The sequence below is a fragment of the Loxodonta africana genome, chromosome X (assembly GCF_030014295.1).
Source record: "Loxodonta africana isolate mLoxAfr1 chromosome X, mLoxAfr1.hap2, whole genome shotgun sequence".
NCBI lineage: Eukaryota > Metazoa > Chordata > Mammalia > Proboscidea > Elephantidae > Loxodonta > Loxodonta africana.
Genome location: NC_087369.1, coordinates 140,631,244 through 140,775,422, shown reverse-complemented (window position 1 = coordinate 140,775,422; position 144,179 = coordinate 140,631,244). Strand labels below are relative to the sequence as shown.

Below are 144,179 nucleotides of genomic sequence, written 5' to 3'. Positions count from 1 at the left end.
GCTCTAATTTTTATTATTTGCGTTGTTCTGGTGCTTGAGGGTTTCTTTTGTTGCTCTCTTTCTATTTGTTCAAGTTGTAGTGATATTCCTTGATTTTGGCCCTTCTTTTTGTATGTATGCATTTATTGCTATAAATTGACCTCTGAGCATTGCTTTAGCTGTGTCCCAAAGGTTCTGATAGGAAGTGTTTACATTCTCACTGAATTCTATGAATTTCTTTAGTCTGTCCTTAATTTCTTCTATAATCCAATTGTTTTTGAGCAAAGTGTTATTCAGTTTCCATGTGTTTGATTTATTTTCTCTGTTTTTTCTGTTATTGACTTCTAGTTTTATAGCTTTATGATCAGAGAAGATGCTTTGTAATATTTCAATGTTTTGGATTCTCTTAAGACTTCCTTTATGGCCTAATATGTGGTCTATTCTAGAGAATGTCCCATGTGCATTGGAAAAGAAAGTATACTTGGATGCTGTTGGGTGGAGTGTTCTGTATATGTCTATAAGGTCAAGTTGGTTGATTGTGGCATTTAGCTCTTTTGCATCTTTATTGAGCTTCTTACTGGATGTTCTGTCCTTCACTGAAAATGGTGTGTTGAAGTCTCCTACTATTATTGTGGAGCTGTCTATCTCTCTTTTCAATGCTGTTATAGTTTGCTTTATGCATCTTGACGCCCTGTCATTGGGTGCGTAAATATTTAATATGGTAATGTCTTCCTGGTTTATTGTCCCTTTAATCATTATATAGTGTCCTTCCTTATCCTTTGTGGTAGACTTAAGTTTGAAGTCTGTTTTGTCAGAAACTAGTGCTGCCACTCCTGCTGTTTTTGATTGTTGTTTGCTTGATATATTTTTCCATGCTTTTTGAGTTTTAGTTTGTTTGTGTATTTAAGGCTAAGGTGTGTCTCTTGTAGCCAGTGTATAGATGGACCTTGTTTTCTTTTTTATCCCTTCTGCAACTCTCTATGTCTTTATTGGTGCATTTAGTACATTTACATTCAGTGTGATTATAGGTAGGTATGAGTTTAGTGCTGTCATTTTGATGTCTTTTTGTGTGTGTTGTTGACAGTTTATTTCTTCCACTTAATTTTTTGTGCTGAGTAGTTTTTCTTTGTAAATTGTGTGTTCCTCTTTTTCATTGTTGTTCATTTTGTTTTTGGTGAGTCTTTATATTTTTCTTGTATTTTATTCTGATGAGTAGGATTGTTAGTTTCCTTTGTGGTTACCTTAACATTTACCGCTATTTTTCTAAGTTTAAACCAAACTTTTATCTCCCTATATCCCCTTGATTTCCTCTGCATATAAAAGATCTATGACTACATTATTTCATCCCTCTTTAGTGATTTGATGTTGTCATCTTTTACATAATGACAATGTTGATTCTCCGTTTTGAGCGTTTTTTTATCTTGATTTATTTTTTTGATTTCCCTATCTGCATTGATATCTGGTTGCTCTGTCCTGTGCTCTAGTGTTGGGTTGATACCTGATATTATTGATTTTCTAACCAGAGAATTCCCTTTATTATTTCTGGTAGTTTTGATTTGGTTTTTGCAAATTCCCCAAACTTCTCTTTATCTGGAAATGTCCTAATTTCACCTTCATATTTGAGAGACAGTTTTGCTGGATACATGATTCTTGGCTAGCAATTTTTCTCCTTCAATGCTTTATGTATGTCATCCCATTGCCTTCTTGCCTACATGCTTTCTGCCAAATAGTCTGAGCTTATTCTTATTGACTTTCCTTTGTAGGTGACTTTATGTTTATCCCTGTCTGCTCTTAAAATTTTCTCTTTATCTTTGGCTTTGGCAAGTTTGGTTATAATATGTCTTGGTGACTTTCTTTTGGGATCCACCTTGTATGGGGTTTGATAAGCATATTGGATAGAAATCTTCTCATTTTTCACAATGTCAGGGAAGTTTTCTGCCAATAAATCTTCAACAATTCTCTATATTTTCTGTTATCTGGCCCTGTTCTGGTACTTCAGTCACTCATAGGTTATTTCTCTTGATAGAGTCCCACATGATTCTTAGGTTTTCTTCATTTTTTAAAAAAAATCTTTTATCTGATTTTCTTTGTATGTATTGTTGCCAAGTGTTTTTTTTTTCTTTTTAACTGAACTTTAGATGAAGGTTTACAGAACAAACTAGTTTCTCATCAAACAGTTAGTACACTCATTGTTTTATGACATTGGTTAACAATGCCATGACATGTCAACACTCTCCCTTCTCAACCCTGGTTTCCCTATTACCAGCTTTTCTGTTGCCTCCTACTTTCCAGTCCCCGCCCCAGGGCTGGTATGCCCCTTTAGTCTTGTTTTGTTCCACGGGCCTATTCAATCTTTGGCTGAAGAATGAACCTCAGGAGTGACCTCAGTACTGAGCTGAAAGGGCATCTGGGGCCCATACTCTCTGGGTTTCTCCAGTCTCTGTCAGGCCAGCAAGTCTGGTCTTTCCTTTTGAGTTAGAATTTTGTTCTGCGTTTTTCTCAGCTCTGTCCAGGACCCTCTATTGTGATCTCTGTCAGAGCAGTCAGTGGTGGTAGTCGGGCACCATCTCATTGTACTGGACTCAGTCTGGTGGAGGCTGTGGTAGATGTGGTCCATTAGTCCTTTGGACTAATTTTTCCCTTATGTCTTTAGTTTTCTTCATTCTTCCTTGCTCCCGAAGGGGTGAGACCAGTGGAGTGTCCTAGACTGTTGCCAAGTGTTTCATCTTCAATCTTGCTAATTCTGACCTCCATTTCCTCAATTCTGCTCCGTTGACTTCCTACTGAGTTGTCTAATACTGAAATTTAATTGTTAATCTTCTGAGTTTCTGATAGCTGTCTCTCTATTGATTCTTTCAGTCTATTAAATTTTTCATTGTTCTTGATTAATCCTGTTAATTTCCTCAACTGCTTTATATGTGTGCTCCTGATCTCCTTCCTGATGTCTTGAAGAGTTCTATATATTAATCTTTTGTATTCTACATCTGGTAATTCCAGGAATACATCATCCAGAAGATTCCTTGATTCTTTGTTTTGGGAGTTTGTTGAAGAAATCATGGTCTGCTTCTTTATGTTATTTGATATCGACTGTTTTCTCCAAGCCTTCTATAAGTTATTGTATTAATCTGTTTTATGTTTGCTCATTGTGTCCTAGCTTCTTGCTTTGTTTTGTTTTGATATACCCGAATAGGGTACTAGAGTGAGCTAACTTGATTATTGGGGCCTTTGAAACACAAATTTCCTGTCTGCAGATGGCTAGAGGTGTTACCAGGTATATGAGTCTAGGAGTCCATTCACTATTCTTGTATAGATTCAGCTCAGGTGTCCAGGTAGTCAGTCACCTAGTGTGTGATGCAGGCTCTCATCTACGATCTCAGTGGAGCAGTGGCGATTGTTGTAAGCATAGGTTTCTGGTAGCAGCAGGAGGTCACACTCTGAGGAAGGCAAAGGGGCTGACAACCTTCCCCCGAGTGTCTATGAAGAAGGTGCATTCCTGTTCTCTGGAGTGCTCTGGTGGGTGGGCTCTGCAGCTGTACCATAGGCACTCAATGCTTTTAACTGTAAGGACTGGGAGGTACCACTTATCCTTGGACCTCTGTCACGGGTGGCCAGGTGGCATGGGTGGAGGCACCAGTCCTCAGACCCCTGCTGTGGGTAGGTGAGGGCCGTGTTTAATAGGCAGAGTGGTATCAAATGTCAAAAACCCGCCTCTCCCCAAACATCTGAAACAGTTACAGTCAGACATCAAGTGGATTCACCCTTGCAATATAACAGCCAGATCCTATCTGCTGTAATGGGGCCACCTGGATCCATGCAGGGGTGAAAGACAAAGTCTGTGGACCACTGGTGCCTGGACAGGAGCCACTTCTGCTCTGAGTTTCCAGATTAGGGGAGTGGGCAGTGTATTTTTTTCCCCGTTTGTTAATTTGTTCCTTCTCCAAGGCCGGGAGAATGGCCCAGGAAGTGCAGCAGGAAATATCTCAGGCCCAGGGAAATCAAGTGTTACTGAAGCCAGTTGGGGCAGGAGGAAGAATGAGATAGATGGGAGAAAGTTCTTTCAAAATGAGGAGCTATTAGATCCGCAGGGTAAATTAGACAAAATCACTTATATTGTGCCAAGAGCACTGTTTTATCTCAGATTCTGGAGGCTTGTATATATTCTTTGTGCTGGCTTGGTCCCACCCCAGTCCCGTCAGGAAATCAGGGCTGCACCTTTCTTGATGAAGCAGCTGTGTCTTGAATGCCACTGCCAGCCCCGCTGTGGTCGTGCCAGGATCAGGGCTGCACCACTTCGCTTGCCTTCTTTTGCTGGAGCAGCCACGTCCCCAAACAGTACTGCCAGTCCCGCTGCAGTTGCGCCAGGGAATCAGGGCTGAGGCCTTCCCACGGACTCAGCAACTCCTCACTGCTTCTGTACTGTCTCTCCCTCCCACTGTCGCTCAGTCTGATTTCTTAACTTTGCCTTTGATGATCAGGGTTCCTAGCTTGTCACGTATATAATTGACTCACTTGTTTTTTTGGTCTTTGTTGTAAGAGGAACCACTGGAAGCGTCTGACTATGCCACCATCTTGGCCCTGCCTCCTTTTTTTTGAGTGAAAAATTTGCTCTACGTTTTTCTCCAGCTCTGTCAAGGATCCCCTATTGTGATCCCTGTCAGAGCAGTTGGTGGTGGTAGCTGGGTACCAATCTAGTTGTGCTGGACTTAGTCTGATGGAGGCTGTGGTAGTTGTGGTCTGTTAGTCCTTCGGACTAATCTTTCCCTTGTGTCTATGGTTTTCTCCATTCTCCCAGATGGGCTGAGACCAGTGGAGTATCTTAGATGGCTACTCAGAGGCTTTTAAGACCCCAGACCCTATTCACCAAAGTAGAATGTAGAACATTTTCTTTATAAACTATTTTATGCCAATTGAGCTAGATGTTCCCTGAGACGATGGCTGCCACACCTCTCATCCCAGTAATTTGGTCCCTCAAATAGTTTGGATGTGTCTATGGAGCTTCCATGACCTTGCCTTCATCAAAGCTGTTCTGGCTTCCACAAGATTATGTACTGTCTGGCCATTCACCAAAGTCACCACTTATCTATTGTCTCTTTAGTGTTTTTGTATCTCCACCCCTCCCCTCCCTCGTAACCATCAAAGATTGTTTCCTTTTGTGTGTAAACCTTTTCATGAGTTTTTATAGTAGTGGTCTCATACAATATTTGTCCTTTTGTGATTGACTTATTTCACTCAGCATAATGCTCTCCAGATTTCATCCATGTTGTGAGATGTTTTGCAGATTCATCTTTGTTCTTTATTGTTGCATAGCATTCTCTTCTGTGTATGTACCATAGTTTGCTTATCCATTCATCTGTTGAGGGCATCTAGGTTGTTTCCATCTTTTTTCTATTCATGTGATGGCTCTTCTCTAGGATATATTCCTAGGAGTGGGATTGCTGGATCATATGGTATTTCTATTTCTAGCTTTTTAACGAAGTGGCATATTGTTTTCCAAAATGGTTGTACCATTTTGCCTTCCCACCAGCAGTGCATAAGAGTTCCAATCTCCTCGCAGCCCCTCCAACATAGGTTATTTTCTGTTTCTTTGATTCATGCCAGTAATGGCAGGGTGAGATCATATCTCATTGTGGTTTTATTTGCATTTCTCTGGTGTCTAGTCATTGTGAGCATTTCCTCATGTGTCTGTTAGACACTTGAATGTCTTCTTTGGTGAAGTGTCTGTTCATTTCCTTAGCTCATTTTTTAACTGAATTAGTTGTCTTTTTGTTGTAGGGATGTTAGATTTTCCTGTAGATTTTAGAGATTAGAACTTTGCCAGATTTGTCATAGCCAAAAATGTTTTCCAAGTCTATAGGTTCTCTTTTAACTCTTTTGGTGAAATCTTTTAATGAGCATAAGTGTTTAATTTTTAGAAAGTCCCAGTTATATGTCTTATCTTCTAGAGTTTGTGTGTTTTTACTTATCGTTTGTATCCTGTTAATGCCATGTGTTAGGACCTCTAGCATTGATCCTGTTTTTCTTCTCTGATCTTTATAGTTTTTGATTTTATATTTAGGTCTTTGATCCATTTTGAATTAGTTTTTGTGTATGGTGTGAGGTATGGGTTCTGTGTCATTTTTTTGCAGATGGACATCCAGTTTTGCCAGCACCATTTGTTAAAAAGACTGTCTTTTCTCCATTTGATAGATTTGGGCCTTTGTAGAATATCAGGTGACCGTAGGTGGACGGATTTACATCTGAGTTCTCAATTCTGTTCCATTGGTGAATGTGTCTGTCGTTCCATTACCAGACTGTTTTGACTACTGTAGCTGTATAGTAGGTGCTGAGGTCAAGTAGTGCAAGTCCTCCTACTTTCTTCTTCTTCTTCAGTAGTGCTTTACTTATCTGGGGTATCTTCCCTGTGCAGATCAAGTTAATGATTACTTTTTCCATATCATTAAATAATGCTCTTGGTATTTGGATCAGGACTGCATTGTTTTTGCAGATTGCTTTGGGTAGCATTGACATTTTCACAGTGTTGAGTCTACCTATCCATGAGCATGGTATGTTTTTCCATTTATGTAGATCTCTTTTGGTTTCTTGCAGTAGTGTTTTGTAGTTTTCTTTGTATAGGTCTTTCACATCCCTGGTTAGATTTTTTTCCTAAGTATTTTATTTTTTAGGGGCTCTTATAAATAGCATTGTTTTCTTAATTTCCTTTTCCTTGTTGTCTTTATTGGTGTATAGGAATCCAACTGATTTTTGTATGTTTATCTTATATCCAGAAACCTTGGTAAATAGTGGTTAAGCACTATGACTGCTAACCAAAAGGTCGGCAGTTCAAATCCACCAGGTGCTCCTTGGAAACTCTATGGAGCAGTTCTACTCTGTCCTATAGGTTCACTATGAGTCGGGATCGACTCAATGACAACCAGTTTTTTAGTTTTATCTTATATCCTGCTACTCTGCTGTATCTTTCTATTAGTTCAAGTAGTTTTCCTGTGGAGTCTTTTGGGTTTTCTTTGTATAGTATCATATCATCTGCAAATAGGGACAGTTTTACTTCTTTATTACCAATTTGGGTGCCCTTTATTTCTTTTTCTTGCCTTATTGCTCTAGCTAGGACTTCCAGCACAACGTCAAATAGGAGTGGTGATAAAGGGCATCCTTGTCTTGTTCCTGTTCTCAAGGGGAATGTTTTCAGCCTCTCTCCATTAAGAATGATGTTGGCTGTTCGTTTTGTATAGATGCCCTTTATTATGTTGAGATATTTCCCTTCTATACCTGTTTTATTGAGAGTTTTTTTTATCAGGAATGGGTGTTGGAGTTTGTCAAATGCCTTTTCTGCATTGATTGAGATGATCGTGTGATTCTTTACTTTTATTTATGAGGTGGATTATGTTGATTGATTTTCTAATGTTGAACCATTCTTGCATACCTGGTATGAATTCCACTTGGTCATGGTGTATTATTTTTTTTTGATATGATGCTGAATTCTATTGGCTAGAATTTTGTTGAGAATTTTGGCAAATAAATTCATGAGAGATATTGGTCTGTGATTTTCTTTTTTGGGTGTGCTGTCTTTGCCTGGTTTGGGTATCAGGGTTATGCTGGTTTCATAGAATGAATTCAAAAGTATCTGTTCTTTTTCTATGTTCTGAAATATTCTGAGTAGTACTGGTGTAAGCTCTTCTCTGAATGTTTGGTAGAATTCTCCAGTCAAGCCATCTGGGCCAGGGCTTTTTGTTGTTGTTTTTGGGAATTTTTTAATTACCTTTTCTGTCTCTTCTCTTGTTATGGGTCTGTTCAGATTTTCAACACCAGTTTGTGTTAGTTTGGGTAGGTAGTGTGTTTTCCATTTCCTCTAGGTCTTCAAATTTTTTGCAGTGTAGTTTTTTATAGTACTCTGTTCTGATCCTTTTTATTTCAGTTGGGTCTGTTGTAATGTCCCCCATTTCATTTCATATTTGGGTTATTCGTGTCCTCTCCTTTCTTTCTTTTGTCAGTTTGGCCAATGGTTTGTCGATTTTGTTGATCCTTTCAAAGAACCAACTTTTGGTTTTGTTGATTCTTTCTATTGTTTTTCTATTCCCTATTTCATTTATTTCTGCTCTGATCTTTATTATTCCCTTTCTTCTGATGGCTGTGGCTTCTTTTGCTGTTCTTTTTCTATTTGTTTGAGTTGTGTAGCTAATGTTTTGATTTTGTTCTTTTCTTGTTTTTTCATGTGTCCATCTATTGCTATAAATTGACCTCTAAACACTGCCTTTGCTGTGCCCTAAAGGCTTTGGTGTGATGTGTGTTTTCATTCTCACTGGATTCTAGAAATTTTTTTATTCCATCTCTGATTTTTTCTGCTACCCAGTGGTTTTAAAGCAGGACGTTATTCAGTTTCCAGGTATTTGATTTTTTTCTTTGCTCTTCTTGTTGTTAATTTCTACTTTGATGGTGCTGTGATTAGAGAGATACTTTGTATTATCTCAATGTTTTGGGTTTTGTTGAGGGTTACTTTGTGGCCTAACAGGTGGTCTACTCAGGAGAACGTTCTGTGTGCATTGGCAAAGAATATGTACTTTGCAGCTGTTGGGTGGAGTGTTCTATGTATGTCTATGAGGTCCAGCTGGCTGATTGTAGCCTTTAGCTCTTCTGTATCTTTGTGGAGTTTCTTTCTATATGTTCTGTCCTTTACTGAGAGTGGTGTGTTGAAGTCTTCTACTATTATTGTGGAACTGTCTATTTCTCTTTTCAGTGCTGTTAGAGGTTGTTTTATGTATTTTGGAGCCCTGCCATTGGGTGCATAATTTGTTATGGTTATGTCTTCATGATGGATTGTCGCTTTAATCATTATATAGTGCCCTTCTTTGTCCTTTATGGTGGATTTTGTTTTAAAGCCTATTTTGTCTGAGATTAGTATTGCCACTCCTGCCTTTTTTTTTTGGTGGCTGTTTCCTTGATATATATTTTTTCTATCCTTTGATTTTTAATAAATGTATGTCTTTGTTTCAAAGGTGTGTCTCTTGTAGACAACATATTGATGGATCCATTTTTATGCATTCTGTCACTCTCTGTCTCTTTATGGGTGCATTTAGGCCATTTACGTTCAGTATAATTATCGATAGGTGTGAGTTTATTGCTGTTATTTTGTAGTGCTTTTTTGTGTGTGTGGTGCTGATGTTTTCTTTGTCCCTATTACTCTCCTGTGGTGAATTCCTTTTGTTTGTGAATTTTTTTCATTCTTTTTGTTTTTGTGGATTTCATATTTACTGAGACTTTATGTTTTCCTTTATTTTGATGAGTAGGTTTGTTAACTTTCTTTGTGGCTACCTTGAAATTTACCCTTATCTTCCTAAGTTTGAACCAGTCTTTCATTACTTGGTATCACCTTGCCTTCCTCTGCATTAGAAAGTTCTATACCTACACTGTTTTTTCTCTCTTTTATTGTTCTGATATTGTTGACATTTACAGATTAACCTCACTGGTTTCCTGTTGTAAATCTTTTAGTTTTGATTTATCCTTGAGAGTTCATTACCTAGGTTGGTATCTGGCTGATGTGGTCTTGCATCTTAGATTCAGGCTGCCGTCTGATGTTGTTGGCTCTCTAACTGAAGGACTCCCTTTCATAATTCTTGTAAGTTTGGTTTGGTTTTTACATATTCCCTTAATTTCTGTTTTTCTGGAAATGTCCTGATTTCACCATCATATTTGAGCAAGAGTTTTGCAGGATATATTATTCTTGGTTGGCAATTTTTTTTCTTTCAAGGTTTTATATATGTCATCCCATTGCCTTCTTGCCTGCATGGTTTCTGCCGAGTAATCAGAGTTTGGAATTATTTTTTCCCCCTCTGTATGTGACTCTGTTTTTCTCGAGCTGCTGTCAGGATTCTTCTTTGTCTTTGGTTTTAGTGAGTGTGGTTATGACATGCCCTGGTGATTTTCTTTTGGGGTCTTTCCTATATGGTGTTCATCGAGCTTCTTGTATGGTCAGCTTTTCATCTTTCATGATATTAGGGAAGTTTTCTGTCAGCAATTCTTCAACGATTCTCTCTGTGTTTTCTGTTTTCTCCCCTTGTTCTGGAACTCTGATCACTCGCAGATTTTTGCTTTTGATTGTATCCTACATCATTATCAGTGTTTCTTCATTTTTCTTTGTTCTTTTCTCTGATTTGTCTGCAAAGTGGTATCCAAGTATTTGTCTTCAATTTCACTGATCCTGTCTTCCATTGTTTCAAACTTACTTCTAAAACCTTCTGTGACACTGTCCATTTCTGAAATCTTGTTTATATTTTGGATTTCTAATCGCTGTTTTTGTACGATTTCTAGTTGTGAATTTATTTTAACATTTTGTTCCTGTGTTATTTTCCTGAACTCATCTATTGTTTTGTCCGTATTTCCATGACTTTGTCTATTTTTCCCCATTTTTGTCTGCTTTTTCCTTCAACTCTTGGATAGCCCCGAATATTAGAGATTTGAATTCCCTATCAGGTAGTTCCAGTGCCTTTTCTTCCACTGGAAGGTCATCTGGTGTTTTATTTTGGATGCCTACTGGAACTGTCTTTTCCAGTTTTTTTTTTTTAAATATGTTTTGATTTTGTCTGCCCTCTTTGGGACATTCAGTAATTAGTTTCTTCATTTATTGATTTTAGATTTGTTTGTTTTGTCCTGCTTTTTTTGTTTTATTTGGTTATGTCTGAATAGGTGGGCTGGGTGTTTTTTGTTTTTTGCTCATCTGTGGGCATAATACTTCTTAACACCTTGTCCAATGAGCAGGGCCAGTCACTCAGCTATGGTGCAGCAGGACAGGTCCAGTGGAGAGGGAGGGGCTGACAGGGTGGGGCCAGGGATCAGTGCAGGGCAGTTTCTGGTAGACTGTGCCTGTGCTGCTTGGGGTTGCAATTCTCAGTATATGATTTTGCAGCAGATTTACCCAATGAAGTGTGTCCTTTGATTTCTTGACTGCTGCTTCCATGGGTGTTGATCTTGGATCCAAGTAAAATGAAATCCTTGACAACTTCAGTCTTTTCTCCTTTTAACATGATGTTGCTTATTGATCCAGTTGTGGAGATTTATGTTTTCTTTATGTTGAGGTGTAATCTGTACTGAAGGCTATAATCTTTGATCTTCCTCAATAAGTGCTTCAAGCCCTCTTTACTTTCAGCAGACAAGGTTGTGTCATCTGCATAACGCTGGTGGTTAATGAGTCTTCTAATCCTGATGCTGCATTATTCTTCGTATAGTCCAGTTTCTTGGATCATTTGGTCAGCATACAGATTGAATAAGTATGGTGAGAGGATATCTTTGATGCACACCTTTTCTGTCTTTAAACCACCCTTTTTCTGTTTGAATGACTCCTCTTGATCCATGTAGGGGTTCCTCATGAGCACGATTAAGTGTTCTGGAATTCCCACTCTTCACATTGTTATCCATAATTTGTTATGATCCACACAGTTGAATGCCTTTGTGTAGTCAATATAACACAGATAAACATCCTTCTGGTATTCTCTGCTTTCATTCAGGATCCATCTGACATTAGCAATGGTGTCCCTGGTTTTACATCTTCTCCTGAAGCTGGTTTGAATTTCTGGCAGTTCCCTGTCGATATATTGCTTCAATCACTTTTGAATGATCTTCAGCAAAATATTACTTGTGGGTGATATTAACGATATTTTTAAATAATTTCCACATTCAGTTGGACCACCTTTCTTGGGAATAGGCATAAATATGGATCTCTTCCACTCAGTTCGCCAGGCAGTTGTCTTCCAAATTTCTTGGCATATACAAGTGAGCACTTCCAGCCCTGCATCTGTTTGTTGAAACATCTCAATTGGTATTTCCTTCAATTCTTGGAGCCTTGTTTTTGGTCAATGCTTTCAGTACAGCTGAACTTCCTTCAGTACCACAGGTTCCCGATTATATGCTACCTCCTAAAATGGTTGCCAATTCAACTTTTTCCAAGTGTACAACTTATTGATAGCAATTACAATAATTGGCTGTGCAACTCTACACTTAATCAATGTGATTTTTCCATGACTGTTAACTCATCTTTAGTGGTAACCACTACATTTGCCTTTTTTTGTCTTTTTATGTAAATGAAGTCATACAGTATTTGTCCTTTTGTGATTGGCTTATTTCACTCATCATAATGTCTTCAAGCTCCATTCATATTGTAGCATGTATCAAGACTTTGTTTCTCCTACTGGCTAAGTAGTATTTCATTGTATGTATGTGCTGCATTTTGTTTATCCATTCATCAGTTAATGGGCATTTTAGGTTGTTTTCACCTTTTGGCTATTGTGAAGAGTGCTGCAACGAACACTGGTGTGCAGGTCTCTTTGAGTCTGTGCTTTCAAGTCTTTTGTGTGTATACCTAAGTAAACCAATTTATTTCTTATTCTTCCTTCACAGTTTCATAGTTACGGCTAGTGTATAGCAAATTTGAGGAACTAATCACACAGTATATTATATTAATTCCTTCTTAACATCTTCATTCTCCTGCTACTTTAATGGTTTTACTCTTTCATGAAATTTTCAACAGCTCCAATACTATCCAATGCAAATTGCTGTAAACTTTAAAATTTGCCAAAAGACATGAGTTCCAGTGAATTGGCTTGCTTTCAGAAGACCAAGCTGAGTTAGTGAAAAAACCTCAATTTTTAAAAATGACTTGCCATTTGATGACAAATTTTTAACATATGCTAACTTAACTCAGAGCTCTGGTGGCACAGTGAGTGCTTAAGAACCTGTCTGCTAACCAAAAAGTTGGCAGTTCAAATCTACCAGCCACTCCTTGAAAACCCTATGGGGTAGCTCTACTTTGTCCTATAAGGCTGCTGTGAGTCAGAACTGTCTCAATGGCAGTGGGCTTGGGGTTTTTTTTATCTTAACTCACAGCCCTGGTAGTGCAGTGTTTAAGTGCCCAGCTGCCAACCAATAGGTTGGCGGTTCACACTCATCACCAGCTCTGAGGGAGAAAGACCTGGCAGTCAGCTTACAGGCTTGGAAACCTAGTGGGGCAGTTCTGCTATGTCCTATAGGATCGCTATGAGTCATGGAATCAACTAGACAGCAGTAGGTAAACTTAACTCAGTAGTTCTTAACCAGGTACAAGTTTGCTCCCCAGGGGACATTTGCAGTATCTGAAGATATTTTTGGTTGTCACAACTAGGGTGGGAAGGTAGGTAGGTGTACTACTGGCATTTAGTGGGTAGAGGCCAAGGATGCTGCTAAACATCCTATGATACACAGAACAGGCCCCCACAAGAAAGAATTATCCAGCCCCAAATGTCAATAGTACTGAAGCTGAAAAACCCGGTCTTAAATTAATAGTGTTTTACCAAAGTAGAAGTCTAAGGAGGACCACCTTAAGAGTGTCTAGACCAATGCTGTCCAATAGAAGTTTCTGTGGCAATAGAAGCGTTCTCTATCTGAATTGTCTATTATGATAGCTACTAACCATGTGTGGCTACTGAACACTTGCAGTGTGGCTAGTGCCACTGAGGAGCTCAATTTTTAATTCAATTTAATTTACAATCTAGTGGAGCATATCCTAGGACAGTCCTGGGTTTGTGTCAACAGTCTACCACTTCCTAGCTTTATGACCTTGAGTATGTCATCTAAGCTTTCTGAGCCTTAGTTTCCTCATCTGTAAAATGGAGGTAATAATGGGACCTACTCTTTTTTTTTTACTCTTCAGAGGATTGTGAAGACCAAATGAAATAATACATGAGAAATAAAGCATGTAGCCCAGTGCCCAGCACAGTAAGCATTTGAGATGTTAGCAATTACTGGCATAGATTAGGCTTTGTGGCCACGAGTGATTGATTTAACCTGTCTGAGTCTTAGTTTCCTCATCTGTAAAATGGTGATAATGATTCCTACCTGTCTTAGTTATCTGGTACTGCTAGAACAGAAATACCACAAGTGAATGGCTTTAGCAAAGAGAAATTTATTCTCTCACAGTCTAGGAGGCTAGAAGTTCAAATGCAGGGTTCTAGCTCCAGGGGAAGGCTTTCTCCGTCAGCTCTGGGGGAAAGTCCTTGTCATCAATCTTCCCATGGCTGAGGAGCTTCTCAGCGCAGGAGCCCCAGGTCCAGAGGATGCACTCAGCTCCCGGCACTGCTTTCTTGGTGGTATGAGGCCCCCCTGTCTCTCTGCTCACTTCTCTGTTTTATATCTCAAAAAAGATTGACTTTAGACAAAACCTAATCTTGTAGATTGAATCCTGATGATGTTATGAGGCAGGATTAGAAGAAGTTATGTTAATGATGCAGGACTCAGTCAACAAGATTATATTCTATCTTGAGTCAGTCACTTTAGACAAAACGTAATCTTGTAGACTGAGTCCTGATTATGTTATGAGGCAGAATTAGAAGCAGTTATGTTAATGATGCAGGAATCAATCTACAAGACTACGTTCTATCTTGAGTCAGTCTCTTTTGAGATATAAAAGAGAGAAGCCAACAGAGAGACAGGGGGACCTCATACAACCAAGAGAGCAGCACCGGAAGCTGAGCACGTCCTTTGGACCTGGGGTTCCTGCGCTGAGAAGCTCCATGACCAGAGGAAGATTGATGACAAGGATCTTCCCTCAGAGCTGACAGAGAAAGCCTTCCCCTGGAGGTGACGCCCTGAATTTGGACTTCTAGCCTCCTATACTGTGAGAGAATAAATTTCTTTGTTAAAGCCATCCCCTTGTGGTTTTTCTCTTCTAGCAGCACTAGATAACTAAGACATTACCTCACAGGGTTGTAATAAGGTTTAAATGAGGTTACTGGCAGCTACATAGGTCACCTTCACTAAACATGAATCCACTTGTCACCTAATATTGATAAACAAAGAGCACCATTAACCAGTTAAAGTAGTCATTATGCGGTTTCTGTTGTCAGCTAAAATCTTCTGCTTCTTTAAATAGAGATCACTGGGGATCATTAGAATAATTACCGTGGGCCTGTAAGAGAAAATGGGTTTCATAAGATTGTATGAACTACATAGCCTTAAATTTTCTAACAGGGGTTGGGCTTAGTCAATATTTTTACCCAAGTACAGGGACTTGCAAGCTAAGAATTACCTGTTCACTAGGCCCCTCAAATTGCACTTTGTTTATTGCATTCAGCCCTGTACTAGGTATAGTAGAGGGATAGAGGTTTATGATAGAGTTCCTGCCTTTTGTGCACTTAGAAGTTTTTTGAGGAGGCAAGACCAACATATATGACCCGTTCCTGTGGAGTCGATTCTGACTCACAGTGACCCTATAGGACAGAGTAGAACTGCCCCATAGGGTTTCCAAGAAGCAGCTGGTGGATTCAAACTGTTGACCTTTTGTTTGGTTAGCAGCCTGAGCTCTTAACCACTGTGTCACCAGGGATCCAGGGGAACCCTAAAACAAGATACCATGTAATTAAGTGTTAAAACACAATTACATCAAGTAGGTGAAGTGGAGGGTCAACGAAAAAGAGGGAGCCCTTCAACGAGATAGATTGACTCAGTGGTTGCAATAACGGGCTCAAGCATAACAACAATTGTGAGGATGGTGCAGGACCAGGCAGTGTTTCATTCTGTTGTACAGGGGGTTACTGCGAGTCGGAACCACATCGATGGTACCTAACAACAACAACTGTTAAAGCGTGTACTATGAAGGGGTTGGTTGTTGTTGTTGGGTGTCATTGAGTTGATTCCGACTCATAGTGACCCTGTATAACAGAATAGAACTGCCCCATAAGGTTCCCTAGGCTGTAATTTTTAAGGGAGCAGATTGCCAGGTCTTTTTTCCTGTGGAACCACTGGATGCATTCGAACTGCTGACCTTTTGGTTAGCAGCTGACCGATTAACCATTGTGATAGCAGGGCTCCTTCATGAAGAATTAGAGTGGGAAGAAATTTGAGAAAGAAAAAAATCACTATGGGCTAGAACCACTGTGAAAGACATCTCCGAGTGAGGCACCATTGAGGATGGCTTAGGACTTGTTGGGAGACCTGGATAAGGTTCATGGTGCCTAGACCATGTCCCCCCACATAGGGCCAAACAAAATATTGGCATTCAGGACCACTTCAGTAGTTGTTGGCCAGTTTTTGGCATTGCTGTCATTGACTGCTCTGTGGATGCCTGTAACTATGTCCTTGTGCCCAATGGACACAGGGGCCATTGAAGGAATTGGGGAAGGCAGGTGTGTTGATGATACTTAAGTGCTATTTCTGGGTCCTTCTTTACCTACTCAGCCATGACAGTGAGTTCCAAGAAGGTAAGAGGTAAGTAAGCATCAGTCCTTAGTACTGGATGCCCCTTCCTGATTGATACAATATACATCTACTATACTTATACACTGCTTAACAATAATAATACTAATAGGTAACATTTGTGATGCACTTCCATATGCCAGACAATATCCTAAACACTTTATACTTCTTTCAGTTAATCCTCACAATAACCCTGTCTTAATCGTCTAGTGCAGCTATAACAGAAATACCACAAATGGATGGCTTCGACAAAGAGAAATTTATTCTCTCACAGCCTAGTAAGCTAGAAGTCCGAATTCAGGGGCCAGCTCCAGGGGAAGGCTTTCTCTCTGTGCTGGCTCTGGGGGAAGACTCTGGTCATCAATACTCCCCTGGACTAGGTGCTTCTCAGTGTAGGGACCCCAGGTCCAAAGGACACAGGCTCCTGCTCTTCTTTCTTGGTGGTATGAGGCCCCTCTGTCTCTCTGCTGGCTTCTCTCTTTTATATCTCAAAAGAGATTGGCTTAAATTGTAGATTAATCTTATAGATTGAGTCTACATAGCTGCTGCTAATCCCATCTCATTAATATCATAGAAACAGGATTTACAACACATAGGAAAATCACATCAGATGACAAAATGGTGGATAACCACACAATACCAGGAATGAAGACCTAGCCAAGTTGACAGATATTTTGGAGCGACACAATTCAATCTATGACAAACCCTGTGGTATAGGTTCTATTATCATGATCGTCAGTAATGAGCATGGAATGATCAGGAAACTGAGGTGTGAAGAAGTGATACAATTTGTCCAAGGTTACACAACTTGTCAGGATCTTCAATAGTTTGACGTCTGGTTCTCATAGGGAGGGGAAAAGTTTCATTTATTGGGGTCAAGGCTCAACAGGAAAAAAATTAACAAAGGGCTCCACGTTGTTAAAGCAACTTGCTTGTATTAAGAAAAAATAGAAACAAAAGATTTTATTCATCAAATTTGAACATTTAGAACAGTATTCCTTGTTATAAACACAACAAATTATAACAGTATAATTCAGTTATCTACTATAGCATATAAGGGAGAGGGGCAAAATGAGAGATGGAAACAAGAGAGGAGAAAAAAAGAGATACAGACGTGGGAAAGCCTAGATACGGAGAAGAAAAGAGCAACAAGGTAAGCACTGTATTGTATTCCAGAAAATACTGCTACTAAAGATTCATAAAGTTATGTTGCATTTTTATATTAATAGGTCATTATTTCTTATTCCCTGTCCTATGGACTTCATGGTCAAGGACCAGCTCCATCTTACCAGCTGAGTGTTGTGTTATTTTCCCCTTCCTTACGGCATTCGGATCTCCCCTTTCCAGAAGCCCAGCTGTCCTGGAAAAAATGGAGAGGAAAGTGAATCAAAGGGTGATTCTTTTGAGACCGAAGGGGATTGGAGGGAAGGAAAAGATCCTGGGAGCCCAGGCACATTTATTTGCTTCCTGCATTTTGAGCAGAACCCAGTAGATATGGCAGGAAAAGGCTACTCTACTGAGTTTGCCATAAAGCATATGAACACAGGTTTCTGCATTATTAGTTCACTCTTCTTTTGAGATTGTTTGAGGGGTCTCCAGGAGCCCTTCACTGGAAGGAGGTAGAGAAAAATACCTACTAAACCCGCACCACCATTCTTAAAAAAAAAATTATTGCGATAAAATATACATAACAAAAATTTGCCATTTTAAGCGTGTAATTCAGTGACATTGATTACACTCATCATGTTGTGCAACCATCACTGCTATCTGTTTCCAAAAGTTTTTCAACACCCCAAACAAACTCAGCACCCTTTAAGCAATAACTCCCATCCCCTCCTCCCTCCCAGCCCCTGGTAACCACTGATTGGACCCAGCGTTTCGTCCCTATGTATTTGCCTATTCTTAGATATTTCATATAAATTGGATCGTATAATATTTGTTCTTTCGTGTATTACTTATTTTACTCAGCATAATGTTTTCAAGGTTCATCCGTGTTGCAACATGTATCAGAAGTTCATATCCCTTTATGGCTGAATAATATACTCCATCGTATATATGTACTACATTTTGTTTATCCATTCATTTGTTGATGGACATGTGGGTTGTTTTCCACCTTTTGGCTCTTGCAAGTGATGATGCAATGAACATTGGTGTAGAAGTATCTGTTTGAATCCCTGCTTTCAAGTATTTTAGGTATATACCTAGGAGTGGAATTGCTGGTTCATATGGCAATTTTATGCTTAACTTTTTAAGGAACCACCCAACTGTTTTTCACAGCAGTTGCACCGTTTTACATTCCCATCGGCAGTGCACGAGGGTTCCAAGCTCTCAGCCAACACTCACCAACACCTGTTATTTTCCATTTTCCTGATAATAGCCAACCTACTGGGTATGAGGTGGTATCTCATTGTGGTTTTGATTTGCATTTCCCTGTTAACTAATGATTTTGAGCATCTTTTCATGTGCTTATTGGCCATCAGTCTATTTTTTTAGAAAATTCTGTTGAATTTATTTGCCCATTTTTAAATTGGGTTTTTTGTCTTTTTGTTGTTGGGTTGTAAGAGTTCTTTATATATTCTGGATATTAAACCTTTATCAGACATGTGGTGTCTTAGTCATCTAGGACTGCTATAACAGAAATATCACAAGTGGATGGCTTTAACAAAGAGAACTTTATTTCTTCACAGTAAAGTAGGCTCAAAGTCCAAATTCAGGGTGTCAGCTCCAGGGGACGGCTTTCTCTCTCTGTCAGTTCTGGAGGAAGATTCCTTGTCCTCAGACTTCCCCTGGTTAAGGAGCTTCTCAGGCGCAGAGATCCCAGGTCCAAAGGACGCGCTCTGCTCTCAGTGCTGCTTTCTTGGTGGTATGAGGTCCCCCACCTCTCTGCTCTCTTCTTTCTTTTATATCTCAAGAGATTGCCTCAAGATACAATCCAATCTTGTAGATTGAGTCCTGCCTCACTAACACAACTGCCACCCATCCTCCCTCATTAACATCATAGAGGCAGGATTTACAACATATAGGAAAATCACACAATACCCAGAATCATGACCCAGTCAAATAGATACACACATTTTTGGGGGGACATAATTCAATCCATGACATATGGTTACCAGATATTTTCTCCTATTCTGTAGGTTGTCTCTCCACTTTCTTCATGAAGTTCTTTGTTGCACAAAAGTTTTTAATTTAGATGAAGTCCAATTAATCTAGTTTTTCTTTTATCGCATGTGCTTTTGGCGTCATACCTAATAATCTATTATCATAAACAAGGTCTTGGAGCTTTACCCCTTTTTCCTTCTAAGAGTTTTATGGTTTTAGTTCTTAATATGTAGATAAATCATCTTTTTTGAGCTAATTGACATATATAGTGTGAGGTATGGATCCAAATTCATTCTTTTGCATGCGGTGATTCAGTTGTCCCAGCACCATTTATTGAAGAAACTATACCTTTCCCATTGAATGGATTTGTCACCCTTGTCTAAAATCAATCAGCCAAAGATGTATGGGTTTATTTCTGGACTCAATTCTATTCCATTGGTCTACATATCTATACTTATACCAGTACCACACTGTTTTGATTACTGTACCTTTATAGTATGTTTTGCAATTGAGAAATGTGAGTCCTCATGCTGTGTTCTTCTTTTTCAAGATTGTTTGACTATTCAGAACTGCTTACAATTCCATACGAATTTGAAGATCACCTTTTCCATTTCTGCAGCAAAGGCTGTTGGAATTTTGACAGGAATTACATTGGATCTGTAGATCGCTTTGGATAGTATTGGCATCCTAACAATATTAATGTATTCCAATCCGTGAACATGGGATGTCTTTCCATTTATTTAGGCCTTTTTAAATTTCTTTAAACAATGGTTTATAGCTTTCAGTGTACAATTCTTCATTGAGTATGGTGTTAGCTGTGGGTTTTTCATAAATGTCCTTAATCACGTTGAGGATATTCTATTCCTAGTTTGCTGAGTGTTTTTATTATGAAAAGGTGTTGGATTTTGTCAAATGTTTTTTCTGCATCACTTGAGATCATCAAGTGGTTCTCTTCCTTTGTTCTATCTATGTGGCGTATTATGTTGGATGATTTTCATATGTTGCACCACCCTTGCATTCCTGGGGTAAATTCCACCTGGTCATGGTGTATAATCCTTTTAATAAGCTGTTAGATTCAGGTTGCTAACATTTTGTTGAGGATTTTTGCATTGATATTCATAAGGGTATTGATCTGTAGTTTTATTTTCTTGTGGTGTCTTTATCTAGCTTTGGTATGAGAGTGGAAGCCCTGGTTGCATAGTGGTGAAGTACTATGGCTGCTAACCAAGAGGTTGGGAGTTCGAATCCACCAGGTGCCCCTTGGAAACTCTATGGGGCAGTTCTACGCTGTCCCATAGGGTCGCTATGAGTCGGAATCGACTTAGCGACAGTGCGTTTGGGTTTCTTTTGGTTGGTATGAAAGTAATGTTGGCCGCAGAGTCAGTTAGAAAGTGTTCTTTCCTATTCTGTTTTTGGGAAGAGTTTAAGAAGGATTGGTATTAATTAGTCTTTAAATTTTTGGTAGAATTCACCAGTGAAGCCATCTGGTTCTGGGATTTTCTTTGTTAGGAGCTTTTTGATTACTGATTCAATCTCTTCACTTATTACAGGTCTATTTTCTATCTCTTCTTGAGTCAGTTTTGGTAGTTCATATGTTTCTAGCTTCCTTCCATTGTGGCTGGAGAAGATACTTTATGATTTAAATCTTTTTAAATTATTGAGACTTGTTTTGTGATCTGACATGTGATTTATCGTAGAGAATTAACCATGTGCACTGGAGAAGAATGTGTATTGTGTTTTTGTTGGGTGGGGTGTTTTAAATATGTTTTTGAGGTGTAGTTGGCTTATGTTGTTGTTAGCTGCCATTGAGTAGAGCTGCTCCGTAGAGTTTTCAAGGCTATGACTTTTCAGAAGCAGATCACTTATAGTCCTATATTTCCTTATTGATCTTCTGTCTGGATCTGTTCTATCCATTACTGAGAATGGTGTATTGAAATCTCCAACTAAAACTGTCTGTATCTCTTTTCATTTCTGTCAATGTTTGCTTCATGTATATTTCGGAGCTCTGTTGTTAGGTGCATATATATTTATAATTGCTATATATTCTAAATTTATTGACACTTTTATCATTATATAATGTCTTCTTTGTCTCTTGTAACAGATTTTGACTTAAAGTCTATTTTGTCTGATGCTAATATAGCCACCCCAGCTCTCTTTTGGTTACTAGTTGCATTAAATATTTTTCCATCCTTTCACTTTCAACCTATTTGTGTCTTTGGGTCTACAGTGGATCTCTTGTAAACAGTATATATCTTTGATCATGTTTTCTTATCCATTCTGCCAATATCTGCCTTTTGATTGGATAGTTTAATCCATTTAAGTTTAAAGTAATTACTGACAAAGACTTATTTCTGCCATTTTGGATTTTTGTGTCCTACGTCGTTTTTGGTCCATATCCTATTCTTTGCTTTTACGTGTGGGGGATGTTTGTTTCTTTTGTCCCTGTACCTCTAGAAGCCACATGGTAATGATCCAAGACCTTCTTTCATGCATAAATGGCTTATGTTTGCTTATTCAGAATTGGAGGAGGTAGGAAACTCTCTGAGAATAAGGTGGTTAGTTCTCTGAAAGGGATGAATTACTGATTTGAAAATACTTTTTTAAAAAAATAACTTTTGAAGAGAGGAAAGAATGAGTGGGAATTTTAAGTCAAATCTCTTGCAACCCTATGAATTTTTAAACGGGAAGAATAGTTTAGATTTCTAAACAATCTGAAAGTAAGAGAGTTTTCTGGAAGTATTGACAGGCTCCTGAAGGGCCCTCTCTGAAGGCTGGGCAGCCACTGACAGACTCAAGCAGACCTTATAGTGGGTCTTTGCAAGATCTGGCCTGTCAAAGAGTGAACTGGGAGCTTTGAAATATTCTCTCAGTGAATCATAGACTCCTAGAATGCCTGGGCTACAAGGAACCCTAGACTCCAAGTCTAGTCCAACTCTTTAGTTCTCAGGTGAGGAATCTGAGGCCTAGAGAAGGAACTTGATATGCCCAAGGCCTCACAGCTAAACAGCAGAGCTGGGGTTTGAGTTCGCCTCAGATTGCTATAGGTCTTATTGAAGGATCAAGTCTTAGGGACATTTATTAGGGGGAAAAACCCTAACTTTGTGGTCGTAATTCTCTCTAGATATCATTCAACTTACTTTTTCTTCACTACCCTCGCCCTGCCATCCATTTCTTATGGCTTCCCAATTCACCTTTTCTGTTTCAGCCACGTCTCATACCACACATGATTTATAACTGTTTCCTTAAAGTGTGATGTCTGGACCACCTACCTTAGAATCACCTGGCGAGCTTTTTGAACATGCAGATTCCTGGGCCCTGTCACCAGTGAAGAATCAGAATCCCTGAAGATGAGGTCCATGGAATCCAGTAATTACTATGCATACTATTGACTTACAACCTTCTTCCATGAGCCCTTTACTCATACCATTGCCCATATTTGTAGTACCAACAACAACAAAAAAGCCAAACCCATTGCTGTTGAATCGATTCCAACTCATAGCAACCCTATAGGACAGAGAGAACTGCCCCATAGGATTTCCAAGGTGCAGCTGGTAGATTTGAACTGCCAATCTTTTGGTTAGCAGCTGGGCTCTTAACCACTGTACCACCAGGGCTCAATATCTGTAGTAGTAGTTAAAGAAAGAAACAAGTATTTTTTATTGAGCTTTTATTATGTACCAAGCACTGTGCTGTTTTTCATGCATTATTTCATTTATTCCTCACAGCAATCCTGAAGTAGGAACTGTTGTTCTTATATATGAGAAAACAGAGGCCTATCTAAAGTGATTAAGTTACTTGCTGCATAGCTAATCAGTTGGGATTTGAATGCAGGTCGACTCTGACTCTAAAATGTATGCTTGAAATCACAATGCAGTGCTATTTGCTTTTCCTCCTCAAACTTCCAAACTCTTTCAACTGTGCAGGCTAGACTGAAGCCTTAATCCTCTGGAAAACCTGATTCTCCCTAGGCTATTTCCCTACTGTTTTTGCCCAGCTTCACCAAAGCCAACTGGTGACACTACAGAGTCAGAGCCATAGCCCCTCAGAACACCTTTTGGGATCTGCTGCCTTATGGACTAAGCTTAGGTGAGGAGACCTCAACCCATTCTCAGAGCCAGGAAGAGGAAGACCCTAAGATTGGCAATTTAGCCCCAGGATAGGAAAGTTGCTTGAACCCAAAAGTAATTGATTATCTGGAGCCCTGGAATACTCCCTGCTGGCAAAATGCCTAAATACCTGCAATACAGAGGTCTGTCTTTGCTGCCTTCTGGACCTCGACTGATCAAACTGCCACAGTGAGCGATACGTTTGCTCTGGAAAGACAGGAGATGCTGGGTGTGTGCTTCCTGTTCACTCTCAAGTGGACAGCAGAGCAGCTTGCAGCTGGGGCAGGGACCCATTTAAGTGTGGTGGTCCCTCTTTCTCTGCCCTTTTGATGTCCTGTCTAGCTCCAGGCCCTGGAGCACTCCATTTTCCAATCTATTGCCATTTGGTGCCCCCTTACCCCGAAGCCTCCTTTGTTTGTGTGGCCTCCCAATATTGCTTCAGAAGTTTCTGGCTTCTGTTCCAGACACTAGACCATGGAGGTTCAAGAAGCAGGCATGAGAGCAGAGTTGGCCCTGGGCAAAAGGAATACAAGCGAGCCCGATGCCACTTTGATGCCTCATTGCCCCAAGCGGACTGTTCCAGGTCAGAGTCCTGAAGCACTTCCAGGTCACCGTGGGTTTGTGGCTGTCATCTGCCCTCTCTGCCTCCACCCCAACTCACCTGTGCTAACTCTCAGTGCCTCAACGTTCAATCTGTCGACAAAGTTCTCTGTAGCCCAGCCCTTTCCTTCTTCTTCTTGCCTTTTCTTCCCTTCTTGGAGATTTTACACACACACATACACACACACACACACACACACACAGACTCAACTGATGTATTATTGACTGCTAGGAGTGGTAATAACAGCAATCACAACAAAGAAATAAAAATAAAATGCCTCAGACACGCTCTGCTAAGAAAGGACTTGCAAGCTTGTGGAGTTTGTGGACAGAGCGCCTAGCACCCAGAACACACTTAAAGTTAAGAAGTCTGCCCTTGGGGCTCCTCAACTCAATTCTGGTTCTTCTCTTGATTCATCCATGTTCTATTGTCCTCATGCTTTCCTGCTCCCCATACTGGTACACCACTTCAGCCTGGCCACCAACAGTCCCCATGCTGCCAACCTATCCCCTTTTAAATTAAGATTCCTTATCATAATGTATGTGTCCAGCGAATCATTTTTGGCAGTACTCTATTCATTGTTAAAGCAATAAACAAATCTCTGCAAAGATGTTAGGGGCTGATAATGGCCTATTGAGTAATCCTAATTTCAGATCCTGTAACAGGCCAGTGGAGTCCCTGGGTGGCACAAACAGTTAAGCGCTGAGCTACTAACTGAAAGATTGGGGGTTCAAACCCACCCAGAAGCACCTTCTGAAATGTCACAATCATGAAAGCCCTATGGAACACAGTTCTATTCTGACATACACAGGATCACCATGAGTCAGTATTGACTTGGCAGCAACTAGTTTGTTATTGTGTTTGGTTTTAACAGGACGGTAGAGGAAGTTCTTTGGGGTAAGTGGGTGGGTGTTTAACACTTAGCAGATTTTGCCAATAACTATTAGGAGGGAGAAAAGTGTAGTGGTTAAATCTTGAACTCTGAAATCAGCCAGAACTGGGTTTGAGTCCTGGCTCTATTCCTTGTATGATCTTTCTCAGATTACGTAATTTTATTGAGATTTCACTTTTCTCTAGGAAATAGAGATGAAAATAACAAAAATTAAAAAAAATAAAAAATAATTTTTTTTTTTTTTACCTCATAGGGCTATTGTGAGGATTCAATGAGATAATTCACATAAAGCCATTTTTCACAGTGCCTGCCTGGCACAAAGTAAGGGCTCAGTGATTTTATTATTATTAATTGTGTAGTATTTTTAATTGTACCTACTGCACTTATATGCATGGTCAGGACCTGCCTGAAGTGGTGATTTAGACCTGTGGAAGAATAGAGCCTTTCATCGTACATGTGTGAATTGACAAAACGGAATCAAACTCCCCATCAGCTCGGTTTCGAGACCACTAGAGTGATGGAAGAAAGAACATTTTAGGCCAAGTTTTTCACATTTTTGACCCCCTCTGAGAAGCCCTCGTGATGCAGTGGTTAAAGCACTCGGCTGTTAACTGAAAGGTCAGTGGTTCAAACCCACCAGCTGCTCCACGGGAGAAAGTTGTGGCAGTCTGCTTCCATAAAGATTATAGCCTCTGAAGCCATATAGGGCAGTTCTACTCTGTCCTATAGGGTTGCTATGAGTTGGAATCAACTCAATGGCAATGGGTTTGGTTGGTTTTGAGAATATAGGGTGTTAGGGGTGGAGCGAGTTGGATCTTTCTGAGCCTCTACTCGTTTACTCTGGGGATGGGGAACAGTGAGGAGCAGGGAAAGGAAGAGCTGGTGGTGACACTAAAGGTCTTTTAAATGGAAGTGCTGGGGAGGAAAGGTGCAAAGAAGGAAAAAGAAGAAGAGAAAGAGGAGGAGGAGATGGAGGAGAAACTTCAGCTGGTATGGCTGATGCAGCTACTTCCTAAGATAAGGAGTGGATCTTTCCTGTTGGTCTTTTCTCCTAGCAGTGGGATGTACCTTCCCAGAAATTTTAAGCAGTCTTCCAACCAAAACAAACTATTCTTTTGAGGCTGCCTCCAGTCTTCAGGACAAAGACATGCTTCCCTGAATGATGATCAGGGGGCTAAGAGGTATTCCTGAGATAGACTTTCCTACAGAGGACAAATGGAGGGTGGTAGGCTTTCATTTTTTCTCTGCCCCCTCTCCAGAGTGGAAGAAAGGCCTGAGTGACAACTACTCTAGAGCAGGTATCTGAGGTGAGAGTCCCCCAGAGCATGTTTGAGAGTCCCCTTGGGCATCTGCTCGATAGTCCGGGTGGTCAAACACCTATAGGTGAGGGCTATGGAATACACAGCAGTGACCTTCTATCCCTGGCATATCTTCCTGCTGACACCCATGGGCATTTTGACGATCGGTTTTGCAGAAGTTGTTCCAGATATCATTTCAATCAATGTGCTGCCAAAGCCATGTATTCGTTTCTGCTTTTGACAGGTATCCACCAGGATAAATAAAAATCAAAACCCAAACATGTTGCCACTGAGTCAATTTCAACTCATAGTGACCCTATAGGACAGAGTAGAACTGCCCCATAGGGTTTCTAAGGCTGTAATCTTTATGGAAGCACATTGCCAGATCTTCCTTCTGTTGGGAAGCTGGTGGGTTCAAACCACCTTTTGGTTAGCAGCCAAGGGCTTAACCACTGCACTACCAGGGTTCTTTTGCCAGGATAAATAGCCATCAATATTGTTCTCTTCTACCCAGGTTGCCATGAGGATTCTTATCAGCAAACAGCAATATTAGGGCCAAGTAGTGGGTCCTCAAGGAATGCCCTGGATAGTACAAATGGTAAAGTGCTCGACTACTAATTGTGAGTTTGGAGGTTCAAATCCATCCACATCCAAATCTTTCCACCTTGAAAGAAAGGCCTGGTGATCTGCTTCTGAAAGGTTATAGTCTTGAAAACTCTATCAAGCACAGTTCTACTCTGGAACACATGGGGTAGCCATGAGTCAGAATTGACTTGACAGCAACTGGCTTTTATTTTTTTAAGTGGGTCCTCAAGCCTCCTGCTGCTCTTGGCTTCTGCTGGGAAACATCAGTCATGTTGGCTACTTCAGAATGCCCTGATTTTTGCATGGAAGTAGTTGGGTCCTAGTCCCTGGATAGTGCAAATGGTTAAGCACTTGACTAGTAACTCCAAAGATTGGTGGTTCAAATCTACCCAGAGATGCCTCAGAAGAAAGGCCTGGTGATCTTCTTGAAAAGATCACAGCCTTGAAAACCCTATGGATCACAGTTCTACTCTGTAACACATGAAGTCACCATGAGTCAGAATCGACTCAACAGCAGTGGGTAAGTTGGATCCCGGGTGGAACTTGGTATCAAACACCAAACACCCCAAATGAACTCCTGCCAATCAATGGAATGACTTTGTCCACACCATTGCCACCCTGACTACTGGCGGACCCATGGAGTGGGGCTATCGGAGCTCATCGTGTGATCTGAGGGGCACAGGCCTCTTTTATGGAGTGCCCAAGGGCTGCATTTCAAGAAATGCCTGAACCTCTGGTGCCCTTCTGCCAGCCTCATACAAGAAAGAGTGGAAGAGGGCATGATCACAGACCCCTCTCCACTGGAGTTTGGCTTATTTTGAAATTAATAAGATACGTGGGGACTCTTTCTGTATTTTCCTTTCAGTGGCGAGCCCAGGTTCCTTAATGAGTTGGTATCCTGGCACCAGACACTTCCTCTAGATCTAGCTGAGCAGTTTCAAGAAAGGGACAGTTGCCGCAACCCCTCCACCTGTGCCCCTGACTGATCAACTCCAAGGCTCTTCACCCACTGATTAGAGGATACACATACTCCTGGTTGAGGGCACAGAGTGTAGTCATAGTTCGAAAATGGTTGAGGACGTTCTCTTGAGGGTGGGAAAAGCCATCTCAAACATGGTGAGCCTTCAAGGGGCTTTTGCTTGTTCTAATATGTTGACAGGGTGGCAGGGTGGCAGAGTCTAACCTATCCAGATAACAGCTCGCTTGAGAGAGTGGCCACGGATGCTGTTCATAAAGGAGTGTTTGCAGAAGGCGGACTGGAGAGAGGGTGCACACACTCCCACCACGGGCTCCGGCACGCGGTTCTGTGCCACAGAGTACGTGGCTCCAAACCTACCCCACTTTTGGATTCTTCCTCAGTTAGCGATGGGGCCTGTAGGATGCTGTGTTCGTTTTCTATTGCTGTGTAACAAGTTACCATAAACTCAATGACTTATGACAAAACAAGCTTATTATCTCTCTGTTTCCATGGGTTGGGAGTCTGGGCACTTCTTAGCGAGGTCCTCTGCTCAAAGTCTCATCTGAGGTTCAGGGTCTCTTTCAAACTGACTGGTTGTTGGCGGAATTCAGTTTTTTAGGCTGTAGAGCTGAGGTCCCTGCTTTCTTTCTTTCTTTTTTTTTAAAAAGAATTTGTTTTTGTTGTTGTTGTTGAAAATATACACAGCAAAATATACACCAATCAGCAATTTCTACATATACAATTCAGTGACAGTGATTACATTCTTCAAGTTGTGAACCAGTCTCACCCTCCTTTTCCAAATTATTCCTCCACCTTTAACATAAACTCACTGCCCCCTAAGCGTTCTATCTAAACTTTTGAGTTGCTGTTGTCAATTCGATCCTATGTAGGTAGCTCTTTAAATGAGCACGATGCTCAAGGCAGACATTCTTTACTAATTAAGCTAAAATACTGTTTGGTCCCCGCTTTCTTGGTGGTTGTCAATCAAGGATTGTTCTCAGCTACTAGAAGCAGCCGCCATTCCCTGCCATGTGGCCCTCTTTACAACATGGCCGTTTTTTCCTTCAAGGCCAAACAAGAGAGCATCTGCTGCAGCTTCAAATCTCTCTGCCTTCTTCTATGTCTCTAGATCCTCTTTTATAAGGGCTCACCTGATTAGGTCAGGCCCACCCACACTCAAGGGGAGGGGATTTACAGGGCATGTACACCCGAGGGTGATAATCTTGGGGGTTAATTTAGAATTCTCTTCCTACCATAATGTAGCTTCTATGAAAAACATCTCATCCTATTACATTATTTGAAAAACAAAAACATGAGGCCAGCTGCTTTCCGTTAGTATTCACCATTCTGGGAAGGCAGCAGAGCTGTCAGGCAAAGTGTTCAGAGGCCTTGAGGCTGAATCAGGCTGTGGTTAAACAATTTCAACAACCTTGGAAGACAAGCCTTTTTTTCCTTCTTCTTTCTGTTTTTTCCCCCTAGAATCCTTGCTCAGCTCTCAAGTCAGTTTGAGAAGAAAAAGGCAGCTCTGAGGCCTATGCATCTGGGGCTGGCCTCAAGAGAGCAAACAAGCATTTTAATGATAACTTGATAGTGAAACTTTTTATCTCTGCTGGGCCAGACTTCCTGATGACCATTATTACATGATGGGTTATGCTCCTTGGAAGTTGCTCTGAAGGCCTTTCATTGTTTATTAGATTAAAAAATATATATTTCCGCTTTCCTTACTTGGCTTGCCAGTTTTTTCACGGTACTTCACCCAGAGGGGTCCTTTACAGAAAGCAGGTCTCAAATTGTCCTTGTGTGTTTAAAAAAGGAGACCACTTTCCCTACTGACTCCTGTTTGCCACTGCAACTCCCCTCCTCCAAATCCTGCATTCATCCAGCCATAAAAACAGGTAGTAAGCACCTTCTGTATGTCTGGTAATGTGTAGGTGCTGGTGATACCCAGATAACCAAAATGTGGTCCCTGTGCTCAGAGTAGTATCGACTATGACGGAGGTATGTCAAAGGGCTGAGAGCATGGGGGCAGGTGGTAACCTTTGAGCTGGGTCTTGAGGAACGTGTAGGATTTCAAGTTTGTGGGATTCAGGGTCGGGGGGGCGCGGTTGCTATTCCAGGCCAAGAGGACAGTTCGTGCAGAACACATAGAATGTGAAAGAACACGCTGTGTTTCTGGGAGGCGAGAACATGAGGGTGTGAGTGGGGTGGTCTTCTGGGAGACTGGAAGAGGACAAGAAGTACCAGATTTCAGAGGGCCTTGACAGTTTTTTTTTTTTTTTGACAGTTAAGAACTTAGCTTTCAGGCAGCAGGAAGTTTGTGAAGGAGTTTAAGTTGGGGAGGCTCATGGTCAGATTGGTATTTCAGAAAGAACATTGTGGCTTTTTCTGAGATAATCAAGTTGGTGACAGTAGTTTTTGCTGAATGTCACAAATAAATGTATAGGCCAGAGGAGGCAGCCCCAAGGCCACACCTAATGAGTCCTGGTATAACTAAGGAGCAAATTCATTTTAAACTCCTGTTAGCCATAATGAGACACATGAATAAAATACAGTGATATCTCTATGAGGAAATCATTGGGAAGCAAAGCTCTGTTTAATAAGGTCAAATGGGAAAGAAGCTTTTGACAATGATGGTGGCTATAAACTAGGAGGAGGCAGGGGTTGTGCTTCTGAAACCTCCTCCTCCATGAGGAGGGCCTGGCCCAGCTGAATGGAACTCCACACAGAGAGAAGTCTTCTCTGTGGATGTGACATTTGAGCTGAGACTTGAGTGCTACAATGGAGCTAGCCATGCAAACCTCTGGGGAAAACCCCTCCAGGCAGAGGGAGCAACAAATACCAAGACCCTGAGATTGAAAGGGGCCTGGAGTGTGTGGGGGGTGGGGAGTGGGGGTTAGCAAGAAGGCCACTGAGGCTGGAGCCAAGGGAGAGAGTGGGAGGATAGCAGGATGGGGGGTCAAAAGGGCATGGGGGTAAGACCAGATCATGGAAGGCCCATGGTAAGGAGCTGAGAATTTCCTCTGAGCATGAAGGGAAATAACTGAGGGGTTTGACATGACGGATGTGGCTGCTATGGGGAGTATAGGAAGGCAACGATGGAAGCAGGGAGACCAGCTAAGAGGTTTGTTGCAGTGATCCAGGAAAAAAAGATAATGGTGGCTAAAACACGGCAAGAAATGGTCAGATGACAGAAATGCGTTGAAGTTAGAGTCATAAGATTTACTGTTGGATTAGATGTGGCATGTGAGGGAACGAGAGCAACCAATGACTCCTAGGTTTTAATTTGAGCATTTGGGAGTAGAATTTACTGAGATGAGGAAAACTGGGAGGAGGAGTCAGTATGGGAGGAATCAAGAGTTCAATATGCACTGTTAAGTGGAGGCTTCGAGTAGGCAATTGGTTATAGGAATATGGAGTTCAGGGGCAATAGAAATTTTGTAGTCCAGAGTGTATAGATGGTATGTAAAGCCTGAATGAAATCATCTAGGATGTGATAACCACTGGCCACATGTGGCTGGTCTGAATTGAGATGTGGTGTCAGTATAAAATATACACTGAATTTCAAAGAGTGTAAAATCTCTCATCAGTAATATTTTTATATTGGTTACATGTCAAAATGCTAATATTTGGGATACATTGGGTTGAACAAAATATATTATTAGAAGTAATTTCACCTGTTTCTTTTTGCTTTTTTTTTTTAAGTCTGGCTGCTAAAAAATTAAAAAATTACGTCTGTGACTTGTATTTTTGGCTCACAAGAACATTTCTTTTTGATGGAGCTGGTCTAGGAAATGATTTGAGTTAAAGAAGAGGGCCAAGGGCAGAGCCCTGAGGTGCTACAACATTTCAAAATCAAAGGGAGGAGAAAGTTCCAACAAAGGATACTGAGAAGGAACAGCCAATAAGATAGGAGGAGAATTAGGGGAGTATGGCATTCCCAAAGGCAAGTGATAAAATTACTTAAAAAGAAACAAGTGACCAACTGTATCTGATGCTGCTGTGAGATCAAGTCATCCCTCACTGGATTTCACAAAAGCAGTTCTGGTGGACTGGCTTGGAAGCAGTTTGGTTTGGAAGCCTGGTTGGAAAGCGTTCAAGAGAGTAAGAAGTGAGGATATAAACGCAGTGAGTACAGATCATCTTTTGAGTTGTGCTTTTAAAAAGAGCATAGGAATGGAGTGGTAACAGGAAGAGGGCTTGAAAGCAAGGCAAGGTTTGTGTATTCTGCTGCAATTGTTGGTTCATTTGTTTAGGAGGGGAGATAGTTCAGCACGTTCTGATTAATTGGCTGATGGTCCTTAAGATTCAGTTGGGGAAATAAAGCAAGTGTGCCAGAAAAAAATTGAGACAGTCTAAACTAGATGGTTAAATTGAATGGTTCTATTAGTGTTCTAGAAGTTTAGAGACCAGCAAGGTCCCTCTTTCTTTGCCTTTCCTTTGTCTTTCGTAGTCTTCTCTTGGGTTGTTGTTTCCCTTTCTTGGTCCACTCCTGTGAGTGGTGGGGTCAAGGGCAGTGTTAGCCTACTGTGGCCGGGCATTTTGGGTAATAGGCTCCTCTTCCATGGGATTCTCTAAAGCTCAAAGATAGTTCCTTTTCCCAGTGTCTAAATAGTCTTCCTTAGTGGGTGGGTGAGTGGCTGCCATGTTTATTAAGATGGCCCAGGAACTCACTAGTGACATGAATTGCTCCTGGCCCAAGGAATTCTCCTGCTCTCCCTCTGAATTAACGAGGGGCTTCTGAATTTCCCCATCCCCTTGCTCCTTCTACATCTCCAGATGGAACTTGGAAAAATAGTAGAGCCGAAAATGCCAGGGGAAATCCATTTCTTTCTAGGACAATGTATGGTGTATAGGTGTAGGCTCTTCTGGTAGTATGTGTATGATAAGAAAGACGGCTTGGTTTATGTGGAGTGGACAGTGTGTGTGTGTGTCTGTGTGTGGTAATTAGTGAGCACTATGTGGGCCTGGGAGCCCTGATGGCGCAGTGGTTAAAATGCTCAGCTGCTAATGAAAAGGTCAGTGGTTCGAGCACATCAGCTTTTCCACAGGAGAAAGATGTTGCAGTCTACTTTTATAAAGATTTACAGCCTTGGAAACCCTATAGCGCAGTTCTACTCTGTCCTAAAGGGTCGCTATGAGTCAGAATTGATTTGACGGCAGTGGGTTTGATTTGGTGTGATGTGGGCCTGGGAACTCTGGTGGCACAGTGGTTAAAGCACCTGGCTGCTCAACTGAAAGGTTGATGGTTCAAACCCACCAGCCACTCCGTGGTGGAAAGATGTGGCAGTCTGCTTCAATAAAGATTTACAGCCTTGGGAACCCTAGGGGGTAGTTCTACTCTGTCCTATAGGGTTGCTATGAGTTGGAATCCAGTCGACGGCAGTGGGTTTGATTTTTCGGCTTACATGGGCCTGGGGCTAAGTCATTTTCAGGCAGAATTGTGATGTTGATTCATAGAGGTGTTGAGTGACTTGAACAAAATGTCAATACCTTTCAGCAAACGACCATCAGGAACACTCCAGTGGTTGAATACATTGGTTTTATTACTCATTGCAGCAAGGTTGAATGCACACTATGGGAAAATGTGGGGGCATTTCAGTAAGCAAGTATGAAGCCATCTTGATGCCAGAGCCCTATCAGCTCTCGTTATGGCTTGGAATGTTTGCTCTCCAAGGCCTCATTCGCCCTCGTTGTGTGTACTCTCAAGTCCTCCTTAGCCTCGGAGTCTATTGTCACCCCTTTCTACCTCCGGAGATATATCAGGAGCTTGTGGCTAGAGAGCAAGGCAAGATGGGCCTGGAGCTCATCTATGAAACAGCAGTGGAAGCTTGTCTAGGTCTGGGAGCAGACCAGACCTGGGGTAGCTGGTGGGGCGGGACGGGGGAGAGAGTTCCAGAACTTACTTAACCCCAATTGATGATACTTCAGTCAGTCACATCAAAACCCCAAGGGGAGATATCATGGGGCGGGGGGGGGGGAGGTGGGCAAAATCTCTGCTTGCCTCTCTAAGCCTTATTCTGTTCTATATAACAAACCCATACCCATTGCCATCGAGTCAATTCCAACTCATAGCGACCCTATAGGACAGAGTAGAACCGCCCCATAGGGTTTCCAAGGAACACCTGGTAGATTCAAACTGCTGACCTTTTGGTTAGCAGCTGAGCTCTTAACTACTGCGCCACCGGGGCTCTGTTCTATATATAATAAAAAAAAAAAAAACTAGTGCCATCGATAATAGTGCCTAGCTATTAAAAACAAAACAAAAAAAACTATGGGGCAGTTCTACTCTGTCCTATGGGGTCACTATGGGTCGGAATCGACTCGATGGCACTGGGTTTTACTGGGTTATATAGCTATTGCATATAGCACCCTTTTTCTGGGTCATGGTGCTTATCAGCCCCCCCCCCACACCATCACCACACACACTCCCATCAAGAATGTTAGCATTGATTTATAAAAGTTCCATTATCAACTGACATGCTTCCTTAGACCTGTTTAACTTTTGCTAGAGGCTGAATTGAATGGAAAATTTACAATTGATTCCCAATTATCTGTGCTAATAAAAAAAAAATAGAAAGGAGCAAAAGACCAACAAGTAGTTCTCCCATGACATAGACTCATGGGAATTTGAGGGTCACTTTGGTTGTTTCTTGTGTTTGACTATTTGAAACATTGCTATGATAAACAGCATTGTTTTTCATTTTTAAATATTTAGAATGAAAAAAGAAACAAATTACAAATTTTGTTGTGATTATATACACTACATTTTTGAGGATATTAATGACAAGAGAACTTGTATTTCTAGGCATCACTGAGAACTGATTCCTCCACATCTCTTGATTTTATTGTTGTTGAAAATGCACACAGCAAAACAGAAACCATTTCGACAATTTCTACATGTACAGTTCAGACATTGATTACTTTCAAGTTATACAACCATTCCCACCCTCCTTTTCTGAATTGTACCTTCTCCCTTAATATAAACTCACTGCCCCCTGAACTTTCTATCTAACCTTTTGAGTTGCTGTTGTCAGTTTGATCCCGTGTAGACAGTTCTTTTAAAGAGTACAATGCTCAAGGCAGACATTCTTTACTAATTAAGCTTAACTGTTGCTTGGTTTATAGAAGATTTTAGGGGACATTTTTGGTTTAAGGTTTAGTGATTATCTCAGGGCAATAGTTTCGGGAGTTCAGGTGATAAACATTCTTGCATGCAATTTTTTTTTTTTTTTTGCAAACTAGTGTAAGTATATCTATAGGGTGAAGTTCTAGCAGTGATGCTACAGGATCAAAAGGTATGTGTGTTTTTAATTTTGATAGATATCGTCAAATTGTTCTTCAGAGAGTTAGAGCAATTTATGCTCCACAGTGTATGAGAGTGCCCATTTTCCCCACTTTCACCGGCAATGGTATATCATCACACTTATAACTTTTTTGACAATCTGATAAAGGAAAATGTGAACTTGTTTGGGTTTACATTTCTTTAATTATGAGTAGAACTGAGCCTCTGTTTGTTTATTAGCTGTTTGTATTTCATTTTATGTAAACTGCCTGCTGTATAGGGAGCCCTGGTGGTATAGTGTTTAAAGTGCGCGGCTTCTAACTGGAAGGTTGGCAGTTCGAACCCACCAGCATCTCCATGGGGGAGGGATGTGGTAGTCCGCTTCCATAAAGATTTACAGCCTTGAAAACCCTATGGGGCAGTTCTACTCCATCCTGTAGGGTCGCTATGAGTCAGAATCAACTCAAGTGGTTTGGTCTTTTTTTTTTTTTTTGACTGCTGTATCCTTTGCCCCCTTTTATATCGATTTGTCTTTTACTGATTTATATGAACTGACAAATTAAGAAAACACTAGTGGCATAATGGTTAAGAACTCGGCTGCTAACCAAAAGGTCAGCAGTTCGAATCCACCAGGTGCCTACTCGACAGCACCTACCAACAACGACAAGTATGTTCATAGAGTTGTGCGACAGTTACCATAATTAGTTTTAGGATTTTTTCATCACTTCAAAAAGAAACACCATACCCTTTAGCTATAACCTCCAACCTCCCTGTTCCCCCTGCCAAAAAAAAACCCAAACGTGTTGCTGTTGATTCCGACTCATAGTGACCCTAAAGAACAGAGTAGAGCCGCCCTATAGGGTTTCCAAGGAGCGGCTGGTGGATTAGAACTGCCGACCTTTTGGTTAGTAGCCGAGCTCTTACCCACAGCACCACGAGGGCTCCAATACATCCCCCAAGCCTAAGCAATCACTGATCTACTTTCTATATCTCTGTATTTGCCTATTTGGGACATTTCATATAAACGGAATCATTATCTTTTTTAAAAAAAAGGAAGGGTAATTCTCTTGAATGGCAATTTCCTTTGTATATCTTTTTTTTTTTTTTGAATAGGTTAAGAATCTAACTGGGAGATAAGAAATAGGGTGAAATAATCTCGTTACACCCTGGACATCAACTGCTGATCCTTTGCTTTTTCACTCCGTATTTTATTTTAGTGATCCTGCTATGGCCCAACAACTAAGTGAAGCTTCTGGCAATGTGGAAGTTCTGGAGGCCAGTGAGGAGGGTAAGTAACCCACAAAACCTTGATAACTAGAAATTATATTTGTTCCCTGTGCTTAGCCCTTAGGGAAAAGAACCAAGTCACAAGAAAAACAAGTTCATATCGAATTTCTAATAACACCAGATTCAGTCGTCCACATTTCTTTTTCAGCCTTCTAACATGTTCCATCTCCAATTCTGATAGTAGAAAGATTCATCTGAGACCCTACAGTATTCTTTGGGGAGGATTACCAGGTTCGACTTACTAAGGCAATATCAGAAAATATCTGTTTAATCCAAACAGACCATGATCTGAGAGATACAACTGAAGTTATACTGTAAATAGAAATCTGGATTTAACCAACAGATACATTTGTAATTTGAGGTGTAAAGAGGTAATAGACACAAAAGATACCACCACAGACTTCTGTTAAATAGGATTCAATTTATAAAAAAAAAAAAAACTCTTTTCAAAGGCTTATTCAGATGTGTATCCATTGCCTAAATTGTGATCCTATCTATGAGTGATAGGTGACTGTGAGTAGAATAATAGGAAAGGAGGCAGAAGTCTCTAAACAATGATAAGCTGTATTGACACACACACAAGAAGAACCTTAGACATAAAATGAGACATTGAGTTTAAAGACAAAACTGAGCAGTTCATTTGGGGTGTTCTTTAATTTGGGGGCTGAGTTTTCTTTGTTTTATGGTGCAGAGGACTTGGTCTGGAAGGACAGAGAAAAGGGGAGCCTCCTTCTGGCTTCCTGGAGGCTTGATTTTACTGATGATGTGAGGCGGGGGATGGTGGATCCTGGTGCATGGATCCTTGAGGGCAGGGCTTGGGTCTTCTCCATCTCTGTATCACCATTGTTTAATACCGGCTCTCAGCAGAGTGATTAAGCCCTCAAAAACATTTAACAAGTGAATGAATTAACAAATGAATGAAAGACCTCCTCACCAAGGCAGACCCAACTACCAAACCAATTGACCTATCTTTCTGGGCATGAGCTAGACAGATGCCTACAAAAGAAGGGTGGCAATGCAGAGTATCATGATGAAGAGTGCAGGTACGGAAACGCCTTTTCTCTGTACTTATGACTGTTTTCTAGAGAGCCAATCATTTGGGTACATTTTTAGAACTAGTCGGCGCTAGCCAAGAATAAGGTGGCTGTTGGGAGGTTGAAGGGAAGAAAGGCTGCTTAGAAATGCTTTCTTTTCAAGCAGCAATGCAAGAGAACAAGGTCATCATTATGAGATGCATTTTTAAGGCTCATTGGGTTCAATCCAGATGGACTGCTTGTGTGCATGGTAGATAAGAAAATATACAATTAGAAGCAATTATTTATTTATTTTATTAGATTTAGCCGCATTTTCTTCTCTGAGGGAAAAAAATCTGCTTTCAGTGGGCTGTTTTCTGGCATGTGACACACTGCAGGCCCTCATTGGATGGAAGATGTTGAAAGCTATTTGCTGTTTAGGAATGCATAGTCCTTGGGCTCGGACAGTGAGATCAATGGTTTTGTTAGGAGAAGTTCAGACAGCTGTCAGCTCTCAGCTCATTGACCACAACTGCTGTACATTATGGGGCATAAGTTACCCAGTACATAGATGACCTGTATAAGCATTGCTAGATACAAATGTAGGTTTTGACCAATACCCGCTGCCTAGGTCTAGCTACCCTTTGCAGTTTTAGTAGCCTTTGAAAACCAGCCAGGGCAGGGCTCAGTTGCTGGCAATTTAAAAGCAGTCCCTTGAAAAAGAAAACTTGGAAGGCCAGTTTATACACCTGAATATTTGGCAACCACCTTGGATTCTATTAGGGTCTCAAAAGTAGCATAGCATGTGGACCGTACCCAGCTTTGTATCTCACTCCCAGGGCTGAGACCAAGGCTCCTGTTTATACAGAGGGGGCTCTGATGCAGTTGGAAGTGGTGAGGTCTTCTAAGCCAAAGCAGGCTGGAGACTTAGACTCTTGCAGCTGACATTGTATATCTGGCAATGGGTTGCTCACTAAGGCCATATCTAGCATTCACGTCACTGCCCTAGATCAATGAGCAGCCAACCACCATGTTTGGGGGTTGCCATCTCTTAGTGCCCTTCCCAACTCCTCATCAACAAAGCTGCCCTACTACCACAACAGCTACCCCACAGGGAAGGATAGAAACATTCTTTTCCTTTTACTGCCGATGGTAGAAAGAGATGTATGTTGCTTAAGGTATTTTGAATCCTCATGGGAAAATAAGTTGTTTCTGTCCAGCAAAGAATGGGAAATTGGGGAAAATTGGAATATATTCATACTTAATGTTTGGCACCTGTTAACAGTTCTAAAGTCACTAGGCATTTTGTTAATTTAGGAACGTAAAAAAGTGTTAATGCATAATTTTGTTTGTTCACGCAATGGTTGTGTTTGGTAAATTCAGTTTTCTCTATTTGTTTAATACATTTTATTTCTTAGAGACATTTTACTTTTCCAGAAAAATTGCACAGAAAGTACAGAGAATTCCCATATACCCTTTCCTCCCACCCTACACAGTTTCTCCTATTAGTAACATCTTGCACTGGTGTAGTAAGTTTGTTACAGTTGATGAATCAATATTAATATACTATTATTAATTGAATTCTATAGTTTACTTTGGGGTTCACTCTTTGTGTTGTACAGTTCTGTGGGTTTTGACAAATGTATAACGTCACCTGTCACCGTTATAGTATCATACAGAACAGTTTCACTGCCCTGTGCTCCACCTGTTCATCCCCCCCCCACCGAACTTCTAGCAACCACCGATCTTGTCACTGTCTCTATAGTTTTACCTATAGAAACAATTCAAGAATGTCATATATTTGGAGTCATACGATATGTAGCTTTTTCAAACTGGCTTCTTTCATTTGTTGTTTTTATTGTCTTTGAGTGGATTCCAACTCATAGAGACCCTATATGACACTGTAGAACTGCCCCATAGGGTTTCCTAGGTTGTGATGTTTACAGGAGTAGATTGCACTTTTCTCCCACAGAGCCACTGGTGGGTTCGAACTGCTGACCTTTTGGTTGGTACCCCAGCGCTTAACAATTGCGCCACCAGGGCTCCTTTACTTTCACTTAGTAGTATGCATTTAAGGTTCCTCCATGTCTTTTCGTGGCTTGATAGCTCATTTCTTTTTATTGCTGCATAATACTCCATTGTATAAAAAAAATAGCGGCACCAAAATTTGTTTACTCATTTACCTACTGAGGAACATCTTGATTTCTTCCAATTATTGGAAGAAATTATGAATAAAACTGTTGGTAAACTCAGTTTTAAAGCCTGAAGAGTTTATTAGGAGTGTTTTTATTCCATTAAGTGTGTACAAATTGTGTCACAGATGGAGCTACCAGCTGCTGACTCTCTCGTCTCTTTGTCTTTGCTGGTTTGTGAGAAGATGATTGCAACTGCAAATCCTCTAGCCTTTCCATCCACTCTTCCATTCTGAGATTTTGGACCAAGCAGGAAAACAATCACTGTATTTCTAAACATTTTGAGCATAAAGAGATAGCACTGATATTCCCCATTCGGAAGGCCAGAAAGAGATCCACCTGTAAGAATTAATAAATCTTGTTCCTTCTGTTTGGAAAATGGAAATCCCTTTAAAGACTAACATATAACATGCTCCTTCCTGTTTGTGAGCAGTCAGTGCACAATTTCTCCTCAGTGGACAGGAAGTGTTCAGTGGGGTGCTGGAGCAGGCTCACCTGACTTGTGTACATCTCTTCCCAAATGTCATATTGGTAGCTTGAAATCAGCCATGGGTGGAATAGTTACACCACAGAAATAGGCAAATACTACAAGTCAGAACATTTTCCCCAGACAGCCAGTGTTAAACATTTTCCAGCACAAAACAAATTATAGTAAACTGGATTTTTACATAAAAACCTTAGTATTTCATAGGTTTTAGAAATAATTTGGTGGGGGGGGAGGTGATAAAGACAGAAAGCCAAAAAATAAGAGTATAGTATTTTAGAACCAACCTACTATGTGCTGTATATTCTTTAGCACTTTCCCTGTGAATCCTCACAGTAGTTTTGTGAGTAGTTTTTTTTTTTCAGACAAAAATCTAAGATGAGAACTTGGGGGAAAATATGTTTCCTGTGGCATTTTTATTTATTTTTTAATTCTTTCTAGCACTAGGTGGAATTGCCACATTTGGCACATCTGTGATCCTATAGGAAACCCTGGTGGTGTAGTGTTTAAGAACCACAGCTGCTAACAAAAAGGTCAGCAGTTCAAATCCACCAGGCGCTCCTTGGAAACCTTTTGGGGCAGTTCTACTCTGTCCTGGTGGCGTAGTGGTTAAGAGTTTGGCTGCTAACTAAAAGTCGACAGTTCGAATCCACCAGCCACTCCTTGGAAACCCTCTGGGGCAGTTCTACTCTGTCCTATAGGGTAGCTATGATTCAGAATTGACTCAATGGTAATGGGTTTGATTTGTTTTTGTGATCCTATATATATGCCCAAAACCAAACCTGTTGCCATCGAGTTAATTTCCAACTCATAGAGACCCTATAGGGCAGAGTAAAGCTGCCCCATAGGATTTCCAAGGAGAGCCTGGTGGATTCGAACTGCCAACCTTTTGGTTAGCAGCCAAACTCTTAACCACTGTGCCACCAGGGCTTCCTCCTATATATTTAAGCACATCCTAATAGAAATGCCCAAGTCACCCAAAACTGAAATTTCTTAAGCAGTGATTATCAAGCAGTCTTACAGTTTTCTTTTGTTGCCCACTCCATGCTGGCTTCTGCTTCTAATCATGTATATTTAAGAGTTCACTATTAAGTAGAGACATGGGGCTGCTTTTAGTGAACACAGATGGAATTGAATCTGGTCCTAATAAACAAGTAATTATTGATTCCCTAATAAATAGCTCACATTTATTGAGCACTAACTACATGCCATATCCTATGCTAAGCTCTTTATCTACGTTATTTACAACTCACAAACTTGTAAATTATAGCGTTTAAATTATAGGATGTTTAAGAATGACTCTGCTCAGTGGTCAGCGTTCAAGGGAATTGATAAGTTATGCTGGTATTCTGCACCACTCAGTGGACTTAGTTGTCGCTCGAGTGCTACTTACCGCCCACCTTACTGTGCTTACTTACAGTGCTAGTTGCTAAGAGGACTGTCAAAGAGGACCTACAGTCTTGATAGGGGGCAGGAGCTAAGACGCAGGGACTATATCTAATTCATTTCTCTATGATATCCAGAACATAGTAAGTGCTTAATTTTAATACATATTTGCTGAATGGATGAATGAATGAGTAGAGAGTGCATTCAGAAGTTGGGCCATTTCCATGGCACAACACCAGGCAGATTGTCCAATAGGCCAGGTAAGCACACTGCTTACCTTGCTTACTAGATCATTTGTCGTGAACAATTCCACATTTTTTCACATCAAAGACTCTGCTTCTAGGTGTGGCTGGCATCTGTCTGTCTCCCAATCCCACGGCAGCTTCCTACATAATCAAAGCCTCTTTTCAATTTACAATCCCTGACAGGTGTGGATGACCCAGTAAGCAAGGTAAGCACAGACTTACTTGTGCTTACTTACTAATCTGTAGTGAAATTTTTCACTACAGTTGATCTGGTAAGCACAGTAAGCACCATGCTTAACCTTGCCTATTGGATAATCCGCCCCTGGTACAAATTGTGGTGCCACGAGTCAAGTTTGAGGCATTCAGATAAAACAGAGAAGTGTCAATTATAGTGCTTGGTGGAAGGCTGGACTTAAACTGGGCCTTGCATTTTAGGGACCTTTCTAATAGGCAGGTGCAGGAATAGTCAGCACACAGATACATCACGGTATTTCAGAGCTAGAAGGAATCCTAGCTCAGCATTTCCTAAAGTGTGTTTTGCTGGATATTCTGCCTACATGCGTTTGGGAGACAATATCATTGCCCTGGTGGCATACTGGTTAAGTGCTACAGCTGCTAAGCAAAAGGTCAGCAGTTCAAATCCGCCAGGCGCTCCTTGGAAACTCTACAGGGCAGTTCTACTCTGTCCTATAGGGTCGCTATGAGTCGGAATCGACTCGATGGCAGTGGGTTTGTTTTTTTGGTTTTAACATTGCCCAGTTTCTTGGAGCTTCACCGTACACATAGGCACATTGAAGTTTCAGAAAAGTCTTTGGAAAATGGACCATTGAATTTTGTCTAACCCAGCGTTTCCCAGATTGCCTGGACTGCAGATCCTCTTTTCATGTAACAAACTTTAAAAGCAGCCCTCCGAATGCATTTTGGAAGATGCTGACCAGGTGTGATCCCCTGATTTTCCTGCTGAGTCCCAGAGAGACGAAGTGACTTCAAGGTCTCAGAGGTAATTGACAGCAGATTCAAGCCTAGGATTCCAGGGTTTTCTGACTCTTGGGGTGGTGCCTTCTATTACACCACTAAGCCTTTCATAATGGCAGCCCCGTTGTCAATTCCCTTTGCTGGCCCCTTTGTGGCCAGCACCGCATGCTGAGTTGACAAGAGGCTTTCTGGAGACCAGACTGTTGGGGATTGAAATGAGACACCCAAGTTGGTAAATTATTGCATGTGAAAGCAATAAGAGCTAATTCCTTCCCTGTGAAGAATGCAGGACCAACACCCCTCTCCTTCCCCTCTACTACTGAGCCCTGATAAAGATGTATGTGCTCATTAGGAAACTAAAGAAAGCCCAAACAGCTGGAGCCTAAGGAACATTTAAACCTCACATTCCTCACTGATGCCTGGGAGTTATTATAGATAGAGCAAACTTTCAATTATGTGCATGTGCAGAGGGCAGCAGCCTTGTAGATAATCCAAACCAATTGGCAATAAATTGAGGACACACACCATGCACACAACACACATGCACACACACACACCTCTTGCAAAACTCCTTGGTATTTGATTTTGTCATGCATTTTGCATGGGCATCATCTTTGCCTGGATGGCCCTTTCTTCTTGCCAATTCCCAGCCCTCTCCCTTGCTTGTAAATTCCTTCCTCAAGGAAGCCTTCCCTAATTGCACCAGCCAACTGCATTGACTCTTTGGGTCTGCATCCTTTCAACACGGAAGCTGGGCAGTGTAAACTCCCACTTGCATTTCCAAGGGTTCTAAAGGGGTTTTCACATGTGGAAGCTTGGCTCTCCCACTGGATTGTGATGACCCCTGCAACTCGGGTGGGGTCAGGGGAGTTACAGAGCATTTGCAAATAATTGCTGCATGTGAATGAACTTCCTAGGACCAGGAGAGAAGTGGGTGTTAATAATTGGAGCCCAGAGGCAAGTAAATGCCTAGAGAATAGAGGCTGCCCAAAGATCACAAGCTGTGCCCAGGGCTTTTGCTTTTGCCAGCGACTCATCTGTTTTTTTGTTTGTTTGCTTTTTGTTGTTTTTTTTTTTTTTTGGTGTTTTCTTTTTTTTTTATTCTGCTTTAAATGAAAGTTTACAAATCAAGTCAGTCTCTTGTACAAAAATTTATATACACCTTGCTATATACTCCTAATTGCTCTCCCCCTAATGAGACAGCACACTCCTTCCCTCCACTCTCTCTTTTCATGTCCATTTCACCAGCTTCTAACCCCCCTACCCTCTCATCTCCCCTCCAGATAGGAGATACCGACATACTCTCATGTGCCTACTTGATCAAAGAAGCTCATTCTTCACCAGTATCATTTTCTATCCCATTGTCCAGTCCAATCCCTGTCTGAAGTGGTGGCTTTGGGAATGGTTCCTGTCTTGGGCTAACAGAAGGTCTGGGGACCATGACCACCAGTCAGACCATTAAGCCTGGTCTTTTTACGTGAATTTGGGGTCTGCAACCCACTGCTCTCCTGCTCCCTCAGGGTTTCTCTGTTGTGTTCCCTGTCAGGGCAGTTATCGGTTGTAGCCAGGCACCACCTAGTTCTTCTGGTCTCAGGCTGACGTAGTCTCTGCTTTATGTGGCCCTTTCTGACTCTTGAGCTCATAATTACCTTGTGTCTTTGGTGTTCTTCATTCTCCCTTGCTCCAGGTGAGTTGAGATGAATTGATGCATCTTAGATGGCTGCTTGCCAGTGTTTAAGACCCCAGACGCCACTCTCCAAAGTGGGACGCAGAATGTTTTCTTAATAGATTTTATTATGCCAATTGACTTAGATGTCCCCTGAAACCATGGTCCCCAAACCCCCACCCCTACTACGCTGGTCTTTTAAGCGTTCAGTTTACTCAGGAAACTTCTTTGCTTTTGGTTTAGTCCAGTTGTGCTGACCTCTCCTGTACTGTGTGTTGTATTTCCCTTCACCTAAAATAGTTCTTATCTACTATCTAATTAGTGAATACCCTTCTCCCTCTCTCTCCTCTCGTAACCATCAAAGAATATTTTCTTCTCTGTTTAAACTATTTATCAGGTTCTTATAATAGTGGTCTTTTTCAATATTTGTCCTTTTGCAAACTGACTAATTTCACTCAACATAAGCCCTCCAGATCCATCGATGTTATGAGATCTTTCTCAGATTCATCACTGTTCTTTAACGATGTGCAGTATTCCATTGTGTGAATATATCACAATTTATTTATTCAGTCATCTGTTGATGGGTACCTTGGTTGCTTCCAACTTTTTGCTCTTATAAACAGTGCTGCAGTGAACATGGGTGTGCATATATTTGCTCGTGTAAAGGCTCTTCTTTCTCTAGGATATATTCCAAGGAGTGGGATTGCTGGATCCTATGGTAGTTCTATTTCTAGCTTAGCGCCGAATCGATTTCCAAAGTGGGTATACCACTTTACATTCCCACCACTAGTGTAGAAGTGTTCCAGTCTCTCCACAGCCTCTCCAACATTTATTATTTTGTGTTTTTTGGATTAATGCCAACCTCGTTGGAGCGAGATGGTATCTTATTGTAGTTTTGATTTGCATTTCTCTAATGGCTAATGATCGTGGGCATTTCCTCATGAATCTGTCAGCTACCTGAATGTCTTCTTTAGTGAAGTGCCTGTTCATATTTTTTGCCCATTTTTTAATTGGGTTCTTTGTCTTTTTGTAGTTGAGTTTTTGCAGTATCATGGAGATTTTAGAGATCAGGTGCTGATCGGAAATGTCATAGGTAAAAACTTTTTCCCAGTCTGTAGGTAATCTTTTTACTTTTTTGGTGAAGTCTTTGGATGGGCATAAGTGTTTGATTTTTAGGAGCTCCCAGTTATTTAGTTTCTCTTCTGCATTGTCAGTAATTTTTTGTATACAGCTTATGCCATCTATTAGGGCTTCTAACATTGTCCCTATTTTCTCATCCATGATCTTTATTGTTTTAGATTTTTATTTAGGTCTTTCATCCATTTCGAGTTCATTTTTGTGCACAGTGTGAGGTATGGGTCTCGTTTCATTTTTTGCAGATGGATATCCAGTTATGCCAGCACCATGTGTTAAGAAGACTGTCTTTTCCCCATTTAACTGACTTTGGGTCTTTGTCAAATATCAAATATGTGGATGGATTTATGTCTGGATTCTCAATTCTGTTCCATTGGTCTATGTATCTGTTGTTGTACCAGTACCAGGCTGTTTTGACTACTGTGGCAGTATAACAGGTGCAAAATCAGGTAGTGTGAGGCCTCCCACTTTGTTCTTCTTTTTCAGTAATGCTTTACTTAACCGGGGCCTCTTTCCCTTCCATATGAAGTGGGTAATTGGTTTCTCCATCTCAATAAAAAATGCCATTGGAATTTGGACCAGAATTGCATTGTATCTATAGATCACTTTTGGTAGAATAGACATTTTTACAATATTAAGTCTTCCTATCCATGAGCAAGGTATGTTTTTCCACTTATGTAGCCCCTTTTGGTTTCTTGCTGTAGTGTATTGTAGTTTTCTTTGTATAAGTCTTTTACAACTCTGGTAAGATTTATTCCTAAGTATGTTGTCTTCTTGGGGGCTACTGTAAATGGTATTGATTTGGTGATTTCCTTTTCAATGTTCTTTTTGTTGGTGTAGAGGAATCCAACTGATTTTTTTTATGTTTATCTTGTATCCTGATACTGTGCTGAGTTCTTCTGTTAGTTTCAGTAGTTTTCTGGAGGATTCCTTAGGGTTTTCTGTGTATAAGATCATGTCATCTGCAAATAGAAATACTTTTACTTCTCCCTTGCCAGCCTGGATGCCCTTTATTTCTTTATCTAGCCTAATTGCTCTGGTTAGGACCTCCAGCACAATGTTGAATAAGAGTGGTGATCAGGGCATCCTTATCTGGTTCCTGAACTCAAGGGGAATGCTTTTAGACTCTCTCCATTTAGGATGATGTTGGCTGTTGGCTTTGTATAAATGCCCTTTATTATGTCAAGGAATTTTCCTTCTATTCCTATTTTGCTGAGAGTTTTTATCATGAATGAGCGTTGAGCTTTGTCAAATGCCTTTTCTGCATCAATTGAAAAAATCATGTCTTTTATTTATATGACAGATTCCATTAATTGTTTTTCTAATGTTGAACTATCCCTGCATACCTGGTATGAAACCCACTTGGTCATGGTGAATTACTTTTTTGATATGTCGTTGAATTCTATTGGCTAGAATTTTGTTGACGATTTTTGCGTCTAAGTTCATGAGGGACACAGGTCTGTAATTTTCTTTTTTTGTGGTATCTTTACCCGGTTTTGGTATCAGGGATATGCTAGCTTCATGGAATGAGTTTGGGAGTATTCTGTCCTTTTCTATGCTCTGAAATACCTTTAGTAGTAGTGGTGTTAACTCTTCCCTGAGAGGTTCGTAGAACTCTGCAGTGAAGCCATCTGGGCCAAGGCTTTTTTTTTGTTGGGAGTTTTTTGATTACCTTTTCAATCTCTTCTTTTTTTTATGGGTCTATTTAGTTGTTCCAACTCTGTTTGTGTTAGTTTAGGTAGGTAGTGTGTTTCTAGGAATTCATCCCTTTCTTCTAGGTTTTCAAATTTGTTAGAGTGCAATTTTTCATAGTAATCTGATATGATTCTTTTAATTTCAGTTGGGTCTGTTGTAATATCGCCCATCTCATTTCTTATTCAGGTTATTTGCTTCCTCTCCTGTCTTTCTTTTGTCAGTTTGGCCAGTGGTGTATCAGTTTTGTTGATTTTTTTCAAAGAACCAGCTTTTGGTCTTGGTAATTCTTTTGATTGTTTTTCTGTTTTCTATTTCATTTAATTCTGCTGTAATTTTTATTATTTGCTTTCTTCTGGTGCCTTAGGGTTTCTTTTGTTGCTGTCTTTCTATTTGTTCAAGTTGTAGGGATAATTCCTTGATTTTGGCCCTTTCTTCTTTTTGTATGTGTGCATTTATTGATATAAATTGACCTCTGAGCACTGCTTTTGCTGTGTCCCAAAGGTTCTGATAGGAAGTGTTTTCATTCTCTTTGGATTCTATGAATTACTTTGTTCCATCATTCATGTCTTCTACAACCCAGTCTTTTTTGAGCAGGGTCTTGTTCAGTTTCCAAGTGTTTAATTTCTTTTCCCTGCTTTTTCTGTTATTGATTTCTACTTTTATGGTCTTATGGTCAGAGAAGACACTTTGTAATATTTCAATGTTTTGGATTCTGCTAAGACTTGCTTTATGACCTAATACGTGGTCTATTTTAGAGAATATTCCGTGTGCACTAGAAAAGAAAGCATACTGACTGCTGTTGGGTGGAGTGTTCTGTATATGTCTATAAGGTCAAGTTGGTTGATTGTGGCATTTAGATCTTCCGTGTCTTTATTGAGCTTCTTTCTGGATGTCCTGTCCTTCACTGAAAGTGCTGTGTTGAAGTCTCCTAGTATAATTGTGGAGCTATCTCACTTTTCAATGCTGTTAGAGTTTATTTTATGTATCTTGCAGCCCTGTCATTGGGTGCATAAATATTTAATATGGTTATATCTGCTTGGTGTATTGTCCCTTTAATCATTATATAGTGTCCTTCCTTATTCTTTGTGGTGGATTTAACTTTGAAGTCTGTTTTGTCAGAAATTAATATTGCCACTCCTGCTCTTTTTGGATTGTTGTTTGCTTGATATATTTTTTTCCATCCTTTGAGTTTTAGTTTGTTTGTGTCTCTAAGTCTAAGGTGTGTCTCTTGTAGGCAGCATCTAGACGGATCGTGTTTTTTTACCCATTCTGCCACTCTCTGTCTCATTATCGGTGCATTTAGTCCATTTACATTCAGCGTAAGTATGGATAAGTATGAATTTAGTGCTGTCATTTTGATGTCTTTTCTTGTGTGTTGTTGACAGTTTCTTTTTCCTACTTAATTTTTTGTGATGAGTATTTTATCTTTTCCTCTTATTTGTTGTTGTTGATTTTGTTTCTGCTAAGGCTCTATTTTTTTTCTTGTATTTTATTTTGATGCATACGATAGTTTGTCTCCTTTGTGGTTACCTTAATATTTACCCCTATTTTTCTAAATTTAAACCTAACTTTTATTTCTTTATATCTCCTTGTCTTCCTCTCCATATGAAAGATCTATGACTACATTTCTTAGTCCCTCTTTATTGTTTTAATGTTGTGTTTTTACATAACAACATTGCTGTTTCCTTATTTTGAGCATTTTTTATCTTGATTTATTTTTGTGACTTCCCTGTCTGGGTTGACTTCTGATTTCTCTGTCCAGTGTTCTAGTTTTGGGTTGATACCTGATATTATTGATTTTCTAAGCAAAGAACTCCCTTTAGTATTTCTTGTAGTTTTGGTTTGGTTTTTTTGAATCCCCAAAACTTCTGTTTATCTGGAAATGTCCTAATTTCACCTTCATATTTAAGAGACAGTTTTGATGGATATATGATTCTTGGTTGGCAATTCTTTTCCTTCAGTTTTTTAAATAAGTCATCCCATTGCCTTCTTGCCTGCACGGTTTCTGCCGAGTAGTCCGAGGTTATTCTTATTGACTCTCCTTTGTAGGTGACTTTTCGTTTATCCCTCACTGCTCTTAAAATTCTCCCTTTATCTTTGGTTTTGGCAAGTTTGATTATAATATGTCTTTGTGACTTTCTTTTGAAATCTACCTTATGTGGAGTTCGATGAGCATCTTGGATAGATATCTTCTCATCTTTCACATTATCAAGGAAGTTTACTGCCAGCAAATCTTCAACAATTCTGTCTGTATTTTCTGTTATCCCTCCCTGTTCTGGTACTCCAGTCACTTGTAGGTTATTTCTCTTGATAGAGTCCCATATGATTCTTAAGATTTCTTCTTTTTTTTAAATTGTTTTATCTAATTTTTCTTCAAATATATTGGTGCCTAGTGCTTTATCTTTAAGTTCACCAATTCTGCCTTTCACTTGCTCAGTTCTCCTCCTCTGACTTTCTATTGAATTGTCTAATTCTGTAATTTTATTGTTAATCTTCTGAATTTCTGATGCTGTCTATGGACTCTTCTGGCTTATTAAATTTTTCATTATGTTCCTGAATAACCTTTTTAATTTCTTCAACTGCTTTATTTGTGTGTTCCTTGGCTTGATCTGCATGTTGCCTGATCTCCTTTCTGATGTCTTGAAGGGTTCCGTATATTAATCTTTTGTATCCTGCATCTGGTAATTCCAGGAAGGTACTTTTATCCAGAAGATCCCTTGATTCTCTGTTTTGAGAGCTTGTTGAAGCAATCATGGTCTGTTTCTTTATGTGATTTGATATTGACTGTTGTCTCTGAGCCATCTATCTATAAGTTATTGTATTAGTTTATTTTAAGTTTGCTTACTGTATTGTAGTTTCTTGCTTTGTTTTGATATGCCCATAATGGTTGCTTGAGTGAGTTAGCTTGATTGTTTTCACCTTTGAAGCTCTGACGTCCTGTCACCAGATGGCTAGAGCTGTTTTCAGGTATTTTAGTCTAGGAGTCCATTCATTTTTCTTCTATGGATTCTGCTCAGGTGTCCAAGTAGCTGCCCATCAAGTGTGTGGTACAGGCTCTGTCCTACAGTCTTAGAGGGTCAGGCATGTTTGGCGTAGGTACTGGTATCTGGTTGCAGCAGGGGGTCACGCTCTGAACAAGGCAGGAGTCTGAGAATCATCTGTCAAGTGTCTCTGAGGAAAGCGTGTCCTTGTTCCCTAGAGCATACAGGTGGGTGGGTTCTGCAGGCGGACCATGGGCACCCAAAGTTTTTGGTTGTAAGGACTGGGAGGTATCAGTTATCCTTGGACCCCTGTAGTAGGTGGCTGGGTGACCTAAGTGGAGCCACCAGTCCTTAGGTGCCTGGTGTGAATAGGTGAGGACCCTGTTTAATAGGCAAAGCAGTGTCAAACTTCAAAGACCCACCTCTCCACTGCACAGCTGAAACAGTTGTAGTCTGCCAAAAAGGGCCTATTCTCCTGAAATAGGCCCACACAGCTCCATGCAGGGGGAAAGGTACTCAAAGTCCACGGACCATTTATTCCTGGACAGGAGCTGCTTCTGTCCTGAGCTCCCCAGGTTAGTGGAGCTGGTAAATTATCTTTTCCCCCAGTTGTGAATTTATTCCTTCTCCAAGGCTGGGAGAATGGCTCCAGGCACTCAACAGGGCCTATCTCAAGCCCAGAGAAATCAACGGCCACTGAAGCTGGCTTGGGGGTGGGGAGGCACGGTAAAGTATACACAAGTACTTAGCTTTTGCCAAGAGCGCCGTTCTTCTCTGGTTCTGGAGGTCTGAGTAGGCTGTGTGGCTGGCTGCTTCTCCCTGAGGAAACTGCATCCGAACTCTAGTAGCAGCCCGCTGCAGCCGCTCCTGGGAATGGTGCCTGAGGGTTCCCAGCAATTCAGGCCTGGTAACTCCTCTCCACTTCCGAACCATCTCTTCCTCCTCCTGCCGCTTGGTCCATTTTCTAACTTTGCCTTTTATGTTCAGGGCCCCTAGCTTGTCATAAATATAATCATTTCACTTGTTTTTTTCGGGTCTTTGTTGTAAAAGGTCTCGCTGTCTATTTTGCAATCTTGGCCCCACCTCCGACTGATCCATTTTGTTATCAAATTATTAAGAGCGGAGCTAACCAATTGAATGGTGTTGGGGGGGCGTTGCTGGGGGGAAGGGGGCAAGATCTGCAGGGCACCTGGGATCACAGTCCTTGTCCCAGTCGTGAAGGCTGTGTCTCCTCTCCTGTCTCCCCTGGCACCATCACACACTGCCTCACTCCGTTTCTAACTTCCAGGAAAGAAGAAATCCAAATTTAAAGCCTTCAAAAGCTTTTTTGGCAAGAAGAAGAAAAAAGAGCCCGAAGATGCCCAGGGAGAGAGCAGGATACAAATAAGTTTGTCCAGTGGCAATGTTACTGTCTCTTCGCTGAACCCAGTTCCAGCCGGTCAACTACCTGAGATCAGGTAAGCTCAGGTAGAGTGGAGGAGGGATAGGGACAGGGCAAGGGACAGACAGCTAGATCTAGGTCCCCTTTTGGCAGCCAAATCACCAATGGGCTTTGGTCCTGGGGTCTTTTGGTCTCCCTGCCTGTGGGGGCTGAGCTTGCAGCCAATGCCAATGCAGCCCTGTGCAGGGGGTCTTGTTGTTTGGGGTGCACAGCTCAGTAGATTGGAGCATGGCAAATGCACACACCCCATTCTCAAGGAGCACTGGTTGAGAGGCTGCAGATAGATCAGGAAACCCTTCCCTGTCACAGCTAAAATAACTTGAGACGTGGGGCCTATCACTAGTATGGAGCAGGTGGGCGCTATTCATAGAGTAAGGGCGGCCTACATCGTTTAGGAGGCTTGGTCTGGTTTGCTTGCTTGGCCTCCAGACTGCAGAGCTGTGATTACTGGGCAAGGGGAGCCAGCTCTCAGAACTTGTGATTAAAGTTTCAGATAGTGAAGCGATCTCTAGCTGTGTCGACGCATAGGCATGAAATCACTGTGTTGCTATAAATACAAGCAAACAAGCAAACCAAAAAACAATATAACTCCCTTTCTGCCTTTACTCCAAGAGACTGGGGGAGATGCTGTAACTGGTCAGAGAAGGTATGGGGAAGACTATTTCTCAGCCACCACTGCCACCTCCATTTCTCGTTCCCTTATTGTGCCCTTTCATCTGGATGCCTAGTACCCCCATCTGTCCCTGAACCAATCAGATCCCTCTATGGAGTTCCACTTGGGCCTGTTCTCCTGGCCTTAAATTCCAGACTTATCTGGACTCCCACAGAACTCATCTGTGCTGCTACCCATTCCCTCAAGGCTTTGCTTGGTGGTAATGGGATAGTTAGCTTAATATGTTACACTGACCCCTCCCCAATACTTTCTATAACATAATGACCTAATAGCTATCATATATGTCTCCTTAAGAAGAGCCTTAATGAATGCATCAAATGCTGGGAACTTCAGATAATCTGGCTAGTGGGGGAGATGGTTTTGGACAGAAGGGTTTGTTTCATGCCTCACAAATCATACTATTATAGACCCTTACTTTATAGCTGTAGGTAAGGCTAAGATGTATTGTTGTTAGGTACCATCGAATTGGTTCCAACTCATAGCCACCCTATGTATAACAGAATGAAACACTGCTGGGTCCAAGACTGAGACTAAAAACCAGAGGTTGGAGTCGGGAGGGAGAATTTAGGTAACTCTGAGTTGTCTCTACAAATTGGCAGGGGCTGTCTCCGCTAAAGATCTACATTTCCCCTTGTTACTTGGTCTTCCCCCTTCCAAAAGGTCCATTTACTCTAATGCATCCTCCACACTAAAGAGCATGTCTGTGCTTGCAACTGTCTAAGAGGGAGAGTGTGTGCAAGTGTGTGAACTAGTTCATATATGGGGAAGGGTGGTTTGCTAAGGACCTGAGACAGGACTTTTTTTTTTTTTTGCAAGGAGCACAAATCAATTAAAAGACTATAACTTAGGTGGCCTGAAGATCACCTCTGATCCCAGTCTCTTCCTTAACACGTTAGGGGAGGAACACTGGAAAATGTCACTCAGGCTTTAGAGAGGGAGATCAGCGTTTTCAATGCATCAGAGCAACCAATCATAACAAAACTTACAGCCAGCCCTCCCCTGGCTTGTACAATAGGACCGGTATCTATTTTCAAGACTGTATTAAGCTGTACCTGATGGAATGGACCAATCCCATTCCTTCCTTTGATTTCTTAATGGGTATGGTTATAATGTGCTTTATTACCCCTTAAGGCCAAGGTTTTGTTTGGAATTTTTTTTTCTTTTTGCCCCCGGAGAACAGATCAGTAAGCAGTAGTCATGTTCAATGGACAAGTGATTAGATTTCTGACAAACTTGGCCACGGGTGGTGCTAATGTAATCCTTTGATCAGAGAGCTATTGGCACTACAGAGCTAGTTCTACAGCTGCCCTCTGGCTGATGCACAGCATGGAAATGAGAGAGAGTTCTAAGCCCACTCATGGCCCAAGATTGTCTCTCAGTCTTTCCACGCAAATCTGGGGAGGCAAGGTAGTCACAGATGCCACACTGAGTCTAAGCCTGAGTTGAGCCAGCAGGACATAGAGAAATAGTGAATGACAGTGTCTGTGTGTATATAGAAATATAGAAATGTCTGGAAACATTGCTCTCTCAATGCTGGATCATACATGCTCAGTGTTTATACTATGCCCAGTAAGAGTCACGTTAATTTTCTGCTGGACTGCTGCTTCGGTAAAGCCGAACCTGTTGCCTTGACTACTGCGTAGCAGAGTCTTACAGGAAAAAGGCAGGTAGGAGTTTAGTAAAAAGTGGCAGACATCTGCCTTCTCTTCTCTCTTACTGGCCCACAAGCCACCTTAGAGTGGGTGCCATTTTAATTCCCATAACACGAGATTGTTCTCAGAATGTGTCATGATCAAATATGGCCATATGCACAGCCATACCCTGCAGCCAAACAGGCTCACAATGACAGGGCCAGTGCTAGCCCTCCAGTGCCCAAGCTGCTACTCTAGTCACCAGTGAAGGATTTTTAAGAAACACTCTAACCTACATATATCATTTTTGTGACAAATGCAAAAATAAAAGTATTTGGCATTTAAAAATTTGTTGTTAAACAGCATCATTGAGATATAATCAATATACCATACAATTCATCCATTTGAAATGTACAATTCAAAGCTTTTTAATATGTTCAGAGTTGTGCAACTATCACCACAATCTGATTTTAGAACATTTTTATCCTCCCTAAAAGAAACCCTGTACCCTTTAAGCAGTCACTCCCCAGTCACCCCTCCCCTCAGCCCTTGGCAACCACTAATCTACTTTCTGTCTCTATAGATTTGCACGCTCTGGACATTTCATATATGTAATTGGAATCATGGAACACATGGTATTTTGTGTCTGGCATCTTTCACTTAGCATATTTTCAAGGTTCATCCATATTGTAGCATATATTAGTTCCTTCCTTCCTTCCTTCCTTCCTCCCTCCCTCCCTCCCTCCCTTCCTTCCTTCCTTCCTTCCTCCCTCCCTCCCTCCCTTCCTTGTCTTTTAGATACACATATACGTTTTTCCTACCTAATAGGAATATCTTTATAATCTTCTGTGTTTATTTTTTAATTTAACAGCTTCATTGAGATATAATTCAGATACTATAAAATTCACCCTTCTAAAGTATACAGCTCAGTGGTATTTTAGTATATTCACAGGGTTGTGCAACAATCAACATTATCTAATTTTAGAACATTTCATCACCTCAAAAAGAAACCTTGTACCCACTCTCCACCCGCCTCCCCCCACTCCAGCTCCTGCTAACCACCAATCTACTTTCTATCTCTATGGATTTTCCTATTCTGGACATTACACATAAATGGAATAATGTAATATATGGTCTTTGTGACTGTCTTCTTTCACTTAGCAAAATATTTTTAAGGCTCATCCACGTTGTAATATGTACCAGTACTTCATCCCCCCACTTTTTTTTTTGGTAACAGCTTTATTGAGATATAATTCACATATCATACAATTCACCCATTTGAATTGTACAATTCAATGTTTTTTAGTATTTTGACAGAGTTGTGTAACCATCACCACAATCTGGTTCTAGAACATTTTTGCTCCCCACTCAAAAGAAACCCAATAGCCATTGGTAGTCTCTCTCCATCCTCCTCATCACTATTCCCCCACCTATTCTCAAGCCCTAGGCAACCACTAAGTCACCTTCTGTCTCAACAGATACACCTATTCTGGACATTTCATATAAATGGAATCATAAATATGTGGTCTTTGTGACTGGTTTTCACGGTCATCTACATTATAGTATGTATAAGTACTACATTCCTTTTATTGCTAAATAGTATTTCATTGCATGGGCATATCACATTTGGTTTATCAGTTTATAGATATTGGGTCATTTCTGCCTTTTGGCTATTATGACTAATGCTGCTGTAAGTGTTCTTGTACAAGTTTTGTGTGGACGTATGTTTTCTTTCCTCTCAGGTATATATATTTCTGAGAGTGGAATTGCTGGGCCATATGGTAATTCTATGATTAACTTTTTAAGGAACAGCCAGGCTGTTTTCCAAAGTGGCTGCACTATTTTACATTCCCAGTGTATGAGGGTTCCGATTTTTGCACATCCTTATCAACATTTGTTATTATCTGAGTTTTGATTCTAGCCACCCTAGCAAGTGTGAAATGGCATCTCATTATGGTTTTGAATTACATTTCCCTGTTGGCTAATGATGTTGAGCATCTTTTCATGTGCTTATTGGCCATTCGTGTATCTTCTTTGGAGAAATAGCTATTAAAATAATTTACACATTTAATTGGGTTATTTATCTTTTATTATTGAATTATAAGAGTTCTTTATACATTCTAGATATCAATTCATTATGAGATTTATGATTTGCAAATATTTTCTCCCATTCTGTGGGCTGTCTTTTCTCCTTTTTATTGTAAAAATATATCTAACACAACTCTTGCCAATTCAGCATTTTTCATGTGTACAATTTAGTGACACAAATTACATTACTCATGTTCAACCATCACCAATATCTGTTGCCAAACTTTCCATCACCATAAACAGAAACTCAACACTTCCTAAACAATGGCTCCCACTTTCCCCCCTCCCCCCTGCCCTTAGTAATCACTAATAATTTTGGTCTCTATACATTTGCCTATTCTGGATATTTCACATGAGGTAGATCATACAATATTTGTCCTTTTGTGATTGACTTACTTCATTCAACATAATGTTTTCAAGGTATTCATGTTGTAGATGTATCAGGACTTCATTTCTCCTGATGGTTGAGTAATATTCCATTGTATGGACATACCACATTTTATTTATCCACTTATTTGTTTATGGACATTTGGTTTGTTTCCACCTTTTGTTTATTGTGAATAGTGCTGCAATGAACATTAGCGTCTTTTCATTTTCTTCATAGCATCCTTTGATGCACAAAAGTTTTTAATTTTGATGAAGTCCAACTTATCTGTCTTTTGTTGCCTGTGCTTTTGGTGTCATATCTAAGAATCTATTGTAAAAAATGAGATGACAAAGATTTATCCCTGTTTTCTTCTAAGGGTTTTATACTTTTAGCCCTTGTATTTAGATCTTTTGTCCATTTTGAGTTAATTTTTGTATATGGTGTGAGATAACGGTCCAACTTCATCCTTTTGCATTTGGAAATCCAGCTGTCCCAGCATCATTTGTTGGCAAGACTATTCTTTCCTCTACTGAATGGCCTTGGCACCCTTATTGCAAATCAATTAAGCATAGATGTATGAGTTTATTTTTGTACTCTAATTTCTATTCCATTGATCTATATGTCTGTCCTTATGCCATTACCACACTTTCTTGATTAACTGTTGATTTCTAGTATATTTTGAAATCAGAATGTATGAGTCCTCCAACTTTGTTCTTTTTGAGATTGTTTTGTCTGTTCTTGGTCCCTTGCATTTTCCTATGAATTTTGTGATCAACTTGTCTATTTCTGCAAAAAATGAAGCTAGAATTTTAATAGGGATTGCATTGAATCTGCAGCTCGATTTGTAGAGTACTTCTATCTTTACAATATTAAGCCTTCCAATCCATGAACATGGGATGTCTTTCCATTTATTTAGGTTTTCTTTAATTTCTTTCAGTAGTGTTTTGTAGTTTTCAGAGTATAAGTTTCACACTTCTTTTGTTAAATTTATTCCAAACTATTTTATTCTGTTGTAAATGGAATTGTTTTCTTAATTTTCTTTTTGGATTGCTTATTGATGGTGTATAGAAATACAACTGATTTTTAGGTGTTGACTTTGTATCCTGAAACTTTACTGCATTCATTTATTAGCTCTGTGTGTGTATGATTATGTGTATTCTTTAGGGTTTTCTAGATATAAGATCATGGCATCTGCAAATGCAGACAGTTTCACTTCTTCCTTTCCAATCTGGATGCCTTTTATTTCATTTTCTTGCCTAGTTTCCCTGGCTAGAACCTCCAGTACAATGTTGAATAGAAATGGTGACAGTGGACATTTTTGCCTTGTTTTTGATCTTAGAGGAAAATCATCTGGTCTTTCACCGTTAAGTATGGTGTTAGCCATGGGTTTTTCATAAATGTCCTTTATCAGGTTGAGGAATTCCACTCTATCCTTAGTTTGTTGAGTGTATTTATCATGAAATGGTGTTGGATTTTTATCAAATGTTTTTCTGCACCTATTGAAATGATTATGTGTTTTTCGTTGTTTATTCTATTGGCATGGCATAGTTAATTAATCCAGTTTTGTATGTTAAGCTAATGTTGTTAAATCCTACTTGATCATACTGTATAATTTTTTTTTTTTTTGGTATATTGCTGGATTTGGTTTACTAGTATTTTGTTGAGGATGTTTGCATCTATATTCTTAAGGGGTATTGGTCTGTAGTTTGGTTTTATTTTTTTTTCTTGTGGTGTCTTTATCTGGCTAAAATTTTTAAAAGGCAAATTATACTCCCATATATTCAAAGGAGTGTTTTGTAAATGTAGCCTTTCCTTTTTCTTGATTTTTCTTAACACATAATTGTCATCAACCTGGCTCTATTCCCATTCAGAATGTATTTCCATCTGACATTAGAAAACTGGGAGGGCTAACTTTGAAAACAGGACAGACATATCACAGAGCCTTGTGTGAAAGAGGAAAAGACCTGGTAGATGAAAGTCTCCAGCATCTGGGCAGATCTTTGATATTTTAAATCAAATCAAAACAAAAACACCAGAGAGAAATTGGGATGTGAGAGATCTTTTATAACTCTCAAGATAATAATAGCAAGACTTGGTGCTTTCCCTCCCGCTCACCCAGTTTGCCACCATTGAACTTTACACTTTAAATGTGTGGATTGTATGGTATGTGAATTATATCTCAATAAAGCTGCTGTATAAAAAAGACATGTGCTCATTATTTTAAAAAATCAAAATTATACAGAAGTACATAAAGTAGAAAATTAAGACCCCCCCTCCTGTCCCAAGTGTCACTTCTCAGAAGTAACCACCACCAACATTTTGGTGCCTATCCTTTCAGACTTTTTTCTATGAACACAATCATTTATGTATGTAATATATGTGTATATGTTAAATGAGACCATATTTTTTTTTCACTTCAATCTCATGGGCATTCCTCTGTGTCAGCACATGTGCATCCCTGCCCTCTTTCTGAGGTATCTATATTAGGCCATGATATGGATATTTATGTGTCTTTGGTTCCTATGTCCCTTGAGCTGCTTTTACAAGATCTCTCCTTCCTATCCAGGCCCAAGAGCCATATGGGGATGAAAGCTGTATCCCATGACAGTATCTTCATGTTGGAGCCTGGACGTGAAAGATCAGCGAGTAAAATGAGCTCCTCTCCAGAGCTTGAGAGAGGCAGAACTCTTCAGGTAATAGTGGGCTCAAGTTATCAGTGCCTAACTGGACTATACTCTTCATCCACTCCCTACTCCTACCCCAGCAAAAGAAGGAGAGAAGAACTTGGCCCTGCTTCTCAGCTGCTTGTACTTCTTAGGGCTGTTGCTTATGTATACATATATAATCTGCTTACCTAGTGCCTGGCACACAGGAAGTGCTCAATATGTTTTGGCCAGTATTACCACTATTCACCATACCACATACAAGAAAGCTTTAACTATTTTGGCAGTTATGCTCAACCATTAAGGTGCAGGCGTCCCAACCCCCAAATTGTTTTCCGTCTTCCACAGAGAATTCTGCCTAGAAGTGTGCTTAGTGATGTGTCTGGAGCTTTGCACCAATATGTGCCCAGAAGTGGAATCTGGGTTGCGGGCTCCAAGATCACTGAGGTAATAGAGTGGAATTGTTCAGAGCATTGGCAGCTAAGTCAGACAGATCTGTTCTTGAATTCTTGCTCTGTTATTTATTGGCTGTGTGCCCCTGGGCTCATTGTTTAACCTCTCTGAGCCTTCCTTTCCTCATCTACAATGGGTGTAATATTAATATCAACCTCAATGGATTGCCTGTGAGGAATGAATGAGACTAGGTATGTAAAGCATTATTGCTACTACTATTATCCAAGAAAGATGACAGAGGAGAAAACTGAGGGGAGGGACTCTGTGAGACTTCAACTGTGGGATTGGCAAGGAAAGGAATTAACATTTGAGGGGTTCCACCTACGATTTACCTGGTGCTATGCTAATTTTACATATCCTCTCATTGAACCCTAATAACCACCAGAAGTAGATATAATTGTCCCCATTTTGTAGGTGATAAAAAAGACTCAGAGATTAAAGAAATTGCTCAAGCTCACCCAGGCAGTAAGTGATAGAGCTGGATATCTGATGCAGGTGTGTTGACCTCACTCATGGTATTTCCATTACCCCAGTCTCTAAGATGCTCAACTTCTTTGTACCTGCCTTGATAGGGAGAAGGATACACCTTTAGTCTCCATAGAATGGGGTAGATATCCATTAAACTTGTGGTAGATATCCATTGCTCAGTCAGATTCTTCTGAACTTCTGATCCAGAAATTCAGTTAACAGCAGCTGCCTTCCTCCTGAAGCCCTGGTGGTGCAGTGGTTAAGAACTCGGCTGCTAACCAAAAGGTAAGCAGTTCAAATCCACCAGCCGCTCCTTGGAAATCCTATGGGGTAGTTCTACTCTGTCCTCTAGGATTGCTATGGGTCAGAATCTACTTGATAGCAATGGGCCTTTCTTCTTCTCTCAGCTTGTGGGTAGGATTATGCCCAAAGATCCCTGTATAACTGGGAGGGCCACACAAGGAGGAGATCTTTCTCCCCTGGAGAACTGATTACTTTGCATTTGGCAAAAGGTACCAAACCTAGTGCCGTCGAGTCGATTCCAACTCATAGCAACCCTATAGGACAGAGTAGAACTGCCCCATAGAGTTTCCAAGGAGCGCCAAGCATTTGAACTGCCGACTCTTTGGTTAGCAGCCGTAGCACTTAACCACTACACCACCAGGGTTTCCAAAAGGTAAATGGGGCTTATATCTAACACGATGTCTCCTTGAGACCCTACATCTCTTGCTCTGGTTCTTGTACTGTGTGGAAGTTCTGCTGGGTCCATTAGCCATGAAGGATGGAGAAGAAAACATTGAGATATTCACTAATGGTGCCAATCCTATGGTTGTAAAGCAGCTCCTAGATCACTTGGCTTTTGCTCTCTCAGAGGCCCCTGCACTGTACCAGGAAAAGTCACATCCAGGAAATTTTCAATCTTCAATTTTAAACATCAACACCAACTTTCACTTGCCTCAACAGCTACACCCTGTCACTCCAGGACCATGTGCCACAGAGTTATTTACCACATTCGGAGAGAAGAAACCTGTTTTCTGGACTTCTCCCTACATCCCTCCCCTCTTAGTCCCAGCAATAGCTCTTATAGCAGAGATATTCCTTTAAAAAAAAAAAGATGAGCTTTTGTGTGTGTGTGAAAATGAAAGCAATGGATTCTAAGCTCATTTCCTCTCTTAATGAAGAGAGGTGGGGAAAGCCTCGAGAGTCAAGGCAAGTCTTCTCAAATATTTGGCTTGGACCTGCACCTCACCGCCTTGGTCTGTTTCCTTAGTGCCTCCCCTGAGAAACAAGGCTGAAGACAGCATAGGGTGTTAACAGGACCTGAGTCATTAATAACCAGATTGACCTTTGTGTGGGAAACTTCCCTTAACTGTAAAAGTGACAACCTCAAATGGCAGGGTAGTTGATAGCCTCAAGTCAAGGGTCCTGACACCCAGTGCTGCCTTGAGGGGCAGGATTCTTGACATGCAGAACAACTGGGAGGTTGTGGGAGAGGAAAATCAGGAATACAGTTCTGTCAGAAATATGGAGACTAAGCCAAAGTTTTACTTGATGTCCCATCTAAAGTGTTAGGAATGTGGATGCCTAGGTTAATCTCCAAGACATTTCTTGTTCTCTTCATTTGAGGGTGAATAGAATTGCTGGATAAGAAAATGCAATAGCAAATTATAAGCATCTTCCTGTAATTGAATCAAACTGAATGTGGTCATTTAAAAAGCTGAGACCTCAAAGCAGTCTTTCTTACTGCTCACGTGCCTGGCTCTCCCTCTGCAGCTCTTCTTAAGGTAGCAGGCACAACATCTCTTCGGGTTGTTGTTGCCTTTGAGCTTCCTGAACTTGTACCTGAGTATGGGACCTCCCCTTCCTGGCCCTGATAGTTAGGAGACAGGAATGTATAGTGATTAAGACCATGGGCTCTCAAACCAGACAGACCTTTCTGGTTTGCTTGGCAATGCTTGCGTTGCCACTGGTCATGTCATCTCTCAGACATTGTTTATCCCAATCTGTAAAATGGAGACCACAGTAGCAAATGCTTCAAATAATTGTTGTGAAGTTTAAGTGGGATATATCTTTGGAGAACACTGTGCCTGACACATAGTAAGCTCTCAATAAAATTAGTTGTTATTATTGTAGTTATTATTATTAGAGCTATGCTTGAGGATGGAGCCCTGGTGGCTCAGTGCTTAAGAGCTCAGCTGCTAACCAAAATGTCAGCAGGTCAAATCCACCAGCCACTCCTTGAAGACCCTATGGGGCAGTTCTACTCTATCCTGTAGGGTCACTATGAGTCTGAATCGACTCGATGGCAATGGGTTTGGTTTGGTTTTATGCTTGGGGACAGTTGATCTGGCCTCTTCCCAAGAGCCCCCATGGGGCCTGGCAGTAACAAAGGGATATTGAACATCTTGGTCAGGAGTACCCCAGGTGCAGAATTTTAGCGAGCTTCTATTGTGGCCCGTTTTCTCTGGCTATAGAGCCTGAAGGCCAGCTGTCCTGAGCAGTAAGTAGGAAAACCTACGACAGAAGCAAGCATGTCCACTCCATGGCAGCAAGAGTTTTGTTTGGTTCATTGCTGTAGGCCCAGTGCCTGAAATTGGGTATGGTACATAGTAGATGCTTAGCCAGTGTTTGTTAAAGGTAAAATTAGTGATCCTGATCCACATCAAGAGGACCATGGCCAGGACCAATGCCTCAAATTCAAGTGTACCATGGGCTTCAAACTGGAATCAACTAAATTAGTCTGATGAACCTCAAGGAAAACCCAAATGATCATTTTGTATACCTTTAGGAAAACTAGTAAAGCAGTTCTAACTAAGACTAGTTCTTTAGATTTTCTAAAAATTCCAGGAAATCAACCTTGAGAGGATTAAAATAAGCAACCAACTCAGTCAAGACCCAATCCTGACAATACCTAGAATAATAGGAGCAAGGATTGTAGTTTGGATGGAGAGCTCAGATCATAACTCAAAAAACTCACCTCCAGAAGAATCAGATTCCAAAAACCAGAGCCAACATCAAAACCAGGATCAGAATAAAACAAGATCTGTAGTTTTTTGTTTTTTTTGTAGTTAGCATCAGTAGGAAGATAACACCAGGAATCTGGATTTGAACCAACACACAATTTGAAGTTTCTGTCTTTGGGGGTTGGTAAAAGTAGGCAGCAACCCAGAAGGTAACCCAAGGCTGTTGGTCTTTGGTCTGAATTAGGCTCTAGAAGTGAAGACATAGGAGATTCTTTCCTGGGCATGTATTTTTTTTTTTGAGGTGGGGGTGGAGGGGGCAGGGTTCTTAGTCTTTCAGCCGTTAAGCAAGAGGAGAGCACCAGTGACTTGGAGAAATTATACCGGTTTTAACTTTTTCTTCCTCTCCTCCTGGTGACAGATCCTACCACTTCGGCCTCGACAACCCAGCATCAGCCCACCTCTTATCCGAACTGACACAATCTCTATGGACTTTGAAGAAATCTCTGTGGATGATGGGTTACCTATCAGATCACAAAAGAAGTCTTCATCCCATAAAACCTTGACAGTGGGGAAGGTAAGAATTAGCCCTATCTGCAGAGGCAGGTTGGGGGCCGCGTGTCAGAGACATAATTTCTTCTTGCACTTTTTCCTCCTGCTCTAGGTCAACAACAGGGGACCCTTTGAGAAAGGAGCTGCCATTCTTGGCTTTTGATATGCATGATAATTTACATTTTCCATTCAATTCTATAAACCAAATAATCAGCATTTTATTTATAAGCAAATGGAAGACAGTGTTTCAGAAAAAAATAACAGTTTGCAGATGTCTTCTATTATTTCGGAGCCCTGGTGGCACAGCTGCTAACCAAAAGGTCGGTAGTTTGAATCCACTAGCCACTCCTTGGAAACTCTGTCCTGTAGGGTTGCTATGAGTAGGAATCAACTTGACAGCAACAGGTTTTGCTTTGGGTTTTGGTTTCTGTTATTTCAGAAAGAAAAAAAAAAACAGAGTTTTATAGAAGTGAAGGCTTTACCGTTATAAATCCCAAAATCTCAAAGGATAGGGCATGTAGTAATATTTGATAGCCACAAATACATATGAAAAAACAGTTGGGACATGAGAGGGCATGTATATGTATTTCATATGTCTAGGTTTGCCAACCAAATAGTATCAATCAGATCTTACGTAGCAGAAGCAGACTTCATTTAGATATGTCAAGAAACAATTAGATAATGACCAAAGCTGGTTGTAGGTGGATGAATATTCCCTAATTTATGCATTTGGGCTATGATTATAAGCATTTCTGTAGAATGACAATCAGAGGAATCAGGAGGGACAGTCTGAATTGGTGGAAGGATTGAATTAGTTAACATGTTTTATTGGGGGAAAATAAAAACCCAAAACCAAACCCATTGCCTTTGAGCTGATTCCAACTCATAGTGACCCAATATACATAGCATAAAATTTACTATTTTAACTATTTTAAATGGTATAATTCAGTGGCATTAAGTATATTTGCAGTGCTGTGCAATTATCACCACTACCTAGTTCCAGAAATTTCTCAGCCCCCCAAATGGAAACCCCATACCTATTAAGCAGTTATTCCATATTTCCTTCTCTCCCAACCCCCTGGAAACAACTCCTCTGCTTTCTGTTTCAATAGATTTGCCTATTCTGGACATTTCATATAAATGGAATCATAGAGTATGTGGGCTTTCAGATCTGGCTTCTTTCACTGCGCATGTTTTCAAGATTCATTGATGTTGTAATGTGCATTCTTACGTCATTCCTTTGTATGGCTGAATAATATTCCACTGTCTGGATGTACCACATTTTGTTTATCCATTCATCTGTTGATGGACACTTGGGTGGTTTTCTTTTTTTTTTTCTGGCTATTGTAAATAATATTGCTATGAACATTTATGTACAAGTTTTTATTAAAACACCTGGTTTCAATTCTTTTGGGTATATACCTAGGAATGGGATTGCTAGACCATATGGTAACTCTATGTTTACATTTTCAAGGAACTGCCAAACCATTTTTCCCAGCAGCTGCGCCACTTTACATTCTCATCAGCAATGTATGAGAGTTCCAATTTCCCCACATCCTCACCAACACTTGTTATTTTCCATTTTAAATTCTCTTTATGGCTATCCCCTAGAGTGTGAAGTGGTATTTCATTGTGGTTTTGATAGGCATTTCCCTAATGACTAAAGATGCTGAGCATGTTTTCATGTGCTTGTTGGCCATTTGTATATCTTCTTTGAAGAAATGTCTGTTCAAATCCCTTGATCCTCTTTTTTTTTTGGAGCCACAGCAAGGCCACACCACAATTCATTTTCCACAACAGATTTCTTAGATTCCATATCTCAATAATATTGATATAGGCTTTCAAAGCTCTAAAATTATGAGACTTGTAAAAAACCCTTCTGAAGTAAATTATTGAGGACATCGTCATCTTGTTCATGAACAGAGATCACTGTGGTGACTGTTTTTAGACACATCACAGGGCAACAAAATCATTTGTAACTATTCATGGGGTAGTTTATAGGTTTCAGGGCAGAGGGTGACAGTTGGGTATGAATGAATAAAAACAGAATTATCTTCCAACAATTCTGACAAAGGTGTATTTGGAAGGACGTTAAGTGTGAAGCTAGGAATCCTGGATTCTGGTCCTGGGTTTCCTCCTGTGTGATCTAGATAAGTCATTTGGTGTCTCTGGTCCTTAGTTTTCTCAGCTATAAAATGAGTTTGTTGGATTTGATTTAAAAAAAGTGGTAATAACATTTTCTAGTACTTAGTATATGTCAGCAATGTTCTAAGCACGTCATACACATTGACACATTTAATCCTTACAGTGACCTATAAGATAGGTGCTACAGTTATCCCACATTACAGCTGAAAAACTGAGGCACAGGAGATCACTGATCTAAGCCCATTAGTGATAGAGCCAGATTTTCAAAGGCAATCCGGATACAGAGCCCAAGTAGTAACCGTTAGGCAGCACTGGCTAACAACTGAAGTGTTTTCAATATCCTATATAGCAGTGCAGAAACCCTGGTGGCATAACGGTTGAGAGCTATAGCTGCTAACCAAAAGGTCAGCATTTTGAATCCACCAGGCGCTCCTTGAGACTCTATGGGGCAGTTCTGCTCTGCCCTATAGGGTTGCTATGAGTCGGAATTGACTGGACAGCAATGGGTTTTTTTTTTTTTAATACTATTGCAGGAGTCCCTGGGTGTTACAAACGGTTAACAAATTTGCCTGCTAACTGAAAGACTGGAGGTCTGAGCCCACCTAGAGGCACTCTGGAAGAAAGGCCTGGCAAACTACCTCCAAAAAACCAGCAATTGAAAACCCTACGGAGTACAGTTCCACTCCAACACGCATACCATTGCCATGAGTCAAGAGGACTTGACTGGAACTAGAAATGTTGTTAGTCGCAACTGAGTCATTTCTGACTCATGGCGACCTCATGTGAGCAAAACAGAAATGCTCCACAGGTTTTTTGAGGCTGTGATCTTTCAGAACTTTGCTCATTTTTAAGTTAGATTATTTGTCTTTTTGTTGTTGAGTTGTAAGACTTCTTTATGTGTTCTGTATACTAGACCCTTATCAGGTATATGATTTGCAAATATTTTCTCCCATTCTGTGGGTTGTCTTTTTATTCTCTTGATAGTATCTTTTGGTGCACAAAAGTTCTTAATTTTGATGAAGTCCAGTTTATCTGTTTTTCTTTTGTTGCTTGTGCAAGGATCCATTGCCAAATCCAAGGTCAGGAAGATTTACCCCTATGTTTTCTTCTAAGAGTTTTATACTTTTAGCTCTTACATTTAGGTCTTTGACCAATTTTGAGTAAATCGTGTGAGTAAAGGGTACAACTTCATTCTTTTGCATGTAGATACCAATTTGTCATAGCGCCATTTGGTGAAAAAACTATACTTTCCCCATCGAGTGGTCTTGGCACTCTTACAGAAAATCAATTGACCATAGGCGTATGGGTTTATTTCTGGACTCTCAATTCTATTCCATTGATCTATATAGCTATCCTTATGCCAGTACTACACTGTTTTTGTTATTGTTGCTTGGTAGTAAGTTTTGAAATTGGGAAGTGTGAGTTCTCCAATTTTGTTCTTTTTTTTTTTTTTTTTTTTGAAGACTGTTTTGGCTGTTTCGGTTTCCTTGAAATTACATATGAATTTTAGGATGTGCTTTTCCATTTCTGCAAAAAAGATTGTTGAGATTTTGATAGCAATTGCATTGTATCTGTAAATCCCTTTGGGGAGTATTGCCATCTTAACCATATTTTCTTCCAATCCATGAACATGGATTGGGGGGGGGTCTTTTCATTTATTTTTTTTTTTCATTCATCTAAGTTTCTTTCAGCAGTGTTGTATAATTTTCAGTGTACAAATCTTACATCTCCTTGGTTAAACTTATGCCTAAGTATTTTATTCTTTTTGATGCTATTGTAAATGAAATTGTTTTCTTAATTTCATTTTTGGATGTTTCATTGCTAGTGTATAGAAATACAACTGATTTGTGTCTTGATCTTGTATCCAGCAAATGTTGCTGAATTCGTTTATTAGCTCTAATATTTTTTGTGGATTCTTTAGGGTTTTCTATATATTTGATTATGTCATCTGTGAACAGAGATTGTTTTATTTCTTTCTGATTTGGATGCCTTTTATTTTTTTTCTTGCCGGTTGCCCTGGCTAGAACCTCCAGTATAGTGTTGAATAGCAGTGGTAAAGCAGAAGTATTTGTCTAGTTCCTCATCTTAGGGGGAAGGTCTTTCACCATCGACTATGATGCTAGCTGTGGGTTTTTCATATATGCCCTTTATCATGTTAAGAAATTCCCTGTTGTCTTAGTTATCTAGTGCTGCTAAAGCAGAAATATCACAAGTGGATGGCTTTAACAAACAGAAATTTATTTCCTCACTGTTTAGGAGGCCAGAAGTCCAAATTCAGGGCACTGGCTCTAGGGGAAGGCTTTCTTTCTGTGTCAGCCCTGGGGGAAGGTCCTTGTTCCTTGGTTCCTTGGTGATCTTCGTGTGGCATGGCATCTATCTACCCCCATCTCTGCTTCTCCGCTTGCTTGTTTAATCTCTTTTATATCTCAAAAGAGATTGATCCAAAACATACCCTACACTAATCCCATCTCATTAACATAAAAAGACAACCCATTCCCAAATTGGATTATAACCACAGGCATAGAGGTTAGGATTTACAACACATATTTCAGGGGGACACAATTCAATCTGTAATACTTATATTTCTAATTTTTTTTAGTGTTTTTATCATGAAATAGTGTTGGATTTTATCAAATGCTTTTTCTACAGCTATTAAGGTGAAAATTCAGGGTTTTTTTTTCCTTCATTCTATTGATTGATTTTTTGTATGTTCAACTATCCTTGCAAGATAAATCCCATAGTTGATCTGTATAATCCTTTTATTTTATGTTGTAAGATTCAGTTTGCTAATATTTTGATGAGGATTTTTACATCTATACTCATAAGGAATATTGGTCTGTAGTTTTGTTTTCTTGTGATTTCTTTGTCTGACTTTGGCATCAGAGTAATTGTGGTCTTATAAGATGATCTAGGGAATATTCCTTCCTCTTATTTTTTGGAAGATTTTGAGAAGGATTGGTGTTAATTCTTTAAATGTTTGGTAGAATTCACCAGTGAAGCCATCTGGTTCTGAACCTTTCCTTTGTTAGGAGGTTTTTGATTACTAATTCAATCTCTTCACTTGTTATAGGTCTGTTCAGCTTTTGTATCTTCTTCATTCGGTTTTGGTAGTTTGGGTGTTTCAAGGAATTTGCCCACTCTATCTAGATTATCTAATTTGCTGACATACAATTGTTCATAGTTCATAGTACTGTGTTATAATTCTCTATATTTCTGTAAGGTTAGTAGTAATGCCCCATCTTTGATTTCTGATTTTACTAATTTGAGTCTCTTCTCTTTTTTTCTTGGTCAGTCTAGCTAAGGGGTTTATCAATTTTGTTAATCATTTTCAAGAAGCAACTTTTGGTTTTATTGATTTTCTATTCTTTATTTTGTTATCGCCTCTCTAATCTTCAGTATTTCCTTTTTCTGCTAGGTTTGCATTTAGTTTGTCCTTCTTTTTCAAGTTTCTTGAGGTGTAAAGTTATGTTATTGATTTGAGATCTTTCTCCTTTTTTAAAGTAAGCATTTACAACTACAAATTTCCCTTTAGCACTACTTTCATTGCATCCCATAAGTTTTGGAATCTTGTATTTTTGTATTTTAATTAGTCTCAAAGTATTTTCTAATTTTCAATGTGATTTCTGCTTTGACAAATTGGTTGTTTAAGAATGTATTGTTGATTTCCACATATTTGTGTATTTTCCATGTTTCTTTCTGTCATTGATTTGTAGTTTCATTCCATTGTGATCAGAGAAGATATTTGTGTGATTTCAATATTTTTAAATTTACTGAGACTTGTTTTGTGTCCTAAGATATGGTCTATCCTAGAAAATGACCGGTGTGCACTTGAGAAGAATGTATATTCTACTGTTGCTGGGTATTGTGTTCTATATATGTATCTGTTAGGTCTAATTGATCTTCTATCTTATTGTTCTATTCACTTTTGAAAGTGTGTATTGAATTCATCAACTATTATTGTAGAACTGTCTATTTCTCCCTTCAATTCTGTCAGTGTTTGCTTCATGTATTTTGGAGCTTTTTTATGTTTGTAATGTTTGATGGCTGATCCTTTTATTAATATATAATGTCCTTCTTTGTCTCTTGTGGGGAGAAAGATGTGGCAGTTGGCTCCCATAAAGATTTACAGGCTTGGAAACTCTATGGGGCACTTCTACTCTGTCCTATAGGGTCACTATGAGTTGGAATTGACTCCATGGCAGTGGGTTTGGTTTTGGTTTGTGTCTCTTGCAAAAAAACTTTTTCTTTTTCTTTTTTTTTTTTTTTAACAAATCCTGTCTCACTTCATGTATTTCCTCCTTTTTATTTATTTATTTATTTATATTGTACTTTAGGTGAAGGTTTACAGAACAAACTAGTTTCTCATCAAACAGTACACACATCGTTCTGTGACATTGGTTAACAACCCCACGACATGTCAACACTCTCTCTTGTCAACACTCTATCTTGTCAACCCTGGGTTCCCTACTACCAGCTTTCCTGTTCCTTCCTGCCTTCCAGTCCCTGCCCCAGAGCTGGTGTGCCCCTTTAATCTTGTTTTGTTCCATGGGCCTGTTCAATCTTTGGCTGAAGGGTGAACCTCAGGAGTGACATCATTACTGAGCTGAAAGGTGTCCGGTGGCCATACTCTCTGGGTTTCTCCAGTCTCTGTCAGGCCAGCAAGTCTGGTCTTTCTTTTTGAGTTAGAATTTTGTTCTACATTTTTCTCCAGCTCTGTCGGAGACCCTCTATTGTGATCACTATCAGAGCAGTCAGTGGTGGTGACTGGGCACCATCTCGTTGTACTGGACTCAGTCTGGTGGAGGCCATGGTAGATGTGGTCCATTAGTCCTTTGGACTAATCTTTCCCTTGTGTCTTTAGTTTTCTTCATTCTTCCTTGCTCCCAAAGGGGTGAGAACAGTGGAATATCCTAGATGCCCGCTCACAGGCTTTTAGACCCCAGACGTTACTCATCAAAGTAGAATCTAGAACATATTCTTTATAAACTATGTTATGCCAATTGAGCTAGACATTCCCTGAAATCATGGTCTCCACAGCCCTCAGCCCAGCAATTCAGTCCCTCAGGGAGTTTGGGTGTGTCTATGGAGCTGCCATGACCTTGCCTTGGTCAAATTGTGCTGGCTTCCCCAGTATTGTGTACTGTCTTACCCTTCACCAAAGTTTCCACTTATCTATTGCCTATTAAGTGTTTTTCCATGCCCACCCCTCCTCTCCCTTGTAAACATCGAAGATTGTTTCTTTTTGTATGTAAACCTTTTCATGAGTGTTTAAATAGTGGTCTCATACAAAATTTGTCCTTTTGTGATTGATTTATTTCACTCAGCATAATGCCTTCCAGATTCATCCGTTTTGAGATGCTTCACAGACTCATCGTTGTTCTTTATCGTTGAGTAATACACCATTGTGTGTATGTACCACAGTCTGTTTATCCCTTCATCTGTTGATGGGCATCTAGGTTGTTTCCATCTTTTTGCTATTGTGAACAATGCTGCAATGAACATGGGTGCGCATATGTCTATTCGTGTGACGACTTTTATTTCTCTAGGATATATTCCTGGGAGTGGGATTGCTGGGTCATATGGTATTTCTATTTCTAGCTTTCTAAGGAAGCACCATATCCTTTTCCACAATGGTTGTATCATTTTATATTCCCACTAACAGTGCATAAGAGTTCCGATCTCCCTGCAGCCTCTCCAACATTTGTTATTTCCTGTTTTATTGACTCATGCCAGTAATTCTGGGGTAAGATGGTATCTCATTGTGGTTTTGATTTGCATTTCTCTAGTGGCTGGAGATCATGAACATTTCCTCATGTGTCTGTTGGTCGCTTAAATGTCTTCTTTGGTGAAGTGTCTTCACATCCTTTGCCCTTTTTTTAACTGGATTATTTGTCTTTTTGTGGTAGGGGTGTTGGATTTTCTTGTAGATTTTAGAGATTAGACCTTTGTCTGATTTGTAATAGCCAATTTTTTTTTCCCAGTCTGTAGGTTCTCTTTTTACTCTTTTGGTGAAGTATTTGATGAGCATAAGTTTAATTTTTAGAAGATCCCAGGTATCTAGCTTATCTTCTGGAGCTTATGTGTTCTTGGTTGTAGTCTGTATCCTGTTAATGCCATGTATTAGGGCCTCTAGCACTGATCCTATATTTTCTTCTATGAACTTCATGGTTTCTGGCTTTATATTTAGGTCTTTGATCCATTTTGGGTTAGTTTTTGTGAATGGTGTGAGGTATGAGACCTGTTTCATTTTTTTACAGATGGACATCCAGCTTTGCCAGCACCGTTTGTTAAAAAGAGTGTCTTTTCCCTCATTTGGTGGACTTTGGGCCCTTGATGAAGATCAGGTGACCATAAGTGGATGGATTTACATCTAAGTTCTAAATTCTGCTCCATTGGTCAATGTATCTGTCATTGTACCAGTACCAAGCTGTTTTGACTACTGTTGCTGTATAGTAGGTTCTGAGGTCAGGCAGTGCAAGTCTCCTACTTTATTCTTCTTCTTCAGTAGTGCTTTACTTATCTGGGGCTTCTTCCCTTTCCATATAAAGTTAATGATTAGTTCCATTTCTTTAAAGAATGTTGTTGGTATTTGGATCGGGATTGCATTGTATTTGTAAATTGCTTTGGGTAGAATTGTCATTTTCTCAACATTGAGTCTACCTATCCATGAGCATGGTATTTTTTTTTTCATTTAAGTAGATTTGTTTTGGTTTCTTGCAGTAGTGTTTTGTAGTTGTCTTTGTATGGGTCTTTTATATCCCTGGTTAGATTTATTCCTATGGGCCTTTGCTTTGGACAACTGGTTCCCTTATTTTGTTGATGCCCTGAGCACACGCTTACCTTGCTTATTGGGTAATCTGTTCCTGATCTTTTTATGTGAAAAGTACAGTGCTAAGCACTTCCCATTCATCTTTTCATTTAATCTTTACACTGTACACTATATGTGTACATGGTAAACTGAGGTATGTGTTATTATCATCCCCATTCTACAGACATAGTAACAGCCTCAAAGAGGTTAGATAACTTGTCCAATGTCAAACAGCCAACAAATGGCAGGGCTAGGACCTCAAATTCAGGCCTGTTCAATTCTAAATTTCATGCTCTTATTATCCATACTAGTTAAGGAATTGAAAAGATTGTGATAGGAAGGGGGCTGCAGGGAATATCTAAATTCCACCTCCTAGAACTTTCGAGTTGGCAAATTGTTGGCTATAACAGCTTAACACATAACAAGGATTCCAAGTGAGGCAGCAGCTACACAGGAACTCTCACAAATGGGCACATAAGCCACTTTGACACATCCAGGAAATTAAAATCCTAACAGCCAATATCTGGCCTCACACCCTGTTCCAGTACCTCTTGATACAGAAGCCCCCCACCAAGAATCCCTTTTTCCACCAAGAGCTACTTCTTTTGGAGACGTCCCAAAGATTATTTGCTTTTCTAGCTTTTGACCGAATAGCTCCTGCAGAACCTCAGCTCCCCAGCACCCCACTGTCAACACTTTCAGGCAGTTTTAGAGTGGACTTTTCCCCAGGGTGACAACTTTTTTGGGCCAAACGCTTGAGGAAATCTGGGCCCAAACAGCCACCAGGTGATGCCTTTATTTTAGACATAACAATCAGGTTTTCCCTTGTTCCAAGGAGATAGCCCAACAGCTCACTATCCCTACTCACGTGTTTCTTATCAATAGCTAAAGGTAAAGGGAGAAACCCTAGCATCATACAATAGACAAAGAGACCATCAAAAGGATGACTAAATGCATGCGTTATTGACCAAACTACTTTGCATTGGGTCTGGAAATTTGACAGCAAAAAAAAAAAAATGAACTAAAATATATTTAATGTTGCCAAGAGCAGGCCTTACCCCAGCTAACAAACAGCAAGAGAATGCCCAGCCCTCTACCAGCCAGTGCTGAAGGATTCCTTCCCTTGGCCCTAGGCCCCACCAAAGTTCCTTCCTCAGGAAGATTCTGGGTTAGTAGGATCCAGACCTGGCACATCTCCCAGATGTTGGGGCGAAAGGACCCCATTTAATTCCAGCTGTTAATCAGAAGCTGTCTGTGCTACCCTCCCTCTAAAACACAGGTGAAGGAATGAAAACACCTCAGCTATCCTTAATAATATGCACACTGGGTACAGAGACGGTCTGTTGGCTCAGAGTGCAGCAGGAAGTGGGGGTGAGGCTGAGGAAGTAGGGAAAAGAGCCCCATTTCCTCCACTCACTTTTCTTTCAGAAACCTGCCAGGAAGGGATTAGGTTTGCTTTTCCCAGGTAGCTTATACAATCCTCTGGCTGGCTTTTGTAATAACTTCCCAAGGTTGCTCCTGACCAGTATGGCCTGGGGAATGGATGAGACCTAAAAGGGAGCCCCACTTCCCAGAGGGAATCCAGATATTGCTGGCTTCTGTTCTAAGGCAACTGACAGGGTTGTTTAGGAACTTTCTGGGCTTCTGTTTGAAAATGAGAGCCTTTCTCTTCATGCCAGAGGACTAGGTAGTCATTCTCAACCCTGGTCCCAAGAAGACTCACTTTGTGAGCCTGCTAAGCCTATTGCAAGGCGCCATTCCTGATATTCTTATAATACATTAGGTCTCGGTATGTGCCCGAAATGTGCTTTTCAGCACTCATTCCAGGTAATTCTGATGCTGGACCATACTTTGAGAAACACTGCCCAGAGATCTAGAGTATGAACAGTTTAATTTGCTGATGAGTTTAACAGAAGTTATAATATATACACATAATCTAAACCCATCAACAGAGATCATCTGTTGTTTAGAATCATATGCCTGAGCTCGAGCTTCATGATCAGGTGGGGATAACGATTGATGGCTTTGCTCTCGAACTTTCAGTCCAGGTTTGAGTAGAGCCATGGGTCTGTTTTCAGACCTAACGCCCGGGAACTCCTTAATGAGAGTCAAGCAAAGACAAGGAGACTAATGGCTGAGATTAAGTTTGATGGACTCTTGGCTTAGGCTGTGTTATAGATTGAATTGTGTCCCCCCAAAATATGCATTGAAATTCTAATCCCTGTACTTGTAAATATGACACTATTTGGAAATAGCAGGGTTCCTTTTGTTATGCTAATGAGACTGGCACCATAGGGTGGATCTTAAACTTAATCACTTCTGAGTTATAAAAAGACCAGAATACACACAGAGACACAGAGAGAGGGAAGACAGACAGCCAAGAACATCAAGGATCACCAGCAGACCCCAGAAACTAGGAGAGAGGCTCACAGAAGGAATCAACACAGCTAAGACCCTGATTTGGACTTTTAGCCTCCAGGACAATGAGAAAATAAATTCCTGTTCTGTAAATCCACCCACTGGTGGTATTTCTGTTACAGCAACACTGGGTAACTAAGACAGGCTGTGACTGGAAACAGATAAACTCTCTCTTGCACACAGCCCATTTAGAAATTGCCAGGTTTTTGCTGAGCCTGATTTCTCTGTTATGCTATAGAATGAGTTTCGCCAGAGTAAATAATGTTTTTATCTGTAGTGCTTATACCACAAGGTTTGGGAAGCCAACTGAATTGAAAATGTTTCTTTATTAAATATGTATTGACTTTTTGTCTAGGCATTATAAGTTAGTTTTCATGCAAGATAAGTTGCATGGTGTCCTTTTAGGGTTTCTCAGATCCGCAGGCCTTCTTGTCTTTCTCCATTTACCTTTGGCTGAAGCTAGTGTGGGCCTCAGAGAGAATAACTAAAATGATATATGGAAGGGAGGAGCTTGCTGCGAAGCAACATTTGGTAGAAGCTTTTTAACATAATAATGGTTTCAGGGGACATCTAGGTCAACTGGCACAACAAAACGTACTCAGAAAACATTCCGTATCGCACTTTGGAGAGAGGCATCTGGGGTCTTAAAGGCTAGCAAGTGGCCATCTAAGGTGCATCAATTGGTCTCAACCCACCTGGAGCAAAGGAAAATGAAGAACACCAAAGACACAATGTAATTATGAGCCCAAGAGGCAGAAAGGGCCACATAAACCAGTGACTACCTCAGCCTGAGACCAGAAGAGTTAACTACATGGTGCCTGGCTACAACCGATGACTGCCCGCACAGGGAACACAACAGAGAACCCCTGAGGGAGCAGGAGAGCTAGTGGGATGCAGACCCCAAATTCTCATAAAAAGACCAGACTTAATTGTCTCACTGAGAGTAGAAGGACCCTGGAGGTTATGGTCCCCAGACTTTCTGTTAGCCCAAGACAGGAACCATTTCCAGAGCTAACTCTTCAGACAGGGATTGGACTGGACTACAGGATAGACTATGACACTGGTGAGGAGTGAGCTTCTTAGTTCAAGTAGACACATGAGACTATGTGGGCAGCTCCTGTCTGGAGGGGAGATGAGAAGACAGAGGGGGACAGGAGCTGGCTGAATGGACACAGGGAATACAGGGTGGAGAAGAGGAGTGTGCTGTCTCATTAGGGGGAGAGCAACTAGGAGTACATAGCAAGGCGTATATAAATTTTTGTATGACAGACTGACTTGATTTGTAAACTTTCACTTAAAGCACAATAAAAAAAGAAGCTCAGAGGAGACTATTTTGAAGCTTTTACAGAGGAACACAAGTAGATGCCCCAGAACCAGACAGTTTGGAGAGGTGGGGGCCAGCCATAATGAGGACAAGGTTACAAGCTCCATCTGCACCCTATGGGAGTGGGAGCACTCAGATCCTCAGTGTTCCCCCATCGGCCTTATACCCAGGGATGGATTATCCAATAAGTAAGGAATGCACAGGCTTACTTGTGCTTACTTACTAGCCTATAGTGCACAACTTCGCCTTTTTTCATCTCATCTTTGATTTCACCCATGTGAAATTGTTCATTACAAAGTAGTTAGTAAACACAATTAAGCCGTGCCTGCCTTGCTTACTGTAAACCCATGCACACCTTACTTACTGGTTAATCTGCCCCTGCTTGCACCCATGAACAGCAAATGTAAGTAAAGGCAATATGATCTCTATGCACACACAACTTCCAGGCAAGTGCTCTTCCATCCTGATTTTGTTCCCCCTACCCAGACCTCCTATGTAGAAATCGCAGAGCCTTGCTGTTTTACTGACACAGGTTGTGCCTCTGACCCCAGCCAGATGCCTTCCTGTCATTAAGAAGATAGAGAACAAGATAAAATGCAAACCCCCCAACAGTGGAAGCTCCATTAAGTGGTTGGGTTCCTGTCCTGAGGGTAATGGGGAGCCCCTGAATGCTTTCTAAGCAGGGGAGCAACCTGAACTTCTTTCTGTTTCTCATTTTCACTTGCAAGAGAACTAGATAGAGGAACATGTGTACCTTGCCTCTAGTGTGCCCATTGACCGGAAGTGTCAGCGGAGGTGTAGGAGAAGCGGACATTAATTCACAGAGTTTTCTTCTTTAAGAATTCTTCAGCCAGTGGACTTTCCAGCTTTTGAGTCTAGTGACAGCAGGTGGGATTGACTTGTTTCTTTTCTCTCGTTCTCTCCAGAGCTCCTCTGAGATATCATCTGGACTCATTCGCTTACCCTCCTTGACCACGCTTGCCTCTTCCAGCAGCACCCAGCTGTCCATTGGTTTCAGCACTCCAGCCACTACCCAGGGCTGTTTGGATTCTTCAGCTGCACGACACAAGATGGCTTTAAACCCGCGGAAACAAAGGATCAAGAAGGAACTTCAAGTGACTGTAAGTCCTTCAAGAGGCCCAGGAGTAAATTCTTGTATAAATTCTTTGTATAATGAAAAATGAGTTCTAACTTTTGCAATTTGCTCTTGGGAAGTGGTACGGCTTAGGGAACCCATATCCCAGGTGGTGGTGGTAGGTTCCATGGTATTGATTTCAACTCACAGCGACCCTAGGTGACAGAGTAGAACTGCCCTGCCCCATAGGGTTTTCTAGTAATATTTGCTGGAGTAGGTCACCAGGTCTTTCTCCTCAAGAGCCACTGGGTGAGTTCAAACTGCCAACCTTGCTGTTAGCAGCTGAGTGCTTAACATTGTGCCACCAGGGCTCCTATACCATAGGTAAGGATGCTGAAGTTGAGGCACTGTCCTGGGCTTGACACCCCCAGAGGGGTGAGCAAGCTTGCATCTAACAGGTGGGGTAGCCTATCCATTTGGAACTTGTATAAAAGTGACTGAAGAAAAGAGCAACAGTGACTAAACCCCCAGAAACTCCTTATTGGATTAAAAAAAAATTTTTTTTTTTTTTAGCATCTGGGAATTCACTCAGCCCTCTGTAGAGAATCTTCAACCCTAGCCCAGATCAGGGTTATTTTAGTCATTAATTAGATGAAATTCATGAGTTACAAATGGCAGCACTTCCACTCATTCGTAGGTGAGGCTTCCAGGAACTCCAAATATTCACAACTCAGCTATTAACCCTTCAAAAGATCATGACATCTTTTAAAGGATTATCTATATGAGATCAGATTGACAACAGCAACTCAAAAGGTTAGATGAGAAGCTTAGGGGTCAGTGAGTTTGTGTTGACAATGGTGAAACAGAGCATCGAGAAAGGTGGCACAACTTGAAGAATGTAACCAATGTCACTGAATTGTACATGTAGAAATTGTTGAATTGATGATGTTTTGCTATGCCTACCTTCATCAAAAATAGAAAGTTCTTTCAGTGTCAAACAGATGTCACAAAATCCTGTCACATGACTTTCTAGGAGGCAGAGCTATGCTTAGGCCAACTGATTATGTTAAAAACATGGTCACAGATCAGACTCAGAATCCTGACAACAAAGAGAAGTGACAGCAGATAACAGAGAGAGATGACAGAAGCAATCTGGGGCCATTTAGTATAGGCCAAGAACCTTGCCCAGCTCAATAGCTCCCTCAGGGCCACACTGAATCATAGTTCTGTGCAATAGATTATGTTCATTGTTCGTCCTAGTCACCAAGAAAAGTTGAATTATGTTCCCTGACTTCTGTTTAAGAGGATAGGGAAGTAATGCCATTGGAAAAGATTTTCACTAAAAGTTAAGAATTAAAAGATGCTGGTGTTTGAAAAAAAGAGCCTTGGTGGTGCAATGGTTTAGCGCTTGGCTCCTAACCAAGAGCTTGGAGGTTCAAACCCACCTAGCTGCTCTGCATGAGAAAGACCTGGCAATCTGCTTCTGTAAAGATAACAGCAATAAAACTCTATGGGTCAGTTCTACACTGTCACATGAGGTTGCTATGAGTCAGATATCAACTCGACAGCACCCAGCAACAACAGGTGAAGAGGTTGTGTCAGTGAGCTAGAAAATTCACTCTGGTGGAACACCCAATCCCCTAACGATTCTGGGCTATAAGTAAGGGGCTCTAAATCAGAGCTGGAAAAGACAGAAAGATTGTGTAGTGCAAGTATTTTACAGGGAAGGACATTAAACTACGAATAGTTAAAGTACTTACCCAAAGTCAAACACCCAGGTAATATCGGAGCTAGGTCCAGAACCCAGTCTTCTGACTTCCAGCCCAGCACTCTTTTCACCCACCCCATTGCCTCTAGCTTAGACATCTAAATTTAGCTTTAGAAAGTAGTTGTTATTGTTGTTAGGTGCCACTGAGTCAGTTCCAACTCATAGTGACCCTACGTACAACAAAACGAAACACTGCCCAGTCCTGCGCCATCCTTACAATCGCTGTTATGCTTGAGCCCATTGTTGCAGCCACTGTGTCAGTCCATCTCGTGGAGGGTCTTCCTCTTTTTTGCTGACCCTCTGCTTTATCAAGCATGATGTCCTTCTGCATGGACTGGTCCCTCCTGATAACATGTCCAAAGTATGTGAGACAAAGTCTCGCCGTCCTTGCTTCTAATGAGCACACGGGCTGTACTTCTTCCAAGACAGATTTGTTTGTTCTTCTGGCAGTCTGATACATACTGGTATATTCAGTATTCTTCATCAACACCATAATTCAAAGGCACCAATTCTTTTGTCTTCTTTATTCATTGTCCAGCTTTCACATGCATATGAGGCAATTGAAAACACCATGGCTTGGGTCAGGCGCACCTTAGTCTTCAAGGTGCCATCTTTACCTTTCAAGACTTTAAAAAGGTCTTTTGCAGCAGATTTGCCCAATGCAATGTGTCTTTTGATTTCTTGACTGGTGCTTCCATGGGCGTTGATTGTGGATCCAAGTAAAATGAAATTCTTGACAACTTCAATCTTTTCTCCATTTATCAAGATGTTGCTTATTGGTCCAGTTGTGAGGATTTTTGTTTTCTTTATGCTGAGGTGCAATCCATACTGAAGGCTGTCGTCTTTGATCTTCATCAGTAAGTGCTTCGAGTCCTCTTTGCTTTCAGCAAGGAAGGTTGTATCATCTGCATGATGCAGGTTGTTAATGAATCTTCCTCCAATCCTGGAGACAGAGTACAAATTGAGAGAGTAGTTGGCAGGGACTGGGTGTGCAGTTAAGAGGGGTCCTATGGTAGCCCTAAGAGGGTCTCCTTGGTTTGGTGTCAGGCAAGGGGTGTAAAGCCCTGTACACACATTATCCCCTGGACACGTTACCACAAACATGGGAGGTGGGAGATGTTGGCTGAGGGAAACTTCATTGTGACCCTTCTTTCTTCCTTCTGATAGCCTAATTGAGAAGAGGCCTTGACAGCACTCTCTGAACAGGCCTGAACATCTCCTGCTTCCCTATGACTCTCTCCCTGACACATGGATGAATATAAAAGGGTCCAGGGTCATTTATAACACAAAAGCTGCTATCACTTGGATCTTTTTTTTTCTTTTTTTATTGTGCTTTCAGTGAAAGTTTATAATTCAAGTCAGTTTCTCTCATACAAAAAATTATACACACATTGTTACGTGACCCTAGTTGCTCTCCCTACAATGTGACAGCCCACTCCTTCTCTCTACCCTGTGTTTCCCATGTCCATTCAACCAGCTCTTGTCCCCCTCTGCCTTCTCATCTCCCCTCCAGACAAGAGCTGCCCACATAGTCTCATGTGTCTACTTGAACCAAGAAGCTCACTCCTCACCACTATCATGTTCTATCTTATAGTCCAGTCCAATCCCTGTCTGAAGAGTTGGCTTTGGGAATGGTTCCTGTCTTGGGCTAACAGAAGGTCTGGGGACCATGACCTCCAGGGTCCTTCTAGTCTCAGTCAGACCATTAAGTCTGGTCTTTTTACAAGAACTTGAGGTCTGCATCCCACTGCTCTTCTGCTCCCTCAGGGGTTCTCTGTTGTGTTCCCTGTCAGGGCAGTCATCGGTTGTAGCCGGGCACCATCTAGTTCTTCTGGTCTCAGGCTGATTTAGTCTCTGCTTTATGTGGCCCTTTCTGCCTCTTGGGCTCGTAATTACCTTGTGTCTTTGGTGTTCTTCATTCTCCTTTGCTCCAGGTGTGTTGGGACCAATGTGATGCATCTTCGATGGCAGCTTGTTAGCTTTTAAGACCCCAGTCATGACTCACCAAAGTGGGATGCAGAACGTTTTCTGAATATACTTCGTCATGCCAATTGACCTAGATGTCCCCTGAAACCATGGTCCCCAGACCCCTGGCCCTGCTACTCTGTCCCTTGAAGTGTTTGGTTGTATTCAGGAAACTTCTTAGCTTTTGATTAGTCCAGTTGTGCTGACTTCCTCTGTATTGTGTGTCGTCGTTTCCTTCACCTAAAATAATTCTTGTCTACTATATTTTTTTGGGAGGGGTTATCTAATTAGTGAATACCCCCTCCCTCCCCACCCTCATAACCATCAAAGAATGTTTCCATCTGTGTTTAAACCTTTTTTCAGTTCTTATAGTAGTGGTCTTGTACAATATTTGTCCTTTTGCAACTGCCTAATTTCACTCAGTATAATGCCTTCCAGATTCCTCCATGTTACGAGATGTTTCACGGATTCATCGTTGTTCTTTATTGTTGTGTAGTATTCTGTTGTGTGAATACACAATAATCTGTCTATCCATTCATCCATTAATGGTCACCTTGGTTGTTTCCATCTTTTTGCTTTTGTAAACAGTGCTGCAATGAACATGAGTGTGCATATATCTATCCTTGTGAAGGCTCTTATTTCTCTAGGATATATTCCGAGGAGTAGGATTGCTGGATTGTATGGTACTTCTATTTCTAGTTTTCTAAGGAAGCGCTAAATTGATTTCCAAAGTGGTTGTACCATTTTACATTCCCACCAGCAGTATAGAAGTGTTCCAGTCTCTCCAACATTTATTCTTTTGTGTTTTTTGGATTAATGCCAGCCTTGTTGGGGTGAGATGGTATCTCACTATAGTTTTGATTTGCATTTCTCTAATGGCTAATGATCATGAGCATTTTCTCATGTCTCTGTTAGCCATCTGAATGTCTTCTTTGGTGAACTGTGTGTTCATATCCTTTGCCCATTTTTTAATTGGGTTGTTTTTCTTTTTGTTGTTGAGTTTTTGCAGTACCATGTAGGTTTTAGAGATCAGACGCTGATTAGAATTGTTGTAACCAAAAACTTTTTCCTAGCCTCTAGGTAATCTTTTTACTCTTTTGGTGAAGTTTTTGGATGAGCATAAGTGTTTGATTTTTAGGAACTCCCAGTTATCTAGTTTCTCTTCTGGTGTTTGTGCATTGTTAGTAATGTTTTGTATACTGTTTATGCCATGTATTAGTGCTCCTAGCATTGTCCCTATTTTTTCTTCCATGATCCTTATTGTTTTAGATTTTATATTTAGGTCTTTGATCCACTTTGAGTTGGTTTTTGTGCCTGGTGTGAGGTATGGGTCTTGTTTCATTTTTTTTTTTTTTTTTACAGATGGATACCCAGTTATGCCAGCACCATTTGTTAAAGAGACTGTCTTTTTCCCATTTAATAAACCTGGGCCTTTGTCAAATATCAGCTGCTCATAGGTGGATGATTTTACATCTGGATTCTCAATTCTGTTCCATTGGTCTATGTATCTCTTGTTATACCAGTACCATGCTCTTTTGACTATGTGGCAGTAAAATAGGTTGTAAAGACAGGTAGCGTGAGGCCTCCCACTTTGTTCTTCTTTTTCAGTAATGCTTTGCTTATCCAGGCCCTCTTCCCTTTCCATATTAAGTTGGTGCTTTGTTTCTCCATCTCATTAAAAAATGCCATTGGAATTTGGATTGGGACTGCATTATATCTGTAGATTGCTTTGGGTAGAATAGATGTTTTCACGATGTTGAGTCTTCCTATCCATGAGCAAGGTATGTTTTTCCACTTACGTAGGTCTCTTTTGGTTTCTTCCAGTAGTGTCTTGTAGTTTTCTTTGTATAGGCCCTTTATGTCTCTGGTTAGAGTTATTCCTAAGTATATTTTCTTCTTGGGGGCTATTGTAAATGGTATTGATTTGGTGATTTCTTCTTCGACATTCTCTTTGTTGGTTATCACTTGCTTCTTGCTCTGGAATGACTTAGATCTGCAAGTCCCACAGGAGGTTTGTCCTTAGCGCTAACTTATAGACATGGAAACTGAGAATCAGAGCATAACCTGCCCAAGGTCACACAGCTAGTAGGGGATGGAGCAGTGACTTGAACCCAGGTCTACCAGACCTCATTCACTCAAAAATTATCTTAAGCTGTGTCTGTGCAGGCACTTTGTGTGGTAGCATAAAAATTTGTATGTCTGTCTTTAACACGTGCCATAAAGGCTTATACTAAGCAAATGCCAGATGCTCTTTAGTGCAGTGCTACTCTAACATTTCCAGAGCTGCACTGTAATTATCTGCAAACCTTGTTTATGCTAAACCAATTTCAACTCATTCGGTGCAAGGGCTGAACCCTTCATCTTTTAATCTCTTCCCTTCCAACAAAACCCCAATCTTCTTTGTTCTTTGGAGCTGGAAGGACATAATTCATGCTTTTACTAAATTCCCTGAATCAAAGCCAAACAGGATTTGAATTTGGCTCACACTTCTAGCAAACCAAATTTGAGAATTCCAGTGTTGCCAGGGGCCTGATTGTTGTCAGACCCAGCAACCCCATTTTCAGATTAATGGCCTTCCAGTATGGTTCAGTGGGTTCCAGGGTGTTTTAGCATGTCACTCAGAGATCCAACCAAACCATTTGCCAGTCAAGTCGATTCTGAATTGTGGTAACCCCCATCTGTGTCAGAGTCGAACTATGCTCCATAGGGGTTTCAATGTCTGACTTTTTGGAAGTAGATCACCAGGCCTTTCTTTCAAGGTGCCTTGGCTGGACTCCAACCTCCAACCTTTTGGTTAGCAGCTGAGCTCATTAACTGTTTATACCACCCAGGGACTCCTTCAGAGATCAGAAACTCCAAATACAGATGAAACACTTACAAGGAGTAAAACAATCACCAGAGACCTCTAGCTGGATGCCGCTGGGAATAACTTCCATCTTTAATGGTATTGTTATGCTTCTAGTGGAGGTGTTTGGATATCAACAACATTTTTCCTGATTTTTTTTCCCTTTGGCAACCATGAAGGGGTGGGTAGAGAACACTTCAGTCTGATTCAAACTCTTTCTCTCCCTGTTTTAGGTGAAACCAAAGCAGGAGGAGCCAAGCCTTCCACTGGCTTCTGAAGAAGAGAAGAGTACAACCGAAATAAAAGAACCTGACCAAAAGAAGCCGAAAAAAGACAGTGCAGGTTGGCACATCTTCACCCTCATCCCAAAACATGCATTGCCAGCTTAAATGCACAGTGCTGTATGAGAGGAGCCATATGAAGAGGAACCTGCTGCCCTTGGTCCTCAAAAACCTTTTTATTTAAGAAGCATACTAAGGTGCTCCAGGTTTCTCCGTCTAAACTGCCTAACAAATGCAATTGCCCCTTGTGTAGGGTTTAGGTAAAGGTCATACCTGATTCCTATTTTATCTAAATGAACTTCCAAGCATAAAGGTGTTTTGTTTGTTTGTAAGTTTGTTTTATCCTCTCTGAGTATATTTCATGTGGTGACTTCCTCGGTGAGCCCGTCTCTCTGAAGGGAGCCAGTGATTTCCCCTTCAGTGATCCCCTCAACAACAGAACCAGACAAGAATAACAAAGTTGGTCCTAAACTGCCTTTTTAAAGTTGCCTTTCTCTTCCAGTAGAGAGAAAAGGTCTCGTGTTAACAGTGAGACCAGTTCCCACATCTGTAGGCAAAACAGCTTGGGCAGCTGCAGACAAATGTCCTTGGCAGCTGACACCCATCAAACCCTCAAACAACAAATACCACCAGAGTGAAAATCTGTGTGTGTGTGTGTGCATGCACACTCACACACGTGTGCATATGTGGATATTGGCTTCAGCTGATGGAAAGCTAATTTCAAGCAGTACGTACTTGGTAAAACAAAATTCCAGTTCCACAAATTAACAGTTACCTCATGTTTTTGCCACAAAGGATTTCACACGTGGGCTCAAAGACAGGATATCTCTAAACAAATTTTCCCATGAAAACTAACAAAACGATCACACATACACACACAAAGAAATTAAATGAGCAATCTCTTTTACTTTCTTTTTATGTTTTTCATGTTTATTCTTAGTAGTTGTCCGTTTTCACCCAGAGGATAGAACTGAGTCAGTGTCCATGGGGGCAGATACTTGGGTTTTCCACATAATGAGAGTGGTTTGGAGTATAACCAGCTATGCTCAGTGCTGTATGCTGGATATGAAACCACTAGATGGAGCTAGGGATACAGCAGATGGTGAGGGAGGAGAGGCAGCCAAGGGCCCTCCCACCTGGCAATAAACTAGAGAGGGAGAGGAGCAATCTGTAAACTGTCGCCTTGTGCTTGAACTGAAGTCTGTGACTGATGCAATTGTTAAGGCTTTTCAAAAACTGTTTTGTATGTATAATATCACATAGGATTATTTTAATACAAAAGAGAAGAAAAGGGGGCCATAATCCTACCTCCCAAATAGCTCCTGTTGACACCTTTCTAAAAAAAATAAAGCAACACGTGCACATGAGATGAAAATTCAAGTCTTTTGGAGAAATGTTAAGTAGAAAATATAAATATCAATTACAAAGTAAAAATTTCCATTTTCTCTGCCCCAATCAGTTTCTTCAAAGGTAACCAAAATTGCCTTTTGATGTGTTATACACCTAATGATAGATGGGACTATTGGTAAAATGGTGATGAACCAACCCTGGAATCAGTTCATAAAACTGGTATTTCCCTTTGATTTAAAAATTTTCAACTGTGGAAGGCTAATAGTGACCAAGTTGCTCTTTACCTTCTGAATAACTGCTTCTTCATGCTAAGGAATTCTACAGCAAATAGGTACTCACTGGGACAGGGCAGAGTATTTTTATTTTAGGACGTCAAAAGCACACACATTTCTCCTTTCATTATTTCTATTTGGTACAGGTACCTCAAGCCAGGAACAAAGCAACGAGACTGAGATTTATGCTAAGAATGCAACAGATCAGAAGAAGGCTTCAAACACTGACGCAGCTGAGAGTCAGGGCTACCCAGTGTCAGCAGCACATGGAGGGAAAGGATCAAGTACTTCAGGCACGAGTGAGTGTGGATCCAAAGGAAGAAGACTTAAAAAATCCAGTCAAGCCCATGGCCTGGGAGATCGAGCTGAGTCCCCATCTGCTGAGAAGACTGCCAAGGATTGCCCTCTCAGGTACCTGCCCTTGGAGAAGCAAGTTATGGAGCAGCCCACAACTCCAGAATCAGAAACAGCTACCCCTCAGGAGTTGCTAAATGCCAGCATAGATGGCAAAGCCAGAAAAGCGTCAGCACCACAACGCATACCTGAAGATGGGAGAGAGTCCATGGTTAGTGGTCCACCACCAAACAATGAAGATTGGGCTTCTGGAGCTGAGGACAATGAAGATAGGGCTTCTGGAGCTGAGGACAATGAAGATAGGGCTTCGGGAGCTGAGAACAATGAAGATAGGGCTTCGGGAGCTGAGAACAATGAAGATAGGGCTTCGGGAGCTGAGAACAATGAAGATAGGGCTTCTGGAGCTGAGAACAATGAAGATAGGGCTTCGGGAGCTGAGAAAACAGAAGCCGAAGCTTCTCTTTCGCCTGCAGTGGAAAGCCCTTCTACAACCCAAGAAGATGGCACCCCTTCAGTGAGAGTGGAGGCTCAGGCCCTTATGGATCCTTCTCAAATCCAGTCAGAAGGGGAAGCATCTCCCAGCCTTGATTCACAAAATGCCCAATGTAAAATGGAGTCAGCTCAGGATACCCCAACTATCTGCAAAGAAAAGCATCCTGCAAACATGCTCCAGGCCTTCACAGCAAGCACTGCAGGTACAGCAAGTGCTAGGGCAGAGAGAAGCATTTCTGCAGAGAGGCTGCCTCCCAGAAGCCTTTCTCAGGCTTTGGAAAGGCCTGAAGACTGTCAACAAGTCTCAGATTCAGAGAGTACTTCAGAAGAGGAGAGTGATTCAGAGGACCAGCTGGCTCCTGGACACTCTTTCCAGACCTTAGGGAAGCTTGAAAATGAACAAGAAGTCTCCTCAGAATCAGAAAGTTTAGTTGTGGGATTGAGCAGTTCTGGGCAGCAAATGGCTCTCAGACCCTTGTCACAGGCCTTGGGAATGGCTGAAGATGAACAAGAAGCCTCCTCAGATTCACAGAATATTTCAGAGGAGGGGACTGGTTCAGGGAAGGGGACTGGTTCTGAGGAGCAGCTGGCTCCAGGTTGCCCTTCCCAGGCTTTGGGGGAGCCTGAAAATGAAGAAGTCTCCAGAGGATCAAATAGTTATGTTGAAAAGTACAATAGTGCTAAGGATTGGAGTAGCTCTGAGGGAGACCCGCATCCCAGACACCCTTCCCAGGCCTTGGGAAAGCCTGAAGACCAACAAGAAGTCTCCTCAGTTCCAGAGAACACTCCTGAGGAATGGAGTGTTTCTGCGGAGAAGCTGCCACCCAAATGCCCTTCTCAGCCCTTTATGAGGCCTACTGGTGAGCAACAAGACCCCTCAGGTTCAATGAGTACTTCTACAGAATGGAGTGGTTCTGTGGAGCCAATGTCTTCTGGGTGCCCTTCTCAGTCATGGGTGAGTCCTATATTCGAGCAACAAGTCTCTGCAGGTTCAGAGTGGGACATTCCTATGAAGCCGCTGCCTCCCAGAGTCTCTTCTAGGCGTCTGAGGAGGCCTAAAGTAGAGAAACAAGTCTTCCCAGGTTCAGAGAGTACTACCGTTGAGGGGATTATTTTTACGGAGCCTATGCCTCTCAAACATCATCCTCAGCCCCTGATGAGACCAGGAGTTGAGCAAGAAGTCTCCGTAGGTCCAGAAACCACTGCTGTTGCGGGGGACATTTCTACACAGGCGCTGTCTACTGGATGTCCTTCTCAGCCCTCAGTGAGACCGGTAGTTGAACAACAAGTTTCTTTGGGTGCACAGGGTGCTGCGACTGGGGAGAGAATTTCTATGGAGCTGCTGCCTCCCAGACGCACTATTCAGCCATGGATGAGCCCTAAAGTCGAGCAACAAGTCTCTTCATTTCCAGAAAGCACGGTTGTTGAAGGGAGCATTTCTACGAAGCAGCTGCCTCCTAAACTTTTTTCCCAGTCTTTGATGAACGTTAAAGTTGAGCAAAAAGTGTTCTCAGTTTCAGAGGGTGTTGCTGCAGAGAGGATCATGTCTGTGCAGCCACCACTTCCCAGATATTCTTCCCAGTCCTTGAAAAACCCTGAAGTCCAGCAAATCTTCTCAGGGAGCACTGCTGTTGAGGAGGGAAGTTTTGAGGCGCTTCTGCCTCCTGGGTCCCCTTTACAGCCCTGGATGAAGCCTAAATTTCAGCCACAGATCGTTACTCTAGATTCAAAGAGTGCTTCTGCAGAGTGGAAAGGTTCTGTGGAGCCACTCCTTCCCAGACACCCTTTCCAGTCATGGATGAGGCCTCAGTTCAAGCAACAAGTCTCTGCAGGTTCAAAGAGTGCTGCTTTTCAGGGGAGCATGTCTATGGAGTTGCTGCCTTGCAGACATCATTATGAGACACTGATGAAGCCAATAGTTGAGCAAGAAGTCTCCTCGGTTTCCATGAGTGCTTCTGTAGAAAGGAGCAGTTCGGTGAAGTCAATGTCTCCCAGACGCCCTTTCCAGCCACGGGCAAACCCTAAATCTGAGCAACAAGTCTCAACAGGTCCAGAGAGCACTGCTGTTGAGGGGGGCATTTCTGAGGAGGAGTTGCCTTCCAGACATCCTTCTCGGTCCATTGTAAGACATAGAGTCCAGGAAATTACCTCCAGTTTTGAGAGTGCTGCTATTGAGGGGGGCATTTCTGGGAAGCCACTGCCTCCCAAATATCCTATCCAGCTCTTAACGAAGTCTAAAGTCCAGGAAATGTCCTCACGTCTAGAGAATGCTGATGCTGAAAAAGGCATTTCGAAGAAATCGCCGCTTCCTAGGCATCCTCCCCAGTCATTTGTGAAGTTTATGGCACAGCATATTTTTTCAGGTTCAGAGAGCCCTGCTGTTGAGGGGAGCATTACTGTGGATCCTCTGCCTCCAGATCATTCTTCCAAATCTTTGTCGAGCCCTAAAGTCAAGCACCAAGTTTTTTCAGCTTCTGAGAGTGCTAACATTGAGGAAGGCATTGCTGTGAAGCCGATGGCTACAAAGCACCCTTTACAGTCTTTGGAGAAGCCTGAAGACCAACAAGAAGTTTCCTCAGGTTCAGAGAATACTCCAGAGAAGTGGAGCAGCTCTAAAAAGCAACAGTTTCCCAAACACCTTTCCCAGGCCTTGGAGAAGCCTGAGCACCAGCAAGAAATGTCAGTTTCCAAGAGCTTTCCTGAGGAGGGGAGGAGCTCTAAAGAGCAGCTGCCATCCAGATGCCCTTTCCAGGCCACAGATTCCAAACCACAGATTTCCTCAACAGGCTCAGTGAGTGTACCTGTAGGGTGCAGCAGTCCTGAAAAGCAGCTACCTTCCAGACAGTCTTTCCAGGCTTCTAAAGACCCTGTCAAGGGAACCAGTTTCGAGAGCGATCCTGGCAGTGGGTCCCTACCAAAAGCCCAAGTTTCTCCAGACAGAAGCAAGAGACGCATCCAAGGATCCGAAGACCTCACTAAGTCCCTTGCTACCAAACCTGTAAAAGTCACCACTGCTTCTGCCCTAAAAACATCCATTTCTGTGGGTCTTCACTCTAAGAAAGAAGTTCTTGAGAGTGGTGATCAGAATGATAACAAGCTTTCAAGTTCACCTGCCAGTGGGGCTGATGTTAAAAGCATTTTTGGCGTGAGACTAAGAAAAACCCCTTCCTCGCAGAAGTACAAGAGTGAGAAACAAGGTGACTTTACCAAGCGTCCTATAAGCCTCTTGGGCCCAACTTCATCAACCAAAGGGAGAGAACAAGTCAGAAAAACCACTTCCCAGGGGCGCCTGGGCACCTCAGAGAACCTCACCAGAACATCTGACTTGGCAAAGAAACAACAGATGGAGCCCAAATCTGAAGGCGTGACCAAGAAGCAACCTGCTTACAAGATTCCAGGTGAGACTTTAGCTTACCTGAAAGCAAGTAGGTACCAAGTGGAGCAAAGAACTGGAAATCAAAGTCTTGGATGGGAGGAAGTCTGTTCTAGTCTTATCTACTGAGTTGTTAATAGGGCTGGCTTGTGGATTTGGGGGCAGGGTAGTGCTCCCTTCTGGGTAGTGCCCCATTCTAGATTAATGGATGTGGAGGTGGTTAATTTGACTCTTCCTTTTCCCAAGGGAGCCTCCCTCTGGATACTCATCTACATTCTGAAATGGGCACATGATTGTCTCCCCATTCACTCTCCCCTGCCCCTCTGTACACCTTACATTTGGATGGAACTTTATGCTTTTCTCAAACTGCTTTTACATGTATTATAACCCCCCCTCCCCCGAATACCATGTGGAAGCCCTGGTGGCTTAGTGCTTAAGAGCTACAGCTGCTAACCAAAAGGTTGGCAGTTCAAATCCACCAGGCGCTGCTTGGAAACCCCACAGGGCAGTTCTACTCTGTCCTATAGGGTTGCTACGAGTCGGAATTGACTCAACGGCAACGGGTTTGGTTTTTTTTTGTTTCAATACCATGTAGATTTTTTTAAGCCAACTCATTAATAGAGAACTATGTTCAGACTCTCAGCCTGAAACCTTTTTTTTTCTTTTTTTATTGTGCTTTTATTGATACTTTACAGAGCAAATTAGTCTCTCATGCAACAATTTATACACAAATAGTTTTGTGACATTGGTTGCAATCCCCACGATGTGTCAACACTCCCCCCTTCTACACCCCAATTCCCCGTTTCCATTTGTCCGTTTCTCCTGTCCTTTCCTGCCTTCTCATTGCTTTTGGGCAGGTGTTGCCCTTTTGGTCTCTTATACATGACTGAACTAAGAAGCACATTCCTCACGGGTGTTATTGTTTGTTTTATAGACCTGTCTAATCTTTGGCTGAAGGGTGAACTTTGAGAAAGGCTTCAGTTCTGAATTAGAGGGTGTCCAGGGGCCATAGTCTGGGGGGTTCTTCCAGTCTCTGTCAAACCAGTAAGTCTGGTTTTGTGTGTGTGTGTGTGTGTGTGTGTTTGAATTTTGTTCTACATTTTTCTCCCACTCAGTCTGGGATCCTCTATTAAGATTCCTGTCAGAGTGGTTGGTGGTGGTAGCCAGGCATCATCTAGTTCTTCTGGGCTCAGGCTGGTGGAGGCTATGGTACTTGTGGTCCATTAGTCCCTTGGACTATTATTTCCCTCGTGTCTTTGGTTTTCTTCATTCTCCTTTGCTCCAGGTGGGATGGCCACTCAAAAGCTTTTAAGACCCCAGATGCTACTCACCATAGTTGGATGTAGAACATTTTCTTTATGAACTTTGTTATGCAGATTGACCTAGATGATACCCATGACCGTGGTCCTCAGCCTTCAGCTCCAGTAACTCAGTCCCTCAGGGTGTTTAGATATACTTATGAATCTTCTATGACTTTGCCTTGGTCAAGTTGTGCTGACCTCCCCTATATTGTGCACTGTCTTTCTCTCCACCAAAAACAAAGAAAAACCAAACCCATTGCCATCGAGTCAATTCCAACTCATAGCGACCCTGTAGGACAGAGTAGAACTGCCCTACAGGGTTCCAAGTAGCGGCTGGTGGATTCAAACTGCCGACTTATCTACTATCTACTTAATGTTTTCCCATCCCCAACCACCCCGTCACTCCTAATCATCAAAGATTGTTTCTTTCTGTGTATGAACATTTTCTTGAGTTTTTATAATAGTGGTCTCTTACAGTATTTGTCCTTTTGTGATAGACTTATTTCACTTAGCATAATGCCCTCCAGATTCATCCATGTTGTGAGATATTTAAAGGATTCATCATTGTTTTTTTATCATTGTGTGTATGTACCATGGTTTGTTTATCTGTTCATCTGTTGATGGGCACTTAGGTTGTTTCCATCTTTTTGCTATTGTGAATAATGCTGCAATGAACATGGGTGTGCATATGTCCATTTATGTGATGGCTTATTTCTCTAGGATATATTCCTAGGAGTGGGATTGCTGGATCATATGGTATTTTTATTTCTAGCTTTCTAAGGAAGCACCAAATCGATTTCCAAAGTGGTTGTACCATTTTACATTTCCCACCAGCAGTGCATAAGAGTTCCAACCTCCCCGCAGCCTCTCTGACCTTTGTTATTTTCTGTTTTTTTGACCAGTGCCATTAATGTCAGGGGGAATTGGTATCTCATTGTAGTTTTGATTTGCATTTCTCTAATGGAAACCCTGGTGGCGTAGTGGTTAAATGCTACGGCTGCTAACCAAAGGGATGGCAGTTCGAATCTGCCAGGTGCTCCTTGGAAACTCTGTGGGGGCAATTCTACTCTGTCCTATAGGGTCGCTATGAGTCGGAATCGACTCGACGGCACTGGGTTTGTTTTTTTTGGTTTAATGACTAGTAATCTTTTTTTTTTTTTTAATCAAGAACATTTCCTCATGTGTCTGTTAGCTGCCTGAATGTCTTCTTTGGTGAAGTGTCTGTTCATACCCTTTGTACATTTTTTAATTGGATTATTCATCTTTTTGTTGTCACGGTGTTGCAGTATCTTGTAGATTTTAGAGATTAGGCCCTTGTCAGATATGTAGTAGCCAAATTTTTTTTCCCAGTCTGTAGGTTCTCTTTTAACTCTTTTGCTGAAGTCCTTCGATGAGCATAAGTGTTTAATTTTTAGAAGCTCTGAGTTATGTAGTTTCTCTTCTGGTGTTTGTGCATTGTTAGTTATGGTTTATATCCTATTTATGTTGTGTATTAGGACCCCTAGCATTGTCCCTATTTTTTCTTCCATGATCTTTATAGTTTTAGATTTTATATTTAGGTCTTTGATCCATTTTGTGTATGGTGTGAGGTATGGGTCCTGTTTCATTTCTTTACAGATGGACATTCAGTTTTGCCAGCACCATTTGTTAAAGAGACTACCTTTTCCCCATTTAATGGACTTTGGTTCTTTGCCAAAGATCAGCTGACCATAGGTGGATGAATTTACACCTGGGTTCTCAATTCTGTTCCATTGGCCTATGGGTCTGCTGTTGTACCAGTACCAGGCTGTTGTGACTACTGTGGCTGTATAGTAGGTTCTGAGATCAATAATGCTTTGCATATCTGAGGCCTCTTTCCTTTCCACATAAAGTTAGTGATTAGTTTTTCCACATCATTAAAGAATGTTGTTGGTATTTGAATAGGGACTGCATTATATCTGTAGATAGCTTTGGGTAGAATTGACATTTTCACAACGTTGAGTCTTCCTATCCATAAGCATGGTATATTTTTCCATTTGTGTAGGTCTCTTTTGGTTTCTTGCAGTAGCATTTTGTAGTTTTCTTTGTATAGATATTTTATGTCCCTAAACAAACAAAAAAAATCATTGCCATCACGTTAACTCCAATTCATAACAACCCGATAGGACACAGTAGAACTGCCCCACAGAGTTTGCAAGGAGTGGCTGGTGGATTCAAACTGCCAACCTATTGGTTAGCAGCCAAGCTCTTAACTACTCCACCAGGGCTCCTTTATGCCCCTGGTCAGATTTATTCCTAATTGTTTTATTTTATTTTTTTAGGGCCAACTATAAATGGTATTGTTTCCTTAATTTCCTTTTCAAATGTTGATGTATAACAATCCAACTGATTTTTGTATGTTTATCTTGTATCCTGGTACTCTGCTGAATCTTTCTATTAGTTCCAGTAGTTTCCTTGTGGAATCTTTGGGGTTCTCTATGTATACCAACCGAAAACCAAACCCAGTGCCATCGAGTTGATTCCAACTCATAGCGACCCTATAGGACAGAGTAGAGCTGCCCCATAGAGCTTCCAAGGAGCACCTGGCGGATTCAAACTGCCGACCCTTTGGTTAGCAGCCGTTGCACTTAACCACTACTCCACCAGGGTTTCCTCTATATGTATATAAAAAAAAAATAGTATCATATAATTTGCGGATAGGGATAGTTTTACTCCTTTTTTCAACTTGGATGCCCTTTATTTCTTTTCCTTGTCCTATTGCCCTAGCTAGAACTTCCAGCACAGCATTAAGCAGGAGTGGTGATAAAAGGCATCCTTGTCTTGTTCCTGTTCTCAGGAGGAATGCTTTCAGCCTCTCTCCATTGAGAAATGATTTAGTTGTTAGTTGTTAGTTTTGTATAAAAAAAAAAGGTTTTGTATATAGATGCCATTTATTATGTTGAGGAATTTCCCTTCTATTCCTATTTTGCTGAGAGTTTTTATCAGGAATGGGTGTTGGGCTTTATCAAATGCCTTTTCTGCATTGATTGAGATGATCACGTGATTCTTTCATTTTATTTATGTGGTGGATTACGTCAATTGATTTTCTAATGTTGAACCATCATTGCATACCTGGTATGAATCCCGCTTGGTGGTGACATATTATATTTTTGATATGATGCTGAATTCTATTGGCTAGAATTTTCTTGAGTATTTTTGCATCTATATTTATGAGAGATATTGTTCTGTAATTTTCTTTTTTTCTGGTATCTTTGCCTGGCTTTGGTATCAGGGTTATGCTGGCTTCATAGAAGGAATTTGGGAGTATTTCTTCCTCTTCTATGTTTTGAAATAGTTTGAGTAGTACTGGTGTGAGCTCTTCTCTGAATGTTTGGTAGAATTCTCCAGTGAAGCCATCTGGGCCAGGGTTTTTTGTTGTTGTTGGGAGTTTTTTTTTTTTAATTACCTCTTCAATCTCTTCTCTTGTTATATGTCTGTTCAGATTTTCTATCTCAGTTTGTGTTAGTTTAGGTAAGTAGTATGTTTCTAGAAATTTGTCCATTTCCTGTAGGTTCTCAAGTTTGTTGGAGTACAATTTTTCATGGTATCTGAAATCTTAGACTAAATGTTTCTGCTTCTACAGCCTCTTTACTCACCCGAAATATCTGAGAATCTAGAGCGAGGTGACCTTTTAAGCATTAATCTCTCCCAAAACCCTCATATCTTCACACTCATCATCATATAGTCTTGTATATACCTGTAAACACACCCATGTATACACACACTTGCATAAGGGACTTGCTGTTGTTGTTAGGTGCTGTAAGGGACTAACAAAAAAAAAAAACCAAACCCACTGCCGTCAAGTCGATTCCAACTCATAGTGACCCTATAGGACAGAGTAGAACTGCCCCATAGAGTTTCCAAGGAGCACCTGGCATATTCGAACTGTCAACCTCTTGGTTAGCAGCCGTACTGCTTAACCACTACGCCACCAGGGTTTCCATGTAAGGGACTATGAAGTAACAAATACTATGTTTTCTCCTTGAGAATGACATCAATGGCCCGAGCCTCTGGCCTCCTAGGAATTTTCCCAGCTCATCTGGCAACCACTGTCCTACCTTGATTTTTTCATTGCCAAAGAGTTGATTCAGACTCATAGCGACCCTATAGGACAGAGTAGAACTGCCAAGTCTGTAATCTTTATGGAAGCAGACTGTCACGTCTTCTTCCAGAAGAGCGGCTGGTGGGTTTGAACAGCTGACCTTTTGGTTAGCAGGCAAGCTCTTAATCACTGCACTACCAGGGGTCCTCTACCCTGATTTAGGGATGAGAAAAGGAATGGACAAAGGAGGGAAGGGGACCAGTACAGGGACAGTATGCCCAAGTAGTTAAGAAGTACCACTTCTTAACCACTCAAGGAACTCCTGCCTTGCCAGGTTAGGGGTGGGGGTACAACAGAAGGAGACCCATCTCTACTTGATATCTCTTTCATTTGGCAATTAACAAGGATTTCATTTGGGATATTATTGTAAGTAGGCTCCAGCCAGGCTTAAGACCTTGCCTGCCTTGCTGCAATTCTAACTCCTTTCATTCCTTTTTCAGAAAAGGCTCCTGGTCGACAGCCAGATGATGCCACCTCAGAGCCAGCTTGGATAACCATGGTAAAGCAGAGGCAGAAGACTTCCCAGGCCCAAGTTCCTGTGAAAGAACTTAACACCAAGAAAGGAGATGGAGCCAAGGCTAAGACTAAGGAGCCTCGATATGGGGTAACCTTGAAAACACTGCAAAGACTTGCTGAAGTCACTGATTAAATCTCCATTGGGAACTTTGTCAGGCATACAGTTCCCTGTCTTTTTGTGCATTAATCAAGGCAGGAGAAATCTTCAGGGGAAAAGTCATACTTGTACTTACACAGACATGCCCTACTTTATGCCTTTACCCAAAAAACCCAGTGCCATTTAAAGAGTGGTAAAAAGTAATGAACATGGGGAGATTTCGTAAACCAAATCCTATCCTAAATACTCTAGAGCAGGGTTCCATGAATTTAGTTGAGAAATAAGGTCGTTATTGTTGTTGTTAGTTGCCTCTGAATTGTTTCCAACTCATGGCAGCCCATGCATGCAGAGTAGAACTGCTCCATAGGATTTACAAGGTTGTGACCTTTTGGAGTAAGTCATAAAACCCCCAAAGGTAACCACTGGGGTAAGATTTAGTGATTATCCTCATAGATATTTTATGCCTATAAATATGTATATGTATTTAAAAATATAAATGGAATCAAACTATACATACTATTTTTTTTGTTTTGTTTAACATTTCATTTCTGGGTGCCTTTCCATAGCATTGTATAACAATTTACCTTTACAGATTTGATGTTTGAATTGCTTCATATTGATTTGGTTTTGTGTGGCACCTACCTGTAGGTTAAAAAAATGCTATGGGATACACTACAGTAATGGTACCACATGTGGATCAGGGATGATGGTCCTATTTGCAATGTCTTTGGAAGTGTTGGAGTGAGAAAACCTTTTGTCAAAACTGCACAAAAGTGACTCAAGAAAACAGATCAAATTTACATATCGAGATATGTATAAGTTTCTGTACTTCTAAGTGCTTACTGAATTTGTTGAGGGGCCACCTGAGGAACTGTTTAACTCTCAAAGATGTTTGCTTTTTCATCATTAGCACTTATATGGGAGCAGGATCATGCAAGAGCAAAGTCCACCTTGTAGACCTTTATTAGGGTTCTGGAAGGAGGATTTTTATCAGGGGCAGATGCACCAGAGCAGTTAATTTAGTCCAGTTGTGGAGAAGATTAATTTGAAAAGTCTAGACTGCGTGATTTTGAAAAGACCTACGATTACATTGCTTTCTAATGCAAGGAGTGCTTCAAATCAGATGTCCACAAATTTCGCTAAGTAGAAATCCTGTGGAACTCACTACAATGAATCAATACAATTTGTAACCTCCACATTTAGTTTCCTGTTAAGAGCTGGTAAAGTACTATGGAAAAGGCTATTCTCAAATTAAATAAATCTCATGTTACCCTCTTTGTATGTATGTTTAGACAACTTTTTCTTTCAGGTCTGAAAGGTGGTAAACTTGAGCCAATTTAGATTTTGTGAACCTAAATTCTAAACCAAAGGGCTCTCAGTGACATTTCTTTCATTGATCCATCCATCCATCCATTCATCATTTCTATCTCTTTACTTTTGACCACTGTGGAACTCATAATACCCTGGACAGGGCTTGCACCTGTGGTCTTTTGAATAAGTAACTTGCTATTTTCATGTCAGGACTTACAAGTTTTCTGTTTCCTTTGTTTTATTCAAGGGCGCTAACCCTGCGAATGAAGATCAACAAAAGATTTCTGTTTCCAGTGTCTATAGACAGGAGAAGATGGCACAAGCAAAGCTACCTAAGTCTACCAAAGCAGGTAAAACCTCAGGCTCCCTACCCCCCCCCAAAAAATCCTGGCAGGTTGTTGTGAAACTGGCAATTTTAAGCTCAGGCAATCCATGTCTCTTGTGCCCAATATCAGCATCATGCTTCTTTTGTGGCCCTTCAATTAGATACAGATAGTAGCATGTTTTAGGAAAAGTCAATGATTATAACTACCATAAATCCAGTGCGTAACTCTCAGAGGGTCCTCCGGTCTTTTACCCCACTGAAGGAGCTATATAGGCTGTGATCACTCACTAAAATGTTCCTGTGGCTAGGTATGCAAGAGGAAAGTACCAAGTCACTAGTTCACAGCAAAGTAATTTCTCACCTTCTATATTCCCAATGTAACTGTTAAAAATAATCCACTATAAAGGCCTGGAGTCCCTGGGTGGTACAAATGGTTAAGCACTTGGCCACTAACCAAAAGGATGAAGGTTCAAACCCACCCAGAAGTGCCTTGGAAGAAAGTCCTGGCAATCTGCATTTGAAGGGTCATAGCCATTGAAAACGCTATGGAACACAGTCCTATGCTGAAACACATGGGGTCACCATGAGTCTGAACTGACTCAATAGCAACTGGTTTATAATGGCCTAGTGGTATTGAATTGAACCTGTTTTTGACAAAATGCAAATATCTTTAACTATTTGAGAGGCTTATTTTGGCCACTCTGTAGTCTGAACAGGGATGTGAGAGGTAAGGAAATAGTGACCACTGAAAAAACACTGTTCTGAAATATAATAGAATGTGGTCTCATCAGTAGGGCATGTATGCCAGAGGGTTTTTTTTTCTTCAGCTGGAGCAGGGGGAAGGAAGGATGGAGTTATACTGAATCATCCTTGTCCTCTCCCTTCACAGCTTCGAACCAGTTTGTTCCAGTTCAAACCCCTTCTGAGAATTTGCGTTTCTAACAAGTTCCCAGGGAATTATACATAAGAATCACCTGGGGGTCTTGTTAAATGGTAGATTCTGATTCAGTATATCTGGAGTGGAAATGCAAATTCTAAGCAGGGAAAGAAACAGTTCAAAACCCTGTCACCTTTAATCTCCCTCATGAAGAAATTAAAATGGGAATTTAAGAACCCATTGCCTGCCTGTGAAATAGCCGCGCCTGACCTACTTATTGCTATTAATGGCTTCATAATATGGCCTCATAGGTACTCCACAATTGTGGAGTGGTTCTCAACCCTTGCTGTGCATTAGAATCACCTGGTGAGCTTTTTAAAGACTAAAAATAGCCCTGGCTGCATCCCTAGAGATTCTAATTCAGTTGATTTAGGAAATGGCCTGGGCATTGGTTTTTTTTTTTTTTAAGCACACTATTTGGAAGCCCTGGTGGCGTAGTGGTTAAGAGCTACGGCTGCTAACCAAAAGCTTGGCAGTTTGAATCTGCCAGGCGCTTCTTGGAAACCATATGGGGCAGTTCTACTCTGTCCTATAGAGTCGCTATAAGTCGGAATAGACTGGACAGCAATGGATTTCCTTTTGGTTTTTGTAGATGATTCTAATTTGTAGCCAGGGCTGAGAACCACTGGTTGAGTCTAAGCCACTGAGTTAATCGGTCATAAAGGATGATGGAGGAGGGAGTGGAACTGGGGGTAGGAAGGTAGTAGTCTTCTTGGCTAGGGTAGTTGGTACAATGTTGTTTAGCATAAATTTTTTACTTGTATCTATAATACAGATAACATTACCTTATTTGAAATTTTAAAAACTAAACAGATACAATATCTTTTCCTTTTTGTCTCATTTCAAAAGTGTGAGATATGACGGTGCAATAATAATGTCCCAAAGATTGCCAGTTACGGCGGTAGGAATTACCTCTCAGGCCTTGTCATGTCCAGGCTCCTGTGGCCATGTTGTTGTTGCATGACATTGAGTCAATTCCAACTCATAGTGACCGTATATGACAGAGTAGAACTGCCCCATAGGATTTCCTAGGCTGTAATGTTTCGACGGCAATGGTTTTTTTTTTTTTTAATCTTTACGGGAGTAGATGGCCAGGTCTTTTCTCCACAGAGCCACTGGTGGGTTCGAATTGCTGAACTTTCAGTTCCCAGCTGAGTGCTTAGCCATTGTGTCACCAGGGCTCCTTCCTGTGGCCATAGCCATGTTGATCTTCTTCCTTTGACATGCTGATAGTGCCTTTGACACTGCCCGTGCACTGACTTCTAGAAGCCTGTCACTGAAGGGAGCAGGAGTTGGAAAGCATTAAAAGCAGGGTGATCAGAGGAAACCTAAAAGATGGAAAAATATGGTTGCATCCCATAAACAACATACCCCAGTATCTCTGGGGCTTCTTACTGCTTGTGTGTTATTTGCTGTGGTTCCAGTTCAAGGTCAGAAGATGGTTCAAGTGCCTGCCAAGGAAAAAGAAACCAGAAGATCTGCAGCTCTCCCGGCCGCTCTCCCGGCCGCTGTCCCGGCCGCTGTCCCGGCCGCTCTCCCGGCCGCTCTCCCGGCCGCTGTCCCGGCCACTCTCCCAGAGCCAGTTGAGCAGGTTGAGCCAGTTTGGTTCTCCCTGGCCAAGAAAAAAGCCAAAGCATGGAGCCATATAGCAGAAATCATGCAGTAAAAAGCTCATGGATTGAGCATCAGCATTTTAAATGATAATTGCCAATAGCTGTATTAATTCCATGTAGTGGTTTCTTAACTGTGATGACTTTTAATTTAGCAAAAGAGCCTTAGAAATGGGAATTAAAGCTTACAGTTATTTGAATGACATAGAAGCCATGAATGCCTAACCTTCAGTACAGTCACTGCCAGCATCAGGAAACTCAGCATTTCCTCTCTAAAAACTATGGAAAATCTTTGCACTGCTATAAAATTATAAAATCTTTAACGTTGAACAATGTGCTTTGAAAGGGAGAAAGCAAAAACATTTTATGGGAGCAACTAAGAGGTTGTCATTTCCCTTAACCAAATAAAATATTTCTACTGTAAAAATCCAGATGATTTGGCCCAAGGATTGGATTTTATGTTTCATAAGCCAAGTTAAATGCTTCAATTCTTTGGTTGCTACACCAAGTTTTATAAAGGTTCCTAGAATAGGTGGTGGAAGCAAAAATTCTGGGTCTCCAAGAAAAATTTTGCACAGCCGGTCCCCCAGTTAGCCCACTACCTTTGTAAACATCTTCCTTGTATCCCCGGGGAGAGGGGCAATGCCTGCAACTTGGGCAATAATGACACACAGAGCACTTACACAGAACACTCTCTTTGCACATGCCCCCAGCCAACATGCCTCAGGTCTGGCAGCAGTGAGAGCCTCCCTACATCTTAATCCTCTGGATCGTTAGTCCATCAGTTTTTGGCCTTTTGCCCCAGTGCCACTGAGACCCTCTCCAATTGTTCAGTAATGTACTGCCCATCATACATATCCTGTTGTTTATGCACTTAATACCCTCTCAAAACCCAACATTGTACAGATGCCAAAAACTACTCGCAGTCTCAAGCAGATGGTAAGCTCACCACCATGAAGGAAGCGTGGGGCCCCTGGAGAGCTCACTTCCCCTTTGGCTCCCGCCTCAAGTTGGAGAATTCCCTGTATCCCTGCTTCTAGTCCCTTCCCCTCAGTAGCCTCTGCTGCCCAACGTTTTAGCCCAAAGCAAGACTGCAGTCCCAAAGCCATAGAGCAATTGTCTTTCTGCCAACTGGAAGCCCTGGGTGATTAAATCGGCCTCTCCCGCCTTCATTCCTAGAGGCACACACCTCAAAAGTTACTAGGATGGACAGCCCCCACCTCCCCAGGGAACCACACACCCCAGCCCGGGAAAGAAGGAAGCCAGAAATGGGAGATTGGGTGAGGAAGAGTCAAGAGGAGAGTGACGGTCAGCTGAGAGGGGAGGGGGCAAGCAGGCCAGCAAGTTTTGACTCCCCTTTTCCCATCCTGCCTTGAAGTTTTTCTCTTTTATAGCACCACCTTCATGAAAAACTCATAGGCAGAGTAGTGAAGACATAGCACCTTTACCACAGAGTCAGTTTGTTACTTGGCAGGACCTCCATGAGGCAAACCACTCTAGATGTTCATCCAGGTTCACCAGAAGTTAGTTAACTCTGCCTCTCCATCTCCTTCCCCTTTATTCCATCCCCCAGACACACCAAACGTTAAGGGAGACCTCTCTTTGGCTGCCTGGACTGTAAACCTAATTCGTTTTCTTAGGAGACCCAGAAGTGACTTCTGAGTATAGTTATCACTGCGTCTGCCTCTGTCACCTCGGAGCTATTTTGCTTAAACGGAAATGCAGGCCTGGACATCCACCTGTGCCTTTGAACTCTGAGAGGGGTGGATGCCTCATGCAAAAACCCAGAGAGACAGGTATCAGAGCTAATTTAAACCCTCGATGCTTGATTTTGCTGATGATGGTATAATGTGACATTGTAGACCACATGCTGGATTTTGTATTTTCTTTATATCTCTTTTTCCTGATAATGCAAGGTTTTTGTTGATTAGATTTTACTTCTTTTGTGTTCCCATAGTGAACAGTTCATTTGTAGATGTACTTTACCCAGGTAATCCTGGTAGAGTAGCTGTTATACCTGCCTCCCCTCTTTTCTCAGAGTAGAACACTACTAGGTTATTCTCACTCTGGAAACTCCCCACTAACAATTCTCTTTTTTCCCCACAGTAACAACAAAACAGTTTTAAAATGAAGAGGTTAAGTTTTTTTTTCTTTAATGCCTAGAGGCACATTCTGACCAGTTTTCAACTTCTTTGTAGTTTCTCTGATTTTTGATGTATGCAAAGCAAATAAACGCAATAAAATCTGTTCTGTAGTCTGTCTCAGTCTGTGACATTGGGAGGGAAATCAAATAGACTATTCCTAACTCGTGCCCAAGGGTTGTCAGAAAAGCAGAATGTTCTTAAGAGGAGTTGTGCTGACCCTAATGGGCCTCTACACAGGTGTGCCTGGGCAAGCTGATGGCCTCTAGGTGGGTGTTTGCATGGGGAGGATCGGTATTGGAGAGGAGGTTTTCATGCGTGTAAACATCTGGGAGCAAAGAGACCACTGGGAAGGGGGGTGCAGTTGGGGGTGAGTAGAGAGGGCAAGATGGCTGGTGGTTGTACTCCAGCCTGGCCCAGGGACTGGGTCCAAGCCCTAGAGCAAGATGGGCCACTGGAACCAGCCATTTTCAGAAGCCAGACCCCACACTGGGCTCAGATAACAAAATGTGACACTGAGTGAGGAAGGGGAGGGTATGACAGACCAGAAATTTAACCTGGCCTCATGTAACATTCTAACACTTGCAGGGCTCAGGTCAAGAGTTCAGTTGGGAGCTCACATGTCATATGCCTAATTATATGAAATGTTTAAATCAACTCATAAACCATTAAATAAAATAAGTGATATCTCCTTTCATGGTAAATATACCTCCATAACGACCTGAAAGGCCAGGCTGGGGTTTATAATTCTTATACTCCTCTAAGTCTTGCTCCCAATGATATGGGAAAGCTGCTCCTCACTCCTCCCTAACCCCATCCCCACTGCTCCCCCCGCCCCCCGCCCCCCATGCAGCCACCCTGTAGGCCTGGAAGAACACAGTACAGTCAATTTCCCAAGGACAAACCCTGGGAAGAGCACACAGACCCTGGAAGCAGGCTTGGGGCTGTTCGGGGGCACCCGGAGCCTGGTCTACTGGGGGACACAGCCCTTGTTCCCATGGTCTTGGCTTCTGGCTCTGTGAGGAGTATGGCTGGAAGAGGGCCAAAGTGGGGTCTCTAAAGTATAGAACTCAGGACAGGGCTTTTGCCTGGGTCTAAAAGCAATACTATATGAACTAGTACAACATAAACACAAATCAGAACCAATTTGAAGCCCCTCAAATCACACTACATGGATTATTGTCTACTTGCCCTGCTCTTTCAGTTTAAATGGCGATAAGGGGCCCTGTGCTTTTTGTCTCACAATGTGGCTCTAGCCGTAAGGAATACTAATACATTTTGAACTGTCAACACTGGTGACAAAAAAAGGGGGGGCCTGCAAAAGCATGAATTTTATTTCACTTTAACAGGCATTAATTGAGAACCTACTAAATTGAAAATTCAATGCCTAGGAATTTGGGAAAGAAAGATAAAAAACCCTTTAAGGTCCCAACCATTCAGAAGTTCACAATCCAGGAGATGGCAGGGTGGGGGAAGTTGATACACGTATATAAGTAACACACAAATATCTGTATACAAATGTTCATAGCAGCACTATCACAATAGCCAAAAGGTGGAAACAATCCAAATGTCCATCAACCGATGCATGGAGAAACAAATTGTGGTATATACACACCCAACCAAACCCACTGCTGTGGAGTCAGTTCCAACTCATGGTGACCCTACAGAACTGCCCTGTCTTAGTCATCTAGTGCTGCTGTAACAGAAATACCACAAGTGGATGGCTTTGACAAAGAGAAATTTATTCTCTCACAGTCTAGGAGGCTAGAAATCCAAATTCAGGGTGTCAGCTCCAGGGGGAGGCTTCCTCTCTCTGCTGGCTCTGGAGGAAGGCCCTTGTCATCAGTCTTCCCCTGGACTAGGAGCTTCTCAGTGCAGGGACCCCGGGTCCAAAGTACGTGCTATTCTCCTGGTTCTTGTTTCTTGGTGGTATGTGGTCCCCAACACTCTGCTTGCTTCCCTTTCCTTTTATCTCTTGAGAGATAAAAGGTGGTACAGGCCACACCCCAGGGAAACTCCCTTTACATTGGATCAGGGATGTGACCTGAGCAAGGGTGTTACATCCCACCCTAATCCTCTCCAGCATAATCGAATCTTGCCTCATTAACCACAGGCAGAGATTAGGATTTACAACGCATAGGAAAATTATATCAATCACAAAATGGAGGACAACCACACAATACTGGGAATCGTGGCCTCACCAAGTTGACACATATTTCGGGGGGACACAATTCAATCCATGACATGCCCCATACGGTTCCAAAGCTATAATCTTTATGGAAACAGATTGCCACATCTTCCATGAAGCAGCTTGTGGGTTCAAACTGCTGACCTTTTGGTTAGCAGCCGAGCGCTTTAACCACTGCACCGTCAGGGCCTCTTATATATATACACAATGGAATATTCTTCAGCCATAAAAAAGAATTAAGTACTGATACATGCTACAAGGTAGATGCTAACTGAAACGTGCTAATTAAAATAAGACAGACCCAAAAGGTCACACATTGTATGATTTCATTTATATGAAATATGCAGAATAGTAAATCCATAGAGACAGAAAGTAGATTAGTGGTTGCCAGGGGTGACGGTGGGGGGAGAAAATAGGGAGTAACTTCTTAATGGATAAGGGGTTAATATTTTGGGATGATGAAAACCTTTTGGAACTAGTTAGATGTAGTGGTTCCACAATATTGTGAGTATAATAAATGCCACTGAATTGTTCACTTTAAAATGGTTTTGTTATGTGAATTTCACCTCAATTAAGTTAGAGTATGAGATATGCTACCACAGAACATGAGAGAAGAAAATATTAGTGCTACTGAGAGAGCACCGAGGAAGCCTTAACTAAATGTGGCAATGAGGCTGTGTAGCCTCAAACCCCTGGGCCCTTCCACTTCTCTGGTCCTCTACTCTGGTCAACTACAACTTCACCTTTTTTTTTCCTTAAACAAATTCCAGAGTCCATTCTCTCCCTTTCCTCTACTTTTCTCATTTCTTTTAAGGAGATATTTCAGACCCACACAAATTTATAGAGAGTATTCCTAGAAACATCCATGTACCCACCATCCAGCTTAAGAAATATGACCTTACAAATACAGCTGAAGCCCACTGTGTACCCCCTCCCTTTCTTTCTAAAAGAGGCAGCCATTATCCTAAATGAGGTATTTATCTTTCCCACACATGCTGTTACACACGTTACATTTGTAGGCATCTCTCACAGGCGTGCTTTTTACTCCATACATATCCACAATCAATATGCAGTGATCATTTTGTATGTTTTTTAGACTTCATGTATCACAGAATCATACTGTTTGTATCCTTCTGGAGCAGCTTTTCCCCTTTTGCGTTTTTCTGCTGCCATAACCCAGTCTTTGCTCTCTGGGTCTCAGGCCCCTGTGAGTTCTAGTCACCTCCCCAAGTCCAGCTTTGCAGCCCTGTTTATCTTCAATGCTCCCAAGCCAGCAAATTAAGCCTGATCCTACCATAGGTGAGTCTCAGCTTCTTGGCCTATTGTTCTAAACCAGGGGTTCTCAAACCTTATTCATCAGAAACCCCTGAAACCCGATGCCAGCAGAGTCAATTCCTACTCATAGTTACCCTATAGGGGACAGAGTAGAACTGCCGCATTGGATTTCTAAGGCTGTAATCTTTATGGAAGCAGACTGACACGCTTGCTTCCTTCTGTGGAGCAGCTGGTGGGTCCCAACCACCAGTAGCTCAGTTAGCAGCCTAGCACTTACCCGCTGTGCCTCCAGGGCTCCTTGGATCCCCTGAAAGGCTTGTTAAAACACAGATTGCTGGACCCTACCCCCAGAGTTTCTGATTCAGTGGGTCTTGGGTGGAGTCTGAAAAGGCGCATTTCTAACAAGTTCCCAGGTAATGCTGATAGTTGCTATTTTGAGGACAACGCTTTGAGAACCACTACTCCAAATCAAAGTCCGGGCCCAGGCTCAGCAGCACCATCTGGTCTGCAGGCAAGCTGGGTCATCCATAAGATTTCCTTCCAAACACGCTCTAGAGCAGCACTGGCCAATACACATATAAAACAAACCACATGTACAATGTGAAGTTTTCTAGTAGCCACACTAAAAAATTAAAGAGACTGGTGAAATTAATTTTATACTGGATATTTTAACTCAGTAAGTTACCATTTCAACATGTAATCGGTATAAAAATTGCTAGTGAGATATTTAACAGTTTTTTTTTACACTTATAGCACATCTCAGATGGAACTGGTCACATTTCAAGTGCTCAGTAGCCACACGTGGCTAACAACTAATGCAGTGGACGACGTAGATCTAAAGGCTAGACCTCCTTCTCGCTTTACAAAGGTTGTTTTAAACTTGACATTTTAATTAATTTGGGGCTGAAATAAAAAAATTTAAAGAAGCTTACCAAATGGTGGAAAGTGATCCCTTTCAATGAAGGTAAGGTGGGCCAAAGCGAAAAGAGGTAAAAGAGAGATTTGAGTCAGAATTACTTATCTAAAACAAAAAACTGCTCATGCAAGCTTATTCCTTTAAAACAAACCTTTATTTTTAACTTGAACAAATGTTGTCAAATATATCCATAAAAGGTAAGCAAAGTCAGATGTCATTGGATATCACTTTTGGGGTGACGACCTTTGGCATAAAATCAGTCGATAAAATTCCCTTGGGCTTCAGGAAAATGAAAAAAAAAAAAAAAAGACACTGAAGAACAGATTCAAGCTTCTTTCTCCGTCCTTTTTTTTCTATTCCTTCCAACTGCAGGATGAAATGAAAGAAAATTAACAATTAGGCAACATTAACTTGCACCTGTAACTTTCCTTTTTTTCAATTAGGAACATTTTATTATTTTCCCTGCTAAAAGCTAGAGGATGTATGCAATTGCTTTGAAGCATCTTCCTGAAAGATAAAGAGATGATTCCACCACAGGACCCTGAAGTGAGAAGTATTGTAGAACACCCATGGGAAGAAAGTTATCAGCTTCCTTGTGTCCCATCATTTAAACAGAATGTAAGCTAATGTGGGTTGTTGAGTTCACAGCTGCATCTTCCATGCCTAGAACAGCGGAAATACTTAGTAGCTGTTCAGTACTTTTTTTTTTAATTTTTATTGTGCTTTAAGTGAAAGTTTACAAATCAAGTCAGTCTCTCACACGAAAATTTGTATACACCTTGCTATATACTCCTAATTGCTCTCCACCTAATGAAGACAGCACATTCCTTCTCTTCACTCTTTCCATGTCCATTTCGCCAGCTTCTGACCCCCTCTGCCCTTCTCTTTTCCCCTCCAGATAGAAGATTCCAACATAGTCTCGTGTGTCTACTTGACCCAAGAAGCTCACTCTTCACCAGTTATCATTTTCTATCACATAGTCCAGTCCAATCCCTGTCTGAAGAGCTGGCTTTGGGAATGGTTCCTGTCCTGGGCTAACAGAAGGTCTGGGGACCATGACCTCTGGGGTCCTTCTAGTCTCAGTCAGACCATTAAGTATGGTCTTTTTATGAGAATTTGGGGTCTGTACCCCACTGCTCTCCTGCTCCCTCAGGGGTTCTCTGTTGTGTTCCCTGGCACCTGTGACTTTCTAAATCTAAGAAAACAGCCCTATGTATGCCTGCCACATTTGCGTGCTATATCTCAACAAGGCAAGAACAACACCTTTTCCTCTTGTAACTTGCACCCTTGGGTATCAGGGTGCTTGTGATCTCATGGCTTCAGTCATCTTATCATACACCAACCTTGTCTCTCTCCTGCCCAACACCATAAATGCTGGGTTTTTTTTTTGTTGTTGTTTTCTTGAGACTATTCTGGGATATAAATAAGCCTTTCCTTAAAAACCTGTGCTGGTTCTACAAATGATACTCCCAGACCCTCCCAGACCCTCAGTTTCCACAACTATCAAATGGGAAAGAGGCTCTTATTATGAAACACACAGCTGTGAAGATGCAAAAAAAAAAAAAAGAAGAAGAAGAAGAAGAAAAGTGTTAATCATTTAAATATACTCAAAGACAAGATATCCCTTAATACTTAATTACCAATTTGGTGAGAAACAATAATCATACTATGACTAAGTTTCTTTCCATTTGGCTGTCATAGAAAATACTAAAATCTAAAACTGAACAAATTAATCATTAAATGTGGTCCTACTTGAAATTCCTAACTTTTTGCTATTTGTTAGTCACATTCTAAAAGGCACTGTTCTCCTTGTTAGTATACCAAAAACTCTTGTTGCCCTCAAGTTGACTCAAAGTGACCATACAGGACAGGGTAGAACACTGCCAACCTTCTGGTTAGCAGCCAAGCTCTCAACCACTGAGCCACCAGGAGACTACTTTTCCAGGGCCAAGAGATGAAGGCCCAGCTAATGCATGGCCCAGTCTGATAACCCTTTTCTAAAACAAAAGTGGTCTCTGTTCCTAGATCTGATAGTTACCACCTTTTAGTAGTCTCACAGGGGGCGGACAAAGGACATCACAAGGACAAACAAGTAGCTATGAAGTATATTTCAGAACACAGTACATTTTAAATTATTAGGGACATGCTATGAGTTGGAATGGGCTCGAAGGCAATGGTTGGTTCTATTAACATTCTAAGTAAGTTGAACTAAGTAAGAACCACTGCGCCACCAGGGCTCCTCAAAGCTACCATAAACGAAAAACCCCACTGCCCTCGAGTCAATTCTGACTCATAGCGACCCTATAGGACAGAGTAGAACTGCCCCATACAATTTCCAAGGAGTACCTGGTGGAGTCGAACTGCCGACCTTTTGGTTAGCAGCTGTAGCTCTTAACCAGTATGCCCCCAGGTTTCCAACGCTACCATAAAACATAGATACCTGGATTTTCCGGGGCTTCCCTCTGCTGGGTCCAGACCCTTTTTGGGTCCTTGTTCTTCATTTTTGTTCTCCTTGTCCTCCTCTTCTTTCTCTTCCTCACCTCCTGCTTTTTGGGCCTCTTCATCAGAGTTTTCATGCTGATATTGAGTCGCCTCTTAGTGAAGAATAATACAGATTTTGGAACCAGATATTCATGGAAAAAAATCCAATTCATAACCAGTAGTGACATCGCCTTCCTACTGGTTGACACAGCACTTCCATGGCCCTCATATTTCTGCTGCTTGATAGTTTTTACAGTGACATTATTTCCCTCTTTCCAGAAAATCTCACACCCTATGCTGCTAAGTATTTCTGGCCCTTCAGGGAAGAAAAGATCAGAACCATTGGGGTCTGACTGCATTCTGTAAGTTTTGGTCAGATTTATGGGGAAAATATTCATTTGCCTCAAAGTCCATTTTTATGGTGAAGCACATAGTTCCTCAACCCCCTGAATATTTAATTTTTAAGCTGTGATGGTGCAGCGGCTAAGTGCTACGGCTGCTAACCAAAAGGTCGGCAGTTCAAATCCACCAGTCCCTCCCTGGAAACCCTATGGGACTCCACTCTGCCCTATAGAGTCTCAACTGGTTGGCAAAATTTTTACCAAGCGCTCCCATATCAGTTCATCATTTCTTGGGATCAACTTTCTAAAACTCTATTTTTAAAAGCCATCCACCAAAAATGAGGCATACCATGTGTTTCCTCTTTTCCTTCAAGCTTTCCTGCCATTTCCTCCCAAGCCCCTCCTGCACACCTACCTCCCACTGACATTCATCTCATAAACGGCACTGATAATCTCAGGTCTCCTGTCAGAGCTGTCGGAGGACTTATGTAAGGGTCTTTGTATGATCAGGCTTCTTTCTACTTGGGCAATTTTGGTCAGACTTGGGTTGAGGTGCCGCCCCAGTCTTCCCCACTGGAGGCCAGAGCTGCCAAGGGCTGCAGGTGACCCTGTGGTGCCGTCAGCACAGCCGCTGAGGGACTGCAGAGAGCACGCAGGATACCGCCTCCGCCAGGTCGCAGGCCCCAGTGTTCACAGTCCCTCCTGCCCCCCACCCCCATCGGCTGCCCCTCCACCCATCCTCACCCTGCGGGGCAGCGGCCTGATCTGCCGGCTCCCCGGGCTCGGGGGCTGCGGCCTGGTCCGAGGGCTTCTCGGGCTCGGGGGCTGCGGCCTGGTCCGAGGGCTTCTCGGGCTCGGGGGCTGCGGCCTGGTCCGAGGGCTTCTCGGGCTCTGGGGCTGCGGCCTGATCCGAGGGCTTCTCGGGCTCTGGGGCTGCGACCTGGTCCGGAGGCTCCCCCGGTTCGGGGGCTGCGGCCTGGTCTGGGAGCTCTGGGGACTCCCCAGGTTCCGGGGCTGTGCCCTGGTCGACGGGCTCTCCAGGCCCCGCAGGCCCCCAGGCCGCCATTGCGTCCCCGTGGGCGGGCGGTGGCCATGAGGGCAGCGGCTCCGAGCCGTGAGGCGGGCGGTGGCACACCATCAAGCGGTCACCGCTGGGCCGGAGCAGGACGTGGTCGTTGTGGGAGATGCGCTGCAGCAGCGAGTGGATTAAGCCCAGGAGCATCAAGGGGAAGCCGACTATGGGGAACTGGGGCGGGTTCACCACCGGGCCTTGCTCCTCTGCCGGCCCGACGTCTGAGTCTCCCGCGCTCGCGCCCCCCTGGGCCTGGGCTAGGGCCAGCTGCTGCACGGCCTGCTCTTGCTCGTCTGCCCGAGGGGCGCCCTCCTGCACCGGCTCATCCGCCCAAGGGGTGCCCGCCTGCTCCTGCTCTACCTGAGGGACTCCCTCCTGCTCCCGATCGTCGGCCCGAGGGGGGCCCACCTGCTCCCGCTCCGCCCGAGGGGCTCCCGCCGGCTCCCGATCGTCGGCCCGAGGGGAGTCCACCTGCTCCCGCTCCGCCTGAGGGGCTCCCGCTCGCTCCCCATCGTTGGCCCGAGGGGGGTCCACCTGCTCCCGCTCCGCCTGAGGGGCTTCCGCCCGCTCCCCATCGTCGGCCCGAAGGGCGCCCACCGGCTCCTGCTCTGCCTGAGGGGCTCCCGCTCGCTCCCCATCGTCGGCCCGAGGGGGGCCCACCTGCTGCTGCTCCGCCTGAGGGGCTCCCGCTCGCTCCCCATCGTCGGCCCGAGGGGGGCCCACCTGCTGCTGCTCTGCCTGAGGGGCTCCCGCTCGCTCCCCATCGTCGGCCCGAGGGGGGCCCACCGGCTCCTGCTCCGCCTGAGGGGCTCCCGCTCGCTCCCCATCGTCGGCCCGAGGGGCGCCCACCTGCTCCTGCTCCGCCTGAGGGGCTCCCTCCCCTCCATCGTCTGCCCGAGGGGGGCCCACCTGCTCCTGTTCCGCCAGAGGGGCTCCCGCCCGCTCCCCATCGTCGGCCCGAGGGGGGTCCACCTGCTCCTGTTCCGCCAGAGGGGCTCCCGCTCCCTCCCCATCGTCGGCCCGAGGGGCTCCCACCTGCTCCCGCTCCGCCAGAGGGGCTCCCGCCTGCTCCCGCTCCGCCTCAGGGGCGTCCACCTGCTCTCGCTCCGCCTGAGGGGCTCCCTCCTGCTCCCGATCGTCGGCCCGAGGGGCGTCCACCTGCTCTCGCTCCGCCTGAGGGGCTCCCGCCTGCTCCCGATCGTCGGCCCGAGGGGCGTCCACCTGCTCTCGCTCCGCCTGAGGGGCTCCCGCCTGCTCCCGATCGTCGGCCCGAGGGGCGCCCACCTGCTCTCGCTCCGCCTGAGGGGCTCCCGCCTGCTCCCCATCGTCGGCCCGAGTGGCTCCCACCTGCTCTCGCTCCGCCTGAGGGGCTCCCGCCTGCTCCCCATCGTCGGCCCGAGTGGCTCCCACCTGCTCCCGCTCCGCCTGAGGGGCGCCCCCCTGCTGCCGCTCCGCCTGAGGGGCGTCCGCTCCCGCCTCCCCGACAGCAGGCGTCCCCAGGCCTTTGTCCCGCCCGGGGTCGCCGACCACCCCACCGCCTGCTCCCATCGCGCCCTCCGGTCCATCCTGTCCACCTGGGGCCGGGTGTTGCTCCTCATTGGCGGACATGGCACCAGGCAGTACCTCAACCGGGTGGCTACCGGGCTGTGGCGACGACCGTGAAGATGGCGGCCACCGAGGTGGCTGCCCCTGAAGCGAGGTCGTTCACAGTGGTGGCTGAGGAGAGGCGGAGGGGAGGGGACAACAGTCTATGTGGGTGCCTGAGGAGGCAACCAGAAGGGCAGGAGGCTAACCCCAGGAGCTGCCCACCAAGACTGCCCTTGAGCTGGCGGTGGCAAGGCGGGAAAGAAGCCACCGGGCAGGTGACGTGAGGAATGACCAGCAAGGCCCACCCCTTGTTGCAAGCTCTAAGCTCATTTGCTGAGAATGAACGATCGACATGCCCTGTACCCAATGAATGATCAAGGCTCCCATCTACAATGGCTCAGAATTTCCTAGATTTTCCTTGAGGCCTCACGGTCTTGGATTACCCTTTTTTTTTTTTTTTTCTAGTGCCCTTTAGGCCCACACAAATCCTGCTCTTTTGTTAGTACTCTGGGGTGCAGAAACTTTTTCTGTAAAGGGCAGAGAGGAAACTTTTTAGGCTTTGTGGACCTAGAGGCAAAATCAAGGCCATTATGGAGATAGATGCTCCGTTAACAAGGGAAAACAAATTTCTACGATTTTTTTACTGATGGAATTCAAAATATAATAATAACTGCTTATGATTTGGGGTTTTTTAATGATTTTTAATAATGTAGGTCTACTAATGAGAAAAATGCAATTCTTTCGGGGGAGAGAACATTTTGCTTAATTGAGGTTCAAAGTTATGTAGTTCATCTTGAAAACATCTTCTGACACACGTACTTCCAAATACTAATAACAATTAACAATTATTTTAATTAACATGTTCATCTCTTTGAGGGCATTTATAGAATTCCATTAGATTCTTCTAGTATTTGCCTTTTAGCACGTCATTACAATGGCAGATTAACCGCTTCCAATTGAAGTTTAGGTGGAAGCTCAATTGAACAGTTAAGTGCTTTTGAAATACGGAATTCTTTTTTTGCATTTGCATGAAAACCAAAGCCCAACCCACTGCCTTCCAATCGATTCCAGCTCCCAACAACCGTATAGGACAGAGAGAGCTGCCCTTTACCGTTTCCAAGGCTGTAATCTTTACGGAGCAGACCGACACGTCTTTCTCCCGAGGAGCGGCTGGTAGGTTCAAATGAAACTTTTGGTTAGCAGCCCGGCACTTAGAGGTAAAAAAAAAAGCTACCGGAACTGTAGATTGAGCTTGGAGAATATATCTACTGAGAATTTGTGAGAAAATGGAGATCTCACATCTTGCTTTAACTTTTGCCAGCAAACCCATACCTTCAAGTTGATTCCGACTCTTAGGGACCTTATAGGACAGAGTAGAACTGCCCCATAGGGTTTCCAAGGAGCGGCTGGTAGACCTTTGGTTAGCAGCCATAGCTCTTAACCACTGTGCCACCAGGGCTCCTTGACAGCATAGTGTGACCCTAATACTCCCCAAAACCCAACCCCCCCCGAAAAATACTTCCCAGCACGTTTTATTCTTTTTCAAAACGGCCAACTGAGAACTTGACATAACTAAAATTCCGTGATGAACCTGTAAGTTCTTCTTCCGCTGCCTGCCTCCTCCCTCACATACCTCTGTTAATGACTTTGTTTTGACCTAATGTTAATGACTTTGTGTTAATCCGATGCAAATAACTTTGTTTTGTTCTGTCAGACCACCTGTGACTTACAACTCCCCACAGGGAAATCAGAGCCCAGGCATAAGATGTGTATATCTTTTTTTTTTTTAAGCCTGATATAGAGGTGTCTGCATGTATCTTTTTAGTCTGATATTCTTTTGTCATTATCTTGTGACGAATAACTCCTCTGGCCACACCGTCTGTGGCCTACAAAGACACTTCTAACACTTGTAAAATTCTATATAAGCTCTAATGTAAAATGATTCTTTGGGGCTCCATAGAGACTGTGTATGTTGCTGTACTGTCTCCTTAATAAACTTTCTCACTCTTTCCAGCTTGGAGTACATTTCATTGCCTCGACTACTCCAGGGCGCGGACCCTAATTGGGCAACAATAAGAAGTGTATAAAGCAGCTTGACATTACTTTGATTCACACAAGGTTAATTACTATTGAAGTAATTTACCAAAGTATAAGCTGTTTTTTGTTTTTTAATAAAAGGCATTGTTTGCCTTGTAATTTTAGGTTGAATTTATTAAGAAACATTATCACATCTACATCAGAAGCTAATTCCAAAGCCAGGGAAATTCTTCTCAACTAAAACTAATTCAGTCTCAGCCCTGAGCTAAAAAAATCACAGGCACACACGAAACTTCACCAACTGTGAAGTCATTTAAGTGCTGCATGGCAGGGCAATCCAGGATATTCAGCTTCTGTTTCTGACAAAAATTCAGGGAACTGCGATGGCTAAGTTTATGAGAATAATGAAGTTCTCCATTGACACTACGGGCTCAATGACACGTAATAGATTTAAATATTTTCTTCATTGTAACTGCTGATAAATAATATAATAAATAACCTTAGGGATTAAACACCTTACATTTTCACAAGTTGTGTATTTTTGTTCACTATCCTTCTTTCTTCCTCACACATATTTTTTCCACCATCAGTTGTAACACATCTCAGCAGATTTCACTTCAGGTTGTACGAAATTAATTTTTTCTCAAATTCTTCAAAAATATTCTCCCCTGTTGTTCCATGCAGACTACTTACAAAGGCTAATTCTTTAGTCACTTTAATTCAGCACTGACTTCTCAAATAAACAACTTAGCGATATCAATGACATCTGCTGGCTCATGAGCTGTGCATAAACACCCCAGACCAGAGTCATTCAATCATTTATCAGGCATATATATGCTAATACTTGTGCTAAGGGCTGGGGACTCACCAGTGCCTAAGACCCAAGCTGTACCTTAGTTCACAGTCTAGAGGGGAAGACAGACACGTGGACGATAATAACACAGGGTTTGAAGCGTTATAACAAAAGTGAGCACAAAGTGCTATGGGAGCATGGGGGACAGATTAGCTGGGCAGAGGGGAGGAGGGAAGTGAATTAGTGTCTGGGAAGGTGCTCAAGATAAGGCATTTCACTTGTGTCCCAAAGAATCAACAGGAGTTTAACTGGCAGTGAAGGGGGAGGGAAGGAGGACAAAGGGAACACCATGAACAGTGGCAGAGATGTGTGTGCGTGCCTGCGCACGTATCCAGGCAATGAAATGGCTGGAACTTGGAACAGAGGGGCAGATGGCCTGGAAAGCAGATTGTGGCCATGAATGCTACACTAAGGGGTGCTCCCTTTGTCATGCAAAGTAGGGCTTCTGTGTGTGTTCTGTCCCCAAAGACACACAGATTCCTCTCTCCACCACCCATTTCCTTACTAATTGTCTGGCTCAGTGCCCTCACTTCCTACCCAAACTGGTGAACTTTATTCATCAGATCACATACTTATTCATTTATCAAACTTCTTGGGTGCTTCTCCATGTACCACTGCTGTGTCCCCTTGGAACATTCATTTGTACCTGTTTCCTGTTTGATGTATAAACCCAAGGAGGCAGAACTGTCCACGATCCCCATCCCAGTGTCTCCCTCATCATTCCTGTGCCCCTGTGGGGGGTTCGGACAAGATCTGTAGAAGCCGGGCCCTCCCAACTGCTTACGGTGCCAGTGTCTGACATATTTGCCAGGACCCTAGTTCTTACTCAATTGTCAACTCTCCAGTTGCCTCCTCTACTTGTCAGGGTGGTTGAAACACGGCAGGAGGACTGCTGCCACCATGAAGCCTCTGGCACAGAAGTGTGCACCTGGAGACTCTTCTTTGTGCGGGCAGGTGGGGTGGGCACTGGGCTGGCCGTGGAGGAAGCTGTGGACACAGAGGGAGTGGAGAGGACCCCAGAGGAGATGGCTCTTTGGCCATGGCAGCAGCCAGCTCCCCTGGTGGCTGGAGTTGGCTCCAAGTCCCTGGGAGGGGGACCTGGTTGACACCAGCAAACAGAGGAGAGAGGAGAAGGCTGAGTGGTTGTGCCCTCAGGAAATATCTGAAGCTGAAACTGAGGGAGTGTCCTCTCCAGCTCCCATTGGGGCTCCCCTATGGTAAGTACATGACCTTGAAGTCCATGGGATGGTCTCCATGGCCTTGGTCATCTGCTCGGGCCTGTGCAGGGGTGCAAACCCATCCAAGAGCTCACACTCCCTACCTCTGATGAGCAGTGGTGCCTGTTACCAGGGTCAGGGGAGGGAGGGGAAGGACCCGAGTCCACAACAACCCGAGGAGGTTACCATTTTACCTTGGGATGGCAGGGAACACCCCTGGAATACCAATCCCATGCTCTCCTTTACAGCTGGCTCAAAACTCACTGCCTCACTTTATCTGCCCCCCCCCACCCCAGACCATACTGCCTTGCAGTGATATAGGTGGACATTGTTCAGCTCCACTGGGAAAGCACAGGCCTCTCAGGGGGAAAGTCCAGAGTAGAACTGCCCTCAAGAGATTTCTAAGACTATAATCTCTAAGGAAGCAGACTGCCACATCTTCCTCCCTTGGAGCACCCGGTGGGTTCCAACCACTGACCTTTTTGGTTAACAGCCAAGCTCTTAACCACTGTGGCACCAGGGCTCCTTTTGCACAAGGTTAAAAAAAAAACCAAACCCGTTGACGTAGAGTTGATTTCAACTCATAGCGACCCTATAGGTAAAAAAAAGTAGGTGTTGTAAATGTTGAATTGATCACATGAGCTTTGGAGTCACCTTTCTTCCTGCCTAGGGCTTGACTGTTTACAGAGGCCCTTTACACCCCTCTTTTTTCCTCCCTCCCTTCCTGCCCCTTTCCTTCCTTTCTCATCTTTCTTCTCTCTGTGGCCACCTGTGGGGTTTCCGCCCTTGAGGCAGGGTGTGATTCTGCTCTGCTGCTGGGTGCAGTGAGGGATTTCACCCCTCAGGGGAGACCCTACCCCTGCCCCCCCCACATGCACAGAGTGACTCAGCCCATTGCTGGCCCTGGAGTCCACGGTGCCACAGCCAGAGTGGGATGTGGGTGCTCACCAAACAGAAACGTCCATGCAGCAGTGCCATCTCCCTCCAGGTCCCAAAAGCCCCGGGGTAGAGAGCTCAGGGTCCTCAAGTCCAGCACCTCCTGCTGCTCCTGGAAGCCAGGGAGGGGCTGAAGAAGGACCATCAAGAGTGCTAGTGTCTCAGGACTTGTCCTTGCCACCCACATCCCAAAGGGGTTGCCGCACAGGCCCTGTGAACTGGAGTCCCGGCCCCTGGGGGAGGGGCCGCTCATCAGGGCTCCATCCTTGCTGGGGAGCAGTAGCTACAGCCATGCTGGGGCCTGGTCCTGGGCAAGTTTGCACCATTTCACTCACAGGCTCCCCTAGCGCACGGGGTTTGAGCCTTTCCCTTCAGGCTCAGTTGTCCTCCCCATGCTAATGTGGGTTCATCATTCTTAGTGACTTTAACATTCACTTGGATATCTATCCTACATACTGGACTTTCAATTCCACAGCCACCTCACTTGTTATCTGATCTTTTCTGCAATCTTACATCAGATACTACTCCGGTGGTCCTACATTTTCCTTTTTCATCGCCAGAAGCTGCAGCATTTGGGGGAATTTTTACTCCCGTGCTACTTCAGCCCCATTAGATTACTCCTCCAATTCAATGACCCCACAACTTTTTTGCTCTTCATCAGCCCGCTGTCTTCTCCATTTGCCTCTTTCACCATTTTAGATTCTATCCATTATCTACTATTATACTCACTCTGTGGTAGGCTGTGGCAGAATAATGGTCCTGATTTCCAGAACTTTGTGAAAATGTTACATTACATGGCAAAGGGGTATTAAGGTTGCAAATGGAATTAGGGTTGATGGTCAACCAAATGACCTTCGGATAGGGAGATTCTCTTGGATTTTCCTGGTGGACCTAATGCAATCACGAGTGTTGTTAAAAATGGAAGAGGGAATAGGAAGAGAGAGCCAGAGAGATAGCAGTGTGAGAAAGACTCAACTTGATGTTGCTAACTTTGAAGATGGAGGAAGAGGGCCATAGCCAAGGAACACAGGTGGCCTCTAGAAGCAGATTCTCCCCTAGAGCCTCCAGAAGGAACTCAGTCCTGATGACACCTTGACTTTGGTCCAGTGAGATCCTTGTCAGACTTCTGACCTTCAGAGCTGTTAAGATAATAAATTTGTGTTGTTTGGTAATTTGTTATGCCAGCCACAGAAAAATAATACATACTCCCTTGTTCTAGTTCTTCACTCTAGCTGAACCAAATTGCATTTTTTTCCTTTCGTGTGTCAAAAACCTAAATTGCCTAGAGAAACACCAAAAACTAGTGTAACAGGATATATTTATTGTGAGTAGATACGATTTGAACATGTCGGGAAGGTACTCCAAAGAGGGGATGGTGAAAGTGGGTTATATAGGTCATTGTTAATTTCTCAGAGAGTAACATCAAAGCACGAGCATGGCTTCAAGGTCCATTCTGTACAGAAAAAGAATCACCAAGAACACATCATACATCCTAAAACACAGCCTCTAGACAGACCCTGGAGTTCTTGCTTCTCAAAGCTGACTGCACATAGGTAATTTTCCAAAAGAACCCAAATCCTAAGGCCAAATATCTTCACTAAGATGCTCTTACTAAGCTATTGTTTGGCCTGAAGGTGACTGTAGGGAATCAGTTCCATCAAGGTTCAAAAGGACACCTAAGGACCAATGGCCTGGGTGGGTCACCTCAATTCCATGAACCCAGAAATCTGGATTCCAGGAGAATCAAAACAATTTTTTCACCTATAATTGAAGCAGCTGAAGGTATTGAAAATTGACTGACTGGGCTAACTACAAATCTGTGATCACGAGCACGCTCAAGACTGCTTGGCAACCTCACTGCACTTCCTCTCCACCACAAGTCCTTGACATCTTCCAGGCCTTGCTGTTTCTTAGTTTTCTCATCTCCGATGATTTTGTTACCTACTCTATCTTCTGCACTCACTCCCAGGGCCATGCCCAGAGTCCCATACCTTTCTTAATGAAAGTGTGCATCACTTCCAAAATCTCGATTTCAAGCATTCCACACTTTGACCACCATATCTTATCTTTCCAGTTCAATCCCCCTGATCTTTTTATGGTCTACACTGACCGTCATGTCATCAAAAACATGAGTCATTTTTCTATTCTCATTTTCCTTGATCTTTCAGCAGCAACTGTCCATATTATTCCTCTGGAAACAGTCTCCTTTTAGTACTTGTATGGCACCACAGTCTCCTGGATTTTTTCTATTGCTTTGGCCACCCTCTGCCTGATTACTCCACAATGGAGTTTCTCTGGGCTCTGTTATGGAACCTCACCTCGCTGTACTCAGTGATCTGATTCTTTTACATGGCTTGTAATAGAAAAACCCAGTCCACTCAACGAAAATAATTTCTAAATTGACGGTTCTGTCCCAAATTTCTCTTCTGAGCTATAATGGTCATAACAAACTCTAACTGATGTCTCCACTTGAATATATCACAGATGGCTCCAACTTGAAATGGTCAAAATGCAATTCTTGATTTGCTTCTTCTCTCCACTTGTTTTTTTTCTCCTGCCTTTTCCATCCTAGGAAATAGCACTTCCACCCATCCAGTTGCTCTAATCAGAAAACTGATAGTCTTCTAACTTTTAAAAAATTTATTTCTGTTGTTGTTGTTGAAAATATATACAGCAGAACACACCCCAATTCAACAATTTCTGCACGTACAATTCATTGACATTGCTTACATTCTTCAAGTTATGCAACCATTCTCACCCTCTTTTTCTCAATTGTTTTTCTTCCATTAACATAAACTCACTGGCCCCTAAGCTTCCTATCTAACATTTCAAGTTGCTGTTGTCAGTTTGATGCCATACATATAGTTCTTTAAAACAGTACAATGCTCAAGGCAGACATTCTTTACTAATTAAGTTATACTATTGTTTGGTTTGAAGATGACTTCAAGGGATATTTTTGGTTTAAGGTTTGAAGACTATCTCAGGGCAATAGTTTCAGGGGTTCATTCAGCTCCCGTGGCTCCAGAAAGTCCAGAGCCCATGAGAATTTGAAATTCTATTCTGCATTTTCCCCTTTTTGATCATGATTCTTCTACAGAATCTTTGACCAAAGCATTCAGTAATGGTAGCTGCGTATTACCTGGTTCTTCTGGTCTCATGGCAAAGGAGGATGTTGTTCTGGACTGACAGTCTTCTTTAATTCCCTCCCATATCTATTCCATCTGTCAGTTTTACCTCCAAAATATCTCTCAAATCTGTACATTTCTCACCTCCGCAACCACTACCATCCTAATTCAAACCATCATCATCTCTGACTTGACTATGCGATAGCCTCCTAATTTGTCTCCTCCTCCAATGGACTCTCTGCACAACAAATAGTGATTTTTCTTAAAATATAACTCAGATCCTTTCACTCCGTTTGTTTAAAAACCTCACTGGCTTCTCATGAATTAAACAAAATACAAACTCCTTATTCCGCCTGACAAGACCCTGTGCAATCTGGCCTCTGCCTGCCACTGGCCCCATGGTTTCTAGAACACCTGAAGCTCTTTCCTGCACAGGCAATTCCTTCTGCTGAAACATTCCCTTTAGCCCTTATTCCCATGTAAGATCATGCAGATTGTTCTCTAGACAAGGGTATCCAGCTGAGCTGTAGCATGGGCTGAAATCTAGCCTGTCATCTGATGCCCAAGCTGTGTACCCTGGTACAAGGCTGCAATTGCCTGGAGAAAGAGCTTCTATCTCTTGACCCCAGAGTACCAGTGAACACTTTGCACAAGTCAACAGGGCTGTGCATGTCCAAACTAAAAACCAGCTGCCACTGAGTTGATTCTGACTCATGGGGACCCCACTTGTGCAGAGTAGAACTGTGCTCCATAGGGTTTTCAAGGCTGTGATCTTTCAGAGGCACATTGCCAGGCCTTTCTTCTGAGGCACTCTGAGTGGACTTGAATTGCCAAGCTTTTGGTTAGTAGTCAAGTGCTTAACCATCTGTGCCACCCAGAGGCTCCATGTATGTCCAGAAGGGAGTTACTTTTCCTTTTTGAATAAAGGCACCCTGAGAAGAGACCCTGCTTCAACACTTCACACGACTGGCTTCTTCTTATTCCTCAAGTCTCAGCTTCAATACCACCTCCTCAAAGAGGTCTTCCTGACTTCAGTCATTTTCTACTCAAAAATGTTGTTTCCTTCATAGCACTTACCACCATTGCTAAGTATATATTTGCTGGCCTGTCTCCCTCACTGTAATCTCCATGGAAACAGAGACCTTGTTTGTTTTGTGTACTGCTATATCCACAGCACGTGCTAGAGAATCACCCAATGAGAAGTGGCAGTTGATAAGAAGGAATGAAACTCCTGAGGAGAGAATGCAAAAAGCAAAGAGAGCCTAGGTTAACACCTTGCCTTGGTGCCTCCTGCCATCCTATTTGGCATCAAAAAAGTCTCCAAGTCACAGGGAAAGCACACGCTTAGCCAGCAGTTCTAAAACATGACAGCACATCAGAATCCCCTGGGGAAAAAAAAATAGCATAGCCAACCCTCCCCACCATCTCAAGGTTCTGGTTCAGTGGGTCTGGCAGATACTCTCAGTGCACTATCTAGTGACTGCCACTAGGTGGAGCAGTGAGACTGCCTTCCGGAGTAGAGGCCGGACTTTGCTCTAGGTGGAATCCGTTGACCTCTAGTCGATTCCAACTCTTAGCGACCCTATAGGTGCAGAGGTGTCAAAAATTAGAAAAGGGCTTTTTTGGGGGGTAACTCTGGCCTCAGATCATCTCATTCCAGGAAGGTGGCCTAGACAGTGCCTCCAGGAAAGTTCTAGTCCTGGTTTCTTTTCCTTCCAGATTCACGATAAAAGGACACTTAAAGTTTTCCCACCTCTTAACCCACTCCCCACAAAGCTCTACCACCATCTTCTCACCTCCTACACTCCACCTACCTTTCTTTTTCCTTTTCTTTCTCTTCTCTTTTGCCTCTTTCTTCTTCTTTTTCTGGGGCCTACTCTGTGCCTCAGTTCCCTTATCTGTAAAATGAGGGTGAGAGTAGCATTATTGTGAGGACCTAAGGAGATACTACAGGCCAAAATGCATGGATCTAACTTGGCGTGTAGTATCTTCGTAGGTACTCAAAACAATACTACTTTGATCCACATGGTAATGGTAGTTGTTCTGCTTAAGCAAACAGTTTTATCAATGCCTATTTTCAAGAACTTGTGTTACGCAAAGTGAGTTATGCCTGAATATTATATGGAGAGCAGACCCACTCGCGCACCCTTGCCTTTTGCTGTTATTCATCATTAACCAGCCTCTGAATGAACTGGAGGGAAAAGGGGCAGCAAAGGTGGCAGAAGGGGCTATGAAGAGGAATGTTTTGGAATCAGCTGCCCTAATCATTCCTCAGAGGCTGCCACTGCCTCCGTGCCTCACAGATCCTTCCAGAGCAGAGCTACAGATCCATATCTACGGCAGATCCAGGACTGGGAAGGAACCAGACGAGGTTACCGCTGAACAGGCCCCATATCAAAGGAATGAGAACATAAGTCAGGTTGTTCTTGACCATATCAATTTTAATGACATACCAGATTTCTCCCTTTGTCCATTTTCCAAGTTGTCCACAGAAAGGATTCTTGTCTCTCATGGCAGGACCTTTGACGGAGGCACGGAAGGAGCTACTGTAAACTCTAACCAAAGGAAATATAGATATGGCCCTGTGGGCTGTTTGGCAGATCTGGTTCAGGAAGCCCCCTGCAACCAACAAAAACAACTTCCTTTGCAGTATAGCCCACAACCCTGTCTTCTGAGCTGGCTCAACTTCAAAAGACCATTTGGCATAGCTTGGCAACAGACTGCCTTACCAGGCCTCTGACTTGCAGAGCCTTCTGGGAACTAAAGGGACACATCAACATTGTCATTAAGTTCTCAAAACCTGCCGTGGTCCCCACTTGCGCCACTAGATGGCTGACATCTGGATAGAGATGTGAAGAGATGGGGCAGGGACGGAAAGGTGGCTGACATCTGGATAGAGATGTGAAGAGATGGGGCAGGGATGGACAGGTAACTGTAGATCACAGCCTATTTGAAATGCATTTAGTGTGCATCCTCTTTGAAAGAATCTGTAGAGAAGAGTTTTGTGAAGTGAAAAATGTTTTTGCTCTGAGAGTAATATTCAATAATTGATCGGCCTTTTTTAGTCAGCTTAGATTTTTACCCATCACTTTTTCTTGTCTTTGAGGCCACCTGTATTCAGGTGATCCTGATTTCTCCAGCTCTGTGGAGACACTTCAGCTTCAGAGAAAAAAAATAATATAGAAACTTATCTCCAGAGTACTTTTGAAATTTCAGACATTTTTTCTGTGGATATAAAGAAGCCATTTGTCAGAATCTGGGGCTAACTTGCCTGGATTTGATCCTTTTTTTCCCTTATTGTAGTTTAGATGTACAACGAGAATGCTCCTTAGTAGCAAAAATGGCAAGACTGCATCTTACATACTTTGGACATGTTGTCAGAAGGGATCAGTCTCTGGAGAAGGACATCATGCTAGGCAAAGTAGAGGGTCAGCGGAAAAGAGGAAGGCCCTCAATGAGGTGGATTGACACAGTGGCTGCAACAATGGGCTCAAGCATAACAACGATTGTGAGGATGGCTCAGGACCGGGCAGTGTTTTGTTCTGTTGTGCATAAGGTCGCTATGAGTCAGAACCGACTGGACAGCAGCTAACAACAACAACTTTAGATGAAGGTTTACAGAACACAGTAGTTTCTCATTAAACAGTTAGTACACATACTGTTTGATGACATTGGTTAACAACCCCATAACATGTCAACACTCTCAACCTTGGGTTCCCTATTACCAGCTTTCCTGTCCCCTCCTGCCTTCTAGTCCTTGCCCCTGGGCTGGTGTGCCCATCCAGTCTCGTTTTGTTTTATGGGGCTGTCTAATCTTTGGCGAAAGGGTAAACCTCAGGAGTGACTTCATTACTGAACTGAAAGCGTGTCTGGGGACCATACTTTCAGGGTTTCTGCAGCCTCTGTCAGGCCAGTAAGTCTGGTCTTTCTTTTTGAGTTAGAATTTAGTTCTACATTTTTTTCCAGCTCTATCCAAGGCCCTCAATTGTAATCCCTGTCACAGCAGTGAGTGGTGGTAGCCAGGCACCATGTAGTTGTACTGGACTCACTCTGATGGAGGCTGTGGTAGATGTGGTCCATTAGTCCTTTGGACTAATCTTTTTCTTGCATCTTTCATTGTTCCTTGCTCCCAAAGGGATGAGACCAGTGGAATATCCTAGATGGCTGCTCACAGGCTTTTAAGATCCCAAATGCTACTCACCAAAGTAGAATGTAGAACATTTTCTTTATAGACTATGTTATGCCAATTGAGCTAAATGTTCCCCAAGACCATGGTCCCCACAGCCCTCAGCCCTGCAATTCGGTCCCTCAGGAAGTTTCAGTGTGTCTATTTTTTTTTTTTTATGGAGCTACCATGGCCTTGCCTTGTACAAGTTGTGCTGCCTTCCCCAGTATTGTGCACTGTCTTACCCTTCACGAAAGTTACCACTTATCTACTGTCTGTTTAGTGTTTTTCCATTCCCACCCCTCCCCTCCCTCGTAACCATAAAAGATTATTCCATTTTGTGTGTAAACCTTTTCATGAGTTTTACAGCAGTGATCTCATACAATATTGGTCCTTTTGTGATTGACTTATTTCACTCAGCATAATGCCCTCCAAATTCATCCATGTCATGAGATGCTTCACAGATTCATCGTTGTTCTTTAGCATTGTATAATACTCCATTGTGTGTATGTACCACAGTTTGTTTATCCATTCATCTGTTGATGGGCATCTAGGTTGTTCCCATCTTTTCTCTATTGTGAACAATGCTGCAATAAATATAGGTGTGCATATATCTGGTCATGTGATGGCTCTTATTTCTCTAGGATATAGTCCAATGCATGGGCTTGCTGAATCATATGGTATTTCTATTTCTAGCTTTCTAAAGAAGCACCATATCATTTTCCAAAGTGGTTGTACCATTTTACATTCCCACCAGCAGTGCATAAGAGTTCCAACCTCCCCGCAGCTTCTCCAACATTTGTTATTTTCTATTTTTTTTTTTTTTGATTCATGCCAGTAATGTCAGGGTGAGATGGTATCTCTTTGTGGTTTTGATTTGCATCTGTCTAATGAGCATTTCCTCATATGTCTGTTGGCTGCTTTAATGTCTTCTTTGGTGAAGCATCTGTTCATTTCCTTTGCCTTTTTTTTTTAAATAATGCTTTATTGACTCTTTGGTGAAAGTTTACACAGCAAGTTAGGTTCCCATTTGACAATTTCTACACAAATTGTTCAGTGACATTAGTTACATATATCACAATGTCATTTTTTTGAAGCTTCTACACGTACAATTTAGTTACATTGATAACATTCTTCAAATTGTACAACCATTCTTACCGCCATTTCTGAGTTGTTCCTGCCTCATTAACATAAAATCACTGCCCCCTAAAGTTCTTATTTAATCTTCTGAGTTGCTGTTGTCAATTTGATTCCATATGGATAGTTCTTAAAAGAGCACAGTGCCTAAGATGGACCTATTTTTACTAAAAAAAAAAAAGCTAAACTATTGCTTGGTTTTAAGAAGACTTCAGGGGATATTTTTGGTTTAAGTTTTAAGGATTATCTCAGGGCAATAGTTTCAGAGGTTCATCCACCCTCCATGGCTCCAAAAAGTCTGGAGCCCATGAGAATTTGAAATTCTGTTCTGCATTTTCCCCTTTTTTATCAGGATTCTTCTATGGACTCTTCGGTCAAAATATTTAGTAATGGTAGACTGGCACCCTCCAGTTCTGGTCTCAAGGCAAAGGAGGCAATTGTTCATGGAAGCAACTAGCCACGCATTCTATAGCCTCCTATTCTTTTTTTTTTTAATATTTCTTTCTTTTTTTTTTAATTTTTATTGTGCTTTAAGTGAAAGTTTACAAATCAAGTCAGTCTCTCATACAAAAATTTATACACACCTTGCTAAATACTCCTAATTATCTCCCCCTAATGAGACAGCACACTCCTTCCCTCCACTCTCTCTTTTTGTGTCCATTCGGCCAGCTTCTGACCTCCTCCGCCCTCCCATCTGCCCTCCAGTCAGGAGATGCCAACATACTCTCATGTGTCTACTTGATCCAAGAAGCTCACTCTTCACCAGTATCATTTTCTATCCCATTGTCCAGTCCAATCCCTGTCTGAAGAGTTCTTTACCCATTTTTTAATTGAATCAGTTGTATTTTTGTTGTAGAGGTGCTGGATTTTCTTGAAGATTTTAGAGGTTAGACCTTTCTCTGATTTGTGACAGCCAAAAATTTTTTCCCAGTCTGTAGGCTCTCTTTTTACTCTTTTGGTGAAGACTTTTGATGAGCATAAATGTTTAATTTTTAGAAAATCCCAGGTATCCAGCTTATCTTCGGAAGTTTGTGTGTTATTGGTTGTGGTTTGTATCCTGTTAATGCCGTGTATTAGGGCCTCTAGTGTTGATCCTATTTTTTCTTCTATGAACTTCATAGTTTTGGGCTTTATATTTAGGTCGTTGAATTAGTTTTTCTGTATGGTGTGAGGTATGCGTCCTGTTTCTTTTTTTTGCAGATGGACAACCAGTTTTGCAAGCATCATTTGTTAAAAAGACTGCCTTTTCCCCATTTGATAGACTTTGGGCCCTTGTCAAAGATCAGGTGACCATAGGCGGATGGATTTACATCTGGGTTCTCAATTCTATTCCATTGGTCAATGTATCTGTCGTTGTACAGTACCAGGCTGTTCTAATTACTGTGGCTGTATAGTAGGTTCTGAGGTCAGGTAGTGCGAGTCCTCCTACTTTATTCTTCTTCTTCAATAGTGCTTTACTTATCTGGCGCTTCTTCCCTTTCCATATAAAGTTAATGATAAGTTTTTCCATCTCTTTAAAGAATGTTGTTGGTATTTGGATCGGGATTGCATTGTATTTGTAAATTGCTTTGGGTAGAATTGTCATTTTCACAATATTGAGTCTACCTATCCAAGAGCATGGTACACTTTTTCGTTTATTAGATCTTTTTTGGTTTCCTGTAATAGTGTTTTGTAGTTTTTTTTTGTATAGGTCCTTTACATCCCTGGTTAGATTTATTCCCAAGTATTTTATATTTGCAGGGGCTATTATAAATGTTAATGTTTTCGTGATTTCCATTTCATTGTTCTCTTTATTGGTGTATAGGAATCCAACTGATTATTGTATGTTTATCTTTTATCCTGGTACTCTGCCAAATCTTTCTATTAGTTCCAGTAGTTTTCCCATGGACTCTTTTGGGTTTTCTATATAAAGTATCATATCATCCACAAATAGGGACAGTTTAACTTCTTCATTACCAATTTTGATGCCCTTTATTTCTATTCCTTGCTGTATTGCTCTCTCTAGGGCTTACAGCACAATGTTAAATAACAGTAGTGATAAAGGGCGTTCTTGTTCCTGTTCTGAAGAGTAATGTTTTCTGCCTCTCTGCATTAAGAATGATGTTGGCCCTTGGTTTTGCATAGATGCCCTTTATTATGTTGAGAAATTTCCCTTCTATACCTATTTTATTGAGAGTTTTTATCAGGAATGGGTGTTGGACTTTGTCGAATGTCTTTCCTGCGTAGATTGAGATGATCATGTGATTCTTTCCTTTTATTTATGTGGTAGATTATGTTGATTGATTTTCTAATGTTGAACCATCCTTGCATACCTGGCATGAATCCTACTTGGTCATGGTGTATTATTTATTTTTTTATACAATGGTGAATTCTATTGGCTAGAATTTTTGCATCTATATTCATGAGAGATACTGGTCTGTAATTTTCTTTTTTTGTGGTGTTTTTGCCTGGTTTTGGTATCAGGATTATGCTGGCTTCATAGAATGAATTCAGAAGTATCTCTTCCTTTTTTTTATGTTCTGAAATACTTTTAGTAGTATTGGCGTAAGTAGAATTCTCCAGTGAAGCCACCTGGGTCAGGGATTTTTTGTTGGAAGTTATTAAATTACCTTTTTAATCTCTTCTCTTGTTATGGGTCTGTTCAGATTTCCAACATCATTTTGTGTTACTTTGGGTAGGTAGTGTGTTTCTAGAAATTTGCCCATTTCTTCTAGGTTTTCAAATTTGTTGGAGTATAGTTTTTCATAATATTCTATTACGATCCTTTTTACCTCAGTTGGGTCTGTTGTAGTTCCCCCATTTCATTTCTCATTTGGGTTATTTGAGTCCTCTCATCTTTTGCTTTTGTCACTTTGGCCACTGGTTTGTTGACTTGTTGATCCTTTCAAAGAACCAACTTTTGGTTTTGTTGATTCTTTCTATTGTTTTTCTATTCTCTATTTCATTTATTTCTGCTCAGATCTTTATTATTTCCTTTCTTCTGGTGGCTGTGGGCTTCTTTTGCTGTTCTCTTTCTATTTCTTCAAGTTGCATAACTAATGTTTTGATTTTGTCCCTTACTTCTTTTTTGGTGTGTGTAGCTATTGTTGTTGATTTTTATTGCCTTTATTTATTTATTGACTATGCAGAGGCATTCGACTGTGTGGATCATAACAAATTATGGATAACATCGTGAAGGATGGGAATTCCAGAACACTTAATTGTGCTCATAAGGAATGTTTACATAGATCAAGAGGCAGTTGTTGGGACAGAACAAGGGGATACTGAGTGGTTTAAAGTCAGGAAAGCTGTGCATCAGGGTTGTATCCTTTCACCATACCTATTCAATCTGTATGCTGAGCAAATAATCTGAGAAGCTGGACTGTATGAAGAAGAACGGGGCATCAGGATTGGAGGAACACTCATTAACAACCTGCGTTATGCAGATGACATAACCTTGCTTGCTGAAAGTGAAGAGGACTTGAAGCACTTACTAATGAAGATCAAAGACCACAGCCTTCAGCATGGATTACACCTCAACATAAAGAAAACAAAAATCCTCACAACTGGACCAATAAGCAACATCATGATAAATGGAGAAAAGATTGAAGTTGTCAAGAATTTCATTTTACTTGGATCCATAATCAACAGCCATGGAAGCAGCAGTCAAGAAATGAAAACACACATTGCATTGGGTAAATCTGCTGCAAAGGACCTCTTTAAAGTGTTGAAGAGCAAAGATGTCACCTTGAAGCCTAAGGTGCGCCTGGCCCAAGCTATGGTATTTTCAATCGCATCATATGCATGTGAAAGCTGGACAATGAATAAGGAAGACCGAAGAAGAATTGACGCCCTCGAACTTTGGTGTTGACAAAGAATATTGAATGTACCATGGACTGCCAAAAGAATGAACAAATCTGTCTTAGAAGAAGTAAAACCAGAATGCTTCTTAGAAGCAAGAATGGTGAGACTGTGTCTTACACACTTTGGACATGTTGTCAGGAGAGATCAGTCCCTGGAGAAGGACATCATGCTTGGCAAAGTAGAGGGTCAGTGGAAAAGAGGAAGACCCTCAATGAGGTGGATTGACACAGTGGCTGCAACAATGAGCTCAAGCATAACAGTGATTGTGAGGATGGCTCAGGACCAGGCAGTGTTTTGTTCTGTTGTGCATAGGGTTGCTATGAGTCAGAACCGACCTGATGGCACCTAACAACAACAATAACAACAATAGCTATCGCTATAAATTGACCTCTGAGTCCCAAAGTTTTGATATGATGTGTTTTCATTCTCATTTGATTCCAGGAATTTTTTTATTCGATCTCTGATTTCCTGTATTACCCAGTGGTTTTTAAGCAGAGTGTTGCTCAGTTTCCATGTAATTGATTTTTTAAAAAATTTTTATTGTGCTTTAAGTGAAAGTTCACAAATCAAATCAGTCTCACACACAAAAACCCATACACAACTTGCTGTATACTCCCAATTGCTCTCCCTCTAATGAGACAGCACACTCCTTCCCTCCGTTCTCTATTTTCATGTCCATTCGGCCACCTTCTGAAAGCCTCTGCTCTCTCATCTCCCCTCCAGACAGGAGATGCCAACATAGTCTCATGTGTCTACTTAGATCCAAGAAGCTCATTCTTCACCAGTATTATTTTCTATCCCATAGTCCAGTCCAATCCCTGTCTGAAGAGTTGGCTTTGGGAATGGCTCCTGTCTTGAGCTAACAGAAGGTCTGGGGACCATGACCTCTGGGGTCCTTCTAGTCTGAGTCAGACCATTAAGTCTGGACTGTTCACAAGAATTTGGGGTCTGCATCCCATTGCTCTCTTGCTCCCTCAAGGACTCTCCGTTCCGCTCTCTGTCAGGGCAGTCATCCGTCGCAGCCAGGTACCATCTAGCTCTTCTGGTCTCTGGCTGATGCAGTCTCTGGTTTATGTGGTCCTTTCTGCCTCTTGAGCTCATAATTACCTTGTGCTTTTGGTGTTCTTCATTCTTCTTTGCTCTAGGTGGGTTGAGACCCATCGATGTATCTTAGATGGCCGCTTGCTAGCATTTAAGACCCCAAAAGCCACTCTACAAAGTGAGATACAGAATGTTTTCTTAACAGATTTTATTATGCCAATTGACTTAGATGTCCCCTGAAACCATGATCCCGAAACCCCCACCTCTGTTACGCTGGCCTTCCAAGCATTCAGTTTATTCAGGAAACTTCTTTCCTTTTAGTTTAGACCAGTTGTGCTGATCTCGCCTGTATTGTGTGTTGACTTTCCCGTCACCTAAAATAATTCTTATCTACTAATTGGAAACCCTGGTGGCGTAGTGGTTAAGTGCTACAGCTGCTAACCAAAGGGTTGGCAGTTTGAATCCACCAGGTGCTCCTCGGAAACTCTATGGGGCAGTTCTACCCTGTCCTATAGGGTGGCTATGAGTCGGAATCGACTTGACAGCACTGGGTTTGGTTTTTGGTTTGGGTCCTATCTAATTAGTGAAAACCCCTTTTCCTCTCTTCTCCCTCTCCTAACCATCAAAGAATATTTTCTTCTCTGTTTAAACTATTTCTCCAGATATTATAATAGTGGTCTGATACAATATTTTTCCTTTTGCAACTGACTAATTTCACTCAGCATAATGCCTTCCAGATTCCTCCTTGTTAAGAAATGTTTCACGGACTCATCATTGTTCTTTATCGATGAGTAATATTCCATTGTGTGAATATGCCATAATTTATTTATCCATTCATCCATTGATGGGCACCTTGGTTGCTTTCATCTCTTTGCTATTGTAAACAATGCTGCAATGAACATGGATGTGCATGTATCTGTTCATGTAAAAGCTCTTAATTCTCTAGGATATATTCCAATGAGTGGGATTGCTGGATCATATGGTAATTTTATTTCTAGTTTTTTTTTTTTTTTTCTCCCTTTGGATCTTTTTTTTTTTTATAATAACTTTTATTAAGCTTCAAGTGAACGTTTACAAATCCAATCAGTCTGTCACATATAAGTTTACATACATCTCACTCCCTACTCCCACTTACTCTCCCCGTCTTGAGTCAGCCCTTTCAGTCTCTCCTTTCTTGACAATTTTGCCGGCTTCCCTCTCTCTCTATCCTCCCATCCCCCCTCCAGACAAGAGTTGCCAACACAATCTCAAGTGTCCACCTGATATAATTAGCTCACTCTTCATCAGCATCTCTCTCCCACCCGCTGACCAGTCCCTTTCATTTCTGATGAGTTGTCTTCGGGGATGGTTCCTGTCCTGTGTCAACTGAAGGTCTGGGGAGCATGGCCACCGGGATTCCTCCAGTCTCAGTCAGACCATTAAGTTTGGTCATCTTATGAGAATTTGGGGTCTGCATCCCACTGATCTCCTGCTCCCTCAGGGGTCCTCTGCTGAGCTCCCTGTCAGGGCAGTCATCAATTGTGGCCGGGCACCAACTAGTTCTTCTGGTCTCAGGATGATGTAGGTCTCTGGTTCATGCGGCCTTTTCTGTCTCTTGGGCTCTTAGTTGTCATGTGGGCTTGGTGTTCTTCATTTTTCTTTGCTCCAGGTGGGTTGAGACCAATTGCTGCATCTTAGATGGCTGCTTGTTAGCATTTAAGACCCCAGACGCCACATTTCAAAGTGGGATGCAGAATGATTTCATAATAGAATTATTTTGCCAATTGACTTAGAAGTCCCCGCAAACCATGCTCCCCAGACCCCCGCGCTTGCTCCGCTGACCTTTGAAGCATTCATTTTATCCCGGAAACTTCTTTGCTTTTGGTCCAGTCCAATTGAGCTGACCTTCCATGTATTGAGTGTTGTCTTTCCCGTCACCTAAAGCAGTTCTTATCTACTGATTAATCAATAAAAAAACCCTCTCCCACCCTCCCTCCCTCCCCCCCTCGTAACCACAAAAGTATGTGTTCTTCTCAGGTTTACTGTTTCTCAAGATCTTATAATAGTGGTCTTATACAATATTTGTCCTTTTGCCTCTGACTAATTTCGCTCAGCATAATGCCTTCCAGGTTCCTCCATGTTATGAAATGTTTCAGAGATTCGTCACTGTTCTTTATCGATGCGTAGTATTCCATTGTGTGAATATACCACAATTTATTTAACCATTCATCCGTTGATGGACACCTTGGTTGCTTCCAACTTTTTGCTATTGTAAACAGAGCTGCAATAAACATGGGTGTGCATATATCTGTTTGTATGAAGGCTCTTGTATCTCTAGGGTATATTCCTAGGAGTGGGATTTCTGGGTTGTATGGTAGTTCTATTTCTAACTGTTTAAGATAACGCCAGATAGATTTCCAAAGTGGTTGTACCATTTTACATTCCCACCAGCAGTGTATGAGAGTTCCAATCTCTCCGCAGCCTCTCCAACATTTATTATTTTGTGTTTTTTGGATTAATGCCAGCCTTGCTGGTGTGAGATGGAATCTCATCGTAGTTTTAATTTGCATTTCTCTAATGGCTAATGATCGAGAGCATTTTCTCATGTATCTGTTGGCTGCCTGAATATCTTCTTTAGAGAAATGTGTGTTCATATCCTTTGCCCACTTCTTGATTGGGTTGTTTGTCTTTTTGTGGTTGAGTTTTGACAGAATCATGTAGATTTTAGAGATCAGGCGCTGGTCGGAGATGTCATAGCTGAAAATTCTTTCCCAATCTGTAGGTGGTCTTTTTACTCTTTTGGTGAAGTCTTTAGATGAGCATAGGTGTTTGATTTTTAGGAGCTCCCAGTTATCGGGTTTCTCTTCATCATTTTTGGTAATGTTTTGTATTCTGTTTATACCTTGTATTAGGGCTCCTAGGGTTGTCCCAATTTTTTCTTCCATGATCTTTATCGTTTTAGTCTTTATGTTTAGGTCTTTGATCCACTTGGAGTTAGTTTTTGTGCATGGTGTGAGGTATGGGTCCTGTTTCATTTTTTTGCAAATGGATATCCAGTTATGCCAGCACCATTTGTTAAAAAGGCTGTCTTTTCCCCAGTTAATTGACACTGGTCCTTTGTCAAATATCAGCTGCTCATACGAGGATGGATCTATGTCTGGGTTCTCAATTCTGTTCCATTGGTCTATGTGTCTGTTGTTGTACCAATACCAGGCTGTTTTGACTACTGTGGCTGTATAATAGGTTCTGAAGTCAGGTAAGGTGAGGCCTCCCACTTTCTTCTTCTTTTTCAGTAGTGCTTTGCTTATCCGGGGCTTCTTTCCCTTCCATATGAAATTGGTGATTTGTTTCTCTATCCCCTTAAAATATGACATTGGAATTTGGATCGGAAGTGCGTTAAATGTATAGATGGCTTTTGGTAGAATAGACATTTTTACTATGTTAAGTCTTCCTATCCATGAGCAAGGTATGTTTTTCCACTTAAGTATGTCCTTTTGAATTTCTTGTAGTAGAGCTTTGTAGTTTTCTTTGTGTAGGTCTTTTACATCCTTGGTAAGATTTATTCCTAAGTATCTTATCTTCTTGGGGGCTACTGTGAATGGTATTGATTTGGTTATTTCCTCTTCGGTGTTCTTTTTGTTGATGTAGAGGAATCCAAGTGATTTTTGTATGTTTATTTTATAACCTGAGACTCTGCCAAACTCTTCTATTAGTTTCAGTAGTTTTCTGGAGGATTCCTTAGGGTTTTCTGTGTATATAATCATGTCATCTGCAAATAGTGATAACTTTACTTCTTCCTTGCCAATCCGGATACCTTTTATTTCTTTGTCTAGCCTGATTGCCCTGGCTAAGACTTCCAACACGATGTTGAATAAGAGTGGTGATAAAGGGCATCCTTGTCTGGTTCCCGTTCTCAAGGGAAATGCTTTCAGGTTCTCTCCATTTAGAGTGATATTGGCTGTTGGCTTTGCATAAAAAAAAAAAAAATGCCCTTTATTATGTTGAGGAATTTTCCTTCAATTCCTATTTTGGTAAGAGTTTTTATCATGAATGGGTGTTGGACTTTGTCAAATGCCTTTTCTGCATCAATTGATAAGATCATGTGGTTTTTGTCTTTTGTTTTATTTATGTGATGGATTACATTAATGGTTTTTCTGATATTAAATCAGCCTTGCATACCTGGTATAAATCCCACTTGATCAGGGTGAATTATTTTTTTGATGTGTCGTTGAATTCTATTGGCTAGAATTTTGTTGAGGATTTTTGCATCAATGTTCATGAGGGATATAGGTCTATAATTTTCTTTTTTTGTAATGTCTTTACCTGGTTTTGGTATCAGGGAGATGGTGGCTTCATAGAATGAGTTGGGTAGTATTCCGTCATTTTCTATGCTTTGGAATACCTTTAGTAGTAGTGGTGTTAACTCTTCTCTGAAAATTTGGTAGAACTCTGCAGTGAAGCCGTCCGGGCCAGGACTTTTTTTTGTTGGAAGTTTTTTGATTACCGTTTCAATCTCTTTTTTTGTTATGGGTCTATTTAGTTGTTCTACTTCTGAATGTGTTAGTTTAGGTAGGTAGTGTTTTTCCAGGAATTCATCCATTTCTTCTAGGTTTTCAAATTTGTTAGAGTACAATTTTTCATAATAATCTGAAATGATTCTTTTAATTTCATTTGGTTCTGTTGTGATGTGGTCCTTCTCATTTCTTATTCGGGTTATTTGTTTCCTTTCCTGTATTTCTTTAGTCAGTCTAGCCAATGGTTTATCAATTTTGTTAATTTTTTCAAAGAACCAGCTTTTGGCTTTGTTAATTCTTTCAATTGTTTTTCTGTTCTCTAATTCATTTAGTTCAGCTCTAATTTTTATTATTTGTTTTCTTCTGGTGCCTGATGGATTCTTTTGTTGCTCAGTTTCTACTTGTTCAAGTTGTAGGGACAGTTCTCTGATTTTGGCTCTTTCTTCTTTTTGTATGTGTGCATTTATTGATATAAATTGGCCTCTGAGCACTGCTTTTGCTGTGTCCCAGAGGTTTTCATAGGAAGTATTTTCATTCTCGTTGCTTTCTATGAATTTCCTTATTCCCTCCTTGATGTCTTCTATAACCCAGTCTTTTTTCAGGAGGGTATTGTTCATTTTCCAAGTATTTGATTTCTTTTCCCTCGTTTTTCTGTTATTGATCTCTAGTTTTATTGCCTTGTGGTCTGAGAAGATGCTTTGTAATATTTCGATGTTTTGGACTCTGCAAAGGTTTGTTTTATGACCTAATATGTGGTCTATTCTAGAGAATGTTCCATGTGCACTGGAAAAAAAAGTATATTTTGCAGCAGTTGGGTGGAGAGTTCTGTATAAGTCAATGAGGTCAAGTTGGTTGATTGTTGTAATTAGATCTTCCGTGTCTCTGTTGAGCTTCTTACTGGATGTCCTGTCCTTCTCCGAAAGTGGTGTGTTGAAGTCTGCTACTATAATTGTGGAGGTATCTATCTCGCTTTTCAGTTCTGTTAAAATTTGATTTATGTATCTTGCAGCCCTGTCATTGGGTGCGTAAATATTTAATATGGTTATGTCTTCCTGATCAATTGTCCCTTTTATCATTATATATATTTCTAGTTTTTTAAGGAAGCACCAAATCGATTTCCAAAGTGGTTGTAGCATTTTACATTCCCACCAGCAGCGTGTAAGTGTTCTAGTCTCTCCACAGCCTCTCCAACATTTATTATTTTGTGTTTTTTGGATTAATGCCAGCCTTGTTGGGGTGAGATGAAATCTCATTGTAGTTTTGATTTGCATTTCTCTAATGGTTACTGATTGTGAACATTTCCTCATGTATCTGTTAGCTACCTGAGTGTCTTCTTTAGGGAAGTGCCTGTTCATATCCTTTGCCCATTTTTTTAATTGGGTTATTTGTCTTTTTGTAGTTGAGTTGTTGTAGTATCATGTAGACTTTAGAGAGCAGACACTGATCAGAAATGTCATAACTAAAAACTTTTTTCCAATTTGTAGGTAATCTTTTCACTCTTTTGGTGAAGTCTTTGGATGAGCATAGGTGTTTGACTTTTAGGAGCTCCCAGTTATCTAGTTTCTCTTCTGGTGTTTGTGCATCATTAGTAATGTTTTGTATACTGTTTATGGCATGTATTAGGACTCCTAATGTTGTGTCTATTTTTTGTTGCTTGATCTTTATCATTTTAGATTTTATATTTAGGTCTTTGATCCATTTTGAGTTAGTTTTTGTGCATGGTATGAGGTATGGGTCTTGTTTCATTTTTTTGCAGATGGGTGTCCAGTTATGCCTGCACCATTTGTTAAAGAGACTGACTTTTCCCCCACTTAACTGACTTTGGGCCTTTGTCAAGTATCAGCTGCTCATATATGGATGGATTTATGTCTGAATTCTCAATTCTGTTCCATTGGTCTATGTATCTGTTGTTGTACCAGTACCAGCCTGTTTTGACTATTGTGACAGTATAATAGGTTCTAAAATCAGGTAGAGTGAGGCCTCCCACTTTGTTCTTCTTTTTCAGTAATGCTTTACTTATCCAGGGCCTCTTTCCCTTCCAGATGAAGTTAGTGATTTGTTTCTCCATCCCATAAAAAAATGTCATTGGGATTTGAATCAGAATTACATTTTATCTATATATCACTTTTAGTAGAATGGACATTAGTACAATGTTAAGTCTTCCTATCCGTGAGCAAGGTATGTTTTTCTACTTATGTAGGTCTCTTTTGGTTTCTTGCAGTAGTGTCTTGTAGTTTTCTTTGTATGGGTCTTTTACATCTCTGGTAAGATTTATTCCTAAGTATTTTTTCTTTGTAGGGGCTACTATAAATGGTATTGATTTCGTGATTTCCTCCTTGATGTTCTTTTTTTTGGTGTAAAGGAATCCAATTCATTTTTGTGTTTATCTTGCATCCTGATAATCTGCTGAACTGTTCTATAAGGTTCAGTAGTTTTTCTTGAGGATTCCTTAGGGATTTCTGTGTTTAAGATCATATCATCTTCAAACAGAGATACTTTTACTTCTTCCTAGCACTCTGCCCTTAATTTCTTTTTTTTTTTTTATTAACTTTTATTGAGCTTCAAGTGAATGTTTACAAATCAAGTCAAACTGTCACATATAAGTTTATATACACCTTACTCCGTACTCCCACTTGCTCTCCCCCTAATGAGTCAGCCCTTCTGCCCTTAGTTTCTTAATCTAGACTAATTGCTCTGGCTAGGACCTCCAGCACGATGTTGAACAAGAGTAGTGGTAAAGGGCATCCTTGTCTGGTTCCAGATCTCAAAGGGAATGCTTTCAGACTCTCTCCATTGAGGATGATGTTGGCTGTTGGCTTGGTATAAATGCCCTTTATTATGTTGAGGAATTCCCTCCTGTTCCTATTTTTCTGAGAGTTTTTTTTTTTTATCATGAATAGGTTTTGAACTTCATCAAATGCCTTTTTCTGCATCAATTGATAAAATCATGTGGCTCTTGTCTTTTGTTTTATTTATATGATGGATTACATTAATTGTTTTTCTAATGTTGAGCCATCCCTGCATAAAAAATGAAAACCAAACCCAGTGCCGTCGAGTTGATTCTGACTCATAGTGACACTATAGGACAGAGTAGAACTGTCCTATAGAGTTTCCAAGGAGTGCCTGGCAGATTCGAACTGCCAACCCTTTGGTTAGCAGCCAAAGCAATTAACCACTACGCCACCAGAGTTTCCATCATCCCTGCATACCTGGTATGAATACAACTTGGTCATGGTGAATTCTTTTTGTGATATGTTGTTGAACTCTATTGGCTAGAATTTTGTTGAGGATTTTTGCATCTAAGGTCATCAGGGATATAGGTCTGTAATTTTCTTTTTGTCGTATCTTTACCTGGTTTGGTATCAGGGATATGCTGGCTTCATAGAATGAGTTTGGGAGTATTCTGTCCTTTTCTATGCTCTAAAATACCTTTAGTGGTAGTGGTGTTAACTCTTCTCTGAAAGTTTGGTAGAACTTTGCAGTGAAGCCATCCAGGCCAGGGCTTTTTGTTTTGTTGGGAGTTTTTTGGTTACCTTTTTCAATCTCTTGTTATGTGTCTCTTTAGTTGTTCTACCTCTGTTTGTGTTAGTTTAGGTAGGTAGTGTGTTTCTAGGAATTCATCCATTTCTTCTAGGTTTTCAAATTTGTTAGAGTACAATTTTTTGTAGTAATCTGATATGAATCCTTTAATTTCAGTTGGGTCTGTTGTAATATTGCCCATCTCATTTCTTATTCGGGTCATTTGCTTCCTCTCCTGTGTTTCTTTTGTCAGTTTGGTCAATGGTTTATCAATTTTGTTAATTTTTTTCAAAGAGCCAGCTTTTGGTCTTATTAACTTTCAGTTGTTTTTCTGTTCTCTATTTCATTTAATTCTGCTCTAATTTTTATTATTTGCTTTCTTCTGGTGCCTGAGGGTTTCTTTTGTTGCTCTCTTTCTATTTGTTCAAGTTGTAGGGATAATTCTTTGATTTTGACCTTTTCTTCTTTTGTATGTGTGCATTTATTGATATAAATTGGCCTCTGGGTACTGCTTTCACTGTGTCCTAAAGGTTCTGATAGGAAGAGTTTTCATTCTTATTGGATTCTATGACTTTCTTTATTTCATCCTTATTGCCTTCTATAAGCCAGTCATTTTTGAGCAGGATATTCTTCAATTTCCAAGCATTTCTTTTCCCTGCTTTTTCTGTTATATTGATTTCTACTTTTATGGCCTTATGGTCAGAGAAGATGCTTTGTAATATTTCAATGTTTTGGATTTTGCTACGGCTTGCTTTATGACCTAATATATGGTCTATTCTAGGGAATGTTCCACGTGCACTAGAAAAGAAAGTATACTTGGTTGCTGTTGGGTGGAGTGTTCTGTATATGTCTATGAGGTCAAGTTAGCTGATTGTGGCATTTTGATCTTCTGTGTCTTTATTGAGCTTATTTCTGGATGTCCTATCCTTCGCCGAAAGTGGTGTGTTGAAGTCTCCTACTATAATTGTGGAGCCATCTATCTCACTGCCGTCTATCTCACTTTTCAGTGCCGATAGAGTTTGTTTTATGTATCTTGCAGCCCTGTCATTGGGTGCATAAATATTTAATATGGTTATATCCTCCTGTATATTTTCCCTTTAATCATTATATAGTGTTCTTCCTTGTCCTTTGTGGTGGATTTAACTTTAAAGTCTGTTTTGTCACAAATTAATACTGCCACTCCTGCTCTTTTTTGCTTGTTGTTTCCTTGATATATTTTTTTCCATCCTTTGAGTTTCAGTTTGTTTGTGTCTCTTAGTCTAATGTGTGTCTCTTGTAGGCAGCATATAGACTGATTGTGTTTTTTTTATCCATTCTGCCACTCTCTGTCTCTTTATTGGTGTATTTCGTCCATTTACAGTCAGAGTAATTATAGGTAGGTATTTTTTTCATGAGTTTAGTACTGTCATTTTGATGTCTTTTTTTTTTTGGGTGTTGTTGACAGTTTCTTTTTCCCACTTAATTTTTTGTGCTGAGTAGTTTATTTTTATGCATTGTCTTTTCATCTTATTTGTTGATTTTGTTTCTGCTGAGTCTATTTTTTTCTGGTATTTTATTCTGATGAATAGGATAGTTAGTCTTCTTTGTGGTTACCTTAATATTTACCCCTATTTTTCAAAGTTTAAACCTAACTTTCATTTCTTTGTATCGCCTTGTCGTCCTCTCCGTATGAAAGATCTATGATTACATTTCTTAAAACCCACATCTACATTTCTTAAAAATTTTATTTATTTTTCTTAGTCCCTCTTTATTGTTTTAATGTTCTATTCTTTTACATAATAACATTGCTGTTTCCCTGTTTTGAGTGTTTTTTAAATCTTAATTTATATTCCTGATTTTCCTGTCTGGGTTCACCTCTCATTGCTCTGTCCAGTGTTCTAGTCTTGGGTTGGTACCTAATATTATAGATCTTGTAACCAAAGAATTCCTTTTAGTATTTCTTGTAGTTTTGGTTTTTACAAAATCCCTAAACTTCTGTTTATCTGGAAATGTCCTGATTTCACCTTCATTTTTTTTTCCAAAGCATTTATTTATTTATTTATTTATTTATTTTTTAATAACTTTTATTAAGCTTCAAGTGAACGTTTACAAATCCAATCAGTCTGTCACATATAAGTTTACATACATCTCACTCCCTACTCCCACTTGCTCTCCCCCTCTTCAGTCAGCCCTTTCAGTCTCTCCTTTCTTGACAATTTTGCAGGCTTCCCTCTCTCTCTATCCTCCCATCCCCGCTCCAGACAAGAGTTGCCAACACAATCTCAAGTGTCCACCTGATATAATTAGCTCACTCTTCATCAACGTCTCTCTCCCACCCGCTGACCAGTCCCTTTCATGTCTGATGAGTTGTCTTCGGGGATGGTTCCTGTTCTGTGTCAACTGAAGGTCTGGGGACCATGGCCGCCGGGATTCCTCCAGTCTCAGCCAGACCATTAAGTTTGGTCTTTTTATGAGAATTTGGGGTCTGTATCCCACTGATCTCCTGCTCCCTCAGGGGTCCTCTGCTGTGCTCCCTGTCAGGGCAGTCATCGATTGTGGCCGGGCACCAACTAGTTCTTCTGGTCTCAGGATGATGTAGGTCTCTGGTTCATGTGGCCCTTTCTGTCTCTTGGGCTCTTAGTTGTCGTGTGGCCTTGGTGTTCTTCATTTTCCTTTGCTCCAGGTGGGTTGAGACCAATTGATGCATCTTAGATGGCCGCTTGTTAGCATTTAAGACCCCAGACGCCACATTTCAAAGTGGGATGCAGAATGATTTCATAATAGAATTATTTTGCCAATTGACTTAGAAGTCCCCGCAAACCATGCTCCCCAGACCCCCGCGCTTGCTCCGCTGACCTTTGAAGCATTCATTTTATCCCGGAAACTTCTTTGCTTTTGGTCCAGTCCAATTGAGCTGACCTTCCATGTATTGAGTGTTGTCTTTCCCTTCACCTAAAGCAGTTCTTATCTACTGATTAATCAATAAAAAACCCTCTTCCACCCTCCCTCCCTCCCCCCCTCGTAACCACAAAAGTATGTGTTCTTCTCAGGTTTACTATTTCTCAAGATCTTATAATAGTGGTCTTATACAATATTTGTCCTTTTGCCTCTGACTAATTTCGCTCAGCATAATGCCTTCCAGGTTCCTCCATGTTATGAAATGTTTCAGAGATTCGTCACTGTTCTTTATCGATGCGTAGTATTCCATTGTGTGAATATACCACAATTTATTTACCCATTCATCCGTTGATGGACACCTTGGTTGCTTCCAACTTTTTGCTATTGTAAACAGAGCTGCAATAAACATGGGTGTGCATATATCTGTTTGTATGAAGGCTCTTGTATCTCTAGGGTATATTCCTAGGAGTGGGATTTCTGGGTTGTATGGTAGTTCTATTTCTAACTGTTTAAGATAACGCCAGATGGATTTCCAAAGTGTTTGTACCATTTGACATTCCCACCAGCAGTGTATGAGAGTTCCAATCTCTCCGCAGCCTCTCCAACATTTATTATTTTGTGTTTTTTGGATTAATGCCAGCCTTGTTGGAGTGAGATGGAATCTCATCGTAGTTTTAATTTGCATTTCTCTAATGGCTAATGATCGAGAGCATTTTCTCATGTATCTGTTGGCTGCCTGAATATCTTCTTTAGTGAAATGTGTGTTCATATCCTTTGCCCACTTCTTGATTGGGTTGTTTGTCTTTTTGTGGTTGAGTTTTGACAGAATCATGTAGATTTTAGAGATCAGGCGCTGATCGGAGATGTCATAGCTGAAAATTCTTTCCCAATCTGTAGGTGGTCTTTTTACTCTTTTGGAGAAGTCTTTAGATGAGCATAGGTGTTTGATTTTTAGGAGCTCCCAGTTATCGGGTTTCTCTTCATCATTTTTGGTAATATTTTGTATTCTGTTTATACCTTGTATTAGGGCTCCTAGGGTTGTCCCAATTTTTTCTTCCATGATCTTTATCGTTTTAGTCTTTATGTTTAGGTCTTTGATCCACTTGGAGTTAGTTTTTGTGCATGGTGTGAGGTATGGGTCCTGTTTCATTTTTTTGCAAATGGATATCCAGTTATGCCAGCACCATTTGTTAAAAAGGCTATCTTTTCCCCAGTTAATTGACACTGGTCCTTTGTCAAATATCAGCTGCTCATACGTGGATGGATCTATGTCTGGGTTCTCAATTCTGTTCCATTGGTCTGTGTGTCTGTTGTTGTACCAATACCAGGCTGTTTTGACTACTGTGGCTGTATAATAGGTTCTGAAGTCAGGTAAGGTGAGGCCTCCCACTTTTTTCTTCTTTTTCAGTAGTGCTTTGCTTAACCGGGGCTTCTTTCCCTTCCATATGAAATTGGTGATTTGTTTCTCTATCCCCTTAAAATATGACATTGGAATTTGGATCGGAAGTGCGTTAAATGTATAGATGGCTTTTGGTAGAATAGACATTTTTACTATGTTAAGTCTTCCTATCCATGAGCAGGGTATGTTTTTCCACTTAAGTATGTCCTTTTGAATTTCTTCTAGTAGAGCTTTGTAGTTTTCTTTGTATAGGTCTTTTACATCCTTGGTAAGATTTATTCCTAAGTATCTTATCTTCTTGGGGGCTACTGTGAATGGTATTGATTTGGTTATTTCCTCTTCGGTGTTCTTTTTGTTGATGTAGAGGAATCCAAGTGATTTTTGTATGTTTATTTTATAACCTGAGACTCTGCCAAACTCTTCTATTAGTTTCAGTAGTTTTCTGGAGGATTCCTTAGGGTTTTCTGTGTATATAATCATGTCATCTGCAAATAGTGATAACTTTACTTCTTCCTTGCCAATCCGGATACCTTTTATTTCTTTGTCTAGCCTAATTGCCCTGGCTAGGACTTCCAACACGATGTTGAATAAGAGTGGTGATAAAGGGCATCCTTGTCTGGTTCCCGTTCTCAAGGGAAATGCTTTCAGGTTCTCTCCATTTAGAGTGATATTGGCTGTTGGCTTTGCATAGATGCCCTTTATTATGTTGAGGAATTTTCCTTCAATTCCTATTTTGGTAAGCGTTTTTATCATGAATGGGTGTTGGACTTTGTCAAATGCCTTTTCCGCATCAATTGATAAGATCATGTGGTTTTTATCTTTTGTTTTATTTGTGTGATGGATTACATTAATGGTTTTTCTGATATTAAACCAGCCTTGCATACCTGGTATAAATCCCACTTGATCAGGGTGAATTATTTTTTTGATGTGTTGTTGGATTCTATTGGCTAGAATTTTGTTGAGGATTTTTGCATCAATGTTCATGAGGGATATAGGTCTATAATTTTCTTTTTTTGTGGTGTCTTTACCTGGTTTTGGTATCAGGGAGATGGTGGCTTCATAGAATGAGTTGGGTAGTATTCCGTCATTTTCTATGCTTTGGAATACCTTTAGTAGTAGTGGTGTTAACTCTTCTCTGAAAGTTTGGTAGAACTCTGCAGTGAAGCCGTCCGGGCCAGGGCTTTTTTTTGTTGGGAGTTTTCTGATTACCGTTTCAATCTCTTTTTGTGTTATGGGTCTATTTAGTTGTTCTACTTCTGAATGTGTTAGTTTAGGTAGGTAGTGTTTTTCCAGGAATTCATCCATTTCTTCTAGGTTTTCAAATTTGTTAGAGTACAATTTTTCATAATAATCTGAAATGATTCTTTTAATTTCATTTGGTTCTGTTGTGATGTGGTCTTTCTCATTTCTTATTCGGGTTATTTGTTTCCTTTCCTGTTTTTCTTTAGTCAGTCTAGCCAATGGTTTATCAATTTTGTTAATT

At 41.6% G+C, this 144,179-nt stretch overlaps 2 protein-coding genes across 2 annotated transcripts; one reads left to right on the top strand and one right to left on the bottom strand.

The window, feature by feature from the left end:
* The first annotated feature begins 36,157 nt into the window (after positions 1 to 36,157).
* KIAA1210 (KIAA1210 ortholog) lies at positions 36,158 to 100,109 on the top strand. The gene is made up of 15 exons (XM_064278475.1): positions 36,158 to 36,300; positions 51,359 to 51,527; positions 58,837 to 59,127; positions 59,221 to 59,380; positions 63,236 to 63,391; positions 76,988 to 77,182; positions 83,948 to 84,056; positions 85,764 to 86,199; positions 86,380 to 86,947; positions 87,074 to 87,390; positions 87,790 to 89,924; positions 95,650 to 95,861; positions 97,429 to 97,606; positions 99,868 to 99,950; positions 100,023 to 100,109. The coding sequence occupies exons 1-15, from the start codon at positions 36,240 to 36,242 to the stop codon at positions 100,107 to 100,109; spliced, it is 5,157 nt and encodes a 1,718-aa protein (XP_064134545.1). The 5' UTR covers positions 36,158 to 36,239.
* An 8,639-nt stretch (positions 100,110 to 108,748) lies between these two features.
* CT47C1 (cancer/testis antigen family 47 member C1) lies at positions 108,749 to 112,075 on the bottom strand. The gene is made up of 2 exons (XM_023553812.2): positions 110,140 to 112,075; positions 108,749 to 109,167 (listed from the first exon to the last, which is right to left on the bottom strand). The coding sequence occupies exons 1-2, from the start codon at positions 112,073 to 112,075 to the stop codon at positions 108,965 to 108,967; spliced, it is 2,139 nt and encodes a 712-aa protein (XP_023409580.2). The 3' UTR covers positions 108,749 to 108,964.
* Positions 112,076 to 144,179: the final 32,104 nt, after the last annotated feature.

Bases quoted from the DNA above. Each gene is read 5' to 3' on its own strand.
- CT47C1 (XM_023553812.2), bottom strand. From the start codon at position 112,075: ATGTCCGCCAATGAGGAGCAACACCCGGCCCCAGGTGGACAGGATGGA. The intron at 109,168-110,139 runs GTGAGGATGGGT...TTCTTCACTAAG, and splicing joins TCAGGCCGCTGCCCCGCAGG to AGGCGACTCAATATCAGCAT.
- KIAA1210 (XM_064278475.1), top strand. From the start codon at position 36,240: ATGGCCCAACAACTAAGTGAAGCTTCTGGCAATGTGGAAGTTCTGGAG. The intron at 59,381-63,235 runs GTAATAGAGTGG...TCCTGGTGACAG, and splicing joins CGGGCTCCAAGATCACTGAG to ATCCTACCACTTCGGCCTCG. The intron at 84,057-85,763 runs GTTGGCACATCT...TATTTGGTACAG, and splicing joins GCCGAAAAAAGACAGTGCAG to GTACCTCAAGCCAGGAACAA.